The sequence below is a fragment of the Chrysemys picta genome, chromosome 5 (assembly GCF_011386835.1).
Source record: "Chrysemys picta bellii isolate R12L10 chromosome 5, ASM1138683v2, whole genome shotgun sequence".
NCBI classification, from domain to species: Eukaryota; Metazoa; Chordata; order Testudines; family Emydidae; genus Chrysemys; species Chrysemys picta.
The window spans coordinates 70,462,635-70,585,369 of NC_088795.1; the positions used below are offsets into that span (position 1 = coordinate 70,462,635).

Genomic DNA, 122,735 nt, shown 5'->3' on the forward strand with positions numbered 1-122,735 from the left:
GGTCAGCTACTGCTCTTAAAATGGTCCATCCAGATGTCCAAAAATCAATATAGGTACCTTAGCACCAAATTTATGTTTGCTTTCAGTGAATAACCTACCACATTATCTTACTGGCAGGAATATTAACCAAAATGCAAATTTTAAATGAATATTGCAGAAAGTGAAATGCGAATACACTTTCAGAAGCACTGATATTGGAAATCCAGTTCTAGGAGTTATGATAATCTCTTCACAGAACTGAAACCTACCTTGTGATCTACGTATCCGTCAAAACTGCTTGAATTTTGAATACTCACAATAAACTGGTCACAGACTAAAATCAATAATTATTTGCAGATATTTGGCAATGAATTTTGAATAATGAATACATTTTATATTATAGACAATCTGTGAAGAGAAAAGGGGGCAAAGTCCATAAAATAAAATATTCTTTACAAATTATTTACGAACCTCTAACTACAGCTAATATGGCCATATAGCTTTTGGACCATCTCCTCAGCTCTCGGTTTTCTTAAAATTTCCTCCTCATTTTCCCTTACAACCAATGCTGGAGTTCAGTTTGACAGTTCTGAAAGAGGCTAATTCAAGCTTGGATTTCTGTGTGAATTGTTCAGCAACCCTTACTCACCTCCCATTTGAGAGAAAAATAGCACAAGTTGAAAAATCATGAAAAGTCAGTAAATTCCTGGCTTCATTGACACTGTTATCCAAGCAATGGTTATTTCCTCTTCCAAGTAATGAGAAAAGTCTTGTATTTGAGATACCACTTTATGGTAACCGTTGGCAAATGTTTATTTTTTTGAAATAGTTACCATGTATGCGTCTATCTAGAGAGGGAAGACTTTTGAAGAAAAAACATTTATGATAATTTGTTTGAATAAAAGAAACATGAATGTGCTGTTAGTCACTTTGCACAAAAGTTCTTAAGAGCCATTTTTATGGTTGCAAGAATGTTCACAGTAAAGAAAATGTTTTATCAATATAAAATTTAAAAGCTCTCCAAAACAGTGTTAAAATAAATAGTTTTCTATTATGTGTCATACAGAATATAGGCTGATTTGGTGCAATACAACAATATTAGTATCACACATTTAGGTGAATTCCAGAGCTGAATACCCATCCCAAACTCATTACAGTATTCTATGTGTTGCTGATGACGAAACCTTCATACTACAGCACACCATCCTGTCTTCTCTATGCAAACATATACATCTGAGAAAGTATATTGGCATATATTTTTATGCAGGTAAATAAAAATAATATATGGCAAGATATATATTACTTTGATTTTAACTCACTTCAGGGTAAGATAAGCCTTTTAGTAAAGTTCTCTCTTTCAGCAATCCATATGGAAAGGAAAAAAACAAAGTGAAAAATATGCACTTTTTCCTAGTCAGTATTTTTATAAAGTGAGACCCTTTTGAAAGGCAGTGGAACTACTTCAAAAAAGTGAAACTAAGTTTAAGGCCCATTTACTATATGTTGACTAATTTCATTAATATTTTATTCATTTGGGTAAAGGTACATTTTCCATATTCCTAAAATCCCCAAAGAAAATGCCTTAACATTTTTACTGGCAGAACTTTAAGGATTTATTGCATATTCTTTTTAATGAAGCAATCTCTGATGTCAGCACATTTTTTACACTGAGGTACATTTGCCTGCTATTCACAAATTCAATTACCTTTTCTTGGTATTGAACAGTCTTTTACATTATTTTATTCTGTAGCTTCAAGTTTTCTTCCTGCTGATTTTTGCTTTGCTTGCTTATTTAAGTCTGCCATCTTTTGACGATGTGTCAGCAGGTTTCATCATGGGGGGGGCGGGGGAGTCAAGGATTGAATAACAGCTTCAGTTCACACTTTGAATCAAGTTAAGATAGGACTTTTTGTTGTTTTCCTGCCATGATAAAACTCTTCTGATAGATTTTAAACAGTGACTTGTCCCTCGGTTTATTTTCAACCAGTAGCTGTGTTTAGATGTTTGTCTTTTTTCTTCAATCAAATTAAGAAATCAAATGGTAAACAGACTCAGGTACACTGTACTTTTAGTAAATGTGCTGCCATATATGTGAACTAATGTTCATTCTAATTACATGTCTGGTCCTTAGCAGTATTGAGCACTCATAACTAGAATGGGAACTGTGCGTGTTTTACATTCCACTTACATGCACACACCTTACCCTTACCATAATTACCATATACCACAAACCATGCACCACAACCTTAACTGGGCCACTTAAAGGAGGCAAGCATTCCAGCACCCCTTTACAAAGCCACTCCTGAAAACATATCAAACTACCCATTAACCTTCTCTTCTGCACACTTCCTTCATTGTACTACCCATTCCCAACACTAGCACCTGTGGATGTTTAGTGCTGTAGTTTGGTATGTTTGCAGGGGATAGCATGACTTTACCAGGATAAAGAAATCCTCATCATCCATGCTGGAAGTGCCAACTGCAGCTGAGAGCTGACAAGCTGCAGCTGAAACTGAGAGTTTGTGAATAAACACCTGGTGATAAGTACTCACACTGTTGGATGAGGACTCAACTAAATTGATTAATTACTTTCTGTAATGGCACAGAGAAACCTCACACCAGCAGTAAAAGGGTTAAAGAGAGCCTATGGGCCCAGCTACCCCTACGCTGCTATACCTGGAGCCAATGCTAGGCCTGGAGGGAGAAGAAAAGGGGAGAATTTGGCTCAGTTCAGGGCTGATTGATGAAGAGGCAGGAAGAAGCATCACTACAAGCCTGATAGCTGCTGGGGGAGAAGCAGCGTGTCCCTCACTGAAAGACAGACTGTTGAAGAGACTGGGGAGCACCCAGCAGTGACTGTTACTCTTTGCCTATAAGAACTTTGTGGGACCCCTCCTCCCCCCGAGAGACCTGAGGCTACAGCAGGATGCCACAAAAGGGTCACAAGGCAAGCCACTACAGACTCTTGGGACTATAAGGGCCATGCCCAAAACTGAAGATTATAAGTAGGAAGTAACCCAAGGAAGTGGACTTAAACGCTCTTCCTGGAAGACCCTGCCAATGTTGCTTCACACAGGGTCCTGGACTGCTACCTGGTAGAAATGGAGGTCCAGTGTCCCCCTGTCAGAACTCCTTAAGGGGTGAGGCCCAGGTGCAAATGGAGGCCAGAAGATTCCCTACCTAAGGTAGGAACCAGGCCGCTCTGCTAGGGAAGCAAGGGGCTGGATGTCAGGTGTGCTAACTGATAGGGTGCCCAGTCCTCCAAGCATCCTATCACACTTCCAAAACAGAGAGATCAATGAATGACAAAGCATGAATGTGCTTGTATAGCTTTTCACCAGATCACATAGCTAATGTAGTATTTGCATTTGAATAACAGACTGCTTGGGGCACAAAAACAGAAAAGTACTATTAGCTAACAGAAATGTTTCTGTTTTTTTTTTTTCCCCCAGACGTTTTTCAGAATTTTTTTTCTGAACAATAACCCATTTCTTGTATTGCAGTATTTCTCAAACATTCTAAAAAGGATATAATTGTGTATGCGTGTGTAAAACTGCTAAAAGAATCAACTGCTAAAAGTTATACTTAAGTCTGGTCTACATTTAACTCTTTAGCCAGGAAAAGGCATGTCTGTTAGGAGTGGGGGGGGAGGGAAGGAAATAACACTCCTAACTGAAGGTGGATGTGACATTCCCTTCTGGTGTTGTCTGGACCAGTGATCTGCTAGGTCACTCCAATCCTTGACTCTGGGAGCCAGCCTTACCCTGCTCTGCTATGAGAACCCCCACTCCTGGGCTGTTCACACACAGCCTCTGGCATGTAAACTGCTCCTTGGATTGTGCAACTGAATGACACCAGACACAACCATAGGAACCTCCAGCTTGCAGTGTCCAGTTATGCTCCCTGGACACTGCAAGCTTATATGAGTTCATCAAGCTAACAAAGAAATTGATATGCACCAGGCTTCTTATTCCAAGGGGAGTCTCTGCTTCAAACCAAACACACTGCTTCAGGTAGAAGAAACAAACAGATTTATTAACTATAAATATACGTTTTGACTTATAATCACTTAAAATCTAAGTCAGATTTGGTCAAATGAAATAAAAGCAAAACATTCTAAGCTGATCTTAACACCTTCAATGCCCTTACAAACTTAGATGCTTCTCACCACAGGCTGGCTGGTTGCTCTTCAGCTAGGCTCTCCTCTGATCAGCGTGTCAGTTGCTTGGTGTGGTAGGTGGAAGAGAGAGGAAGAGGATGGCAAATGTCTTTCCCTCTTTCTTTCTTCCCTCTTGGCTTTGCCCCCATCTCCCTTCAGAGTCAGGTGAGCATTACCTCATCGCAGTCCCAAACTGACCAAAGGAAGCGGGGTGACTCCCTGAGAGTCCAACAGATTCTTTTGTTGCTGCCTAGGCCAGCGCCCTTTGTTTCTGTGAGGCTGGGCTGGGTTGGATTTGTCCCTTACATACCCTGATGAGGTGTGAACTACCTCTCTGCTCTTGGAGAGTTTTTGCCTGGGCTTATTTTAAGCCATGAGGATACATTTTCAGCCTCATAACTACATACATGAAATTATAACCTAACTATAACATTACTGTAACAACAATGCTCAGTGCATCATGAGCCTTCCAAAGACACCCGACACGATAAACTTTGCATTAGATACCACACAATTATTTTACAAGGATGAACATAGGGGTGCTGGGTGTTCCCCCGAGGTACAGAGCGTCACAGTAGACAACATTATACTAGCAAAAAAGTACTTCTGCTGATATAGTTTGTCGTTTAGGGGACAAAGTGATATAAGCAGCTTATTCTGGCAAAAAAAAAGGGGGGGGGGCATTTGCATCTCCACTGAGAGGGTTTACCAGTATAGCTATACTGGTAGCATAAACTGTTAGGGTTTGCCAGTATAGCTTTTCTAGCATAGGTAAGGACTTCACATTTCTCTGAGTAAAAATCATCAGGGGGTTATCAACGGTCAGCTGTATTGATAATGCATTTGTGTGATTGGTATATAATTAACTCCTATAGTGAAAGACATAAGCATCAGATAACAATAGAAGTAATCTTGCCATGTTGGAAACTAGGCAAAATATCATTTGGAAAAGCTGATTTTTTTATGTTAATATCTTCAGTTATTACACTGCTCTACAGCCAAAATGCTTCTGAAATAAATGTAGTCAAACTTTACTAATTCTGGGTCACTGAGAACGAAAATGATGCTTAAAATTGTTGATTGGCTCTAGTTTTCAAGATATGCTATTGGGTCAGTATATACGACCCTTGACTTGGGAATGGCAGAGGATAAGTGAGTTATAAAGGGAAGGGATCTCAATTTAAACCAGAAATGACTAAAATACATCTTTGACTGGATCTATGAATAAATCTATGATTGGGTTTGGACAGTACTTGCTTTTTAGGCAAAACAATGAATGATGCAATCTGAAGCTGGTATTGCATCATACATGATATGAATTGCATCATGTTATTCCTAGAAGTCATGGATGATGCAATCATAACGAAGCTTACATCACTCTGCTGAACAAATTGCCCTATATCAGCTCTAGAAATCATACAGTGTCGTGCTCTCTTATTTGTCAGTGTTTGATTTTGCAAAGGGACACATTTCTGTTTAGCCAAAGTGAGCAGAGATGCCTCGTACTTGTGTGAACAGTGCAGATAACTTCTGCTATGTTTGTGGTGAAGTGACTTTTGCATCACAAAAGCGCAGTATAACCACTATGGTTAAGAAAGCCTATCACCTTTATTTTGGCTGCAAAATCAGAGATCAGGACAAGAGGTGGGCCCCACACATATGCTGCAACACTTGTGCAACAAATCTTCGCCAGTGGTTGAACAGGAAATCTATACCTTTTGCAGTTCCAATGATTTGGAGAGAGCCAACAGATCATACCAGCAATTGTTACTTCTGCATGGTGCCTCCAGTTGGGAAAGGTGTGTCAAAGAAGAAAAAGTGGACTGTGCATTATCCAAACATTCCATCAGCTATACGCCCAGTACCCCACGGAGAAGGACTGCCGGTTCCTGATGCACCAGAATCATTCTCACTTGAGTCAGACGAGGAAGAGGATGAAACTTCTGGTCCTGAACTATCAATGTCACAGGACCCACATTTTCTCCCATCCTCCTCCTCTGAACCACACCTCATAACACAAGGTGAACTGAATGACCTTGTCAGGGATTTGGAACTACCCAAGAGTAAGGCAGAGCTGTTGGGCTCCAGAATACAGCAGTGGAATCTCCTGGCAGGTGATGTTACGGTTTCCATGTTCCGTGACCGTCAAAAGGATCTTGTCCCATTCTTCTTCATGGAAGATGATCTTGTAGCCTGCAACAACATCGATGGTGTGATGGCAGCCCTCAACATCGTTCACAATCCAGATGAGTTGAGACTGTTCATTGATTCATCGAAGACGAGTCTTAAAGCTGTTTTACTGCTTAATGGCAATGTTTTGCCATCAATGTTGGTCATGCAGTCCATATGAAGGAAACCTATGACAACATGAAACAACTTTTGAGGTGCATAAACTATGACCAACATCAGTGGCAGCTTTGTGGCAATTTGAAGGTTGTTGCTCTCTTGCTTGGTCTGCAGACTGGATACACAAAGTACTGCTGTTTTCTCTGCGAATGGGATAGTCGTGCAAGAGATTCCCACTACATCAAGAAAGATTGGCCACTCCGACAGTCATTGGAGCCTGGGAGGAAAAGTGTTCAGCATCCACCACTTGTTGAATCAAGGAAGATTTTGTTACCACCCTTACACATCAAGCTGGGTCTGATGAAGAACTTTGTCAAGGCCATTGAAAAAACACAAGCAGCTTTCAAGTACCTCCGTGGAAAATTTCCAAGGTTAAGTGAAGCTAAGATAAAGGAAGGTGTCCTTGTTGGTCCTCAGATTCGTGAACTTCTTCGAGATGATGCATTTGACCATGCACTGCGTGGCAAGGAAAAGACGGCATGGAAAGCCTTCCAGTTAGTGGCAATACATTTTCTTGGAAACAACAAGGCAGACAACTACAGGTTGTTGGTGGAAAACCTCCTCAAGGCATACAAAAGCCTTGGTTGCAACATGTCACTAAAGATACATTTTTTGCACTCTCATCTAGATTTTTTTCCACCGAACTGCGGAGCAGTGAGCGACAAGCATGGTGAGCGATTTCATCAGGACATTGCAACAATGGAGAAACGCTATCAGGGCAAATGGAGCCCATCAATGCTTGCAGACTATTGCTGGACAGTGACAAGAAACGCTCCATTTAATGAATACAAGAGACAAGCCAAGAAGCGCCGAGTAGACGCTGAATAGGACTAAACTATGTACATAATAGTTTTTTGCCTTTTGTTTCATAATACATTTTATTTATATAACCCTTTTGCTGATTTTTAAAGTGTTACATAAACAGGACAGGTGAAATATTATCATGTAAAGCAACCATAAACACATGAAAAGACCTAGGTTTACAATTTATGATTAAAACTCTACTATCTACACAATATACATAGACAAAAAATGTAAAATCTTAAATATCTTAGAAACAGTAGCCAATCAATTGTTTTAATTGTCATATTTGAATTCAGCATATCAAAATACATAATAAATAGCACATTTTATCTCTGAAGCAGACAACTTCTCAAAAATTGTAGGCCAGTATTATCATGATAACTTGAAAGTTGAGATTTTAATAGTCCCATGAGTTTTCCTTTCAATGAATGCATTCTGCATTAATTATTGACTGTAAGGGTGATCAATAAAATGTATATAACTCAGAGAAAGCCTTAAGTCTGTTTTCTTTAAGCATCAGAATTCCTCCAAACTCATGAGAAAATTAGGTAGTTAATTAAATTTTGGCTAACCATGGTGATTTAACATGTATCTTTCTCTTACATTACTATTTATCATCATAAAACACAGAGGAAAGTTAGTTTTTCTGTGTCGCCTATAAAAACCACGGACATTAATGTTCTACAGACTGTAGGAACATTTGAAGACATGTTTACAGTTAACTAAACAAAGACTCTGCTATCCATAATTCTGTTGGAATACTTATTTTTTATTATCATTGAAAGCTGAAAAATGTTTGACAAGGATTTAAATATGAGAATACTCCTCATGAATAAAGGTTGAGGGGACCTACAGGAACAAGTATTAAACATTTGTTTTGAGCAATAGCAAAGCATATCAGAATGGTCCTGTTTGTAAACAAAAACTGAAATAGAAGATATTTTGCTACAATATATTTATGGTATTTCTTTTTAGAGGTGTAAGTCAATAAAACAATATAAAAAAAAAACTTACTCACTGAAATCGACACAATAGGGAACAAGTTCTAGCCAAAGACTTGTATGGGCACAAATCTTGTCACAAGTGCATTCAGGGTGCAAAATATAGAGGTAAATGTAATATTTTCAAAGAGGATGATGCTGAAGCATGGGCACATGCAAATATGCAGAGTGGTAGGAAAGCATCAGGATAGGTACATGCCTTCTATCTTCAAAATGACACAGGTCACACTGATGCCAAATTAGCTGTGCACAAGCTAGGATGTACCAATGGAGAAGGTTTCCAAACAGCCCACTATTGACTTTTGGGACAGCTGTACAAGAACAGCAGACAGTAAGATGAGGGATTAGGATAATTTATTTAAAGAAGGAAGTAGATAGGATTGAGGGTGAGGTTGTAGGCATGGGTTGACAGGAGGAAAAAAGGCAAGGACACCAATTTACACTGAGTCAGAGACACAAGAGAAGCAAAAATGTCATGCCTGTAACTGGCCTGAGGTAAATGAGTGAAACAAAGCAGCAGAGGTATAAGGAAAGAGGATGACAACTGGAGTTAATCAATCATCTGTATCCAAATGCCTTTTGATTGGCAGTGTGAACTCGGTGGTGCTGGGTGTTCAGCAGAAATGAGAATATGTGTCATCTCAGGGTGTGGGCATACAGCGCTGTGAGTGCAATTTGAAAAGTCCTATCCTGAGACTGTGCAGACCCAAAGAGCACATGGTTAAACAGTAATAGAAAATGCTTTTTATAATAGGGGAACCTGCTATAGTACTGCCCCACGTTTGTCTCAATGGGCTATTCCAAGGATTTATCCGTTCATGCCTATGGACCCACATGTGGCTCAATAGCCATATTCTCTTCCTAGAGTGACCAAATAGCAAATGTGAAAAATCGGGATAGGGGGTGCGAGGTAATAGGTGCCTATATAAGAAAAAGCCCTGAATATCAGGACTGTCCCTATAAAAATTGGGACATCTGGTCACCCTATCACTTCCTTTAATGGCAGTGGGTACCATTGCCTTTTGCAGTCTTTAAATAGTCCATATAACTTGTATTAGGTCTGACTTAGCCATAGAAGTGGTGATAGGTTTTGATCACATTCGACTTTAGTCATCTAACTGAATTACTACTGTCCTGTTTCAATTTGATGTATTCCTCCTGACTTGCTTGCCTAAAAACAAGCTTGTGCAGTGTTGCTGATGCAAAATAACTGCTGTTTTCATCTCAAAAGTGGCTTATTTTATTAATGGATAAAATTGCTGTATGCCCAGACTGTAGAGCATGTGGAGATTATTTGGGATGACAGGTGTGCTATACATCAGCGGTTCTCAACCTTTTTCTTTCTGAGGTCCACCCCAACATGCTATAAAAACTCCACAGCCCATCTGTGCCACAACAACTGGTTCTCTGTCTATAAAAGCCAGGGCAATTGTCCGGGGCCACAGGGGTCTCCATGAAGCTATGTTGCTCATGCTCGGGCTTCAGCCCCAGGTGGTGGGGCTCTGGGCCTCGGGCTTCAGCCTACGTGGTGAAGCTTTGGCTCTCTGCCCTGGACCTCAGCAAGTCTAACACTGGCCCTGCTTGGCAGACCCCCTGAAACCTGCCCATGGCTCCCTAGGGGGCCCGGGTCCCCTGGCTGAGAACCACTGCTATACATAACAGATTAAAATGGGTAAATTTAAAAATCCTTGAAAAACGGTTTCTTAAAAGATGCAATTTACCTGACCTACATCATTAACATGACACTACCTAAAATCTTTTAGAAACTTATAATTAGACAATTGTTATAAAAAATAGCAATGACATTTTCCAGTACAGATTTGCAGAAATACTGTTTATTTTATAACTTTTACTATCCAAACTGTAAAATACATAAAGATGTAATAACTTGTTGCAGTATCCATGGCTATTAGACCTCCTCCATTATCTTCTGTACTATGGGAGACAATTTTTTTCCAACATTTGGGTATATTGGTTCTCACTGAAGACTGGTAAACTGAAGCATAACCTTTGCTTTGTTGCCACTTTTACAGTTGTGACATCTGCTATTCTGTCAAATGGGAATGCAAATCTTTTCTCTATTGTAATTTCTGCTGCTTGCATGCTATCACAATTGCAAAACTAGCTGCAGGATTATCCCCTTTCTAATCTGATTGCATACCCTCATAGCTTTACTTATCCTCTGGCAAAATTCTGTCATTCTCTGCAATTCACCATGGGCTACAGTATCCTCTATATCAACCATTCTTACTCAGCAGATCCAAATGATTTTAGAACAAGTTACCTCATTCTAGACACCCCCTCATAGCCGCAAGGCAGTCCTGCAAGCAGCCCCCACCTCAGTTTCCCCATTGAAGGGACTCCTTCAATAAACAGCACAGGCTTTTTGTCCACTAATGCCCCTTCTCCCAGTGTTCTACTTATAGACAAAAAACAAAATGCAGTTTTGGGGTTTCCCTTTTCGCCCAAGTCTGCTCTCTGTAACTCTTCCCTGCTTTGGTAGGTCACTGTTCACCCTACTTGGGTGAAGCCTTTTCTAACTCCTGTAGAATCTGCTTTCTTTCTATCCAAACCAATTCAAAATAAAGCCTCCAAGTCCACAAATTTAGCCTCTTATCTGGACTCCACCCAGGCCTTTCCTGCTTGTAGTCTAAATTCCAAGTCTTCTCTCCTGAAACCTACTCACTTCCAGCAGCCTCTGATCTTTCTTAGGCCTCTCCCTTATAAGAAGCCTGACTGGGTTCCCTGGCCCCACCACTCCCCCTCACAAGATCTTCATTTTCCCCACCTGGAGAGGTGAGTTAAGCTTGTCACAGGGGGGGGGGGGGGGAGGGACTGAGCCTCCCCTTAAGGGGCAAGCCACCCTGTGGCAGAGCACCTGCGGGTCTTCCCTTTGGGAGTCTGTATCAAACAGCCTTCTAAACACAAAAGCATTGTTTATTTAACAGTAGGAACAAACCTTGTAGAGAAAGAATTAGGATTTTAAAACAAGAGTGTACACAATATTTGTTGTCTAGAGTCCCACCATCCCTTGATAGTAACCTTGGCAAGCCTAACTTTTTGAGTCACTGTAGCAGTAAGTGGAATGTCATGTGTCTCAGTCTGGCCTCAAACAACTACCCCACTTTCTTGAAAGAAAGTTCCTCTTTAAGCTGCCAGAGCTATTTTGTTGTTCTGTGCTCCCAGGCCTTTATTTGTCTGGCACTGACTCTTAACAACTCTCTCTAAGCTATAAAGTTGCTAATTTTGAGCCATTTCCCCCCTTCCTGCTTGTATTTCCCTGACAGCTTCCTATTAAACTAAAACAATATTTTCCTCCAGTAAACAGCTAATTAACCAGGTTAACATACACTATTCATAAGTTATTACAGAACAGCTCCAAATCTGTCACACATGAGTAGCATCCCTAAGTGATTGTTAGCAACTACCACCATGTCCCACCTTCTAACATTTGTTTTCATGTCACACGTATACTTCTGTTTCAATATACAGAAAGATACCAGAATTGTTTGCTGTATTTCAAATGTTCCAGTGGTTCAATGGCCTTGATGAAAGCATGTGATGTCCTATATTCATCTGAGTTCATTTGAAATGCCACCTTATATCAATACCTCAACATGATGATGAACATATAGAGTGACACCTCTTATAATTGATCAGAAAACAGATAACTAGGGACTGTCATGCCATACCTATCTAACAGAAAACAGTCTGCACTAAGCACATGTCACCTATTGCAAAGATAGTGTGTCTTTCTCTTGTACTTAGAAAAAAAAAGACTTAAGTGATAATATGCCAATGTACAGTAGAATAATGAAGTTAAAAATCACAGTAATTGAGGTGCAGTGAATTCAAAGGGGACGCAACAGTATAAATGAGAAATGAATGATGTTGCAGTCAACATAGTTATATAGGTGTTAGTAAAATCAGAATTTGGATTACTGCTTGTCACTATAAAACTGACCAAACCTGTGATATTTAAGGTATGTTAAATATAGATTTTTGCAGTACCATAACAAACAATATGAAAAAATATTTGACATAACAAAACTTCTGAATGAAACTGAACTATGTAACTCATGATAAATCCTTTATATGATTGCATGTAGTACTACAAGGCAACATCAGGCCAGATTTTGACACACTTACTCATGACTAATAATGCTTTACTGCATAAGTAGTCTCAAAGTCAACAGAACCATTCACAAAGTAAAAGGCTACTCAGCATAAGGAGGGGTGTCAGAATCTGGCCAATTCCAATTTTCAGACTATATTAATTAAATAAATAGGCTATACTACTCAGTCCAGGTTGACTCAAAAGTTCATTTAAACTCTTTCAGTACACCTGCACAATTATGGGTCCAATACAATTCTATTGATTTAATGGGAGCCTTTCCACTAACTTATGGGAATTGAATCAGGGCGTCTGTTATAGTTGGGAGTTGGGCTGGCAAATCAAATTTCTATAAGTGACTAAACAGGAGAGAGATTTTAGTTTTGGATCAGCATACAGTAATGTGATGACTCATCTCTCAGTTATATCTGAGCCTGAGCCTGCTTGAAGTGATGACTCATCAGTTCTCTACAGGAGTCAGCCAATCCACAGGCAAGGCCCCACCCAGACGATCCCAAGGCAAATATAGAGGGAAGCAGTTTCTCCAGTCTGCTCAGCATCACTACCTAGCCAAGGACATTCCCCTTGCCAGTAGTTTTAACCAACTGCCCTTGCTCCTACTCCAGCCTAACCTGTAGCTTGTTCCACACTAGCCAGCCCCTGTTCCAGCCTGCATCTGCTCCTGGCTTAGCCTGCCACCCGGCAACTGTGACAAGTAACTCCCAGACTGAAACAATTCTTTGGAACCAGGTATTGCAGGTGAGAATTTCCCCATGTCACGGTTAGCTCCTCACCTCTCTAGGGTTTGGTATAGTGCCAAGAACACTTACCGTATATACTCATTCATTAGCCGATTCGTTTATAAGCCGACCCCCAAAATGGATAGGTAAAAATAGCAAAAACTGTATGACCCTTTCATAAGCCAACCCTATATTTCAGGGGTTGGAAAACTTTTGCTCCCGGCCCGTCAGGGTAAGCCGTTGGCAGGTTGGGACGTTTTGTTTAGCTGGAGCATCTGCAGGCATGGAGCCCCTCAGCTCCCTGTGGCCGCAGTTCACCATTCCCAGTCAATGAGACTGCGCCACTTCCCACAGGTCCCATTGGCTGGTAACGGCGAACCGCAACCACAGGGAGCCAAGGGACTCCATGCCTGCAGATGCTCCAGGTAAACAAAACTACAATGTATTAAATGAGGGATCAGCAATCTTTGGCACGTGGCCCGCCAGGGTAAGCACCCTGGCGGGCCGCAGGTTCGGCCGATCACGGCTCCCACTGGCCGCGGTTTGCTGCTCCAGGCCAATGGGGGCGGCGGGAAGCAGCGCGGGCCGAGGGATGTGCTGGCCGCCACTACCTGCCACCCCCATTGGCCTGGAGAGGTGAACTGTGGCCAGTGGGAGCCGCGCTCGGCCGAACCTGTGGACACGGCAGGTAAACAAACCGGCCCGGCCCGCCAGGGTGTTACCCTGGTGGGCCGCGGGCCAAAGGTTGCCAATCCCTGTATTACATATTCAATGCAATGATTCCATAGAGTTTAAAATCATCAACTTTTAGTGTAGACCTATTTATAAGCCGACCCCCCGCTCTTTGATGCATCACTTTTTTACCAAAAATATTCGGCTTATGAACGAGTATATACAGTAATTGTTTGTTTTATAAAAGGCCCCCATAAACTGGCATATTGCTCTCTGAAGCCAGAAAATACCATATTTTGTTTTCAGTGGAGTCTTGGCAAGTATGAAGGGGGAAATTGATATTGTGTTCTGAAATTGTTATATTAATTCTGGCACAAGCAGTATTATTCTGGTGTGACTTTTACTGGTAATGTATATTACTTCTAAAGCACAATGTCACATCTTAGAAATGAACTGACAACTTAAAACTATTTAAGCAAAAGCTTCTCCACATCTCTTCTATTCATTTTTAGGAAATGCTACTGATATACATTACAGAAGCCACTAGTGAGGCATTTAAAAAAATGAAAATGAAAAGTGAAGCATTTTGAAGCTGTCTATTGTATGCCAAAGAGGAATTTCTGCTTCATTTCACCAATCATGTTTCAACATTTTTTTGATTACTTTCTGTCTGTAAAAAGCCTGCAAGTGAAACAATATAATTTATTTAAAACAAGTTAATATATTCTGAACTATTGTACACAGATGTTACCATCATTTGCAGGAATAGTGTAATTTAGGGTCAGGTGGACTTTGCTATGAATGGCTTTTGAGTAACTTTCCTTCTAGCTCCAGCAACTGAAACTAAAACTCATCGTATACAGACATAGTTCCATCTTTCTGATGGTTGTTAAAGGTGACAAGTGAAATGACTTCTGGTGGTTGCACTCAGCTCCCCAGAGAACAGGAGTCAAATTCAAGATACAAGCAGTAAAAGAACATTGTATGAATGTGATACTGAATTTGACAGGTTGAAACACAATCTCAGTGGGATATCAAGGATAGACTAAAATAAGTCAAGTCTCATTAAAGTGTCTTCTGGGCTTGAGGATTATCTTATTCAAATAGAGGTAGTGACAGAACATTAGGGTCTTGCTTGCTCATGTAAAAAAATTTTGTTAGTTTGATAAGGGCATCATCATGCCCTTGTTTTTCATCCTCTGAGCCAATCACTATGTAGGCAGAGGCCAGTTTCTAATGTATCTGAAAGGTGAAGCCCTTGGTGCAACATGCACATGTGTAAATGCCGTATTACTGTGGTTCCAAAAAGTACAGCTTCCAACTGATGTGGAAAATAATTATTCTGCAAAGTAGCTCTTTTTCTATGCCTAACTTCATATTATTTAGACAATAATGAACTCAGTGAAGGAGATCAATGTATTTTTCTTACAGTGTCAAATACATTTGTCATGTGTTCTCATGTGACTTATTTCACTCTCTTTACTTACCGCCACCTATCACCTTGATTTATAGCATTCCATTTGGAGGACTCTGCTTCTCCAAGAAATAGAATAGATAAGCAAATAGCTTCCTCCAATAATCCAAAGGGAGACCTGTTAGGAACTACCCTCCATGCAACCACATGGTACTTTGACTCGGACTCTGTCCTAGGAGAAGCAAGCACACTTTCCATGGGCTAAAGTTGGACCATTCTCACAGTGACAACTACTGTGATAGCTGCTTACTTCATAAGTAGAAGTTTAATGGTCATATATATATATATATATATATATATATTGGTCTAACTCTTTCTCATTTACTTTGACAGCTCTTTTTAAAAAACAAGGCTTGAGAAATAACAAACATGCAAACTAAGCAGACATTTAAAACAGGCAAACCCATAACTCTAGATGTGGGATTCACTTGGGTCTATTATTCATTTTCCCATAATCTTCCCTTCATCTCATCCTGCGTTTTGTTACTGCAACTTACATCAATAGAGTGGGATTTGGTAACTACAGCTAAAGAGAACCTAGTCTTCCCCCACAAGAAATGATGTCCAAAGCATTGTGAGTTGCTTGCATGAGTAATTGTTTTTATATTCTCATTGTAAATGCCAGCATCCTACTCTGAAACTGAGGTAAGTTGAGAAGTACTGTATGTGTTTAACTACCAAGGAAATCTTATAGTTTAAGATAAATAATAGATGTTCACAGCAGACTGGATCCTTTAACAAGTTCATGTAAAGAGCAAACACAATGAAAAAGCACTTTGTAATCTCTCTCTTGCTTTCCTCCCCACAAAGAGTGGTACATGACTGAGGAGACTGTTCTGGGAAGAGTTATAATAATTATAATGGGCTCTCACTGGAAAACACCCGCTACTCTAAATGTTTTTCTTATTTACACACATGCCAATCTGTTGAATTTTGTATGGATGTCAGTGAAGATGATCATGCCTTCTGTGAATAGAAATGTTTGCTTTCAAATTTTTAATTAATTTTAAGCCTGGTCATCTAAATGGGGGTGAGCAACATACTTTTATTAACTGAAGGAGGACAGCTGTGTCTCTCAGGTGATGAGAAGACTTCCATTCTTCTCTTTATAATGTGAAAACAACAAAAGATTTAGGGCTTAGTGTCCTAGGAGTTGCTACATTCAGCTAGCTGTCACTGCAGTCCAAAAATTCTATGTTCATCTGAATCAGTTCTCCCATCCCAGGTTCCATGCTTCCTTCCATTCTACACTATGCAAGAAAGTGGAGCAAACTGTGGGCTAACCCATGGAAAGGGGGGAGTGCCAGCTCTGCGGAATGCTCCTCCCTTTCCCAGGAAGCATATGGACACACCACAATTAGAGCTTTATTGGGAACAAGGTGGATTAGGTTACTGCTCTTCACGGCATATTTCCCTGGGAACCTGGTGGATTTCTAGGGGAAAATATACACAGGAGTTATACATTGGCTAAACTAGCCTTAACTTCCTCTTAGAAGCATGTTGGGGATGGGGACATCGAGGGAGCCAACAGTTGCACAGTTTGAGAAATTTCGTGTTGCCAGGGGAAGAAGGCACTGGAGAACAGCCCTTTTGGGATTCTGAGATCCTCCTGGACCCTCAGGCTAGACACTGTTTGAGGTCTACAGACTCTCGTTCTTCCACACAACCACAAATCCTCTCCTGAGGCTAACAAACAGCAGAAATGTTTTGAGCAGATTTTCTCCCCCCTATGAATTTTTACCATGAGGCTGAAAACCCCCCACAATGTCCCTTTTTTAAAAAAAATAGACTCAAAGAAAGTAATTGCAAGGCTATGCTGAATGCATTTTTCAGGGAGTGTTTACAAGTTGGGTTTTGTTTTGTTTTGAGTTGGTTTTTCCTTTTAACCCATCTATAAAACATTAGCAATGAACTGAAGATTTGTTTCAATCCAGCAGGCAAACTCCAGGCTCACTGCAAGGCTTTTCATTTTGAAACTGTCTTTGACATAACATTGCTATGTCACCATCTGCCTGAGTGACAAATCCCAGCAAAACAGCTTCATTGAGATTTCCCTCTGTCCCTGAACATACAATTTACGTTAAAATTACGGGAGCAGTTTAAAATACCTTAAACCTGAACACTAATACTGTAACTTGCACAGTATGGATTATAAATCAGTGAAATATTATACTAAAATATACAGTGTGAGAGGCCCATGCAGAGAAAGGTGGGTGAAAAAGCTATGCTGTATTTATTATTTATAAAGAACAAAAAAACAGGTCATGCAGTTTTCTGTCTCATGCTATGTACTAAAAGGGGGTGGGGTGGAGGAATCTTTTCCCCTTGAGAGGTGGTAAGAGTCTGAGAGCCTTATCATTCTCTGTATGCTGAAAGAGCAAAGGTCTTTTACTGCCATCACCTGGAATAAATAAAACCAGCAAAGGAATGTTTCTCAAAGCAATAAAGCTAGTCAAGCTACATTCTGGCCCATGAACAGAGTGCCTCATGAGGAGAGGACAAAGCCGTATTCCTGGATACAGTGAAGTTAGTGAATAGTCTCTTAAGAGAGATTCCAGTATAGTCATGCTGGAAGTTTGAGCTGTTTGGACAGTATTAAACAATGCACACTATTCTTGGAACTAAGGTGGAATTGAACAAAGACCAGAAACCAGAACAATCATTCATTTTACATTGGAGAGGCAGTAGGCTCAAACCCATACACAATGAGGATTCCAAACACCAAAAAAGGATGATTGAGACATACAAAAAAGGATGCCCCCCTCCCTCCCCCAAGCCAGTTTATTTGGCACTGGTAAAACTTTTCTAAATGTTAACTACAGATAGACCCCAGCACAAGCAGCTGGGCTCTGTGTCTCTTGCAACAGAAGGGTAGGGGGGATGGGACCCAAAGAGTTCCTGACGCCATACATTTTATGTAAAGTATTATTTTGCATTACAGAAGTTCCCACAACACAGTAAGAGATAGTCCGCACCACTTGTGTAATAAGAAAGCAACAAATGAAGGGTGGGAGAAAATATGTATAGAAAAAATGTTGATTATATATTAACTATTCCCAACTATTAAGTATATTAACCTAATGTCATGGTCTCTGACTGCATAGGTGTGCACCCAAACTGCTATCAGTTCACCAGCTCATCCCCCTGGCAGCTCCTTTGGATGGCCAATCTCTGGGGTTTACAAAAACAAGGCAAAACGTTGCTTTCTGTAAAATCACGAGGGACACTGGCAAGGCGCTGAAGAGAGAGACATTCCTGGTTTTCAAGGATACATAATTTCTCTATTAAATTATTTTAACTGAGCTTATGTTGTTTATTCTCATTAATTCATGGTGGGAAGTAAACATGGTGGACAACAAGTGAATAACTGTAGGGGAATTAGTGGCAAAATATTTTGCTGGCCTAGCAAAAAAATGCTCAGACCAGGTCTCAAGCCAAGGGACTTCGGGGAATATCTGGCTCCATCACAAGATTGTAAGGAAAATCACTTGCATGCTCCCTGTCCCTCTTTGCTCATCCACACAAGGTAAGCCACAATCTGGCCCACATTATACAAATATAAACAATAGGAAATCTATTGCCCTGCTTTCTTGTAAGAGCTTCATAGTAAGAACTCCCCACCCAATGATTCCGCCTCCCGGTGTTCTTTGGGTCAAACACAAAATGAGCTCAGGCACCTTTTGCTTGCTTCTCAGGGCTCATGTAGGCACATTTCAATTCACTGCAGTAATCTTAGTTCTGAATATACTTGAATGGGAAGTAGAACAGTTTTATCTTGTCTGTTACAGACAGATATCAATAGGGAGTGTTGAGAGTCTCTAGGAAAAACTATCCATAATTCTTTGAATACAAATCCGTGTTAGTACAGGAAAGAAACTTCTGAAGACTTGCTGTTCAATAAATTGTCTTTTCCTCTCACATCAGCACAAAAAAGAAACACATCATTAAAGATGCTGATGCTGTATTTTAAAGTTTGAAATCATGAGATTTATGTAACTTTGAAACTTTAAAGAGTGGAAAACATAAAACATTTATATTATACGTATCCACATTCCTCCAAGTACGCATTAATAGTGCTACAAAGGAGAACAAGAAGAATGTAACAAGCATTAAACTTTGGGGGCTCGCCAGTCAGGAGATGTGGGGTTTGGCTTTGGTTTGGATAAGCATTGCAGAGTTCAGATATTTAAACTTATCCAAATCTCTCAGGTCTGCTAATTGGACTGGAAGAATCCGTGGGCAGATCTTCAGCTGGTGTACATTGTTGATGAGCTGTGGCAATATACACCATCTGGGGAACTGCCCCCAGGAGAATACATCTTCTCACACTATTTTGTATCTTCCAATTCCAATCCCAGCCAGAATCAGGAAGTGGAGTGCAAAAGTGAAAACTAATAAGAAAGGATTGGATACGGGTTCACTTAGGGTTTTGAGCCAATGTTTATGTCAGTTCTTATTTTATCAGAAATGAATTGCTTATTCCTAACACATAACACACTTCCCTAGACATGAATAAACAGCACCACAGACAGCAGGCTTAATCTTGTCCTTCTTCATTAAGCAAAGCTCTCAGGCCCAAACTTTTAAAAATGCTACACTTTAAAAAGTTCAGAAGTAAAAGTTACATTGCAAAAACCCGATCCACATACACAAGACTAGATATTAAGGCCTAATATTAGGCCCTGCTCTGGAAAAGACTTAAGCAAGTGTGGTCAATTATTTGTATTACAGCAGTGCCTAGAGACCCCAACTGAAATCAGGGCTTCACTGAACTAGATGATGTACAAACAAATAGTAACAGATTGTCCTGACTTGAAAGAAGTTACAAATAAATAGATGGGGCAGACAAAGTGGAGAGGGCAAACAGAAGTGAATTAACTTGCCCAAGTTCACATAGCAGGTTGGTGGCAGAATCTGAAATAGAACCCAAGTCACCATTCACTTCAGCTACTGACTTCAGTGGGCATAAGAAGTGCAGGAATTGGCCCCAAATTCAGAATCAAGGAGCCAAAACCAGCTTCCTGATGGCCCTCTCAGTGTTGAGCAAAGCTCACTGGAGTTGAGAATCTAACACAAGTTATTAAATGCTGAGAAAGGAGGAGTCATGAAAATTAAAGCTGTGCAAAAAGTGCACAATGTACCCTCAAACCACACAACACCTGTCTGGTTACAGGTTTCATTACATATTCAAATCACACACCATGTACACTGAAACTTCCACTGTGATTCTCAAATATATTTGGGTGAACATGGACCTAGTTTCAAGCAAACCTGGGACAATTTAAGAGTTTAGACCAAAAATCAGTTGAAGACTGGTCATTTTCACTGAGTTTTGTTTTGAGGTTTTTAGCTTGTTTGAACCCAAAAACTCAAAGCAAAATTCAGGGGCAGAGCGCTAGCCATAATGGTTTGCCCAGCGCTAATGAAAACATAAAATAATAAAATTGCTTAGAAACTGATCAAAACAAATGTGAAACTGATCTGTTCCCGTTGTCTAGTATGAGTGAGATACAAAAAATAAAGAGCATAAATGATTAAAAGTACATTTAATTTAATTATAATTTTACCACAAGTATTTCTGGATGGACATATAGAATATGTCATGCTTTCCATGAAAAGTAATTTTTAGTCTGCACACAAGCATGAAGGAGTTTTAAGAACATGTTGCAAGTTTAGAGCATGCACTTGAAATTAACATAAAAAATGTATGTTAAACTGTATGCAGAGGGGCCCATACAGCTGTTGGTAACAGTGAGTAGTTTGATATAAACTACCTGTCTAGCTATAAATATATAGTGATATTTTCCAGAATTTCCACCAATAGTACATACCATTGTAATTTCAAGGAGGATGTCACAGAGCCAACCTATGAGCTCTTCTTAATGATGAAATCATTTCAGGAGGTTGCACATAAGGGAATGTTACTTTTATGAATAGTTTTATTATTTATTATTTATATTCATACAGCAACATAAATGTGCACAAAAATCTAATATGCATCAGATCATGTAATATATACTACAGTTCAGAATAACAGAAAGCAAGTTATCTGCTCCACTCATGGGCTTTATATGAAGAGATATTGCGCACATTTCATGTCTATTCTCTAAACAAAGATGGGGTAAAGTTCTGTTTAATGTGGAAACTTTCTCACAGTATGCCTAAACACAGGTTCACTTCCAATAGTAGGATATTAACTAATATAAATCTAGAAATGAAAATATCCTTTTCTGCACTATAGCTCATGATCTTATTTCAGTACATGGAATAATCTAAGTACTTCTTACAGATGCTAATATATAGTATATGTTAATATACTGAAACTGTTTAATAGCTTTAAATATACATAATAGCTAATGTTGTAAAATTGCAAAACTGTACATAAGGTCAACATAACGTGTTGGCATTGTCATTTTATATGTCATTAAGTACATAATTTACTGTTAGATAAAACTATATTATACAGTGGGCAAAATGTCAAATAAGGGTGCCTATTACAGGCATATTTAGATACCTAAACAAAAGGGCCTGATTTTCACAAGTGTTGGTAAGCACCCAAAACACCCATTGACTTAAGTGGGAACAGTAGATGCTCAGCACTTCTGAGAATTAGGCCTCTTTGTTTAGGTATCTAAACATGGACTAAGTGCCTAACTTTAGCAATAATATTTGACAAATGTGGCCAGCATATTTTGTTTGAATATGGTTTGGCAGCAGGGTCCAACTTTTTCTCCTGTGTTTGTACAGCACTTAGCACAATAGATTCACAGCCCATGAGTGGGGCATCTAGGTGCTACAGCAATACAAATAAATAATGAATATTGACTTGACTTGTGAAAGCAGATCCATTGATTTCAAAAGGGACTATTCACATAATAAGCAAGGATTGCATCAGAAGCTCTTTATTTTCTTCTTATGTTTTAATCGTTTTTTTAAGAGAGAACTGGAACCTAAGCCTTCCAAGACAACATGCCAGGAGATAAACTAAGCTAGAGATATCCCAAATTAGAGTTGATATATACAGTACTAATACCGTGAGTCTGAGCACATCCAAATTTTGAGGAAATACACATCTGGAGCTAAATTTTATGTCTTTCGCCCATCTGCAGAGACTACAGAGAGGTACATAAAGGTGACTTTTCGGGACATGGTAGAGCAGCCCCACCTTCTGTCTGACAACCCCTGTGGTGTTAAGGAGGATGAAAGTCTCAGGACAGGAGAGCATCAAGATGGAGCGTAGGTAGGGTGACCAGATGAGAGGAAGAAAATATTGGGACACATGGGAGTGGGGGGATCCACCGGCAGAGCAAAAAAAAAAAAAAAAAACAAGTGCTACCGGCAGAGCAAAATATCGGAACAAACACCTAAATATCAGGACGGTCCCGATTTTATCGGGACATCTGGTCACCCTAAGCATAGGAAAATAATCCCATAGTTGGGATCCACCTTCTAGATGATGTCATAATATCCTCTCAAATTTAGGCTTAGATTAAGGTCCAGGATATCCATAGTAGCATTCTCTGAAATGCTTCCAGTTCCATGCACAGGGCCAGTAAGACAGGCAGAACTGCAGGGCCTAAATACATGGATGAGACAATGGTGTAGGATGGAGGGATTAAGATTTCTTAGGAATTAGGAAACCTTTGGGGGAAAAGTAACCTATACATGAGGGATGGGCTCCACCTTAACCAAAATGGAACCAGACTGTTGGCATGTAAAATTTAAAAAGGTTGTAAAGGAGTTTTTTAACCTAAGGGCTGGGGGAAACCCAACAGGTGTGGAGGAGCACACACATAAAAGAGTCCCATTTAAACATAACACATGAAGACAAGCAACTAAATAGTCACAAAATGTACAAACGCTTATATACAAAGGCTAGAAGTCTAAATACTAAGATGGGTGACCGAGAGTGCCTGGCATTAGATGAGGATATTGCTGTAAGGGCATTACAGAGATCTGGTGTAATGAGGGTAATCAATGGGACACAGTAATACCAGGGTACAAAATACATTGGAATGACAAAAACAATGAGGAGTCCTTGTTGCACCTTAGAGACTAACAAATTTATTTGGGCATAAGCTTTTGTGGGCTAAAACCCACTTCATCAGATGCATGGAGTGAAAAATACAGTGAGCAGTATAAATATTACAGCACATGAAAAGATGGGAGTTGTCTTACCATGTGGGGGATCAGTGCTAATGAGGCCAATTCAGTTAAGGTGGAAGTGGCCTATTCTCAACAGTTGACAAAAAGGAGTGAATATCATAGACTCATAGACTTTAAGGTCAGAAGGGACCATTATGATCATCTAGTCTGACCTCCAGGAATCCAGGGAGATTGAAGTGTTCTCCTACTGGTTTTTGTGGTTAGGTCCTAAGATGATGTCCCTTGAATAGATGTGTGGACAGAGTTGGCAACGGGGTTTGTTGCAGAGATTGGTTCCTGGGTTCCTGGGTTAGTGTTTTTGTTGTGTGGTGTGTAGTTGCTGGTGAGTATTTGCTTCAGGTTGGGGGGCTGTCTGTAAGCGAGGATTGGCCTGTCTCCCAAGGTCTGTGAGAGTGAGGGATAGTCCTTCAGGATAGGTTGTAGATCATTGATGATGCGCTGGAGAGGTTTAAGTTGGGGGCTATAGGTGACGGCTAGTGGCGTTCTGTTACTTTCTTTGTTGGGCCTGTCCTGTAGTGGATGATTTCTGGGTACTCTTCTGGCTCTGTCAATCTGTTTCTTCATTTCACCAGGTGGGTATTGTAGTTTTAAGAACACTTGATAGAGCCAGAGCCACATCAGCCATACCATCAGGGGCTTGTTCTCCTGCACATCTACCAGTGTGATATATACCATCATGTGCCAGCAGTGCCCTTCTGCCATTTACATTGGCCAAACCGGACAGTCTCTATGCAAAAGAATAAATGGACACAAATCAGACATCAAGAATTGTAACATTCAAAAACCAGTAGGAGAACACTTCAATCTCCCTGGACATTCAATGACAGACTTAAAAGTGGCAATTCTTCAACAAAAAAACTTCAAAAACAGACTCCAACAAGAAATTGCAGAACTGGAATTAATTTGCAAACTGGACACCATCAAATTAGGCCTGAATAAAGACTGGGAGTGGATGGGTCACTACAAAAAGTAATTTTCCCCTCTGCTGATACTCAAACCATTTTGTGAATTGTTGGAAATGGGCGATGTCCACCTTTATAGCATTGGCCTCGTTAGCACTACAAAAGTAATTTTCTTCCTTTGATATTCACCCCTTCTTGTCAACTGTTGAGAATAGGCCTCTTCCATCTTAATTGAATTGGCCTTCTTAGCACTGACCCTCCACTTGGTAAGGCAACTCCCATCTTTTCATGTGCTGTAATATTTATACTGCTCACTGTATTTTTCACTCTGTGCATCTGATGAAGTGGGTTTTAGCCCATGAAAGGTTATGCCCAAATACATTTGTTAGTTCATAAGGACTCATGGTTGATTTTGCTGATACAGACTAATACGGCTACCACATTGGAATGGCAGAATAGTTCACACTGCCGGGGGAGTGGCACTATATGTTTTTAAAAAGCATAGAATCAAATAAGGTGACAAATCTTAAATGAATGAAACTGTACCATAGAATCCCTATGGATAGAAATTCCATGCTTGAATAATAAAAGCATAGCAGTAGTAATATACTACTGACCACCTGACCAGAATGGTGACAATGATCCAGAATGGTGACCATGATTGTGAAATGCTACAGGAGGTTAGACAGGCTACAAAATCAGAAAACACAATAATAATGGGTAATATCAACTATCCTCATATTGCTTGGGTACGTTACCTCAGGGCATTATGCAGACATAACATTTCTAGACATCATAAATTACTACTTCTTGGGGCAACTAGTCCTGGAACCCACAAGCGATTTAATCCTAAGTGATGCACAGGATCTGGTCTACAAGGTGAATATAGCTGAACTCCTCAATAATAATTATCATCATGTAATTCAATTTAGAATCTTTGCAGGGGAGAAAATACCAAACAAAAAACAAAACAAAAAACCCCCACCACAGTAACATTTAGTTTTTAAACAGAGGACTGCAAAAGAATGAGAATGCTAGGTAGATGGAAATTTTAAAAAGCAGTCACAAGGGTAAAATGCCTGCAAGTAGTATGGAGCCTACTTTAAAAAAAACATAATAGAAGCTCACATTAAATATATACCCCAAATTAAAAAAAAAAAAGAGTAGAAGAACATACGGAGGAAGTGTAGTGTAGATACCATTCTAATAGGTGATACTGGTGGTAGTATGTCTGGGCCTAATCGGGTAAAGAATGTGAGCAAAGCCAAACAGCAAGAATTAAGATGTTTGTACACCAATGCAAGGAGCCTAGGGAACAAAATGGAGGAACTAGAGTTACTGGTGCAGGAAGTGAAACCGGATATTATAGGGATAACAGAAACATGGTGGAATGGTAGTCATGACTGGAGTACAGGTATTGAAGGGTATGTGCTGTTTAGGAAAGACAGAAATAAAGGCAAAGGTGGTGGAGTAGCACTGTATATCAATGATGAGGTAGACTGTAAAGAAATAAGAAGGGATGGAATAGATAAGACAGAGCCTGTCTGGGCAAAAATCACATTGGGGAAGAAAGCTATTAGAGCCTCTCCTGAGATAGTGCTTGGGGTGTGCTATAGACCACCGGGATCTGATTTGGATATGGATGGAGACCTTTTTAATGTTTTTAATGAAGTAAATACTAAATAGGAATTGTGTGATCATGGGAGACTTTAACTTCCCAGATATAGATTGGAGGACAAGTGCTAGTAACAATAATAGGGCTCAGAATTTCCTAGATGCAATAGCTGATGGATTCCTTCACCAAGTAGTTGCTGAACCAACAAGAGGGGATGCCATTTTAGATTTGGTTTTGGTGAGTAGTGAGGACCTCATAGAAGAAAGGTTGTACGGGATAACCTTGGTTCGAGCGATCATGAGCTAATTCAGTTTAAACTAAATGGAAGGATAAACAAAAATAGATCTGGGACTAGGGTGTTTGATTTCAAAAGGGCTAACTTTAAAAAATTAAGGAAATTAGTTAGGGAAGTGGATTGGACTGAAGAACTTGTGGATCTAAAGGCGGAGGAGGCCTGGAATTACTTCAAGTCAAAGTTGCAGAAACTATCAGAAGCCTGCATCACAAGAAAGGGGGAAAAATTCATAGGCAGGAGTTGTAGACCAAGCTGGATGAGCAAGCATCTCAGAGAGGTGATTAAGAAAAAGCAGAAAACCTACAAGGAGTGGAAGATATGAGGGATCAGCAAGGAAAGGTACCTTATTGAGGTCGGAACATGTAGGGATAAAGTGAGAAAGGCCAAAAGCCATGTAGAGTTGGACCTTGCAAAGGGAATTAAATAGTAAAAGGTTCTATAGCCATATAAATAAGAAGAAAACAACAAAAGAAGAAGTGGGACCGCTAAACACTGAGGATGGAGTGGAGGTTAAGGATAATCTAGGCATGGCCCAATATCTAAACAAATACTTTGCCTCAGTCTTTAATGAGGCTAATGAGGAGCTTAGGGATAATGGTAGGATGACAAATGGGAATGAGGATATGGAGGTAGATATTACCAATTCCAAGGTAGAAGCCAAACACAAACAGCTTAATGGGACTAAATCAGGGGGCCCAGATAATCTTCATCCAAGAATATTAAATTGCAAGCCCATTAGCAAGAATTTTTAATGAATCAGTAAACTCAGGGGTTGTACCACAATACTGGAGAATTGCTAACATAGTTCCTATCTTTAAGAAAGGTAAAAAAAGTGATCCGGGCAACTACAGGCCTGTTAGTTTGACATCTGTAGTATGCAAGGTCTTGGGGAAAAAATTTAAGGAGAAAGTAGTTAAGGACATTGAGTTCAACAGTAATTGGGACAAATTACAACATAGTTTTATAAAAGGTAGATCATGTCAAACCAACCTGATCTTCTTCTTTGAGAAGGTAACAGATTTTTTAGACAAAGGAAACGAAGTGGATCTAATTTACCTCGATTTTAGTAAGGTATTCGATACGGTTCCACATGGGGAATTATTAACTAAATTGGAAAAGATGGGGATCAATATGAAAATTGAAAGGTGGATAAGGAATTGGTTAAAGGGGAGACTACAATGAGTCGTACTGAAAGGTGAACTGTCAGGCTGGAGGGAGGTTACTAGTGGAGTTCCTCAGGGATCGGTTTTGGTACCAATCTTATTTAATCTTTTTATTACTGACCTTGGCACAAAAAGCGGGAATGTGCTAATAAAGCTGACACAAAGCTGGGAGGTATTGCCAATACAGAGAAGGACTGGGATATCATACAGGAAGATCTGGATGACCTCGTAAACTGGAGTAATACTAATAGGATGAAATTTAATAGTGAAAAGTGCAAGGTTATGCATTTAGGGATTAATAACAAGAATTATTGTTATAAATTGGGGACGCATCAGTTGGAAGTAACAGAGGAGGAGAAGGACCTCGGAGTATTGGTTGATCACAGGATGACTATGAGCCGCCAATGTGATATGGCCATGAAAAAAGCTAATGCAGTCTTGGGATGCATCAGGTGAGGTATTTCCAGAAGAGATAAGGAGGTGTAAGTACCGTTATACAAGGCACTGGTGAGACCTCATCTGGAATACTGTGTGCAGTTCTGGTCTCCCATGTTGAAGGACGAATTCAAACTGGAACAGGTACAGAGAAGGGCTACTAGGATGAGCTGAGGAATGGAAAACCTGTCTTCTGAAAGGAGACTCAAAGAGCTTGGCTTGTTTAGCCTAACCAAAAGAAGGCTGAGGGGAGATATGATTGCTCTCTACAAATATATCTGAGGAATAAATACCAGGGAGGGAGAGGAATTATTTAAGCTTAGTAACAATGTGGACACAAGAACAAATGGATATAAACTGGCCATCAGGAAGTTTAGACTTAAAATTAGACAAAGGTTTCTAACCATCGGAGGAGTGAAGTTCTAGAACAGCCTTCCAAGGGGAGTAGTAGGGGCAAAAAACATATCTGGCTTCAAGACTAAGCTTGATAAGCTTATGGAGGGGATGGTATAATGAGATTGGTCTTTGACTATTAGCGGTAAATATGCCCAATGGCTTGTGATGGGATGTTAGATGGGGTGGGATCTGAGTTATTACAGAGAATTCTTTCCTCGGTGTCTTGCTGGTGAGTCTTGCCCACATGCTCAGGGTTTAGCTGATCGCCATATTTGGGGTCGGGAAGGAATTTTCCTCCAGGGTAGATTGGCAGAGGCCCTGGGAGGGTGGGGGGTTGCCTTCCTCTGCAGCGTGGGGCACAGGTCATTTGCTGAAAGATTCTCTGCACCTTGAAGTCTTTAAACCATGATTTGAGGACTTCAATGGCTCAGACACAGGTTTGATACAGGAGTGGGTGGGTGAGATTCTGTAGCCTGCATTGTGCAGGAGGTCAGACTAGATGATCATAATGGTCCCTTCTGACCTTAAAGTCTATGATCTAACCAAAGGAATGCCACCATGGCTAATCAGCAAAGTAATGGAGGCCATTAGAGGCAAAAAGGCATCCTTTAAAATGTGAAAGTCAAATCCAAGCAAGAATACAAGAAGGTACACAAACTCTGGCAAGTATAATAAGGGAAGACAACAAAGAATTTGAGAAGCAACTGGTTAATGATGCAAAAACTAATAGTAAAAACATTTTTAAGTACACCAGAAGCAGGAAGCCCATCAAAGACGCAGTGGGGCCACTAAATGACAAAGGCATTAAAGCAGCACTCAAGGGAGACAGGGCCATTGCAGAGACACTAAATGAATTCTCTGCATCAGTCTTCATTGCAGAGAATGTGATGGAGATGGCCACATTAGAGCTATTCTTTTTGGGCGACAAATCTGAAGTACTGTCCCAAATTGATGTGTCAGTAGAAGAGGTTTTAGAACAAATTGATACACTAAACTGTAATAAGTCACTGCGACCAGATGGTCTTCACCCAAGAGTTCTGAAAGAACTCGAGTATGAAATTGCAGAATTATGAACTGTAGTCAATAACCCATCACTGAAATCAGCCTCTGTACTAGATGACTGAAAACTATCTAATGTAACACCAATTTTTTGAAAGGGCTCCAGAGGGGATCCAGGTAGTTACAGGCTGGTGAACCTAACTTCAGAACCAGGCAAATTGATAGAAACTACTGTAAAGAATAGAATTATCAGACACATCAACAAACATGATTTGTTTCTGAAGAGTCAACATGACTTTTGTAAAGGGAAGTCATTCCTCCCCAGTCTATTAGAATTCTTTGAGGAAGTCAACAAGCATGTGGAGAGGGGTGTTATGCTTATAGAAAGCACACAAGATCTTTTATAGGGGAGAAGGCAACACAATGCATTTATTAAGAATACAGCAGTTAGCATATGCTTTTCAGTTACACATACACACAGCATGCACACTGTCCTGCCAGTCATTGTTATAGTTACCAGTCCGGATCAACCTAGTGGCCAGCTAGGTTGATCACCGGTAGGGAGGAGCCGGGTTCCATCGATCATGACACAATGCTCCAGGGAAGTCTTGGAAGGATGAACCCAAAGTTTCATGGCAAGGCACCCTGTTTATATAGTGATTTTCCTTCATTGGGACCAATGAGTTTTGCTCCGTCATGCTGTAATAAATTGTTGTTTGACGAGTGCTTGTTTTCTTAAATTGTCCTTCTCATTCTTTATCACAGCTATCTCATCCCCACTGATAGGTGCCTGTCTTTAGAGTCGTCAATCTTCCCTCCTCTGACATTTCAATAGGAGCATGTTGCACCCTCCTGGCACCCTTGCGTCTGTCTCTGGTTCCTCCCTCGTACATCTGGTTCAGCGATGGTCTTCACACTTATCTCTTAACACATACATTCCTCATTCACACACAAAACAGAATTAATTTACACACAACATTTTGAACAGGAACATCAAATTGCAATGCAAAAGAAAGACAATCATTGCATTCTTTTACTTATTTTAAAATGCTAAACCTACAACAAATTGATGCCCTCAAAGGTCTGTCACTGCCTTAAAATCAGTCCAGACACAGATTCTGGCTGATGTATCTCTACCAATGGCCCATTAGGCCATTCCTTTCTGTTATTCAAAAAGGGTGGCTGGCAGGATATGATCAAATCATAAACCAATACATTTAATACATACTACATTATTATTCTTTATCCTTCATTCTAAATTATATTAATACAAACATAAAATCCTACTACTAGGTGACCAGTCGATATAGCATACTTGGATTTTCAGAAAGCCTTTGGAAAAGTCCTTCACCAAACGCTCTTAAGGAAACTAAGTAGCCAGGGGATAAGAGGGAAGGTCCTCTCCTGGATCAGTACTTGGTTGAAAGACAGGAAATAAAGGGTAGGAACAAATGGTCAGTTTTCATAATGGGGAGTATCAAACAGTGAGGGTCCCCCAAGGATCTATACTGGGACCTGTGCTATTCAGCATATTCATTCATGATCTAGAAAAGAGGGTGAATAATGAGGTGACAAAGTTTGCAGACAATACAAAAATTGTTCAAGATAACGAAGTCCAAAGCAGACTGTGAAGATGGTGGATCACTCCATGATTGGCCTGTTCTTTACACTCACTTTGAAGCTCTGGTATAGACCACTGTTGAAGACAGGATACTGGGCAAGATGGACCATTGTCTGACCCATATAGCAGCTCTTATGTTCTTATATTTTAACTAAAAAGATGTTGGGTTATCAACTCAGTGTTCAGGCCTTTAGTCAAGCATATTAGATAATGGGAGTTGTGGGCAAATTCCCTCCAATAAGTGAAGAATGCACCTTTCTGAAGTTTTCCATGGTCATAAAAAATGTCATAGGCAATTGTCATGGAAGTGAATGAGATGTTGCAAATTCAACATTATGAACATGATTTCATTGTATGAACACATAGAGAAAAGAGCAGGCCCTTGTTTAAAAGGGAAAGATCAAATTCTGTCTTCAGACATGCAGGAATATCTGCTATGTAGCAGACATTGAGGGCTAGATCCTCAGCTGGTGTCAATCGGTGTAGCTATATTGAAGTCAATTAAGTTATCCCAATTGAACTGAGTTAGGATCATTCCCTCAAAGTGTTACCATAATTTTTATGTCAGACTGAGTTGCAGGGACACATATGAAGACAGAAATTGGTCCAAATCATTTAATAATTAACAAATGTGGTAAGAAAAAGTGATGAAAACAAGATAAATATGTTTATATTTACATTAAATAGTGAAACTTCCCTTTATGAAATTTCATTTAAAACAATGTTGTTTTCAATTATGTACATAAGAAAACAAGTTGGTTGTGATATTTATCTGAAACAAATTTATAAAAATCTTAAGCAGCATCCTTCCACCATACTTGCATATAACTAGTCCTCATGAAATTTTAACACTGACAAACCATGACATTTGGTCTAAATCAGTCCTTGTAAAATAACACCTTTCTTTTTTAAAATAGAATTTCTCTTGAGTATTATCCAAAAGTACTTGGAAAAAATGAGCTTATGTTTGTCCAGAGGCATTCACTATCCTTTAGCTTCACCATTTAGCAGTAAGTCCTCTTCTCCACATTCATTTTCACCCAAGGAAAAGAAAACAAAACCAAATATAATTGCAGACAAAAACTGGTCTGTACTTAGGTCTGGTAGTTTTCCTGTGCTGTACTGAATGCAGATTAAGTTTGTATGCTAACCAGAAGTTCAGAACCTCCAAGAAGCAGAAATATGTGTGTGTGTTGGGAATAGGGAAGTGGGCATGCATTTTAAACCATGGTCATGACTACATATTGGATATTTTAAAATTTAACAACATTTAGATGGAACAAGCAGGAGGCCAGAATCCCTGAATCCCCCAGTCACCCAAGAGAGCAGCTTCCAGCATAAGAAGGTGGGCACATACAGTGTAACATAAACATAAATAGTTAATGGTATATTGATTTCGGCAGAGCTGGGATGGAAATGAGGAAAGATACAGTGGACTTTCAGGCCATTTGTCTAGTAACTGAAAGTTTATGTTCTATAAGTGAAGGCCTAAAATGGAGAATTACTGTTAAAAAAAAGAACAACAAGAAACAGTCCTTGTAAAAGCAAATGATATGCACAGTACAGTCAATAATTACTAGTTACAGACAGGGTTCTTGGGTTTTTTGTTTTTTTTGGAACAGAAAAAAAATCATGTTAATTTAATAAGCCATGCAGTAGAATCTTGATTATCTGAACCCTTATTATCTACCTCCCTACCAGCAATGGGTTCACTGAAAAACTTTTTATTAATTTGAAAGCTTTCATCCATTGTGTTATTCCATATAACATGCAGTAAATATCTATCAAATGAATAAAGCTTTCAAATAAATCTATCTGCCTGTTGATAGTTATATCTTTCTACTCCCCTGCCATAGCATTATATACAGTACTGTATCTCTCTGGTCAATGGACTCGTATTTTGACTTCTGATTATTCAAACTCCCAACTGACCAGACGCATTTAGTGTCTGCAAAGCACTTTGAGTAATTCTGATTCTGTTTTATCTATCATAATTGCATATGCCAGTGCAGCTACTGCCAAGTAGTTTAGCTACACTCTCCCTTCCATAGCATCTCAGCTATATTTCTACCTGTTATTTAGATTTCTTACAAAAATCCAAAAAATACATTAAGTAAAATTATTCACATCTAAAAATTGACTATTTTCTTTTTTTTTAGTTCTTTTATATTTTATGCTTCAAACATTTAAAGCTTTCAGATGCTTTTATAAATAATTGAGTAACTATAATGATAGCCAAACTTCAAAAAGATGAGCAGTTCTGCTCCATTTTGATAAACATCACAGCCAAGATTTGAAGGCAACTGTTGTGAGCTTAGCACATTTGAAAATCAGGCAACAGTATATGTGTTAAGAAGCCTAACTTTAAGCACCCCATTCTGAAAATCCCCAAAATTTAGCAGTGTAGTCAAAACTCATCCCGACATCTAGGCTCCGCAAAATGGGTCTGGGAAGTCTTCTGAAAATCTCACAGGGGAGCATATTCTCACAACTTCCTATATTGGGGTTAGAAATATCAAGAGATGAGTTCAAGCTTCAAAATGTGCATCTCGGTTGATATTTTGAACAATCATCCCATCAAAGCTTGAGGGTGTTAATATCCAGAAATTTGGTTCAGCCTGTTACATAGAAAACCTGTTTGCAAATTGGGTATCCATATATAGATCTAAAGCACCTAAAAGATTCAAGGATGCTCAGAGGCTGAATTTTGCTTCAGGCCTGTCATTGGAAATGGTGTGATCTGGCAGTTTTGGTTTTAGCTCCAGCCATAACCAGGAAGTGCAAAAGCATGAGAAAATGAAGAATAATTGCAAAGAGGGTGCAGGGGGAAATTATCTCCATTATTATTTCCAGGGGGTTGTGTTCAGTTTGAGCTGATTATAATTTCATTTGAAACTCAGGGCTACAGTAAATTACACTGGGTACAACCAATTGCTATGGTGGTGGAAGACCTGCATTCCACCATGCATACTGACCCACCACCCAACATGGAGAAAGGAGATGTGTGAATGGCACAGCCCAAGGACTGCTCGGTACCAGGATAAATTCTCATCTACCCCTTTAGAGCAGCTTTCTGGCTAATTTATACTGCAGTAGCACGCTGTAGGTGGAAGAGGGGACAAGGATTCAGTCTCGGGAGTTTAACTGGAGATTCCTACTCTTCCCTCTCCCAAAGATAAACTGTTAATCGTTCAGTTTTGTTGCCTACATTGCTCATTTCCTATGCTATCTACATCACCACAGGAGCGGTTTCATATGTGGGATGTTAACTGAATGTTAAAGTTTTATGGCTTTATCTTCCCCTCAGATACATACTGTTCATAATTGCATACCAGTGGGAGGATTAAGACAATACTTGTCACATACTGTACTTGGTCCTTCAAACCATCAAAGGCATCCATTTACCCTTTTCAAGTGCATAAGCATTGTCAGTAAACCCCCAAACCACTACTGCACATCAAATAGAAGGATGTGTTTATTAAGCCGGCTGGATAGTCTGGATAGCACCTTAGACAATACAGTTGACACCGACCTGTGCAGCACTCCTGGTTTGGAAGCAGCCATTCTGGAAGCACTTGCCTTGCTATCGAGATATTTGTTGCTCTAAACTTATGCCACAAATTCAGTAAAGCCTTGTGTACCATGCAGCTAAACAAGTTTAAGTTAAGCCATGTTCATCAGAACCATATCAGTAAGTTTTGAACACAGAGCTTTATAAGTTGTAAAAGATTTTCTTAAGTTGTAGAATGACTGTATTAATCATTCACTTCATGTTGTTTTCCTTAATACTACTCAGAAGTGCATTTTGATAGGGCCTAAAAGGCAAAATCATGTGCTAAGGACTTTTGTGAAAGCTATCTGAGTATGTTACAAAGTAGAAGCGTTTTCTCAAAAGTAACATTTGATTAGCTATTTAAGTATGCCTACTCTCTTTTTAAGATCTGATACTATGAAGATGCCTGCCAGCACCATTTTTGGAAATCATTACTGAAAGAGGGAACTTTACTTTTGAAATCCAGCTTTAAAAATAAATAAATAAAGAGAGCCTAACTTCAGTTCTACTGCTCAAGTAGAGCGCTACACTCCGATTCCACTTAAAAACCTCTTTGAAAATGAGGTAGAAGGATGATTCTTTGCACAGTAAACTAGAGCTGAAACATCCTGACAAGACCTATCTATTCAGAAGCCAGAGTCAAGAGAACAGATGTTAGATAGAATAAAATTAAAAAAAAAAAATCAGCAAAACAGCCATTCAATTTTAAATCCAATTTAGAAGAAAACTGATGGATTTTGTATGGCACAAGAACTTCAACTGAACTGATTTTGGATCAATATTTTTTTTTATAAACTTCCTTCCCCTTTGTATGTTGTTTGCTATTATCATGCCCATCAGTATATTGATTGTGGAGTGATACAGAGCTAGGGTATGCAAGCCTTAACAAGATCCAATTAATTATGCTTGCAGCTAAACATTACATTTAAATCCCTTATTCATTGTATCTTAGGTTGGTGTCATTTTCCTAATGGTTTACTCGAGGAGTTATAAATGTGGTTATAATAAATAGAGCTGTACAAATAACTGTTTTTTTCAATTCACTGGCAGTTCTGGAAAAAATCAAAAACCAATCTTCATTTGGGTTGAACAGAAATTGAAATCTTTTGAAAGTTTTGGCGAATTGGAAAAAAAAGTGGAAACGTGTCATTTCAGGTTGAACCAAATGTTCAACTGGGCTACAAAGTCACTCACTTTCTCTGGCTCAGTGACCCTTCAAGTATTTTATACAAAATGGGACAGCTTCATGGAATCATAGAATATCAGGGTTGGAAGGGACCTCAGGAGGTCATCTAGTCCAACCCCCTGCTCAAAACAGGACCAATCCCCAGACAGATTTTTGCCCCAGATCCCTAAATGGCCCCCTCAAGGATTGAACTCTCAACGCTGGGTTTAACAGGCTCAAACAAATTAACTATCCCTCCCTGCAATTCAACAAGAGGAATTGAAAGAGAGAGCTACCCCAGAATAACCAATAGCTTGGTGGTTAAGGCATTCACTGGGGGGAGAAGATACCTAGTTTCAAGTCCTTGCTCCAGTGTAGGGATTCAAGCCTAGGTCTTCCACATGCCAGATGAATGCTCCAACCACTAGGCCAGGGGTCAGTAACTTTTGGCATGCAGCCCATCAGGGTAATCCACTGGCTGGCTGCAAGACATTTTGTTTATGTTGACCGTCTGCAGGCATGGCCCCCTGCAGTTTTCAGTGGCTGCGGTTCACCATTCCCGGCCCATGGGAGCTGCAGAAAGCGGCACGGGCCGCAGGGACATGCTGGCTACTGCTTCCAGCAGCTCCCATTGGCCGGGAATGGTGAACCACAGCCACTGGGAGCTGCAGGCGGCCGTGCCTGCGGACAGTCAAGGTAAACAAAATTTCTCACGGCCCACCAGCAGATTACCCTGATGGGCTGCATGTTGAAGGTTGACAACCCCTGCACTAGGCTATGGGTATAAAATAGGGGTTTCTGCTGCTCCAGAAATGTTCAAAAACATCACTGCACTTAATAAAGACAGAAGTGTTGGTTCTAGCAGCCCTGGGAACATTAAATGATTATTAATATTCATTACACAGACTCCTAAAAAAATTAGTGTCTGTTTTTAAAATGTCACTACTTTGTCTTTAGGCTCTGCCAGCAAGAGATTTATTATTTGCTGTTTAAGCATGAACTGAAATGTGATTGCCTATACTGTCATCTCCTGCAGCCCTACCAACTCCCTAGAGGACTCTCACCTCCCCCTTGTATCTGCCCCTTCCCCCATCTTGAGGCTTTTCTTCCCACAGATACCACTACTGCAACCCAGGCAGGCAATGGCAGTGTTGCCAATACTCATGATTTTATCACCAGTCTTATAATATTTGGTGCTTTTCTTAAAGCACCGGCTCCTGGAATCATGTTATTACTGCACAATCTCAGCTTTCATTTAAAAAGTTAAAAGTCAGTTTGCAGCCCTCATGGTTTTGGAGAAAAGCTTGAAAACATGAACCCTAAAGGCTCAGTAACCAGAAGGCAATTTTAAAATGCATATATATTTTTAAATCACCTGCTTTTCAAACCAATTTCTTGACTTTTGGGGGGACCAGACTCATGACTTTTGAATGCTTGTGGTTGGCATTACTACAGTGGATTCAGTCAGTCAGTCAGTCACAATCCCCCAGACAGGCTCCCAGTGCCGGTGCAAGGATATTTTGTGCACTAGGTGAAACTTCCACCTTGAGACTCCCCCGCCCCCCTTTGCACATCGGTTCATTGAGGGACAAATCCCAATGAGCCTTTATAGACCCCAGGGGCCAGCCGTGCCCAGGGGCTGCTCCCCAGACCAGGTTTCCCCCTCCCCGCCCCCTGAACTCCCCTGGAGGGTGCACATAAAACTGTGTTCTCAGCATCATGCAGTGAGAATTGCTCTGTGTGAAGCTTGAGCTATTTAAATGCCTAAATGTTACAGGAACATATAACCAGTTCATGATGGAACAAATCAATTCTGAAAAGGAAAAAAAAGGAAAAAAAAACTTATTTAAAATATGCTGGCTTCCACACCATGACAAAAATGTTTGTGTAGTTCACTATGCTCAAACAAAAAGATTCCACACATGGAGTATAATAAAAAACAATCTTTTTGGAAGTGACATAAATTTGGCAGACCAGAGGCTGTATTTCCTTTTAGTGTGAGCAGTAATTAGTGAGTAGTGTGACATTGAAAGTTCTAGATTTGTTATATAAATTCTTCATACATTAAGTTGTACGTTGCAACCATACAATATAAGAAACAGAGTCAATATACTCCTCACCATTAAGATATTGAAATTAAAGTTCAGGTTTTTTATTTTCAAACCAAGTGGCTCTCCTTTCCTCCCCATTAACAAGTTAGTTATTTTGGGAAGTCTAAATTTCTTGACCTTATTGCATGCATGATCACAGCCATAAGGTTGCACTAATGTAGTTAGTTTATATTCAATTTCTGTGTCTTAAAAACAAACGTAATCATAATAAATTTCATATAAACTAGTACTATTGGAAGTGTGGTAATAAATTTTAAAAATTGTTTATTAATATTGATATTCAACATTTGAGATTCATCACACTTTAAAATAAGCTGTTTATTTCAGTGAAGACAAATGCACGCTTGCACTTACTAATACTTGGATAAATGCATGTACTAAGTTCATAGTAGACATGGCTAGTCTGCTGTTTTCACTTGGTTATAGCTTAATTTCTCAAGCAATTCTTTTTTTTTTAAACGAGGCAGATCATGCATTCCTCATGACATGCCAAATTTGAACTTACAAAAAGTTTGAGTTCTCCAAGCACAGTAAAACACACACAACAATTTTTCAAACGAATGAAAAACATTTTTAACACTTCCTTCACTCAAAAATGTCTGAAAGGGTTTTTTTCCAAACCTCCCCCAAAGTATTCATCTTTGACTTGAAATAATAATAATATAATAAATAATAATAATAAAATTAAAAACTCAGCTTTTGTATAGCACTTTTCAACCATAGTTCTCAAAGCACTTTACAAAAGAAGTATCATTATCCCCAATGCATAAGAAACTTAACCCAAAAGGAATTTTTTCTTTAAACTTGTAAATGATTCAAAATACAGGTTGGATGTAAAAGCACTTCTTCAGCCATAATTACAGTTTCATTTCTGCAACACTATAACAAGAATAAAGACTGCTATTTTCTAGTGTCTTCAAAGGCCATAGAATACATGGACTGTGCTAAAAATGAACCGTAAGGCTTACAGCAAATATGTAAACACAAGCCCACCAAGCACCACAATATTTTAATAGGGACTGTCATCAGCAGGGGTTGAACTGGGGTAGGGGAAGCAATGGTACTTTTCCAAGCCTCAGCAATAAACCAAATTCTGCCCACTTGACCTAGCAGAATGAAACATCACAGTAGATTGTGCAGCTCTTCATATTCTGAATGAGTCTCTCCTTCCTTACATGATTGACCATCAGTGAATAAGGCAGTGACAATAAACCCTTAGAAAAAAAAATTTCACCGCCCCCTTGAACATTTCAATTAATACACACACACAAATATCATTTTCATTGCAAATTTTCCACAGAAAATTTCAGCTTGTCATCAAAAGCATGAAAATTGAAAACTTTCAGCTGAAAACCAAAAGTTTCCATCAAGAAAATCAAAACAAAATATTCTATTTGATCCAAATCAAAAATATTTTGGTTTGTGAAACAGAATCAAAATGTTTTGTTTTGGGGAAGTTCAACATTAAACTGAGTCCTCCTGCACTGCCTCCTACACATTGTAATATGAGTGTCTTAATACACTAAGGGATATTCTAATGTTGGTCTCTCTTGCTGAAGCTGTTCCACAGAGTATAAATGATTTAACATGCATTGGGCCAGAGAGAGAATGACTCTCTCTGTATATTGAAATTTCTTTGCCACATCAGGCAGAGGGGAAATTGAACTGGGCTCATCCCCAGCGAGTTCCCTAACCAGTGGGCTAAAAGTAGGATGCCTCCTCCTTGTCCCATTCATTTTGTGTGGAGTTAGATGTCCTCTGAGAGCGCCTACTGGATTGGGCCCCCCAGGCTAGGTAGGCAGGGGGGACGTCTAGCTTTACCTCCTTTGAGCACCCTGCTGGGGCTTAGGCATGAGTCAGTCTCTCGGGTGCCTTGACTGAGGCACTGTGTGCATGCCCAGAGGCAGGAATATAAGTGCCTTGGGGATTTTAACAGCAAAAATGTAGATACAAAGTGAGTTTAGGCACCTCCAGTGTAGGCAGCAGATTAGCAGGAGGGTTGAGGATATCACAAAATGTGGAGATATATTAATTTGGGGGTTCTTTTCATTTGCCTTCTGGTGTTGGAATTTAGGATACATGTTTTCAAGCTTTTCTGCATAGTTAAGAGGACAGAAAATTTACTTGTTTTTAAAACAAAAGCTCAGATTGGCAATAACCTGATTCCAGCTGCTGACGATGGAAATAAACCCCCAAATATTGCAAGACTCCCAATAAAATAATGAATTGGCAAAAATGAAAATGTTTTATCTCTGTTTATGAGTGGGTAGTGACTACTGCTATCAGCCAATATATTCCAAAAACAGTGCCTTTAAAGTTAGGCTACTACAGGGGTTCTCAAACTGGGGGTCGGGACCCCTCTGGGTTGTGAGGTTATTACATGGGGGGGGGGGTCGCGAGCTGTCAGCCTCCACTCCAAACCCCGCTTTCTCTCCAGCATTTATAATGGTGTTAAATATATTAAAAAGTGTTTTTAATTTATAAGGGGGGGACGCACTCAGAGGCTTGCTATGTGAAAGGGGTCACCAGTACAAAAGTTTGAGAACCACTGGGCTACTACGTCTATTTGCACCAGAAACTCTACACCTGCTCCTGAGGTACATAGCATTTTCATGACAATCTACCTATGTCTATGCATTTAAGAGCACTTAGAAAAATTGCTCTTAAACAAAAAGCTCTGTATAACCATAACTATGAAGTAGTTATCTCTCCTGCACCATTTTTAGGCACCTAAATAATTTTTTTTCCAACAATGCTAAGCACCCAGTTGCTCCCACTGAACTAAATGAATTTATATGGGTGTGAAACTGGTACAACAGAATAGACCCTAGTATTCAAAGTGTCTGGGAGAATCTAGAATGGGAAGTACATTCTCATTTACAGGAGCAGTCAAATGAGTGAAACAATAGCATTCAACCTTCATTTTGCTCCATAATGAAAGCTACATCATATCACCATATCAAACATTTTTTAAACTCAACATCTTAGGAAAACAAACCTCACAGTAGTTGATTCACTATATCAATAATAATTTAGTCACAGCAGTTACAACTCTGCTGTAAAGAACCCATTAAATTGTTTTTTCTAAATCTTTTTAGTGGAGGAAGGTCCAATGGATTTAAGCAAGTCATTACAAGAGAGAGGTTCTTCAGAAGAAAAGGTTGTTTGAATCTGGAAAATACTTTGTATAGTAATTTCCTCATAAAACAAGCCAACAGCAACCTCAGTGGTTCCTGTGAGGTACTGAATGCAGTCCATTCCCACTGAAGTCAATGGATTTGAGAGGTGCTCCTTCTCTTGCAAGATTAGGTCCATATCTTGCACTTTGATAGCTTGGCATTACAAGAAATCTTACGCAAATTCATGCAGAAAATATGAGCAGTGTAAGTCATTGACCTGCAACCACTGACCCATTTTGAGTATTGTTTTGGTATAATTTACAGGACAAACCTTAGAATATATTTAAACCCAGGTCTGAAGGTAAAACGTTACCTTTGCCATCCTCTGAATACTCTTAAATGGTTGTAATCATTTTTTCTTCACTTAAGTACATTCATGTCTTGATATCTCAGACAAAGTACTGTGATGTTCATGGCAGGTTAGTGACCTTCTCATGATATAAATAATAAAATGACAATCTCTAACTTCTTGCACTCCCTACAGGCTATTAATTGAAGCCTTTTAAGAGCTTGCAGTAAATTTTATACACATAATTATCTGATTTACTTTTAGTGTTATCATATAAATTATGTCCATATAATTTCCACTTGCCAATAAAACATAGTAATAATATTGTATTAATCAGAAATGAGAGTCCATCCATAATTACATAATTTAATAAATATAATTATACACATGAATTGCTTCACTATTTTTGGACCAGTGCATTGTCCTAACAAGAGGTGTATGATACGTAATTGTCACTTACACAGTGGTTGACAGTTCAGAAATTTGGTGGCTGTTTCTATTTAATTCACCTGAAATAATGTATGAAACTGTAATAGTAGTTTTCAAAACACAAGTGCAATTTTAAAAGACACCCTCTCCCTCCAGTCTCCAACCTTTCTTAAAGTAATACCTTTTTACCTGAAATTTTGCATTCGTAGTTTCTACCAAAAGGAGATTTTTTATTAAATATAAAGCTAAGCAAATAAGGCATTTTTGAAACCTGAGTTTTCAAACTAAGAGCTTTTTTACTTTTTGAGAATTATTTAACTTTTTCTGGAATGTCATAACTTCACACAACTTGGGTCTAGAGACTTCATGGAATTGATTCACCATTATTTTATTCCTGGTTCACACTGATATAGCTCTGTTGATTTAAACACCATTACACTGGTGTAAAACTGGAGTAATGGTGTGAACAATCAGGCCCCATATTTGTTTTATCTATTTGTTAACAATGAGAACTAGTGTCTTTGAATGTATTTTGAAGGCCATGTGGTTCATTTGAGTGTTGTTCATAATGAATAGTTGAATATTGCAAGCCAGATCTTCAGCAGGTATAAATTTGCCTCCTAACCCTCCATGTTCAGTCCAGAGAAAAACTCTATATCTGAATCTCCACCTATTGACACTGTGTAAATCAGAAGTAATGCCACTGAAATTATTTGAGTAATACTGTTGTAAGTTAAAGGAGAATCAGCACCAAAGGAAGATACATCACCACATTTGTGGCACCTTAAATATAAATTTCCTGACTTTGAATTTCCATGGCTTCAGAAGATTTGGTTTCCTTTAATAACTACAACAATCAATTTAACCGATATAGATTTGTAACTTAACTGATTTTTGTCTGGGATATTGAAAAAGAATTATAATACTAGTTGTGTGTATCATTTTAAAGAGGGTTCCATTTTTATATTTATATATAAAAATAATCATATTTTCAGAATAAGCCTCTCTCAGATACCTTATACTCAGTTTTATTATGGGGGGGAGGAAAGAAATAGACCATAAAGCATAAATGGAATGGAATATATTAAGACAAATGCCTGGCCCAGCATGTAAATATCCAGAAAACAGGTATAAGATGCTGCAAAAGCAAGGGATATTGTTATATCTGGATAACTGCCATCCTTCAGATTATTTCTGATCAGAGGAGGAATTACCTGCTAACGAGTGAATGGATAAGGATTATTGCTGGAAAAGGACCTACCTAACACTACCCTCCATATCTCCCATTGTGTGCCTGTGGAGCAGATGTTCCGTGAGTTTAGTGGTGAACTAGGATTGGTGCAGAAATTTTCTACTATATACTGCTCCTGCTGCTTGTGGTTTTTCTGGCATGTGCCTGTGCAAAACACCCTGCAGAATTTGCCCAACAGTGTATGGACAATTTTTCATTAGTTCAGGTAAATGGTCCCTGAGGACTCTTTCCATACATCATAGGTTCTTAACCGGGGTGGGAGGTGCACATCAAACTTTCCAGAGAGGGTGCAGCAAGCCAGGCCAAATTTGCACTAGGGCAAGGTGAGTATCCTCCTCACTATTGTAAGGGGGAAGGAACTCCCAGTAATAGATGCTAAAGCAAGGGCATGATTCAAAAAAGGTTAAGGACCCCTGCGAAACATCATTCTATCTGCTATCTGGTTACTCTGTGAGCTGACAATTACATTATAGATCTGGTATACTGCATTTTATAAAGTCACAGTTTCCTCAGGTATAAACTAAACCCTTTTCTCCTACCAAGCACCATTTTTCCACAAGCTATCTATATAACAACTTAGCATCCATAAAGCAAACATGTCAAAGGAAACAAATAGTTCACACAGTGTTTGAGTACAGCCAGCTTTTCCATGTCAGCATGGCTCCATTTAGTTGCTGCAAACGTTTTCTTGTAACAAAGAATATATTTCAAGCCTCCCCCTCTCTTGTAAATGCAAACTACTTTAGCCTTTTGAAAAAAATCAAGGAGCAAGGACTAGGAAAAATTGTTAAGAGAATGACTCCTAGAGCAGAATTGAAGGAAACCATTTTCATACACTCTCAGGAAGAAAGAGGTGTGTGAGATACCACTTTTAATATGTGCCTTCAGAACAGCTTCTCTGGACTCACAAGTATCAGGGGGTAGCCGTGTTAGTCTGTATCTACAAAAACAACAAGGAGTCTGGTGGCACCTTAAAGACTAACAGATTTATTTGGGCATAAGCTTTCGTGAGTAAAAACCTCACTTCTTCGGATGCATAGAGTGAAAGTTTCAACTTTCACTCTATGCATCCGAAGAAGTGAGGTTTTTACTCACGAAAGCTTATGCCCAAATAAATCTGTTAGTCTTTAAGGTGCCACCAGACTCCTTGTTGTTTTTCTGGACTCACAGTATGGCACTCCACTCATATTTCCTACTGGAGTCTTTTCATCTATTCTGTCAACATAACGTTTATTTCAAATTCCATGACAATAGCATTTTTTATATTTAACATGCATTGTGTGTGGATACACAAGTAGATATTTGGTAAAGCCCAGAGAGTTTTCAACTATCACAGATAATGCATACATGTTTACCCCTTGCACGCGTGTGCGTGCGCACACACACAAAATGGAAAAGAGGTGCAGCATCAGAGTCAAATCAACAGTCAGCCAGGTAAAAAGACAGGCAGCTTGGGAAGCTCTAAGGAGACCAAATCTTAAATAAGGGTGCTGCGGTCCTTCCCCGCACATTTGGAAATACTAGATGCAGTTTTTTGTATTCTATTTCATCCGCTTGTTTTAAAATCACATAAAAAACCCATCCTTTGCCCTTCTGAAGTGATTGCAGCACCCCAGTACCTACTATTTTATGTACAGAAATATGCTGTAGTTACTGTATCAGTAGGCACCTTGGGTAGCCATTTAAAATTCATCATGAACTATGAGAGGGGACCGTGAAGTGGACCATTTTGATTTTAACACTCTCCGTCCTAATAGTGCTAAGGAAAAATGTTATTGAAATAGACAAGGGCTCCAAGGAGATTGCTAAGGAAAACTTGGACCTAGAAAAATTCCCTCCCCAGCCCAAGGAACGTAAAAGGAGCAACTGAATCCTACCATAAGCTGAATCACTTAAAACAATTGCATCTTATTTATAATCAGGAGGCTGATAAAGAAAAGACAATATTCCTCTGCAGAAGGGAGGAATTAGGTGAAGTCTGAGGGAGTAATTCAGGCTGCTAAGGAAACCACACTTGAACTCATTAGGAACTTGGGATGCACACCCAGGAAAGGCATCCAGAAAGTTAAATTTTTTAAACTGTACTTTGTGTCAGTTTGTTTTTGATTAGCCATTTTAAAATCTCTGCACACCTTCAGCATTGAGGACTTTCTAGGTTTTTCTTTTTGTGAACTTTTACAAAATAAGGCCATGATCCTGCAAACCCTTACATTTGTCAGTAACTTTATGCACAGGAGTAGTTCTGCAGCATTCATGTGGTCTACTCATGTGCATAAAGTTTCTTATATATGTATGTGTTTGCAGAATCAGGGCCTTAATGTGAAACCACCGATCAGGAGGATAGTTCTCCTTTTTCTTTGGAGAAGACTGGTGTGGTTTGAAGTGGGACTGGAATCAGGCTCCAGCCTCACATTCCACTCTATTTGGTGTTTATCTGGTACTAGAATAATTTCAAAATCCAAGTATTAGTATAATAAAAATTTAGTCATAAACTTTGATAGGTTATCCTTTCCCCACCATGTAGAAACATTAAGGTCTCATAGCCACCTCCAATTCACAGCCAGCTCTCCCAAAATTCCCACATCCTAAAGAATCATGCTCCCTGTTTTATGAAATCAAGGCTGTGTATACTTTAACATTTTGGCATCAAACTGTTATCTTTTGGTTTCTTGTTTTTCACTTTACTTTTCCCTCATCTTTCTCTCTTCCCTTACTCTTTCAGAGTCAGTTTTATCACTGATTAACTTTTCTTTCCCAGCTCTTTCCCCTCTCTAAATCTTTTCCTTCATCTGCCCTCTTCCTTCGTTCCTTTCTTCCTTCATTCTCCCCTTCATTGCCCAGTGCTTTCCCCTGATTCTTTCCCTCCTGCTTCTCTTTCCTTCATGGCTCTTTTAATCTCCTCCCTTCTTAATAACAGCTACCTCTCCCTCCCATACTGACTCCCCTTAGGCTCAGGCCCCCTCTTACTTGTGTTCCCTCCTCTTCCTGGTTACACCTATTTTAACCCCCTTTTTGTCTCCCCTTACATGCCAGGACTGGTCCACATGGGTATGTCTATTCAGCTCACAGAAATGAGCCTCCCAGTCCAAATTGACAGACTAGGGCCAGCAGGGCTCACCCTAGAACTCTAAAATATCAGTGTAGACAGTGCTTTGAAGTTGCAGCTCAGGCTGGAGCTCAGGCTCTGAAGCTCACACCCATCTCTAGGCTTCAGAGCCTGAGCTGCAACTTCAAAGCACTGTCTACAGCCACTAAGCCTAGTCTGTCATCCTGGAATAGGAGGCTTGTGTACACATAGCCAAAAGATCCAGTGTTCCTGTATGGCTAAGGCACCTGGTTATTTCAATATATATCTGCCCTCTCGACAGCTGATCAGGGCTATACTCTGTCAAAGGATAGTGCAGCCTATGTAAGCCACTTCCCCCACCTCTTCCCCACCACTACAGTCAACAACAAAACTTCCATTGACTTTAGTGGATCCAGGATTTCACCCCTAGTGCCTGTGTGAAGCACAATGCAGAAGTGGTGCATCTCTGCATTTTCCTGTACTATGGGCTATGTGTTAAGAGCACAACTGAGTCTATAAGCATCTTAAAATATGGCAAAGGATTAAAACTTAACTGTAAATATTTTCTTTTTGTGATCAACTAGTTAACAGGATGGTGAGTATATATCACTATTAAACTCTTAAATATAATTTGTATTGAGATAAAATTAAAAGTGGTGGCCAGGATTTACTCATGGTATATCTTTAAAGAAGCAAAAATGTCATTTGTATACATCTGATTATTGACCTATTTCAGTCACATAACTGAAGAACATGAAAATATAAGTTTTCTTTGAGATGCTGAATTCTTGTTCCAAATGTTCCCATCAATAAAGACATGCCGTTATGTCACAGGGTGGCTCCCCTGCCCTTTAACCACCTCTGCCTGATAGCTAGTCCAAATGCCATCATGCAATTTAAGTCACATATGATAACCTCTGAGAGGAAATCAATATTTATCATACAGAAAATAGAACAGGATATCATTGTGAGAATCTCCCAGCTATCATGGATTTGAACTGAAATCCAGTGACAGTAGTTGAAGTATATGTCCTGTATTTTTCAGTAACAGAAGGATATTTATTCTGTGCTCAAGTCTTCAAGTATAATCTTACATCTTGAACAAAGAATTTTCATCATTATCTCTATGATTAAATGATTTATGCCAAAAAAGACACACAAACATTTTGTTAGAAAGCTATTATGCATGCTATTTTTGCTGAAATGCTTGTAATGAGTGCTATGGTGGTCCGGGTCAATTTGTAAGCTTAATAAGCTAATACACCACAGTTTATTTAGCTCTTCAGGAGCACAGCATGCAGTCTTTTATCTTCCTTGCATCATATTTGATCACTGATTAGAAACAGAGAAGAGATAATAACATTCAAGCTATAGGGTAAAAAAAAAAAAAGACTCAAATGTTAGACTAGCAACCACAGCTGCATAATGAATGGCTAGCACCAGCTCAAGAAAATATCAGGGTCTTAAATGAATAACAATTCAGACAAAAGGTTAATATTTTAAATTCTGCAAGCATAATTAGCAGTAGAGAATGAAGGGAATTGAAAAGAGAATTATGACTGCATTTAAATTTAATAAAGGACTGTGAAGCTTAATTGCTTATGTTACAACTAATTTCATGGCTAGAAGGTGTCTCGAGCAGCCAGTCGTAAATAATCATTGTTCTGGAATCTGTCCATCCATATTTCATTGTCTATTTCCTTTATTTTAACACTTTAATTATGAACTGTATCTACTCAACGTTATCATTAAAAGGCAGATACTAATTAGCTCAAGTGCCACAGAGAAATGCTACCAATCAGTACAAGTGGTTTCAGCAAAGCCTAAAGGAGAAAAAAAATCTTTTCTTTGAGTTGCTGAAATCAATTTAAATTATGCCTACTGTATCTATTCAGTATGTTCTGCTACTAACACCCCCACTGTGTCTACAGTGGGAATTGCTGTATTAACATTTTAAAGGTAACTATAAATAAAACTTTTTCCCCTTGAAGTTAGGGCTAAGAGAGGATCAGATACATTTAATAAAGATAATAAAAGATTTAAATTGTGCAATGAGTTATTTGCTGAAGCAACAACTTTCCTGCATTTTTATTTGAATTGTAAAGAACTTCCTGACAAAACAAAACAAAAAAAAACCCCTCAATTTCTGTCTCAGTAATAGTCAATAGTTTTCCTCCTAACAACTGTCTTTGTAGTTGTTGAGGGTGGTTTTATGTCTGAGGCTTTTATGCCTCACAGACAAGCAGTGAGTAGAAAAAAATAGAGAAGAAATGTTATCAGGATTAAATCAAACCACCTAGAATACAAGAAGTAATCTTTTTCTTAACATTTATCTAAGAATAGTGCACAAAACTACTGTTCTTTCCCTCCTATATGCCTTGAAATTTGTTCTTTGTAAAAAAAAAAAAAAAAAAAAGATGGTCAAATTATCTTGGGGTAATTTCCCTTATAGGCAGATTATAGCTTCACAACTATTTCATTTTTTCTAGCAAAGGTCTTAATAAAAATGTTGTCTTTCAGTGTCTAGACTGTAGCCAGTTTCAGTAGCTATGCAGGAAACAGAAACCAGGATGCAATTAGAACAGAAAAATTGCACAGTACATCTAAGGACTTATTTTATTCCTGGAACTTCTAACCAAAAACAAGGATAATTCTGTAACCAGCAGAGTCACATGGCAAGTCACATGCCAAAATGCACTGCATGTTCAAACAAATGCTATACATGAGTCTGTGTCTAGATCTGAGTTAGACATTGTAATAGTTCCAGGGGAGGATGAGTACAGTCTATATTAATCATCCCCCAGCTCTGCACAGAAAAGGAAAAAGACATGATTCTTCAAGATGTTCATCTACCCACCAAAAGCAGCAGCCCTAAAAAAAAAACTCCTGGCATCATGCTTTTATGTTCTGAGAACAAAACACAGCAGAAGAAGGGGAAAACATAACAAAAAAGTACAAAGGTCTAGATCCACAGAGGTACTTAGGCATTTTAATGCTCAGAATCAGATGCTAAAAGGCTTCCATAGTATCTGTAAACTCAGAGAGAAAAATAGGACAAAATAGTAACATACCATAATTCTAGAAGGTGTTTCCACCTTCCTTATTTGTCAACTTGGAGTTTCTTATATTACATGATTTATATGGCTCACATATAGCACAATCTATTTATTGAACAGGAAATAAAGCCACTTGGATGTTATGTATGGATATTCACCTAGGGTGAAATTCACCCATAGAATCATAGAATATCAGGGTTGGAAGGGACCTCAGGAGGGCATCTAGTCCAACCCCTGCTCGAAGCAGGACCAATCCCCAACTAAATCATCCCAGCCAGGGCTTTGTCAAGCCTGACCTTAAAAACCTCTAAGGAAAGAGATTCCACCACCTCCCTAGGTAACCCATTCCAGTGCTTTACCACCCTCCTAGTGAAAAAGTTTTTCCTAATATCCAACCTAAACCTTCCCCACTGCAACTTGAGACCATTACTCCTTGTTCTGTCATCTGCTACCTCTGAGAACAATCTAGATCCATCCTCTTTGGAATCCCCTTTCAGGTAGATGAAAGCAGCTATCAAATCCCTGCTCATTCTTCTCTTCTGCAGACTAATGCACTCCTTTAATAGGGTTGCCAACTTTCTAATCACACAAAACTGAACACCCTAGCCATGCCCCCCTTCCCCACTCACTACATTCCCCCTCCCTTGGTGGCTCGCTCTCCCCCACCATCACTCACTTTCACTGAGCTGTGGCAGGGGGTTAGGGGTTGGGAGGGGGTGAGGGCTCTGGCTGGGGGTGCAGGCTCTGGGGTGGGGCTGTGGATGAGGGATTTGGGGTGCAGGAGGGGGCTCCAGGCTGGGTGGTGGGGCCAAGGGATTCGGAGTGTGGGAGGGGACTGTGGGTTGAGGCAAGGGGTTGGGGTGCAGGAGGGGATGAGGGCTCTGGGATGGGGCTGGGGATGAAGGGTTCAGGGTGTGGGAGGGGGCATGGGGTTGGGGTGCAGGAGGAGGTGAGGGCTCCAGCTCAGGGTGCAGGTTCTGGGGTGGGGGTGGGGATGAGGGGTTTGGGGTACAGGAAGGGGCTCCAGGTTTGGAAGGGCTTAGGGCTGGGGCTGGGGGTCAGGGCTCATGGTTGGGACGTGCTAACCTTGGGCGGCTCCTGGTTAGCGGTGTAGCAAGGCTAAGGCAGGCTACCTGCCTGTCCTGGCTCCACGCTGCACCCCGGAAGCGGCCAGCAGGTCTGTCTCCTAGGCAGAGGAAGGGGCCAGGAGGCTCCGCACGCTGCTCTCACCCACAGGTACTGCCCCCACAGCTCCCATTGGCTGTGGTTCCTGGCAAATGGGAGTGCAGAGCTGGTGCTCGGGGTGGGGGCAGTACGTGGAGCTCCGTGGCCCTTCTGCCTAGGAGCCGGACCTGCTGGCCACTTCCGGGGCACAGCGTGGAGCCAGGACAGTTAGGGACTAGGCTGCCTTAGCCCCGCAGCACCGACGACCGGACCTTTAATGGCCCGGTCGGACATGCTGACCGGAGCTGTGAGGGTCCCTTTTCAACTGGGCGTTCCAGCCGAAAACCGGACACTGGGCAACCCTACCCTTTAAGTCTCACTTAAGCCCTGTTTTCAGGATTTACGTTACACATAGGCTGTTTACTGGCCTTCTGCACAGGAGTGAATTGCATCACTAGCCCTTTAAATAATATTAGGTGATGAGAACTGAAGTTCACACCTAAAAGAATTTAAGAGTAACTAGTAAATATGGCTCATCTACTCCTCTTCATTGACTTTTTTCAACTGATACCTGTGATGGCTGCCTGCATGGAGGATTCTCTTCTCCTCCTTCCCTCCGCCCACCCTGCCATTGAAGCAGCATGCAGGCTCTATCCATGTTGCAGACTCTTATGACCACAGGGAACAACAGCAGTTGTTTTTTGTGTTGCTGTTCCTACTGCAGGAATCCTTGTCCTGTTTATTGGATGCAATGCTGTAAAGAAGCTTTACCACTAGAAAATGTAGCAGTTTAACAAAATGCCCAATTGAATTTGTTTATTATATTCCAAAAGCCACTTACATTAGAAATTAGAGGCAAACTCAGACCAAACTACATGAAAGCAGAAAACAGGGAGAAAGAGGATGCTCATGGTCATTCTTTCATACAGTCACCTTTCCTTATTGTCAACCAAGAAAGAATACTACAAGCAGACCTGGGGATTGGTACCTTTGTTTTTTCCTTTTGTTAGACATTCACCCAGGAAAATAGATGGTTTTCCTACAAAAGCACAAGATGGGAAATCTAAAGCCCGAATTCTAATCCCAGCTCTGGCACAGATCTCCTGTGTGACCTTGTACAAACCACTTAATTTCTACTCCCTTCATTTGGAAGATGAAAAAGAAAATATCTCCTCTTGACTGGTGTTGCAAGGATAAATTCACTTGTGCTTCTTAAAAGCTTTGAGATCTGCAGATGAAAGAGGCCATGAGCACAAATCATCATCATCCTGGTGTAGCATATTGCCAGGAAAGGTGGATTTACACTGTTCTGGAGCTCTCAGAACATGAATTTGGCCCTGTAGTATTTACTCAGGCAAAATTCCATATAAGTTTGATAGTCAAAACAGACCAAAAACAGTGGTAAATGTTTTTTGAGTGAAGACTGAGCTAATTCAGTTCATCATGAGCTAATTCCGTTCAAACTAGATGGAAGGATAAATAAAAATAGATCTGGGACTAGAGTTTTTGATTTCAAAATGACTAATTTTAAAGAATTAAGGAAATTAGTTAGGGAAGTGGATTGGACTGAAGAACTTGTGGATCTAAAGATGGAGGAGGCCTGGAATTACTACAAGTCAAAGTTACAGAAACTATCAGAAGCCTGCATCCCAAGAAAGGGGGGAAAAATTCATAGGCAGAAGTTGTAGACCAAGCTGGATGAGCAAGCATCTCAGAGAGATGATTAAGAAAAAGCAGAAAGCCTACAAGAAGTGGAAGATGGGCAGGATCAGCAAGGAAAGCTATCTTATTGAGGTCAGAACATGTAGAGATAAAGTGAGAAAGGCCAAAAGCCATGTAGAGCTGGACCTTGCAAAGGGAATTAAAACCAATAGTAAAAGATTCTATAGCCACATAAATAAGAAGAAAACAAAGAAAGAATAAGTGGGACCACTAAACACTAAGGATGGAGTGGAGGTTAAGGATAATCTAGGCATGGCCCAATATCTAAACAAATACTTTGCCTCAGTTTTTAATGAAGCTAATGAGGAGCTTAGGGATAATGGTAGGATGAGAAATGGGAATGAGGATATGGAGGTAAATATTACCACATCTGAGGTAGAAGCCAAACTCAAACAGCTTAATGGGACTAAATTGAAGGGCCCAGATAATCTTCATCCAAGAATATTAAAGGAAGTGGCACGTGAAATTGCAAGCCCATTAGCAAGAATTTTTAATGAATCAGTAAACTCAGGGGTTGTACCATATGACTGGAGAATTGCTAACATAGTTCCTATTTTTAAGAAAGGGGAAAAAAGTGATCCGAGTAACTATAGGCCTGTTAGTTTGACATCTGTAGTATGCAAGGTCTTGGGAAAAATTTTGAAGGAGAAAGTACTTAAGGACATTGAGATCAATGATAATTGGGACAAAATACAACATGGTTTTATAAAAGGTAGATCGTGCTAAACCAACCTGATCTCCTCCTTTGAGAAGGTAACAGATTTTTTAGACAAAGGAAACCCAGTGGATCTAAATTACCTCGATTTGATACGGTTCCACATGGGGAATTATTAGCTAAATTGGAAAAGATGGGGATCAATATGAAAACTGAAAGGTGGATAAGTAACTGATTAAAGGTGAGACTACAATGGGTCATACTGAAAGGTGAACTGTCATGCTGGACGGAGGTTACTAGTGGAGTTCCTCAGACGTTTTGGGACCAATCTTATTTAATCTTTTTATTACTGCCTTGGCACAAAAAGTGGGAATGTGCTAATAAAGTTTGCAGATGACACAAAGCTGGGAGGTATTGCTAATACAGAGAAGGACCAGGATATCATACAGGAAGATCTGGATGACCTTGTAAACTGGAGTAATAGTAATAGGATGAAATTTAATAGTGAAAAGTGCAAGGTCATGCATTTAGGGATTAATAACAAGAATTTTGGTTATAAATTGGGGACACATCAGTTGGAAGTAACGGAGGAGGAGAAGGACCTCGGCGTATTGGTTGATCACAGGATGACTATGAGCCGCCAATGTGATATGGCCTTGAAAAAAGCAAATGCGGTCTTGGGATGCATCAGGTGAGGTATTTCCAGTAGAGATAAGGAGGTGTTAGTACCGTTATACAAGACACTGGTGAGACCTCATCTGGAATATTGTGTGCAGTTCTGGTCTCCCATGTTTAAGAAGGATGAATTCAAACTGGAACAGGTACAGAGAAGGGCTACTAGGATGAGCCGAGGAATGGAAAACCTGTCTTCTGAAAGGAGACTCAAAGAGCTTGGCTTGTTTAGCCTAACCAAAAGAAGGCTGAGGGGAGATATGATTGCTCTTTATAAATATATCAGAGGGATAAATATCAGGGAGGGAGAGGAATTATTTAAGCTTAGTACCAATGTGGACACAAGAACAAATGGATATAAACTGGACATTAGGAAATTTAGACTTGAAATTAGATGAAGGTTTCTAACCATTAGAGGAGTGAAGTTCTGGAACAGCCTTCCAAGAGGAGTAGTGGGGGCAAAAGACATATCTGGCTTCAAGACTAAGCTTGATAAGTTTATGGAGGGGATGGGATAGCCTAATTTTGGCAATTAATTGATCTTTGATTATTAGCAGGTAAATATGCCTAATGGTCTGTGATGGGATGTTAAATGGGGTGGGATCTGAGTTACTACAGAGAATTCTTTCCTGGGTGCTGGCTGGTGAGTCTTGCCCACATGCTCATGGTTTAACTGATTGCCATATTTGGGGTCGGAAAGGAATTTTCCTCCAGGGCAGATTGGCAGAGGCCCTGGAGGTTTTTCTGCAGCGTGGGGCCTGGGTCACTTGCTGGAGGATTCTCTGCACATTGAGGACTTCAATAAATCAGACATAGGGTAGGGGTTTGTTACAGGAGTGTGTGGGTGAGATTCTGTGGCCTGCGTTGTGCAGGAGGTCAGACTAGATGATCATAATGGTCCCTTCTGACCTTAAAGTCTATGAGTCTGAGTCTATGACTGCAGGATTGAGTCCTATCAAGACAAATCACTATCCAATGGTAAAAAATGAACTACAACTTGTACAACATTAGGCACAAACTGTAAATAACAGTTTTCTAAGATGATTTTGCCTTTAATTTGTTAATTTGAATTTCTTCCCATTCCACTCCCCTAATCATTTGTTCAGTTTTCTTGTTATCTTTGGAAATATACAGTTCAGAAATAAACAGCTGATGCAAGATTAGACAAGCAATCATAAGAATCTGGGTATGAATCAACAGTGTGCCCTTGTTGCCAAGAAGGCTAACAACATTTTGGGCTGTATAAGTAGGGGCATTGCCAGCAGATCGAGGGAGGTGATCATTCCCCTCTATTCGACATTGGTGAGGTTTCATCTGGAGTACCGTGTCCAATTTTGGGCCCTACACTACAAGAAAGATGTGGAAAGAGTCCAGTGGAGGTCAGCAAAAATGATTAGGAGGCTGGAGCACATGACTTATGAGGAGAGGCTGAGGGAACTGGGCTTGTTTAGTCTGCAGAAGAGAAGAATGAGGGGGGATTTGATAGCTGCTTTCAACTACCTGAAAGGGGGTTCCAACGACTGTTCTCAGTGGTAGCAGAAGGCAGAACAAGGAGTAATGGTCTCAAATTGCAGTGGGGGAGGTTTAGGTTGGATATTAGGAAAAACTTTTTCACTAGGAGAGTGGTGAAGCACTGGAATGGGTTACCTACGGAGGTGGTGGAATCTCCTTCCTTAGAGGTTTTTAAGGTCAGGTTTGACAAAGCCCTCGCTAGGATGATTTAGTTGGGGATTGGTCCTGTTTTGAGCACGGGGTTGGACTAGATGATCTCCTGAGGTCCCTTCCAACCGTGATATTCTATGATTCTATGAAATAAATAAATAAATAAATAAATAATAAAGAAATGATAAGTTAGACAAAGCAGAAAGTTTTTATCATGTTCTCAATCTTTGAGGAAATTTAAGTGCTATGCATTTGTTTGACAAATGTGCATTGTACTTAAAGTAATAAAAACAATTACAGTGATATTTGCAGCCATCTGTATTACATATCTTGCTGTGCTAGCCATGATTAAACATTTTAAATTGTAACTTCTGTAAACGAAGCATCTTCCGTGGAAAAAAAATCAGTTCAGTTTACAAATGAAATAATTCTTAATACCAATTATCTGTTGTCATGGCAACAACTGAGCTTCAAGAGGCGTGTGTTTTGCTTGTTTGGCATGCACAATCTGTTTCCCAGATGGGGGCACAGCAGAAAAAGTTAAATGTCTATAGAAGACAACTAAGGTCAGATATCCATCCCACTGGCATTTACACATTGCCATTAAAGTTACATTTTAACACCATTAATTATGCTTGACTGCCTCCTTTCCCCTTTTTTAAGCAAATAATAGGAAAGTATTTTTGCAGTGAAAAATTCCCTCCAAGCTAGTTAGAGGGATGTTCTTTGTACTAATGTGATTTTCCTTGCAGTGTTAGGTTAGTCATGGTAAATTGTAAAGTATTTTATTGTATCCATAGTAATTTTTTATTTAAAGTGTGAAAAATTAAAAGCAGCATTCACAACAATTCAAATTTGCCCATTCCAGTATTACTGAAGGTTCTCTTGAAACATTTTAATATGGTTTTAATAGGTTTGTCATGAAAAGATTTTCTTGGTTGCAAATTCAAGGATTTTTTTTTTACTCATTTAGTTACAAACCTTTGATTAAATAATTGCTGAGTCCTTCATTACCATTGGTATTACAAATATCATATGTGGGCAATATACATTGAATCCAAAGTTCTTTCCATGAAGCAGGAAAATATTTCTAGGAATCTTAGAAACAAGTGTAACCCTTCTGCCAGTAATTGGAGCAGTAACAAGGGCCACTTTCCAATAGGTAGGGATCACTCTTAAAAACCACCTGCCTCCATTCAGAATTTTGGGGATCATGAAATACCTACCCAAGGCACCCTTAATAGGCAATACTTCCCCATTCACAAGCACTGAGTCTGTGTATGAAGCAGGGAAAGGGAATACATCCGCAGCTTGGGAAAACACAGCAACAATATATCTATATGAACAATAAGTAAAACACTCCCTCCCTCCAACTTTGGCAGTACTCCCTTAACTCACCTGCATGAATGTTCAATAAGTAAACATCCCTTTACCACATCATTTCACCCTTCCCCATCCACTAAACCTCAGTCAGGGTTCGGTGTCTGTGGGTAGCTGGTAGCATAGTCACAGAATTCTGAGCCCTGGTCTACATTACAAGTTTAGGTCGACTTTAGCAGGGTTAAATCGAATTAAGCCTGGACACGTCCACATGACGAAGCCCTTTCTTCCGACTTAAAGGGCCCTTTAAACCAGTTTCTTTACTCCACCTCCGACGAGGGGATTAGAGCTAAAATCGGCCTTTGCGGGTCGGATTTGGGGTAGTGTGGACGGAATTCGACGTTATTGGCCTCCGGGAGCTATCCCACAGTGCTTCATTGTGACCGCTCTGGACAGCACTCTCAACTCAGATGCACTGACCAGGTAAACAGGAAAAGCCCCACGAACTTTTGAATTTCATTTCCTGTTTGCCCAGTGTGGAGAGCACAGGTGATCACGCAGAGCTCATCAGCGCAGGTAACCATGATGGAGTCCCAGGATCGCAAAAGAGCTCCAGCATGGACCGAACGGGAGGTACGGGATCTGCTTGCCATATGGGGAGACGAATCAGTGCCAGCTGAACTCCGTAGCAGTAAACGAAATGGCAAAATATTAGAAAAGGTCTCCAAGGCCATGAAGGACAGAGGCCATAACAGGGACGCACAGCACTGCCGCGTGAAAATTAAGGAGCTAAGGCAAGCCTACCACAGAGCCAGAGAGGCAAACGGAAGGTCTGGGGCAGAGCCGCAAACATGCCGCTTCTACGTGGAGCTGCATGCCATTCTAGGGGGTGCAGCCACCACTACCCCAACCGTGTGCTTTGACTCCGTCAATGGAGAAACACGCAACAGGGAAGCGGGTTCGGGGTACGCGGAAGATGATGATGATGATGAAGACCACGAAGATAGCGCACAGCAAGGAAGCAGAGAAACCAGTTTCCACAACAGCCAGGATATGTTTATCACCCTGGACCTGGAAACAGTAACCCCCAAACTCCCCAAGGCATGCTCCCAGACCCTGAGGTCACACAAGGGACTTCTGGTGAGTGTACCTTTGTAAATATTACACATGGTTTAAAAGCAAGAGTGTTTAATGATTAATGATTAATTTGCCCTGGCAAACGCGGCCAGTACAGCTACTGGAAAAGTCTATTAACGTGTATGGGGATGGAGCGGAAATCCTCCAGGGACATCTCCAGAAAGCTCTCCTTCATGTACTCCCAAAGCCTTTGCAAAAGGTTTCTGGGGAGGGCTGCTTTATCCCGTCTGCCATGGTAGGACACTTTACCACGCCAGGCCAGTAGCACGTAGTCTGGAATCATTGCATAACAAAGCATGGCAGCTTATGGTCCCAGTGTTTGCTGGCATGCAGACAACATCCATTCCTTATCTCTCTTTGTTATCCTCAGGAGAGTGATATCATTCGCGGTCACCTGGTTGAAATGGGGTGATTTTATTAAGGGGGCATTCAGAGGTGCCCGTTCCTGCTCGGCTGAACAGAAATGTTCCCCGCTGTTAGCCACGTGGTGGGGCGGGGGAGGGGTGAAGGGATCATCCCAGAGAATTGGGTGTGTGGGGAGGGCGGGGGGGGGGGTAGTTGGGTTTGTGCTGCATGTTAACCCGGAAACCCCAGCCCCTCCTTTTACATTGCAAACCCATTTTAAATGGCCAACCCAATGGGTCCTTGGTATGGGAAATGAGGGCGCTGTTGTTTGAAACCATTCCCACATGTTATGAAGGTTAAAAAAACCAAAAGACTGTGGCTTACCATGGCTGCCTGCAAGCCAAATTCTGTTGCCTGGCACTGCGTGAGTGATCTCTCACACCAAACCGGCAGGCCCTCAATATAAGAGGAAAAATGCGACCTTGTAACAAAAGCACATGTGCTGTGTAATGTGAACAACAAAATTTAACGTGAAAGAGTGTACCCATTGTTCTCTAAAATGTGTCTTTTTTAACCACCTCTCCCTTGTCCTCCACCAGCTGCAAATGTTTCTCCTTCGCATAGGCTAGCAAAGATTAGAAGGAGAAAACGGCGTACTCAGGATGATATGTTCACGGAGCTCCAGATGTCCTCCCACGCTGAAATAGCACAGCAGAATGCGTGGAGGCAGTCAATGTCAGACTACAGAAAAGCACAATATGAACGAGAGGAGAGGTGGCGGGCTGAATCGCGGGATGAACAGAGCAAGTGGCGGGCTGAAGATGATAGGTGGCGTCAGCTTGCAGACAGAAGGCAAGAGTCGATGCTCCGGCTGCTGGAGCATCAAACTGATATGCTCCAGCGTATGGTTGAGCTGCAGGAAAGGCAGCTGGAGCAAAGACCGCCGCTACAGCCCCTGTGTAACCAACAGCCCTCCTCCCCAAGTCCCATTGCCTCCTCACCCAGACGCCCAAGAACACGGTGGGGGGGCCTCCGGCCACACAGTCACTCCACCCCAGATGATTGCCCGAGCATCGGAAGGCTGGCCTTCAATAAGTGTTAAAGTTTTAAAGTTTTAAACTGCAGTGTCCTTTTCCTTCCCTCCTTCCCCACCCCTCTCAGGCTACCTTTGCAATTATCCCCCTAGTTGTGTGATGAATTAATAAAGAATGCATGAATGTGAAGTAACAATGACTTTATTGCCTCTGCAATCGGTGCTCGAAGGGGGGAGGAGAGGGTGGGGTGGTTGGTTTACAGGGAAGTAGAGTGAACCGGGTGGGGGGGCAGAGGGTTCATCAAGGAGAAACAAACAGAAGTTTCACACCATAGCCTGGCCAGTCACAAAACTCGTTTTCAAAGCTTCTCTGATGCGCACCGTGCCCTGCTGTACTCTTCTAACTGCCCTGGAGTCTGGCTGCACATAATCAGCTGCCAGGCGATTTGCCTCAACCTCCCACCCCGCCATAAATGTCTCCCCCTTACTCTCACAGATATTGTGGAGCGCACAGCAAGCAGCAATAACAATGGGGATAATTCTTTTCGCTGAGGTCTGAGCGAGTCAGTAAGCGGTGCCAGCGTGCTTTTAAACGTCCAAATGCACATTCCACCACCATTCGGCACTTGCTCAGCCTATAGTTGAACAGGTCCTGACTCCTGTCCAGGCTGCCTGTGTACGGCTTCATGAGCCATGGCATTAAGGGGTAGGCTGGGTCCCCAAGGATCACGATAGGCATTTCAACACCCCCAACGGTTATTTTCTGGTCCGGGAAGCAAGTTCCTTCCTCCAGCTTTCGAAACAGACTAGAGTGCCTGAAGACGTGAGCATCATGTACCTTTCCCGGCCATCCCACGTTGATGTTGGTGAAACGTCCCTTGTGATCCACCAGAGCTTGCAGGAGCATTGAAAAGTACCCCTTGCAGTTTATGTACTCGGTGGCTTGGCGCTCCGGTGCCAAGATAGGGATATGGGTTCCGTCTATGGCCCCACCACAGTTTGGGAATCCCATTGCAGCAAAGCCATCCACTATGTCCTGCACGTTTCCCAGAGTCACTACCCTTGATATCAGCAGGTCTTTGATTGCCCTGGCAATTTGGATCACGCAGCCCCCACAGTAGATTTGCCCACTCCAAATTGATTCCCGACTGACCGGTAGCTGTCTGGCGTTGCAAGCTTCCACAGGGCTATCGCCACTCGCTTCTCAACTGTGAGGGCTGCTCTCATCCTGGTATTCTGGCGCTTCAGGGCAGGGGAAAGCAAGTCACAAAGTTCCATGAAAGTGCCCTTACGCATGCAAAAGTTTTGCAGCCACTGGGAATCGTCCCACACCTGCAACACAATGCGGTCCCACCAGTCTGTGCTTGTTTCCCGGGCCCAGAATCTGCGTTCCACGGCATGAACCTGCCCCAGTAACATGATTTGCACATTGCTGGGGCCCATACCTTGTGTGAGGGCTGTGTCCATGTCAATTTCCTCATCCCTCTCGTCGCCGCGCTGCAATCGCCTCATCGGCTGGTCCTGGTTTTGCTTTGGCATGTCCTGGCTCTGCATATACTACAGGACAATGCACGTGGTGTTCAAAGTGCTCATAATTGCTTGGCAGAAGATACTGTACTACGACTGCTAGCCATCATCGTCAAGACGGTTCAATCGGACTGCCAGCAGGACTGAGTCTCCAGGAGACAAAGCATGTCTGACCAGGTGCCTCTGATTGAACTGGAATACGACGACGATGGATATCAGTCTTAGTACACCATCTACTGCCAAAAGGCAAGGGGCTGCTGCTGTGTAGCAATGCAGTACCACGTCTGCCGGCACCCAGATGATATATGGTGACGGTGAGCTGAGCTGAGCTGAGCGGGCTCCATGCTTGCCATGGTATGTTGTCTGCACAGGTAACCCAGGTAAAAAGGCGCGAATCGATTGTCTGCCGTTGCTCTGACGGAGGGAGAGGGGCCTGACGGCATGTACCCAGAACCCCCCGTGACACTGTTTTGCATTATCAGGCATTGGGATCTCAACCCAGAATTCCAATGGGCGGCAGAGACTGCGGGAACTGTGGGATAGCTACCCACAGTGCAATGCTCCGGAAGTCGACGCTAGCCTCGGTACTGTGGACGCGGTCCGCCGGCTTCATGCACTTAGATCATGTTATGTGGGGACACACACAATCGACTGTATAAAACCGATATCTATAAAACCGGCTTCTATAAATTCGACCTAATTTCGTAGTGTAGACATACCCTGAGATTTACTCAGACAAACCTGTCTCCAGTCCCTTGGGAAATGCTGCCTAGTCCTATCCTGAGGCTCTGCCACCTAAGCCAGTTATAGTGATTTCAGCTGTATTTACTGATTGGGTAGGAGGACCTTCACTAGAATTTTTTCAGTTCTGCTATTGTCCTCTGTGTCTTCAATAAAGAGCATTCTCTGCAATTTGCCCCATAAAAGAGTTGCCTCTGCATCATCTCCTATCACAAAGTCCCCTGCAACAGCACAATCCCCTGACCAGAGAGAAACTAGTAGCATATAGAACCCTTGAGCACAGTCTTTGCCACAAATTAAGAACCCCTTTTCCTATCTCAGTTCAATTCCACCACCCAGCCACCAATTCTAGTTTGAACACAGTTATAGTAGGCCCCAAAGTATTGCTGGAAGAATTCTGGGTAGAATGCTTATGAAATGAAGCTCTTTCTGTAGCTCTGTTTCCCCCAGTTCACCAATAGATGGTGGCAGAAAGTTCTTTCCCCATTAGTATGTCTGTCCATCTGGAATTCTGGGTAAATAGCTTATGCAGATGACGCAGCTCTATGACCATTCTTTCCCATTCATCAACAGATGGAAGCAGAGAGCTCCTTACCCTGTAGAGCAGTGTTTCTCAAATGCAGCCACCAGGGGCTTTTCATGAGGCCACAGCCTCCTAGGTGATGATGGGGGTGAGGGAAAGTAGTGGCCCCTCCCCCAGGGCCTAGTCCCTACCCGCTTCTGGAGTCCCAAACATTGTAGGAGCAGGCAACCAGTATGAGTTCTCCACCTTCCCAGAGGTGATGGGGCTTGGGCTTCAGCCCTGGGGTGGCAGGCGGTAGGCTCTAGCTGTGCAGTGGTGGGCTCCATCCCCCAGCTGCCGGGCTTTGGGTTCTGGCCCTGGGCTCACCCTCCCATGTTGCCCCTGACCCCACTGCCTCCTCCAGCCCCCAGCTGTGCAGCAGGACCCCAGGCTCCAGCCCTGCTCACCCCCTCCACCCAGTCCCCCCCCCCCCACCTCCCTATCCACCCCCCCCATCCAGGGCTTAATTTGTCTTCCAGCTTGCTGGGGCTGAGTAAGTCTGCTGTGAAAAGTGATATTAACAAACATACAACTATCAATTTTCACAATAGCAGCTTACTAGCTAGCAAATCTGAAAAAAAATCAACTAAAAAAGCAAAACATGCGAAGCACATTATTTGTGTTTCTATTCTGTTTAGGTCCAATAAAGAATAGAATTATTTTTATCATTGAGTCTGCAAAACCTTACATAAATACATTAAAATGATTTGGACCTGTATGTGTGCATATTTATTTGTTTTTCCTCAAGTTAATTAAGTATTTTAAGAAAAAGTGTAAGAGTGGCCACCATCAAGACTTGGTGGCCACATTCTGAGGCCCACCAAAAAATTTGTTGTGAGAATCCCTGCTCTAGAGCTTCAGGCCACAGAGATTACATAAATTTGAAACATAGTTCAATAAAAGAACTGCATATTGGAAAACTTACTGGTACTACATCAGTAGGATTCCTCTGAGGATAGTTATGATGGAAATTTAATTATGATGGGAATTCTTCTCTTTCATCATATTATGAGGGTGTATCATTTCCCCCAACTGTCAAAGTACTTTTGATCAGTACCAATAAAAGCCAAATCTCTTGTTGTATATGTCTCCTTCCAAGGAGAGCATCCAAAGCACTCTGGGTGAAATACATAGTAAATATTTCATATGAAAATTTGAAGATTAAAGCTCCATACAACCAAAAGTTAAATAATAAAGTGAAGGACTGAATGGGAGCATTCCACTAGGATGTTTATCAGAATAACATATCATCAAGGCTACTTCGATCATCCACTGACTCCAGCATGGAGGTCAGACTGTGCCAGAATGACAGATCCAACCCAGAGGAGGATGAAGCAGGTCACAACGCCAGTAAAGCTGCAGAAAATGCAGAAATTTTCATTCATAATTTTAAGATGGCAAAGGGGAAGAATTTATCATTTAAAAACAAAAAATCCCTACAAAAGTGAAGTCATACTCAACTCATAAAAATTCAGCAGTCAGAAAATGATTAAAATATGCCCATCACACACACAAACATGCTTTCTCAAACCCAGCAGAAAACTAAATGAGGCTTGCAGATGTAATAGGTGCAGACACAGAAAATATTTGAGGGAGCAATGGCTTGTTTTGCAAGGCTGTTGAGCAGTTGGGTCTCTTATATTAGCCTTCAGAGCTGCAATTCAATGCACAAGAACCGCCAGCTGCCACCGCTGTTGCCCTCATTCTCAAAAAAAGTTTATTTTAAAAAATAGTAAGAACAACAGATCATGGCGTTTCTTAATATTGAATGCAATAAGCCATTCCAAGCTTTGACTACAAGATGTATTTATCTTTACATTGTCTTTGACAGTCATAAATGACTTTTTGAAGAAATGGTGTGGCAGTGCTGTTGAAGCTGTGTCGGTCCCCAAAAGAGAGTCTCCTACATTAGCTATTAGCCAATTACTACTTAAGGGTGAAAGCATCTCAATACATAGCAATAGGCTCTGAGATGTCCAGGTCATTTCTAAAAAATGCTTGATTGTTAGCTCAAATCTGGCCCAATTCAATGGTGCCCAGAGTCATTGATAGCTATTGCTAGACTGGACAGAGGCTTAAGACTGAACCTGCATAAGGCTGTTCACACACCTTTAGAGATGGCCATTCAGAAGGGTGCAAGGCAGAGGCACACAGGTAGGGTGATGTGGAGAAGTTTCACTGCATAATTTATTAACACTTGCTAAAGAATTTTTTTCTCTTCATGACTAAAAACTGATGCCCAACATGTTACAGAATTTCAGGAGCTTTGAAAGAAATGGCTGAGGGAGACCTGATTTGATACAGCAAAAATGATAAATAAACATTGGTCCAACTGTCTGTACTTGGAGGTAGTTAATACATTAGCATCAGGAGCCTCATTTTAATTATTTTAGAGGATATGTTCTTGAATCTGAAAATAACAAATTTGTAGACTCAATAAAAATGATTATACTAGATACTTAAAATATCCAGGTTTATTACACTGGGTCTATTAGCAGCAGGGAATATTGTATAATGAACAACAAGACAAGAGTTGATGATAATTTTGAGTGGGTTTTTGCAAACACATAGATCTTTGTTTCTCTTCATAAATTTAGTATCTTGTAGTGTAACTAGCTGCAGAGATCAGTTAAAACAATCTCTCTTTGCTGGCAGGTAGCTTTGCTGTACTGCATGCTTGGACTAACCAGTAGAGTTCAAACCAAACTAAACTACAGGTGCTGACCAAATTAAGCTTCACAAGATTCTGCCAGTGAAGGAATAATTGCCTGTTTTGGTCTCTATTTTAGTCTGAGTTTGTCAGGAGAGAAGTTCAAAGTGCAGTATATTATTTTAAAGGGTATGCAGCAGTTTATGGATCTCAGCAAAGCTCCTTTATTAATACAGCTATAGAATAATGTAACAATGTTTTCATGCCATTGTTATGTTTCTGTACATACAGATTTCATATGCAGCTCCCTATGCCCAGAATACCCTTCATGATCGAGTGTGCCATGCAACTTCATTGTCCTCCTTCAAATCCCTCCACCAGACTCATTTTCTTTGGTTAACCTTCCAACACTGACCTTTATTCTACCATTCTCTTAAGAGACTTTAATCCTCAAACTGTTCATATATTATATTAGCATATTTTAAAAGGTTCTTAAAATGGTACTGAACAAGAAGTGCACATAAGACACATAACAGACATAATATCCTCTGATTTGTTTTAATGCAGTAACCCTCAGCCATCCTATACCATTACTCAGCACCCTTTGTTTGTTCCTTTGTGCTGTTCTGCCTTTAATTTAGTTGGAAAGCCCTTTAAACCAGGTACCTATATTTTTATTTTGACTGTAAGGTGTCAGACCCACTGCTACATTTACACACAAACGGGCTCCTGGGTATGCCCTCCCCACCAAGGGACAATCTGCTAGTCAGAGATCAACAGAGTTTAGCATGCTCTGGCCACACCCCTTTCTCTTGCACTTTCTACACAGTGTTTTGCTGTAGATAAAAAACAGACCTGGGAGTTATGAGACCTGTATTTGATTTGTGGCTTCTCTACTGATTCACAGTTTCTTAAATATGTGTACGTCACTTTCCCAAGCTATGAAAAGAGGATATTACTCACCCTCCCTTGTAAAGCTGATAGAGATCTATGGATGAAAAGCACAGTACTTATTAATCTTGTACACATGTGTACATGCTCATATGGTGAGTATAATGCATTCTGAATGTATACAATATACATCAAGTTCTTCAAATGTCACAGGTAGTGGAAGTAGAGTTAAGCTCTTCTCTGACCATCTTGTATCTTCCCATGTCACATTCTCACACTCTCCCTACTCGTGTGATAGTTGTACTAATACAGTTTCACCAGCGTAGGCTGTGTATTATATTTGATTCCCCCACAAACTACAAGTGTATGTTTAGAGATACAAAGAGAAAAAGTCCCATGCCTTCAACACATTACTGTTTGTCATTAGTATTTGCTGTAGCAGTACACATGTTTTTTCTCAGGCCTGGTCCACACTAACCCCCCACTTCTAACTAAGGTACGCAAATTCAGCTACGTTAATAACGTAGCTGAATTCGAAGTACCTTAGTGCGAACTTACCGCAGGTCCAGACGCGGCAGGCAGGCTCCCCCGTCGATGCCGCGTACTCCTCTCACCGAGCTGGAGTACCGGCGTCGACGGCGAGCACTTCGGGATCGATCCAGGATCGATTTATCGCGTCTAGATAAGACGCGATAAATCGATCCCAGAAGATTGATTGCTTACGGCCGGACCAGGAAGTAAGTGTAGACCTGCCCTCAGCCATCACATTTCAATTCTCCCTAAAGGAATCCCTAAAGCAATACATGAAACTTATTACACCTACAATGTGCACTTTGTTTTTAATTAATATACATGACTGATATTCATTTCCCTGAAAATTAGATTCTAGCATAGCATTATTTGATAACTAATTCATTTTTACTTCTCATTTAAATAAAATCATTCTTTTATAAGTCTATGACTATCTAATTAGAAATTAATTACACTGGGCTAGTTTTAGTCAGTGTTCCCAATTGTGCCAACAACCCTAAACACCTCAATAATCAACCACAGCAGAAAGCAGCAGAGAAGGAGCCTAAGTGGAAGAGCCTTTGGCATAATTGAGTAGCTCCATCTTCAAGCAACTAGCCAAAGAAGGCAGAGGAAGAGGGTATCTAGCCTCCTTCACTCACAGAAAAGGCTAAAGGCAGCAGCAGTCTAACAGGAGAGAAGCGGCAACATGGGGGGACGGGGGAAGAAAACCTAGATTCCTCAATGAGCTGCAACATGTATGGACCTTTGGAAGGAAGAGAAAGGGGGAACTCCAGAGTGGAAGAAAGAGAGGAGGCATCACAGAAGCCAAAACAGTCACCTGATCTCCCAAATGGGAGGAAATGGAAAGAGACATCAGGTCCCCTGGTGCAGGGGTGGGGATTGCAGGTGTAAAAGAAACAGAGAGAGAGAAAGAGCATGGAACATGGGACAGAGCAAAATGCCTCAGGACAGACAAAGGAGAAATCAGGGTGCAAGGTGGATATAGAGAACAGAAAGAGAAACGCATGGAGATACAGCAGAGAAAGAATGAGAGGGGAAAGTATCTTGCTTTTTATGAAGAAGAGTGAGAGAGAGAAAATGAAAGAAGATAGAAAATGAGAAAATGATCTGGAGAGAGACAGAATGTTTCTGGGCTAGATGGAACAGAAAAATAAGGGGAAAACCAAGATAACATTTTGGTTGTTAGTTAATTGTATTTAAAATATTTATGATCCTTCATGTAACTGTATTTTGCTTGCACTCACCCCATGTTTGGGCAAAAGGGATAACTGGACTATTTTGAGCACTGCAGTTAAAATGATGCCATGGCTACATTGGATTCTATAATAATTAAACAAAATAATTGACCAGAATATGCAATTCCCCTTCAGCTGAGGAGAGTGGACCTGTCCCTACACCTCCTTCTGTTCTGAAGAACTGTTACTTGGGGATGTTGGCAACTATGCAAAACCCCAGCACTAGCAGCAGGGCTCCACTTCTCTTGCATAAGGAATGCATGATGCTGGTATGTCGGAATTTCTTTCCCTATCGTGTAATTTGGAAAGAAAAGATGCTTAAACAATAACTACACTGGCCTCCCAAAACTCCTGGGACTAGTTTCCACCCCTGAAACACCTCCTGCGCTAAATCCATATCCATTTGGGGTTTGTGAAAGTGTAGTGATTTATGTTAAAGTGGACAGAGCTGGAGAATGTAAATGAACATGGGAAACTAGGTTTGATTGTACTCAGTTCTTCAAAGAAACAAACAAACAACATTGGGCCAGATTCACTGAACATCACATAGAGGTGTAAGTCACAACTGCTTGTGCCAGCCTGGCCTTGCCTCACCTCACAGAATGAGGAAGACAGAAGGCAGACAATGGGATTATTGTAAACATAATCCATTTTGTATTGTACTGAAGATTAATCATTCATCACACTGCATTTTAATTACTCTTAACAGCAAAATAAGAAATAAAAAAAAGTGAGAGACTGCAAAGAGAAGCTAATATTTTGTTTCAAAATGTGGACAGCAAGGAAGCCTAGCTTCTGTTCTGGGTTCTGCCACTGCCTTGTTGTGTGACACTGGGCAAGTCACTGAACTTCTCTGTGGTTCATATCTGTAAAATGGGGATTAGAATGTCTAAGTCATTTTTTTAAAACACTTGAGGTACAGGGGATGTAAAGTGCTATAAGTGATCAGATTTATTTATTATAATAAGTACAAAGGAAACATTCTTGAATTAACAGTCATCAGGTTTAAAACAAACAAAACAAACACAATACACAGTCCATCTGTGGAACTCATTGCCAGGGGATGTTGTGAAGGCCAAAACTATAACTTGGTTCAAAAAGGAACTAGATAAGTTCATGAAGGATAGGTCCACCAGTGACTATTAGCCAAGATTGCCCAGGATGCAACCCCATGCTCTGGGTGTCCCTAAACATCTGACTACTAGAAGCTGGGAGTGGACAACATGGGATGGATCATTCAATGATTGCCCGTTCTGTGCATTCCCTCTGAAGGACCTGGCATTGGCCACTGTCGGAAAATGGACTAGTACTGGCTAGATGGACCAGTACGGCTGTTCTTATGAATCTATCCTGCCCTACTATACTATAGGCCAAGACGATAACAGGGTTCAAAAAAAACCTAGAGAAGTTCATGGAGGATAGGTCCATCAATGGCTATTAGCCAGGATGGACAGGGATGGTGTCCCTAGCCTCTGTTTGCCAGAAGCTGGGAATGGGCGACAAGAGATGGATCACTTGTTGATTACCTGTTCTGTTCATTCCCTCTGGGGCACCTGGCATTGGTCACTGTTGGAAGATAGGATACTGGGCTAGATGGAGTATGTCTGCTCTTATTTTCTTATGTACTGAAAGATAACATGCCATCCCAAACCCATTAAGCCTTGCATATGTCACAGGCATGCAGAAATATATAGATATTTAGGAGAGTTCTTGTTAGGACTGACATTCACAGCCACTCACATCCTACACACTAATAGTGAACCTTTCCAAGCCAGAGAATTTCTCTAGTAATATACTGGGGACTTGATCACCTGGACCCTCCTCAAGAATTGAAAATAAAAGAATAGTTCCCAAGTCAGTTTATAGGTAACAATAATGACACCAGCTCAGTAGATACCAAAGTTCTTTACAAAAGGAGGTCAGTATCATTTTCCTCATTTTACATACAGAGATATTAAGGTACAGAAAGATGAAGGGAGTTGCCCAAGCTCACTCAGGTCAGAAGAAGAGCAAGGAATAGCATTGGGTCTTCTGAATCCCAATCCAGCATTCTATCCACTAAGTCATAACACGCCTCTTAAATAAATTAACAAACCAGCTCTTCCAAAAGTGGATTATAAATAATATGATTAATATATTTTTTTAAAAAGCACAACTAAGACTGTTTGTTAATTTCTCAGCTCAAAGTAATATGCAACTCTTTAAGTCTCTTGGCAGGTATTTAGCTAGGATAGTGGTAATCCATAGTATCTTTTCTAGTAATACCATGGGATGTACACTCTGTTTTTTCACCTGTATTTTAAACTCTTAAGTAGACATGAGAGAGAAACTGTTTCAGGATATGTCACATTTCCTGATACTGCAAATTACTTTATTATAATAATATTTACTAGCAAACAGAATAAATAAAGATGGTGGCTGCTGAAAAATATCATTTTTAAGCATATAAGTACATATTCAGTCAGACAATGGTCCATCTAGCCCAGTACCTTGTCTTCCAACAGTGGCCAATTCCAGATGCTTCAGAGGAATGAATAGAACAGGGCAATTATTGTCGTCCACTCCCAGCTTCTGGCAGTCGGAGGCTTAGGGACACCCACAACATGGAGTTGTATCCCTGACCATCTTGGCTATCCAAGATAATTCATGATTTCATAGACTTCTCTCATATCCCCCCTTAGTTCTCTCTTTTCCAAGCTGAAAAGTCCCAGTCTTTTTAATCCCTTCTCACATGGAAGCTGTTCCATACCATTAATTTTGTTGCCCTTCTCAGTACCTTTTCCAATTCTAATATATCTTTTTTCTTAGATGGGGCAACCAGGACTGTGCGCTGTATTCAAGATGTGGGCATACAATGGCATTATATTTATATCTATACCTTTCCTAACAGTTCCTAACATTGTTTGCTTTTTTGACTGCCACTACACATTGTGCAGATGTTTTCAGAGAACTATCCACAATGATTCCAAGATCTCTTTCTTGAGTGGTAACAGCTAATTTACATACCATCATTTCTATGTATAGTTGGGATTATGGTTTTCCAATGTGTATTACTTTGCATTTATCAACACTGAATTTCATCTGCCAGTTTGTTGCTGTCACCCAATTTTGAGATCTCTTTATAACTCTTTGCAGTGTGTTTTAGACTTAACTATCTTCAGTAATTTTGTATCATCACCTTACTGTTTACCCCTTTTTCCAGATCATTTATCATTTTTGGTGACAATCTCCAGGGTTGTGCAACTTCTGCAATTTTTCTCCATGTTACAGAATTGCAGCATCTCACAAACTGATCACTTGTATAAATCAGCAAAGGACCATTGGCTATGCCAATTTAAAGCATATGAGGATCTGGCCCAGTGACTGCACAGACACTATGTAGAGTCAGTACAGCATCCACCATGTCACACCAGTTGCAAATAGTCATTATAATATATACTGAGCTAAGTGACTCAGCCATAGGAAAAAATGAACTAGAGCCAGTTTAATGCTGGAAGTCAATCATTAACACAATTATATTCTGTAGATTAATACTTCATTCCATGATTGGCTAAATTCTGTTTCTTAAATCAACACATTAGAGCAATAAGGTATTATGCTAATTGTTCTATTTGTTTTACATAATAATCCTGCTTAGTCACATATGAATAATGGTTAAGTATACACAGTGAATCTGTAAAATCTGGGGACATGCAGTGCCAAGAGCTGCTCCTACTTCATTGTTACCTGGGAGTCGAATGAGATTGGTAGAAGTGTATTAGTTTGATTGGATGGTTCCGGTCAGTCCTCTTCAACGCAATAAGAGTTAGTTACAGCAATTTTAAGTCTTTATTCTGAATCCTACTTTGAGCTCTACTGAACTTGAAGTTTTACGCCAAAATGTATTGTGGAGATTATGTAAGTATAATGATCAGTTCTGCCAAATCTTTCAAAGTTTTCTGTTTGAGTTGTCAACCTTAACAGAACGTTAGAAGCCCAGAACCTCAGCTGGTGTAAATAAGCGCACCTCCATTGTAGTCAATTTACTGCCAATTTATGCCAGCTACAGATCTGGCCCAAGGTTTATATGTGGTATCTAAAATGTGGACAACATGGAGAATGTTGTTTGTACAGTTCACATGCAGTGGCTGTATTAAAATTTTAGATCTAAGGCAAAATGTGTCTTTTACCATTTACTTCTGAGGTCGAGGTCAAGATCTAATTTTGTACCATCCCTAAACAATAATGATTTATATTGAACTATAGCATTTTGATTAACCCGTTTTTTTTTGTTTTTTTTTAAAGAAGCAGATTTAAGTAACCTTACAAAATAAATACAAGCTGAAAGAAACTTGGTTAGGACTAATTTGATAGTCAAAAAACTTGTCAAGACCTTAACAAGAAATGGAAGTTTTATTTGCAGAATCAAACAGAGTAGACTGGTATATTGGTTTAGAAAAAGTTTTGCTTTTCTGGAGTATGTCTCTTTCCTTTGAATGAGTCAACATGAATACATAGAAATTCAGCATGATTTGGTCTAAGAACTACTTAAGACGGAATATAAGATTTTACATTGTATAGGCTTTTAATAGCTATTGTACTCATACATTGTCACATAGTTCATTAAAAATAAACAAAACTTTTGAATTCTCTGACGGAATTGACAAATATTGCCATTTGTTATATTTCATACATATATATATATTTACATTTCAGATCTTTTTCTTTAGAAGATGAATGTATATTCTGTGTTACAATGTAATGTACATATGTTTTTTGTCATTTATAAGCATTTACTTTTGTTGGGGATGTATTAAGTCATATTCAATTTGTTTATATTTTGAAAATTAAAAATATTCAAAAATGAAAAATTGACTCTCTATTAAGTGACTAATCATGGGAGTGGTGTTGATTAAATGTGCCAGATTAATAAATTGGAACCAAGGTGCATGGGCTCAATACTTTTTGAAAGCAAAATATGAAACTGCTTCATATACATGGCACATGGGTAATTGTGCCATTTAAGGAATTTCATAACCTTTTAATAATTAATGCTAGTGTAATAGTGTATTTTTCCAAAATGCTCTGTGTGTGCATCCCCAATTGTTTTACAAATCAATACAGAAAGCATTCGCAATTTTTTCTTTAATTATGTATCTGAAGGCAAATTATTCCAGTCTCACTGACAAAGCATTTCTTTCTAGAAAACTGTATTGCACTTATTTGTTTCTCTAGACAAATAATGATTGAATAGGTTTCCATAATGTGTTTGTCTTTGATCTGCGATTTGGGATCTCGAGTCCATTACTAGATCTACGGCCCCACTAAAGAGCTAAAGGTTTGTTCGTTCTTTCTACTGAGTTATTAATGTATTTCATTTTACTAGAGTGAAGGAGGAAGAATTAGGCAGTCTGACACAACTAGAGGATTAATTTAATCTGCAGAAGTCACCAACTTCAGTTTCTTTTCTTCTTCTGATTAAAGAAGTCCAATTATATTTGAGTAATTAGTATCATGTACTGATAGTATTGCCTGGCATCAATATTAGTATATTACATTATCACATAAGGGAATAGTTTCAGTTTATATCACAAAAAATTGTTAAATATAATATTACTAAGATTTAATGATATTGCAGCTATTTGATCTTATTATAACTTGAAAACACAGTCCAGTATTATCAAATATATAGTCTAAAATTTCTGTATATTTTGTAAAAAGAACAGGAGTACTTGTGGCACCTTAGAGACTAACAAATTTATTAGAGCATAAGCTTTCGTGGACTACAGCCCACTTCTTTGGATGCATACATCCTGCCAGACAAAGAAATGTTATCTGACTTCATTATTGTGATTGCATACTGGAAATGGCTCCCAAGAGTACACAAACAGAAAAACTACCAGAAATTACATGCATCCGAAGAAGTGGGCTGTAGCCCACGAAAGCTTATGCTCTAATAAATTTGTTAGTCTCTAAGGTGCCACAAGTACTCCTGTTCTTTTTGCGGATACAGACTAACATGGCTGCTACTCTGAAACCTGTATATTTTGTCTGTTTGTTCATTGTGATTAACTGTAACTTACCCTTATCATGTCAAGCAGGGGAATAGAGGGAATGCTCAAGAGTGAGGTACTACTCAGTATAAAAGAGTGTGTCAAAATCTGACTGTCACGGAGTGTGGGGGAGTCAGGACCCTGCACCCCTCTTCCTGGGATTCACCGTGACTCTCAGCCAGCCAGTAAAACAGGTTTATTAGATGACAGGAACACAGTCCCAAGCAGAGCATGTAGGTACAACCAGATCCCCTCAATTAAGTTCTTCTGGGGGGTTTAGGGAGCTTAGACCCCAGCTTAGGGTTCCCTGAGTTGCACCACCGGCCCAAACTGAAACCAAACCAAAACTCCTCCAGCAGCTTTCTCTCCTCTCCCCTCTGCTCCTCCTCCCCTTTTCAGTCTCCCAGGCAGAAGGTGTTATTTCTCCCAACCCCCCTCCTGGCTCAGGTTACAGCTCAGGTAGCTTCCTTCAAGGGAAGTCCCCCATCCCCAATGCAACCCCCCTGCAACATTCCCAGGTCAAATCTGCCCTGCTCCCTGCTCCGTCACACTGACCATATACTTTCCCTGAACAAAATACTGTCAAATTCTCTTGTGGTATAAATAGGCATGTCTGCATTGAAGTATGCCCACTTACTCTCTCCCTGAGCTGGGGTGGGAAGAGAAGGGGAATAAGTGGATCCTTGATTGGTATATGTCAGTAGAACATTACTCCCCTTCCCCTCAGAACAAAAAGCAGAGGAGGTATTGCGACTCCGAGGTATGTCTGAATAACCATGCCTCCCGGGGCTAGTTCTGGAATGGTGCAGTTTCACACAACGTTTTACCGAGGGCTAAAGACACAATCTAGCCCTAACTATTTCCTAGAGGAATCCCAATACAATATTAATTTAGAAACATAAGAAAAAGCAAAATCATAATTAGCATTACTTTTAGAATTATTAGTTAGTGTTTTAGAATAATCATCATTTTTTGTATATGGTTGGGTGGAAGATTGCCTTGATTGGAATACATCAAGGCTTAAGAATGCAAACCAGAAAGTGCTCACAACAGCAATCCTGCCAGACAAAGAAACGTTATCTGACTTCATTATTGTGATTGCATACTGGAAATGGCTCCCAAGAGTACACAAACAGAAAAACTACCAGAAATTAGATAGGAAGGCAGCCAATGTCCTTTATAAAATACATATATCAGGAAAAGACAGGAGGATTTTGAGGATGACTGAATTAGCTATGTTGAAAAGTTTCCATTCCATTATTGCATCATATAATTTTCAAATGATGAGAAATATATTTAATAAATTCACATAAATCAAAACTACTATTTTTATCTAATAATAAAGCTGTACCACAGAGGATCTCTTTGTGGAAGCATAGCTAATTCATAAGGGACTAGAGCACATAGCTAGCTTTAAAGCATTCATTTTCTTTTAGAAGGTATTCACAGCTGAAAACATTCTGTCCAAGGAAATCTGACTTAGATTGTTTCTTATCAGCGATATGACTTACTGAACAAATATTATTAGAAGGTTGTTCATACTTCAGATTACTTTTTCCATCATAAGACTGCATTGTCTGAACTTTACACGCCATAATTTGATAAAAGCTGTGAAAGCAGATAGCTACAGCCTCAGCCTTTACTGAGGCTTGTGTTGTACTGCTCAAAGCTTTGGTTGATGGAAGAAAATGTTGTAACTTTCTTACTCTTACTTAGACCTGGGAGACCAGTGCAAACAAGTTTTACCTACTTTTTGCAAATTCTGAATCACTTTTCAGTCTCCAGCCCTTATTTCTTCATTCCCCTCCCACTTCATCCAAGCAAACTAGTTTTATGTTTTCACAGCTGTTTGGGAAGGATCTTTTATTCAAATAGTTACAGGCATTTATGTGCAAGCGATCACATCCACATATAAAGTGATCAATCAGGCCACACCTATGACAACTGGCAGTGTGCTTTTGCACAGGAGGGTATTTGGAGGCAGCAAGAGACTATTAGAGAGTTTTAAAACCATTGGGTCTCTCAGATAAAATAAACAAATACAACATCAGCATGAGGGACAGTGATAGCAGAAGGGAGGGGAGGACAGAAGGGTAGGTAAGATGGAGGATGCTCGAACAGCAGAAAGTTCCTTTGCTTGTGGACACTTTGCTTGTGTTCCAGCCTCAGAAGATGGAGGGATGTTTCTGGAGTGGGTCCAGCCACTAAGGTGGGGATAAGAAAGCAGAGAGAGAACTCCCCCATAGAATCACCTTGATGTGGAATTATATAGAGCAAGGGTCAGATCTGCAGCTAGCCATCTACTGACTAGTTACATAAGTTCAATGTATCAGAGGGGTAGCTGTGTTAGTCTGAATCTGTAAAAAGCAACAGAGGTTCCTGTGGCACCTTTGAGACTAACAGAAGTACTGGGAGCATAAGCTTTCGTGGGTAAGAACCTCACTTCTTCAGATGCAAGTGAGGTTCTTACCCACGAAAGCTTATGCTCCCAGTACTTCTGTTAGTCTCAAAGGTGCCACAGGACCCTCTGTTGCTTTTTACAGATTCAGACTAACACGGCTACCCCTCTGATACTTGACACCATGCAAGGCACTGCATTTAGCCGTATGGAATGGAAATCTATCAACCTCATGAAGAAACTTGCACAAATACAGACAGATATCATCTTCCTTTCCAAATGCATAAGTTCAATGGTAAATTATTCCCTTACCCAGCCCTAAAACACTCCACAGGATGACCCTCATGTTCCTCCTTGACTCAGGAGTAACTGACTCTCTGCTAACTTGTTTCCCTGATACATCTTCACTCTCACTTGAAAAACCATGATGAATGCTACCTTTTCAAACAGGGTTACAGCAAAACCAATACATAAGTAGACCAAAATGTTGTGACCAATATGTCAAAGTGAAAACAATATCTTTAAAATTAGCATACAATGTACTCTTTATTAAGCCCGTGCAGGTGTGTTTTGTGTTTTTCCTTCACTGAACATTATCTAGTATTTTTAGTCTGTTGGCATAACCACATTTCCAAAATTGGCACCTAAAGTTATACCCACAAAAATGGACTTAGATGCAGCTGCAGGTACAAAAGCCACATTTGAGTAATTGCACATGCCATGTTCTGGTTTATGCATGTAAATGTGAAGTTTATGCATGCATGGGAATTTCTGAGGGCAGAGGATTTGAAAATATGGCCCATAGTCATGTATATAGTAGTAAAAATGTACTCAGTGCTGTACAGTAGTAAGACAGAACATACATAAATCAGGAAGTATCCACTACATCTTGAATGTGAGATTTTAGAAGTTTAATGAAGACAATGACTGGAGCTTGAAGTATATTTAGTAGAGAAGATATTGCCAGCATGTAGGGATGTGTGGAAGAGGAGTCAGGAGCTGGCAAAGAAGCTGAGACAAAAGGGCAGATCATCAGTTGATGTAAATCATTGTAGCTCCATTGACACCAGCTGAGGTTCAGACCCATGTTTTCTGAATACACTCTATAGAACACTATTTCCTAAATGCCAAATTTTTGATGTGTTTTTATTTGAATGGATATAGTTATCATGAAATAGATCAAGTTCGAGATTATAATAAAAAGGTTCACAGTCTTGAATTCAGTTTCTTTATATACTAGAGCCCCCTTGGGAAATTGAAAGTACATTTAGATATTGGAGAAATCATCTAAAACTGCTTATTTATCTTGGGGTCCTCCCCAGAATAGTATCAATAAAAGCTATTTAGGGGAGGAATCTACTTAATGTGATTGATTTATAATCAGTGAAGATAAATTGCCTTTCTATAGCTCTCATGTGTAAACTATAGTTAAAAGCCCATTTAATGTCCATATATAAGAAGTGTCTGATACCTATGCAAGAATCACAATTTATCATGACTATGAATCTAAACTCAGTCTGCATGGGTTTTATACCTTTGTTAATCTACCAAAATGAAAAGGCATAAATGAATTACTCAGCACAATATTCATAGTATCATAACTCTGGACAACGTATAAAGTGAATTACTTCAGTGCAACAGCTCTAATAATCAAAAATGCATATATAGGGCATTAGCAACTCAGGGCAGAGCAGCACAAATGTCAAGTCTGGTCCTGGTCCTGCAAGGTGTCTAGCACTCTCAATTATCCATCTCACAGAATTTTCCGAGCACCTTGCAGAACTGGACTCCTAGTGCATATTATACTTCCCTTTTAACTCAGTCCTACCACTGAAGTCAACAGGAGTTTGGCTTGCTTATTTGTTTCTCTACGTTGAATTTATTACTGGAGTCATCTCTGTCACTTCTTCTGTCTGAAGAAGAATTTATACCAACTTCTCCTTTGCTTCCTCAGCAGAGCTTCAAATGCTCAATTTTGAAATCACTGGCTGACATTTTTGCTCCCTTATGGCCTCATCCAATGCTCAATGAAATCAACAGAAAGGCATCCATTGACTTTAAGCATAGGCTTTGGTTCAGGCCCTAATGCCAGAAAAGTTAAATGATTCAAAAGTGTTTCTGTTCTTTTTAACATTCAGACAGGAATCCTGTCATTTGAAAAATATTTGGTTTGCTTATGGTGCTGGGTTGGATAATGGTCTATTTAGAGAAATTAAATTAAGTGAAAACACCCCTAAAATTTACACTGGCATCACCTTTCTTGTAGAAAACTGCAATACCATTTTTACTGCAGCAGAGTTAATATCACCATGAAATGTAATTTCTGCACACAGCAAATGGCAACATGTGTATTGTAAGTGTGAAATTCAGCCTCACAAGGTTGCCATGAGCATGAACATCACTTAGATCTTTGTAGTTTAGTCTCTTGTTTTGCCGTTTCTCTGATTTTAGCAGTTTCATATTTCAGCACCACTGTCAATTATTTCCCATGTATACTGCTGTCTAATCATTTTTATATGTGGAAAGCAGCAAAAGCATAGTCAATTTAGGGAGGTCAGATAATATTGCATTTTACACTGGGGATAAAATACTGTGGCTGTACTATTGGCCTGCTGTCAATAATTAAAGTCTGACTTTTCCACTGAGGAAAACTTCAAATATGTGAAACTAAAAATAGTCTATAGGGTCATGAAAAGTCACTAAGGGTCTAATCTAACTTCTACTGAGGGGAATGGGAATATGCCTATTGACTTCAATGAAAACTGGATTGGGCCCTAAAATAGGCAGACCTTAATGCAGCAATGGCCTACAAGATTATTCAAGTATTTTAGAAGACACCTCCCTATTCTGAATGCCACAAATATCAACACAAAGCCAATTTTAGCAATCTAAAATTGAACTCATATTACTGTAATTACAGGGAAAGTTTGGGTTTAAATAAACCTATTCTTCTGTAGATCAAAGAAATTTAGTCAGTCTGGAAATCAAAGGTTTGGGTTTAGCTTTTCAAGGTTTAAGCATAAGAGTATTGAATTACAATAAAGGAACAACAACTTTAATTATCAAACTTTCACAAGCTTATTTTGAACTTCATTTCTTTCTCTAAAGTAAGGGCAAAATGTTATTAGTGCAACTCTGGCCTAGTTTTTGTTCTTAATCCAGTGTTTTGACTATTGCTACTCTCTTTCCTGGCTCTTTTTAAGATTCCTTTTGTGTAGCAGCAAAAACAAGGAGTCCTTGTGGCACCTTAGAGACTAACAAATGTATTTGGGCATAAGCTTTCGTGGGCTATAACCCACTTCATCAGATGAATGGAGTGAAAAATACAGTAGGCAGGTATAAATATACAGCATATGAAAAGATGGGAGTTGCCTTACCAAGAGTGGGGTGGGTGGGCTGGTCAATGCTCACAAGGCCAATTCAATCAGGGTGGATGTGGCCCATTCCCAACAGTTGACAAGAAGGTGTGAATATCAACAGAGGGAAAATTACTTTTTGTAGTGACTCAGCCACTCCCAGTCTTTATTCAGGCCTAATTTGATGGTGTGAAGTTTGCAGCTGGTATCAATGTTGCTTAAGGTAAATTGTCCTATACCATTGTTTCTTTAGGGCTAGTAGTTCTCCTAGTAGGCATATTAGTAATTCTTTACCTTTCTTCTATTTAGGGTGGCTTTAATTAGGAACAAAGTGTTTTCTCTTACTTTTCTTAGCTGATCATCTATAGCTGATGACCTGTCTCAAGGCATTTGCCACTACCTCTTTCCTATTTTGGAAAGGAAGCTATAGTAACTCTGTAGGTTCTCATTCACTGTTATTTATGATGTGCTCTGTGGTCCTGAAAAATATTTTACACTAATCTTCAGAAACAGTTATTGTAATGTGATTGCTGTCTTCAAGCTGTTGGAATTTGATGTACCAGTGTTATGCCTGGTCTAATAATTCATTCTGATTGATGGGGAGTTGTTACTTGAATTATTCAGAACCCTGTTGGATATTTCATTCACTGGAGGATGTTTAAAGGCTTATTTCACCTATAGATTGGGAGATATTTATTTCAGAGAAATTTCATTGCTATGCTCAAGATTTTTTAAGGATGTGTTAGACAAAGTGTATTTTGAAAATTAAAGTAAAGTAGGGAAATGACAAGGGGGGGGGGAGGAGAATGAACACTCCTGCTGGGGCCCTTCTAAAGCCCAAGCAGATGGAGGAGCAGTCATGAGGTGTGCAGCATGTGTTTTTTTCCTTCTGCTTCTCCTAAACAAAATAGATCAAAAGAGCCATCTGATGTACAGACAAAACACAGGCAGCCATGGACTAAAAACTGAGTATGCTATTTGCAGGTATAGCAGAACTCAGTCAGACTGCACAAAGGAAAACAGTAATATTTGTAACTGCATTTTGGTGTTCAAACAGCTCTCAGAACCTGCCTCAAAATAAAGCTGATTGTTCTGCTCCATTTGCCTTGGTTAGAGAATTACCAACTGGCCCAGCCCTGCTCTCTGGGCTGACACCAGTCTATTGTAATTGGAACCCATTATTCAGTACCAGGGCTTCTAAGCCCTGTGTATCTAGGTAGTGACTGATCATTGTTTCTTTCTCTGAGTCTTGCAGGTGCATCCCTGCAATCTGACATGCTCCTTGGTTAGTGGAACTCCGCAGTCCAACTATCTAGACCCCAGAACCAATACTCAGCCCTCCCCAGGCATTTTCCTTGTTACATTCTTCATGAACAAAATGCCTGTAAAGCAAGGAACAAAAGCTTAATAAAAGAATTTAAGCCACAATTAAAAGAAAAACAAACAAGATTTACAGATCTATGGAAAAATAACAAATAGCCCTGAACAAGACTTCCTCAGTCAGATCTCATGCTGCCTATAAATCCTGAGTTCTGGCTAGTATTCTTAAGCTAGATAGAATCTCCCATTCTTCCTAGAAAGGTTTGTTTATAAATAGCAATAGAATAGCTTCTTACTTAGAGAAGCAGCCTCCTTAAATAATGATTCTCATATTTAGTCAGGGGGCAGCTTTCCCAACCATGTGCTTAGTGTCAGGAACTATGGACCTAAGCTTCTTCAGCTGAGCTTGGGGCTAACTAGCACATCCCTCAGGCTGGATAATGAGCCCAGCTGGGCTGCAGCAGATTTACCTGATTGGCCAACCCTCCCACTTGGCTGCAAGGCATCAACATATCTGCATTTAAACTCAGCAAGGGCAACAGATTACTAACTATTAAATATTTGAGCCTACAACTTCATTCTTTTCTATGCCTTTCTTATTCCTAGCCTTACTCTACACCTACCTTGTGCTTGTCCTGTTCCTATCTACCTCAGCCCTTCTTCTTTGCCTGGTTCTTGACTTTGATTCTGACTTCTAGTTACTGTTCCCAGTTCTGATCACTAGGTAAAACTGTTATGCTTATACAAAGTACATGAAATTTTTTATAGGGGAGAAGGCAACATGCCACATTTATTGAGAATACAGCAATTAGCATATGCTTTTTAGTTATTTATATATATATATATATACATATACACATGCACATCATGCACACAGTTTTGCCAGTTGATGTTTATAGTTACCAGTTTGGATTAATTTAGTAGCCAGCCAGATTGGTCGCAGAGGGGAGCCGGGCTTTGTTGGTCACAATCTGATGCTTTTGGAGTTGTGGCAAGATGAACCTGTGAATCAGAGTGTAGGGGAATAGCAAAGAAACAGTTGGATAAGTTGATTACTGAAAAATAGTTTGATGTGGCATGGACCTTTTGTATAACCTGTGTTATGTCTGCCACAATAGGAGCCATAGGTATTGTACCTTTGTTAATCCTTTTATAGTCAATTGTTAGGCACCAGGATTGGCCGTCTGCCAGTACAGACACTGGCAGTCTGTCAGATGTGTTTCTACCAATGCCCCAGAGAGTCATTCCCTTCTGCTATTTAAAAAAGGGTGGCTCGCATGATAAACTATGGCTTTTAATACAAATATAAAATCCTACCCCTACAAAACCACCTATCTCCTAGTCCCTGACACTTAGACCAGGAAACTCCAGCCCTATTCTCCCAGAAAGGTTTCTGTGTAGAAAGTCCAGTCAAAGGCCCTGTTAGTAGAAAACCGCTTGGTCTAGTAATTATTCCCTAATAATTATTCAACATTGATGGCTCTCTCAGTGATAGTCCTCTCCAAGGTGTCCTACTGCCTCATGTGAGCACGCAATGTCTAGAATAGATTGCCCTTGTCAAGATTAGTCTGGTTTTCCAAAGATGATTACAATGCAAACTGAGGGTTACAATCACACAATTGCATTCTTATAACAAAATGGTGTTAACTTAACTCAGCCATACCCCCAATCTGTCTCTCAAATGACTGTGCAACAGATTTTGGCTGGCCTCTGCATCAGTGTGTAAGGAAGATGAAGTGCACAAAGGGTAGGGATGTGTCCCCTACTTCTCTTCTGGGTGGTTTGCTCCCCTGGCATTAGTTGGGAGAAGTCTCTGTACTTTCCCCGAGAACAAGGGCTGCAATTGTGCCACAAGCAGAAGTGAAAGCTCCTTCCACAATCTTTCTTCTTTCCCCACCAAATGCACCTGCACAAGGGCCAGGCATGACTAGCACTAACATATAGTGACTCATGGAGATCTGAATTCCTTTCCAAATATTCTCCCCCTCCCCCCAGTTTTTCACCATGCACCATCATGTCTCCACAAGATGGTGCAGTATGAAGCTGCCACATGCCACAGAATACAGAGGGTCAGATCCTCAGTTAGTATAAATCAGCATAGCTCCATTGATTTCCAAGGCAGGATTTACTTCAGAGTTATTCATTTACACCAGTTGAGGGTCAGGTCCTTTGAAATTACCAGTGGCCACCACAATGCGGTTGTCATCCCGCTCCTTTGACTAACTTTCAGTGAATATTATAAAGCTCTTTGAAATCCCTTGGTCCTGTATAAAAGGTTTGTAATTGTAACACACAGAAGACAATGAAGAATCATTATATAGTTATCACATTGGAGTCAGGCCTGAACTTGTCCAAAGTTCAGATACAGCATTTGGCTCAGACCTATATCTGCATTTTATGAAGATTTGCGGAAAAAACAGATGCAATGAAGTTTAGTACATGCTGGATCCCCAAAGACTTTCAAACTAGATGTATCAAATGATCTAACTTACAAAAAGTGCTTCAGGATGGCTTTCAGAAAATAATGTAATGAAAGTGGTCCTGGCAGAAAATTGACATTCAAAGCTTCAAATTATAAGGACTGGGGATACACATCTTACAAATAAGAAGGGCATTTTCTTAAAGAAGCACAGTGTTTTGAGTTTTTTTGTATTTATTTTCATAATACTAGCTCTGAGATAAAAGCCAGCCACTGAGTTGTTAGTATTTCAGGGTCCTTAATGGAGGCCTTAATATTATATGCAGCAACACAGAGTTCAGGTCAGTGACTTATTGTATCTTGGTGGAATTCTGGGTCTGCTGAAAAACCAGTCAAAGTTAAATGAGCAGCTACAATGACCAGCTAATCTGGAAGTGGACTCCGACACAAACATTTGTGTGAGATAGAAGCCAAGATCAAAGCTAAGTATTGTGTGAGGTAATTTAATATTTTGGAAAGAGCTGTTTGCTCAAATTTTGTTCTGGGATTTTTATTTAAAATGTTTTTCTTGTACTATGTTTTCTAGAAGGAGTTGCCTTGAAGTTACATATGTAATTTTGTTCTATTTAAAATCATTGTTCCTTTGATTTTTATGGTAATGTAGTTTGGCTGTTTATTGGCTTGGATTTTCCTTACTAACATTGGGCCTGGTATACTGAGCTGAGCAGTGCCTCTTAAGAGGTCAGCTGAGGATATTCAGCATATGCAAGGATCAGGCCTGTTGTCAAAGATCCATAATTTATATTGTCTGGTGATTTTCTGGACAAGGGTGCATATGTGTTATGCACTCCCCATCTCTTTGCTCATGATCACCCCTAAGCCATATGCTAGTAATTGTTTCTTTTCTACAGAAGGGACTTAAACCCATTTTGCTTTGGGAGTTTCAAGAACATGTACTTGTGAACACAAATTATTGATGCTCACTACATCTCAGTTCTGACTGACAGGTTATATCTTTTGAAAAAAATTCTTTGTAAAAAATTAATAGTCTCCCAAATGGTGGAAACCCATTACTAGAGACATTTAAAAGTAGACTGGACACAGTGAGAAAATAGATTGTAGGGTACAATTCTTAATGGAGAGGACGATGGTCTAGGTGTCCAGTAGGTCTTGTCCATCTCTGATCACTATGACCCATGTCCTCATGTCTGCCACAGCTTTTGCTTGGCTCACTTGGAGCTCTGTGGCAGACATGAGGACATGGGTCATAACAAGTAGAGATGGACATCTAAACCATCCTTCTGTCCACTAAGAAATTGTTCCCTACAATCTATTTTCTCACTGTGTTCAGTCTACTTTTAAATGTCTCTACTAATGGGTTTCCACCATTTGGGAGACTACTGATTGGCCTAAAAAGATGTTTGTCAGGAAGCTTTCCTTTTTCTTAATTTAATTCCATTACTACTAGCTATCATATTTTGCATCATGGCAAAAAATTCCTCCCTATTTAATCACACCTTTCACATTTTTGCTAACAATTGTTTCACTTTGTATAGCTTGGCTAAGCAGTGACTATGTTTAAGTCCCAATCCGGCTGCTGGATTCACATAAACTATTGTGCCCATATGGAGCACTATGAAGGTCAATGCTGTTCCATACAGGTACATGAATTAGTCATGAAAATCCAGTGAGAGCATCAGTACCTTAGTTATCTTAATCTTTCCTCATAAATCATGCTCTCTAACCCTTCCATGTTTGTTGCTATTCTTCTAATTCCTCCACTATTGACTTCATGTCTGAGATGATAATGCTTAGAAAGGACCGTGCCTGTGATACTTCATTGATATTAGTCATATGACCTCTGTATGGCATATAAAATGGTTGTTTCTATTTACCCTAGAAGAATTGAGATTCAGAGATGGGTGTGTGTAGTGAAAGAATATTAATACCATCATCTGTGACATACCAATACCATGCTATCCATCACTAAAGTTTCCATTCAGACAACCTTTCTTTGAGGGTAAATAGAAACAACCATTTTATATGCCAGGACCAGTATATTCACTGTAACTGAATCTCTGAGGATAACCTCTTTTCCCTTAGAGGCTGGAGAATTAGGCACAGAAAAATAACTTCAGCATAAAGTAGGAGTAGCAGTTTCACTAGATTTTGTAATTATTTTCTATCACATCTGCTTATAATATAAATTATGTCTATAAAACAATACATCAAAGAACCTCTGCAAAGTTTTCTCTGTACTGGACACTATGGAAATACCTAGACAAATTAGATTTAGATTGTTTCCATTGATCTTTCACATTCATCTTGAGATATCCATAAGCCACATCAGTCTAATGAAAACATCCTCTCCACCCAATCTTAAAAACAAATTCCATGTGCATGGCATAGGTTACTGATCTATTGTGAGTGCTAAATTTAAAAGAGCTGTTGAATCTAACAGACTGGAATTAATTACAATTTCCACTTCTGAAATGATTTTTTCTGGTGTGTCCATACTTTTGATGGCTTATTTAAGCAATAAGACATCTGCTTGATCTTAAGAAATTTAAACTAAAATGGCTTTCTTGTGCTAAGTTTGAATGTAAGATGCTGTTTTGTTGCCAACTATTTCTGAAACAGTGAACCATGTATGTCAAATCTACTCCAAATGTTCTACCATTTTAAAGCTGGACAGAGAGCATTGTAACTGAATGCAAGTCATGTTTTTACTTTCTCCTACTGCCAAAGGAAGTTTTAAAGCCCTAGAACTCTGTGCTAAACAAAGGACGATCTTCATTTGAATTCTGCTTGGGGCATCCTATTCTTTTATAATCCTCACAACTATATTGGAATGGCGCTGTTTTGTTTAATTTTTCCTCAACTTGATTTTTTTGAAAGTGGCTAACTTAAAGCATTGCTTTCTGATCCTTCAAATAATATCCTAACTTTTTCTTTTTAATTGCTAAAAGTGTTTCCCCTCATGTTTTTCAGGTGGGCCTGAGACTAAAATCAAACATATCTGAATATCCTTTGTCCCCTTTTTCTTTTTATACACCTGCCTCTTGTGTAAACAAATATCTTTCTCTAATCTCAGGTGTTATAATAACTGTAGGAGCTACTTGCAACAATAGATACCCAATTTTCAATGGAAATGTGATCATCATGTTGACCGTGCCCCTTTAATGAGGTTGGAATGCAAGGATTAACATAATATTATTTACTGGTCACTTGTGAAATATTGCTTCGTAGCCTCATAGAAACTAAAGTATGTGTTTTGAGTGTCAATGGGTTCCAAAAAACAGGTTTGATGCCTGATCTTGCAATCTTTACTCATTACAGACATAGGTTCCAGAGGGCTTCAGTGCTTTACTCATTAAAGGAAGGACTATTCATATGAACAAGGGTTCCAAAATCTATTCATAATTCTGCTGATGACATCTTGTATATAATTAATGATCAGTTACAAATAACACTCTCTCTTTTCCCCCTTAGCAGATACAAGGAACAATCTTCCCAGCTCCAAATTTCAACCCAGTTATGGATGCCCAGATGCTGGGGGGAGCCCTACAGGGGATAGGTGTGTATCCTGACTGACAATTCCAAGCCCTCTCTTCTTCCAGCCCATCCTTGGAAACACCTTTAGAAAAAGAACAATCATAGAAACAGGCATTAAGCATGGAAAGAGATAATTGATTTTTAACTAAAAATCATAAATCACTGACATTAAAAAAAACTCTGCAATTGCATTGGAAGGAATTAGAGTATGTTCAGGGTAGACATAAGCCTACGACAACTTAGTCAAAGCTTTTGGGGTTTTTGTACTAAGCTTCCTTTTCCTAAAGGTTATCTTTTATTTTACCAGCTCTCTTGAGACAAAAGAAAAGTCTCTTAATTATGACATCTAAAATTAGCTATTCTCAAAGGATATTGGCTTTTAAAATATCAATCATGTCTGAAAAAAAACAAGACAAGATTACCTTATTGATTCCTCTTGAGGAATAGCTAATCTATGGACTGAAAGCACAAACCAGACAAAGATGCAGTTCACCAAAGCATTTTTTTCTCTTCAGGTTTTTGTTTTCCTCTTTGGGTATTGTTGATATTGCTGGGGGTCAGTATATTGAATCTTTGAATGAGACATTTTCCCCATCAGGATAGCTGTCTGCATGGAAAGCTTTCAAATTCACCCTGCTAGGCTTTTTACTAGTATTAAAACTAGGGCTGTCAAACAATTAAAAAACTAATCACGATTAATTGGGAGATTTGAAAAATCATGACTAATTGCACTGTTGAATAATATATCATTTATTTAAATATATTGGATGTTTTCTATGTTTTCAAATATATTGATTTCAACTACAACACAGAATACAAAGTTTACAGTGCTTACTTTATATTTTTTATTACAAATATTTGTACTGTAAAAGAGAAATTGTATTTTTCAATTCATCTCATAAAATTACTGTAATGCAATTTCTTTATTGTGAAAGTGCTTAGGATCATTATTGAGCAGAACCCATCATCAGCATAGAAGTATGTCCTCTGAAATGGTGGTTGAAGCATCAGGGTGGCATACTAATGTTTAGAATATCTAGCATGTAAATACCTTGAAATGCCCGCTACAACAGTGCCATGCGAACACCTGTTCTCACTTTCAGGTGACATTGTAAATAAGAAGCGGGCAGCATTATCTCCCGTAAATGTAAACAAACTTGCTTGTCTTAGTGATTGGCTGAACAAGAAGTAGGACTGAGTGGACCTGTAGGTTCTAAAGTTTTACATTGATTTGTTTTTGAGTGCCATTATGTAAAAAAAACAAAATCTACATTTGTATGTTGCACTTTCACAATAGAGATTGCATTACAGTACTTGTATGAGGTGAACTGAAAAATGCCATTTCTTTATCTTTTTTTACAATGCAAATATTTTTAATGAAAATAATAATATAAAGTGAGCACTGTGCACTTTGTATTCTATTGTAATTGAAATCAATATATTTGAAAGTGTAGAGAAATCTCCAAAAATATTTATAATACATTTAAATTGGTATTCTATCATTGTTTAATATTGTGATTAAATCTGTGATTAATTGTGATTATATTTTTCATAGAGTTAATTTGTTTTGAGTTAATCTCTTGAGTTAACTGTGATTAAATGACAGCCCTACTTAAAGCACCAAATCTGGCATTCTGTCCAGCCATTTTCTTGAGTGGAGGGGTATGTGCCTCCATTCAGCTATGTATACTTTGTCCCAGGAAATACCAAAAAGTATTAAGTACAATCTGCCTCTTCTTTTTGATTGATTAAGCTGGTTACATGTTAAGGTTTCTCGTATTTTACTATTCTTTAAGCAAGAACTTTTAATGAGTCATATTTTCACTGGGATTAAAATAGACAAGATTCTGTCCATCACCTATTAAATACAAATTGCAATAACACATTTTAATATACACCTCTACCCCGATATCATGCTGTCCTTGGGAGCCAAAAAATCTTACCGCGTTATAGGTGAAACCATGTTATATTGAACTTGCTTTGATCCACCGGAGCGCGCTGCCCCCCCCCCGTGTTATATCGGGTCACGTTATATCGGGGTAGAGGTGTACTTTAAACTTAATAATGTAAAAACATGGGCATAAGCTTCTGTTTTCATGCATGACTACTTATCTGACAAAATTAAAGCAGTTTGACTTCACTGAAGCTATGTCCATTTACTCCCCACAGACTTTGCCCCGAAGAGTTGGCAGTTTGTTGCCCTAGTCTAGCTAACAATTATGCATGTAATAAAATTACTCACATGAGTAGTCTCAATGAGCAACAATGGGAGTACTCACATGAATAATGTTACTTATGGAGATAAACAATTGCTGTGTTGAGCACTAACTTCAAGGATGGACAAACCACTTTTCATTATGAACAAACCTCCTGAAGTAACTGTTCTCTGAAAAGTAAAAACAACATACTGGATTTGAAACTGCACACTTCTTGAGTCGGAGGCTACATCATTGAACGGAATGGGAACTTTGCTATTGACTTCAGTGTGCACAGGCTTGGACTCCAGATGAGAAATAAAATGGCATCCATCTCATTCATGAGAGCCAACAGCCTGCCATGTGGTGAGGAAATGGTGCTCTGCCAATTAAACAAGACTTAATCTACTGTATTATCCACTGTAAATCTACTGTATTATAGACTGATGACATTCTATTCAGAATTTGTGGTTATACGGTAGAATGTTTTATTACCATGATCAGCACTTGGCAACATAATACAAGCCATAGTTCTTGCAGCTAATATCAAATTTGTCTAAACAGAACCTGAGTTAAAATTCATACAATAAAATCTGCACAGTCCCCAAAAATCAAGAATTATTTCAGAATAATGCTAAAGAACCTTAAAGACTATCTTCCAATACCATACTATCCATCACTAAAGTTTCCATTCAAAAACTTCTGTGGGTTACCTGCAACTTTCACTTAAACACTCAGGTAGCTCTAATCACCAGTTACAAGCTAATGATCATAGATAACCTTCTTCCACAAAGTAACCCTTGTCCTAATGCATCATTCAGAAATCAGTATTAATAAATAATCCTTCAACATCTTATTTTACACTATCCAACTGAGCACCTTATTCAGCAATTTTACAACCAATAGTCCCTCTGTAAATAGCCATTCCATTACTGGAGATCAATAACTCGAAAATGACAATTTAATCAGCATTGTCACATGCAAACTCAACTTTCCAGTCCTAGCTATAAATTCTACCCAAATGCCTAGTTCTCATTTGATGAAAGCCTTGATCCAATTTTACTGATGTTTTCAAGTCCATTCCCCTTGAGAGTATGGTAATGCATCTGATGATAATACAGATTTCTTGACTATTTGTCAGTAGTACGCCAGCAAATGAAAGGTACATAAGCATGATAAAGATTATTGATATTTGTAAATACCAATCTGATATTAATCTGTTGATTTTTTTCTGCAAGAAATGTGGTTAATGGATTTGAACAAAACATGGTATCTTACTTACATTCACCAAACAATGATAAATATAAGTAAAAGTTTAATTTAGGCATTTTGTCTTGTTTCCTTTCCAGGTTGTGAAAAGGACATGGTGATTGATATTCTAACACAGCGTTGCAATGCACAAAGACTTATGATTGCAGAGGCTTACAGGGACATGTATGGCAGGGTATGATATCGTTTTGCATATGTCCACACTTATAACCCTTCTGTACTTATTGCTGTTGGCCTTTTCTTCAGGTCGTTTCCTGGAACCCAATCTCTGGCATGAAGCTGTATCGCCACCTGATTGACAGACAACTACTTTATTTATATGACTATCAATAGCTCTGCAGGTTTTAGACTGTCAGTTATCATTTATATGACAGTGGAAGTTAAATGTCTGTTTAGACATAAAGAACTAAGAAGGAAACGAGATGGAAAGTTTCTTCCCCCACAGTTCACTCACTATGTTCCTCTACTGATCTTACATACATTCTTTAGAAATACCTCTATCTTCCTCTCACCCCGGCTTCTCAAATATAGTTTGTTCTCCTGATTACAGTGTGTGACTTTGGGCATTTTACTTAAACTCTCTGTGCCACTGAGTACCCATTGGTACAGTGGAAATAAGTTATCTGACAGAGATATGGTGATATGTAAATAATGTTTGTAAGGTGCTTCAGAACTTGTATGAGATCAGATCTGCTCACATCCAGAAGTGATGTGGCACAATTTTTGTGATAATACATGACCACCACCAATTTTTATACTGAAATATACACACACACATGCTTTTCAAATATGAGAGGACAGGAGTTTGGGTAGCTTTTGTCTTCTGGTCAGATTCTATTTTTTTTAATATTCTATTTAAATTAATTAAAAGCACCTACCAGGAACATTAGCATCTCTTATACAAGTCAGAGGAGGTAATATTGCCTAACGGATAGAGAAGTGACCTAGGCCTCAGTAGACCTGGATTCTATGCCCAGCCCTACAACTGACTTGCTGGATGCCTTTGGGCAAGTCGTGTTGTCAGTTTGTGCCTCAGTTTCCCCATCTGTAAAATGGGGATAATGATACTGACTTTCTTTGTGAAGTGCATTGAAATCTACAGATGCAAAAAGCAATGCAAGAGTCAGATTTTCTTATTATATACAAAAATACACAACTAATGAAAAATCCTATGATTAAACTGACCAGATTCCCCTCAGTCATAATAGAAATTAGCCCAATAGCTTGAGTTAAATCCAATTTTCCTGAACTCTGGATCACCCAGTCCCCCTCAGTCTACCAGCTCACCACAACCCTGAGAAAAGAGATTCTCCTTGAGAAGTGTCTTGATACTTAGCTTCTCAGGTATACAGGGGCTGCTGGGAGGGTGTTCTCCATAAGCAGACCTTAACTTTTGAATTTATTCCCTCCCTGATCCAAAATTGCCCAAGTCTGTTGATTTTTATATAGGCTGCAAAGCCCACCTGTTTTCTGAGACAATGAAGGGATGGAGAGGCAGAAGGAGGGCTGGTATATATGGGTAGAGGGGAGAATTGTTTGAACTTTATTTTCATGTTTAGTTGGTTATTTTCTGGTTTGTAGGGATGGGGGGGCTGATGATTTTGTCTGGATTATATCATCTTTAAACAAAGGTAAAGAAGGGTTTTTGTGTTATAAATCAAAATGAATAAACTACAACTAAGCCATAGCTCATCTCACTTTCCAGCGTCTGTTGTTCTACTTACATTTAATTGAAATCACTAGAACATCAGTATATACATAAGTGAATTCTATTACCTAGATATCTTTATGACTTTTATGCCTCCTACCACCATAGTACCTGAATACCTCATAGGCCTGGTCCACACTAACCCCCCACTTCAAACTAAGATACACAACTTCAGCTACATGAATAATGTAGCTGAAGTCCAAGTACCTTAGTTCGAACTTACCGCGGGTCCAGATGCGGCAAGCAGGCTCCCCCATCGACTCCACGTACTCCTCTCGCCGAGCAGGAGTACCGGCGTCGACGGCGAGCACTTCCGGGATCGATCCCAGAAGATCGATTGCTTGCCGCCGGACCTGGAGGTAAGTATAGACCTACCCATAGTCTTTAATTTGTCCATCTTCACAACACCCCTGTGAAGTAGGTAGTGTTCCCTTTACCAAAAGGGAACAGAGACACAGACACTTACACAAAGTCACACAGGAAATCTATGGCAGAATCTAGGACTCCCCAGTCATAGGCTGTATCCCTAATCACTATACCATCCTCCCTCTCTAATATAACTGTAGTAGTTGCCATTAAAGAGTTATCTTTTCCCAACACTTACTACACAGTTACCATAAATTCCTTCAGTGTAGAGAAAACTGTGGTAATCTCAGACTGTGTGTGGTCTATATAGTTGGTAAATGAGGTTTAATGATTTCTGCTGTACCAGTTATGTTTGGGATTGAGCCAACAGTTTTAAAAAATCAAATAGCGTTATAGGCACTGTAACAACTTTTAATTGTATTTTGTTAAGAAATTGAGCTAATCTGATCAAGCTAATCTCATCTCAGGTGTGTGTACAGTCCACAGCAGAAACTGTGTACATAGCATTTCTTTTCAACAAGTGCTCCTCTGATATTTTTCTGGAATATTACTTGCAACTGGAGCTATCATTATAATAAAATAAAAAAGTTAGTGATATTTTATTTTAAATTACTGAACCTATGGGTAACTGGGATATAAACCTATATTATTTGCAGAAAGAATTGCCAGTTCCTTTTTAGGGAGTTCACATAATGTGGTTTGAGATATTCTGTATTAATGGAGGATAATTCCTGTTATGTCTACTTAATTCAACAGTTTGGATTTTCATTTTAAAATCCTGAACCAAACAATAAATAAAAGAACAAAGAATAGATTCCTCTAGGTCAATTTTACCTTAAATTCAACCTTCTTTTCCCACCTCCCAGGAATAGCCTCTTGGCCCTGTAACGTTGATGGCTGCAGGTCTCATGATAAGGGGGAAACTGGAAATGTAAAGGAGAATCTCTGCTTTCATTTTCAAAAGAAAGTTTCTGGCCCTTTTTACAACGTAAGCAAGTTGCTAATATTAAAAGGAACAAGCAATTGGATTCCATTTCCACAGCAGAATGTGTGGGGTAGAGACAAGGGCTCTAGCTTTTTTGCCGCCCAAAGCACGGCAGGCAGGCTGCCTTCGGCAGCTTGCCTGCGGGAGGTCCCAGGTCCCGCGGATTCGGTGGCATACCTGTGGGAGGTCCGCCGGTCCCGCAGCTTCGGCATACCTGCTGCCGAATCCGCGGGACCAGCAGACCTCCCGCAGGCATGCCGCCGAAGGCTGCCTGACTGCCACCCTCGCAGAGACCAGCAGGGCGCCCCCAACAGCTTGCCGCCCCAGGCATGCACTTGGAGCACTGGTGCCTGGAGCCACCGCTGGGTAGAGAAGAGTCTAAAGATACACAAATTAAGTGAAATTAGTCAATTATTGGGTGCATCTTGCTAACCTTCCCAAAAGTCTTTATGCCAACCCTATGTAAAGTGATGTGGAAATGGGGGTCAGTAATTAGTTACTATTTGGTTGAGGGAGCAGGCAAAAATGCTAAGGGTCTGCTACTTCTCCACATCCTCCCTCTCTCTTCCTCACCCCATTTCTCTGGTTTCTAGCTCTCTCTCATGGGACATGTTCAGCTTTAATATTTTGTTTTGATTTTTTAAAAAAATTCATCAAACAGGCCACTGTATAGACACTAGTATATCGACTTCACATATTTAGACCTCTGTCTAGATCAATTTTTAATATGGTAGCTATTTTGCTTTCAATAGGATCCTGTTCATATTGACACTAATATGAATTACAAACTGGAAATGGGGCAAATTAAAAGCAGAAATGGATAAAAGCAAATGCTGAAGTTAAATACCTTCTGAACTGGCTGTTTGATTCAGACATATCCAGAAACTTAAGAGATTCCTTCTTACAATTAGCCTTTAAGGATTTCTCAGAGAGACAATTGGAAATTTTTAATAATGACAACTTAGATTTGTCTTTTCTTATTTTTCACTACTTCTCTTCATTCTACCCTGGTTCTGATTACAGGGGGTAATTTTAATTAGTCTCCATTTGTATTATTAATCCATATTCCCACAGGCATGCTGTCAGCAGTAAAATATCTTAATGAATTAATTTCAAGTCTATGTGTGATTTAGTAGTTGTCAAATGTATCTAATGCGCATTCAGGGAAGATTACATATTGTTTCTTCATCATAAATTCATTTTTTAATTTGTATGTCTCCTTCCTCATTGCTACTCTGTTTACTAAATTGATTAACCATGGGATATCTGAGTATATCTTTAATTATTCTCCTTCTGAGAGATAGAGAAGCTTTTGCATTAACTATGTTGTCATTTTCAGTTATAGTTTTTCCACCATTTCCATGGATCTCTTGGTAATGAAAAATGTTCACCAATACACAAAAAAAGTATTTAAGACAAGTTGCATTGGAAGAAACACCCTTAATACTTTTGTTTCAGTCCATCAAAAGTGAAGTCTCTATCTTTGGACTAAAAGAAGATATACATGGGGGGGGGGGGGAGCAGGGACTGGCTGGTTTATGGGATTGGAGTCCATCTGATCACTGATTCAAATCCAAGCTCAGGTCAGTAGGAATCTGGGCCCAGGTCCTCAAAGGTATTTAGGCTCCTAACTTCCACTGATTTCAAGATTAAGGCACGCTTGCAACCCACAGAACCTTCACTCAGTTAGAGCCAAAGCTCACTGCCTAAATTTCCTCAGTAAAAGCTCACTACGTGCCTAATCTTCTGCCACAGGCTGGCACCCTGGCCTCTCTCATGCCTCAAGCCAGGCAAAGATAGATGGCATCTTGCCCATCTCACCTGCAAAGCCTGATCCGGTAGCTGTGCTCTGAATAGGGCTCACTCCACACCAAAGAGCTGGGTGGAGGAGGAGTTAACACCCTCCCTTCTAAGATTTAGCCCAGTACTTAGGACATTCACTTAGGATGTGGGAGACCCCAGTTCATTTGTTCATTTCCCCCCTCTGCCTGAGGGAAAGGAATTTTAACAGGAGTTTTCCACCTCACACGCATGCCCTAATCACTGGACTATAGAGTTATTCTTACTCTCTCTGGCCTAATTAACACTTAATTATTTAGTACAAAGCGGAATGGCTTCAACAAGAGAGATTGAGATACACCCTCTTCCCCCCACCCCCGAGAATAGAATCATAGGACTGGAAGGGACCCCAAGAGGTCATCTAGTCCAGTCCCCTGCACTCATGGCAGGACTAAGTATTATCTAGACCATCCCTGAAAGGTATTTGTCTAACCTATTCTTAAAAATCTTCGATGATGGAGATTCCACAACCTCCCTAGGCAATTTATTCCAGTGCTTAATCACCCTGACAGTTAGGAAGTTTTTCCTAATGTCCAACCTAAACTTCCTTTGCTGCAATTTAAGCCCATTGCTTCTTGTCCTATCCTCAGAGGTTAAGAAAAACAATTTTTCTCCCTCCTCCTCGTAGCAACATTTTACATACTTGAAAACTGTTATCATATCCCCTCTCAGTCTTCTCTTTTCCAGACTCAACAAACACAATTTTTTCAATCTTCCCTCATAGGTCATGTTTTCTAGACCTTTAATCATTTTTGTCATTCTTCTCTGGACTCTCCAGTTTCTCCACATCCTTCCTGAAATGTGGTGCCCAGAACTGAACACAATACTCCTGTTGAGGCTTAATCAGCAGGGAGTAGAGAGGAAGAATTACTTTTCATGTCTTGCTTACAACACTCCTGCTAATACATCCCAGAATGGTGTTCGCTTTTTTTGAACTGCATTACACGTTTGACTCATATTTAGCTTGTGGTACACTATGACCCCCAGATCCCTTTCCGCAGTACTCCTTCCTAGGCAGTCATTTCCCATATGCCAGTCGAGTGGTTCAGGCACTCACCTGAATAGTGAAGGACCCCTCTTCAAATCCGGTTTCCTCTTCAGATGGGGAGAGGGAGAATTGAACTAGGTTCTCCCACATGAGTACCCTAACCCCCTGATTAGTGGTTAAAAGGGAGTCCACCTCCTCTCCATCCCATTTAGTATGGAGCTAGGCAGGCACATAAGCCAGTCTCACAAGAAATGTCTCAGGTATCTAAGCCAACATACTCTAGGAGATGGGTTCCCAGCTGTGTATCACATGCAGAAATAGGTCTCTCCCTGCAGCTCTGACATAGACGCCTAACTCCATGAAAGAGGCACCCCTCTCCTCAAGCAGCTGCTGTTGGCTAGTCTTGTCAGCTCCCTGCCTAGCATGCTGGCTTTTGTGGATCCTATTGTTATACCAATAGAATAAAAACCAGCAGGATCTTATTAAGAGGGATAAGGCAAAGATGTCACATTTATTGTAAATATAATGATAAAGCAAAAGATAAAAGTAAACAACGTTGTTTGACTACTTATTCCTATCACTACTTATTCCTTATACACACACACACACACACACACATATATATATATAGAGAGAGATTCATTCACACAATTATTCATTCAAGTTCTGTATAGGTGTTATAGTTACCAGCCTAGAAGTTGCTCATGCCAAGTTACTGGCCAGGTATCTTGGTCATGAGGATGGAGCCGAGTCTGTGTCAGGTGCACCTGATGCTCCTGGAGGCTGGCAGCAGAACCAGAGACTCAAAATCCTCAGTCTTGAGAGTCCATTCTTATAGGAATTAATTCCTATGTTAGTCTATGGGAGCTGTTTCATTCTGCTGTTGCTGACTCAATCAGCAGATGGCACATTCCTGGGCACATTCCTGGTGGCTCCAAACTGTCCAAAGTTTGTGTTTCTCATCCTTCCAGGTGATGGGGTGGATCCCAGTTTACCCTCCGGGGGTTCTGGTGGTCCACTTTACACATTCTTTGGCCGATGGATACTCCCTTTCTAGGCTGGCACCTCCCTAACCATTCATGTACATCAAGCATTCATCAACATACATTCCATAACTTAACCATATTTTAATTTAGTGTCTCCACCACTTTCAGGATGTGTGCTAATTCATTTGAGACTCCCAGCCCTTTAATCACAGAGGGTGGGGGTCTAGGAGCCATTGCTGTTACAATGAAGTGAAAGTCACTTAACGGCTTACAGTGTTTGTTTACATTGTATCAATTACTTCAAGAACAAAGTCAATTAACTTGTTTGTAAGTTTTACATAGTAATAAAGTATCTTTCACAGGATAGATACAATCAATGATTTCTACAGACAGTAGCTTACAAGTTTTAACAGAAGACCCAAGAGATTTTTGTACTTGGTGAAACTGTTGGATTTTAAAGTGTGGGGGACAAATTATTGGGGGGTCACTGTCACTTGGGGGAATCACTGTTAGTACCTTCTTTAATATCCCTACACTATTCCTATCTCTCTCCATGCATTGTGTAGGGAGTCTAGGCATCTAACCCAGAATTTACAGCGATTTAGAGGTACTTAAAAGTTAGGCAGTGTGATGCTAAGAATCTGGGTCCTTTGTGGATCTGGGTCCTGATGCCTGCTTAGTTAGTGTATAGGAAATAAGTGAATAGGTATCTACACAATAACACACCACTGCTGCAAGTGACAAGCTTTTTGGCAGTCTTAAGAGGTTGAAAGCCTCAAACAGATAAAGAGCATGGACATTCTTATCCCCTCAATAAGTACATTGTAGATCAGTGCGGACGCATGCATATGGGGCTGTGGAGAAGCTTCCAGTGCCATCATACCAGTTTTGTTAAATTCAATTAAAATAAAAAACAAAAAGGGAGAGGCATACACTAACTGCCAATAACCTGAGGCATGTATTTTCAAGATTTCTCATTGTCTGGGGAGTGAATAACATGGGGGGGGAGGCAGAAAGTCCCTAGAAATCTCCTATACCCCAAAGAAAGAGTCCATGAAGAGAATCCTTTAGTAGTGAGAAAGAAGCAGTATGTAGTTTCCAGGGGGAAGATTCTTAGCTGAGGGTCTGCCCCAAGAAGTATAACTATGTGATATGTCACAATAGGCAGCAATGTTTTTATTTTCCAATGTATATCACAGCTCCATGTGCATTGTTAAAATCAACTAGGGGGACATTCGCTACTTAGTACTTACCCATACGTCTCATTAACCTTAACAGGAATCACACGCTGGTATCCAAGAGAAAAACGTCCAGCAAATGTGATAAATGCAAATGGACACATTCACTAAATAAGTCTAGTATTCACAAAGTATAGCAGATGAAGGGTGCTAGAAAGTAGGAAAAGATAAGCAAAGATAAAACCTTTCCTCATGTTGCCCCTCTGATCAGGGACAGCTTTCTTGCCATTTTAAGTTCCTGACTAGCCTCCATCTCTTCTCCCTGACATATGACTAGAGGAATTTTTGGCTGAAAGATTTATTTCAATCATGAAATGTTTATTTGTCAAAACAGAAATGTTTTGTAGGAAGGCGTTAGGTTCAACACATTTTTGTCAAGAAAAGTTCCTCGGGTCCAGGATGGAATGTCAGGGAGGAACAGGACTAAGAGAGATTATAGTCCTGTGGTTACCGCATGCCTTTAGCCTATGTAACAGAGTACTTGCTCCAAATCAGTGTGTCTCTAGCTCAGTTTTGCTGGCTGAAGATGTTACATTTTGTATAAATAATTAAATATTGCTTGAGAGGGTGACTGACTATAGGTTACAAAGTAGCAACCGTGTTAGTCTATAGGTTTGACTATAGGTTTACTATAGGTTAGTGGCTAGACCACTAACCAGAGATGGAGTTTCAAGTCCCTGCTCAAATGAAGAGTTAATTATTTATGCACACCAGAAGCACTCCAGCAAAAGAGACTGAAAGAGTGGGAAAGCAGACAAACACTCACGTATAAGTCCCCCTCTGCCTGATTCAGATCATTCCAGGCAAGTACTATAATCACCAGCCTCGAAGCTCTCCTATATTTTTTTTTCATTGAGTAACTTCAAAAAGGTCTCAGTTTCATCCAGATGTGGAATGAGTCCATTTTCAAAATCTTGACAAGTTTCACTTGCTGGGAAAACTGTTTTCTGTCCAGCTCTGCATATGATTACAAACCTACTTACAAATATAGTTGAGTACAACCCATAAAATATAGTTGTGGTGATGTCACACAAAAGTTGTTTGCACAGGCACACCTAAAAGTCTGGGTTCATAAAGATTTGCATACACAAGTTGATGGAGAATGTTTCAAAGCAGATTGCAGACCCTTTTAAAATTTGGCCCCAAATGTCTTTCCTTACCAGTGTAAGTCTTTTCCATTTCTAAATATTGGGGAGGGGGGTTCACCTATGTTCTAATTAACCATAAGCCAACATTGCTGTGTTCTTTTTCTTTCTGTATGTACAGTAGCCTTACCCATATTATCAACAAGGATATGCACAGCTTTGAGAAGAGTTTTTGTTACTTAACTGTAGCCACAATCCAGCCTGCAGGGCTCATCTTTTTATTATATCACAAAAATAATTGCTAGTTTTTATTTTTAATGCTTTCAGTGATTAATATTCCACTGCACAGCATGAGTACCACAATAATCCTAATTATCTTTTTTCCAAGGATTTGATTATGGACCTGAAAGAGAATCTCTCTCATCACTTCAAAGACGTTATGGTTGGCCTGATGTATCCACCTGCATCCTATGATGCCCATGAGCTCAGGCATGCTATGAAGGTGCTTGTCTAACTCAAAAATACTTAGATTATTACTTATAGGCACTGATTACAGCAATTCACATCTGTTTCATAGATTCTTTGACATATAACTGAATGATAAACTGTTAAAAAGGCATTTCTCAGTTTAGATTATTTATATTGCTTTTAATATATAAATACATAATTATATATTAAATCAATATTTTATATATTAAAAGCAATATAAATAATCTAGCTTTAAAAAATACAGCAATAATTTAACAGATGAATATAAACAGATAACTGAAGAAAATCACATATTTCTACAGTATGGTTTGTTAACTGAAATGTAAGTCCCTGATCCGGCAAACACTTAGACATATTCTTAGATATGCTCATATGAGTAGTCCCATTGAATCTTTCTCATAAGGCTAAGCACATGCATAAGTGTTTGCATTGTCTGCACCCTAATACTTACCTTACTCTTTTATAAATCAATGACTATCCTTTAACATTTTGCTTTCATTCCCATTTTCAAGGCTAGGAACTATTTTATTGTATTAAGCAGTCATTGCCAGCAAATAAAATGAGCACCAACTTTGTCATTTTTTTAACAGTTGATATCAAGGCACTTTTAGAGCTACTGGTATATTTTTAAAATGATGGTTAGCAGTGAGATTATTATAGCCCATTAGTAACATCAGAAATACTATTTTTATCACTATTGACCAGGATTGGCAAATCTAGAATGTTTCTGCATTTGAATCAAGTTTGTGCTTTTTTACACACTTGTACCTTAATTGTGGAATCAATGGGATTACTTGGATGCTTAAAATAATGCACATACATAACTCTGCAGAATTGGGGCTTTGCTGACATATTCTTCTCCTATTCTAAATTCGTAATTCCCATTGTTATTAACCAGAGCTGTATGCACCTATCAAAAGCAGTATATGTAGCATCCATTCACCTGAATTCAAACTCACGAACTGAAGTCAACAACCTTGTGGGGAAATGTAATGATTTGCAATCCTACATGGTATGACAGTAATGAAGAAGTACTTCATGTAAAAATCAAGTACTGTTGTAAACATTGCAAAACATACTTCTAAGTAGTTCCAAAAAAAGAGAAACTGGAAGCACAGCATGTTATTGATGTTCAAATATATTTCAAATTGTCTAAACCCCTAGCACAATTAGGGACAGCATGCTTAGTACATGCATTTAATTCTTTACAAAGCCCCACATATTTAAAAGGGCTTTATTGCTCCCTCGGAATGAATTATTCATCCCCGTGCATTTTCTCCTTTGGTAGGGCATTGTCTCGCTCTCCATGGTGCCTTAGCAATAGGACTTCACATGCTTAACTTTAAGTGTTAGTGTTGGAGGTTCAGTTCTAATACTAATTACACAGAAGCTAATCTGTAACCCCGAAAAGACTGAAATCAGTACTCTTATTAATAGGAAAATAACCCATAAAAATAAACCATGAACTCTTCGAACAGAGACTAGCATTCTTTGACTGTCCTTGACAAATATTACACATTGTATTGGAAGCCATTATCTCTACTAGTAATGACCTTGCTTGTTTGCTATTTTTTCCTTGCAGGGAGCAGAGATGGAAGAGAACTGTCTAATTGATATATTAGCCTCAAGATCAAATGGGGAGATCTTCCAAATGAAAGAAGCCTACTTAATGCGTATTGTTTATTTTATTTTATTTAAGTATACAGTAGCATATCCTACAAGGGTGCAATTCTGACTAAAAGTGGGTTCTGGATATAGTTGCATGACTGAAAGAGCTAGATTTCCAAAGATGATTTCTTAAAGCCAATTGTTTTCTCTCTTTCCTTGTTTCAGGATAATTGTACATAAAAGGCTGAAGCAAAATGTATAAATCAAGTTTAAATTTTTAATGTAGTAGCATAAAAATATCTCAGTTTTTTTAGACATTCATGATTCTGTGATCTTTGAAATGTCTCTCAGTCCACAGGCTGATATTTTTGGACTATAACTTTTGAAGGAAGATTAAACTCTTTAAATCTTTAAAAAGAAGGAGGGGGGTTGTTTTTTTGTTTTGGGGGGATTGTTTGTTTGTTCTCTAACTAATTGTCATTTTAGGCTTGAACCCATGGTCACTATTTAGGTAAAAATCCTCTTAAAGTCACGGAGGTTCTTGCTAGCCGTGGGGACTACAGACCAGATTTTTAGGCGTTTAGCCACCTAAAGATGCAGATAGGCACCTAATGGGATTTTCAAAAGTGCATAAGCAGGTTAAGTGAATTAGGTGCCTAACCTGCTTAAACTCTTGTGAAAATCCCTTTGAAGATCTATCCCCACATGATTAGGCCAATTTATTGCTCACTGAAAAGTGTTTAAAGACTTGCAAATGTCAATATACTGAGTATAGTTTTTATTCTTGTTACTCATCATTGTTTGCAAATCGTCACTAACATTATTCAGAGAATACTTGTGTGTTCTACAAATTACACATTTAACACAAGTTTGTTGTGGTTTGCACCCCAGAATACAACAATGATCTTCAACAAGACATTTATTCTGAGACTTCAGGCCACTTCAGAGACACACTTATGAACCTCGCTCAGGTACTGTACAAACTCAAAATATGTTTTACATTTTTTTTAAATGCAGAACCATCTTCTAATTTTGCTGAAGGACCCTCAGATTTTAAGTTGGCTAGAGTTAAAACTAATCCATGCTCAATATGGTTGAAAAGCTACATTTCTGAAGTGGCAGCAAAAAGGGGAAAGATTAGAATTTGAATTCTTTCATCTGTTTTCACTTTGGCTTTTGAATGCAACCATAGGTCAATTGAGTATTTTATTGAACGAGAATCTGAAAATGCCAGCGTCTGACCCTATGCTCAAAAAAGAGAGTATCTTCATATCCAAATGAGATTTTTCTTTCACAAACTCTATTTTTCTTCATTAATGGAGTGTACTGTCCATATTACAGTTTGTATGTCACATAGAAAAATGGAGAAATAGCTGACCTGACTATGCAAGAAATTATTAAACAGATCTTTATATTCCTTCTGTTTTCAAAAAAACATGTTTTTTGTGCTGAAGAAATCTGCCAAACAACATGCTGTTTACACTGTGGTGATACTTCATGCAGGAGGATTGTCAATATTATTTACAAACTTCCTGAGCCTGTAAAGTGCTTGAGTGCTTTTTGTTGAGATATGGTCAATTCTCACTGAATTAGGAGACTCTCACTCAGCAGCTCAAAATTGGTGATCAACTCTTTACAGAATCAAACCCTAAAATATTGTGCCATAAGGCAAGGGACAGAGGAGAAATGGGACAGTAAATACTGTTATCAAAAAGACACAGAGGGGGAAGATGCCTTCATGCTAGTGGCCTAATTAATTTTACTGTATTTCAGGAATTATTACAGCTTAAACATCTAAATATGTTTAGTGTGAAAACTGAATTAGGGACTTTCACAATATGGATCAAAAGCAACAGGTGCACTGACAGCAATCTATATGTACCTTTGTACTTGCATTTGTTTTTACAAATAAGTACACAAATGACTGTTTGCACATGGAAAATGGAGAGCTGCAGTCACAATGGTTGACTGCACATTTTTGTGGTTGCATCTGGACCCGAAACTTTGACTCTATATTTGTATTACATTAAAAGAAAAAAAAACTCCTACATAAAAAGAACACTAAGGTTGACAAGTCAACCAGCCAAAAGTTAGGAAATACCAGGATTAGGAAATTTCCTGAGAAATTTTATTTTTGCTCCCTTGTACATATGCATTATGATACAGTCTTATTGCTGTTTTTTTCGACATGACCCCTTCCTCATTCAGTGCACAGAATGGACAGTGCTCATTTAATAAGCATTCTGTATTTCTCTTTATCCTGATTATTCAGCATGTAACTACATGCATTATTTAGTGAGTACCATCAAGCCCTGGACATCTTTCAAAATTTTGGTTTACATGACTTTCCCAGTACCACATAGGAACTATGTGGAGAGGCAGGGGAAGTATCTAATTGTTCTGGGTGGCATTCAATGGCTTTAACCATAAAACCATCTGTGACAGAGAATGGGGAGTGAGTACTTATTGAAGACCCGGGGGAGGGTAAAAAAACCTGATGAGGTTCAACAAGGACAAGTGCAGAGTCCTGCACTTAGGACGGAAGAATCCCATGCACTGCTACAGACTAGGGACCGAATGGCTAGGTAGCAGTTCTGCTGAAAAGGACCTAGGGGTCACAGTGGACGAGAAGCTGGATATGAGTCAACAGTGTGCTCTTGTTGCCAAGAAGGCTAACGGCATTTTGGGCTGTATAAGTAGGGGCATTGCCAGCAGATCGAGGAACGTGATCGTTCCCCTTTATTCGACATTGGTGAGGCCTCATCTGGAATACTGTGTCCAGTTTTGGGCCCCACACTACAAGAAGGATGTGGAAAAATTGGAAAGAGTCCAGCGGAGGGCAACAAAAATGATTAGGGGTCTGGAGCACATGACTTATGAGGAGAGGCTGAGAGAACTGGGATTGTTTAGTCTCCAGAAGAGAAGAATGAGGGGGGATTTGATAGCAGCCTTCAACTACCTGAAGGGGGGTTCCAAAGAGGATGGAGCTCGGCTGTTCTCAGTGGTGGCAGATGACAGAACAAGGAGCAATGGTCTCAAGTTGCGGTGGGGGAGGTCCAGGTTGGATATCAGGAAAAACTATTTCACTAGGAGGGTGGTGAAACACTGGAATGCGTTACCTAGGGAGGTGGTGGAGTCTCCTTCCTTGGAGGTTTTTAAGGCCCGGCTTGACAAAGCCCTGGCTGGGATGATTTAGCTGGGAATTGGTCCTGCTTTGAGCAGGGGGTTGGACTAGATGACCTCTTGAGGTCCCTTCCAACTCTGATATTCTATGATTCTATGATTCTATGATTCTATGATTCTATGATAGGTGCAAGTCCTGCCCTCATCTAAAGGCTCCTCTACCAGCCTAAGAGGAGAAACTACTGAACCCAGGTCTCAACTGAAGTTGGGGACAATTGATGAATAACAACAATGGGAGTGAGGGTAAGGTTGCCAACTCTGACTGAAGCTATTCTGGGAGATTTTTTTTCCAACAAGACATAATGTCATTTCTTAAAATATCCTATTAAAATCTCTGGGATTGCTTTCAAGTCACCGGGAGATCCATGTCAATTCCTGGAGACTCCAGGCCAATCCTGGAGGGTTGGCAACCCTAAGGGAAGGTCACAGGGTCAAAAGCAAGGAACCAGAAGGAGACACTGAGCAGAGAATACCAGACAGCTTCCACTGTTCCGCAAAGGCATCCAGGAAGCCAGTGGACTTAGCCCTGAGAAACACTGCTCGGACATGTGATCTGAGGGAGGAGTAGAAATAGGCCCCACAGTAACAGAGCACCTCCCCATCCAGCATCCTCCTCTTGATATGGTGAATGGCTACCTTGGCCAGCGCCAGGAAGAGGTTGATGAGGAGGTCTCATGACTTTGTGGGGCAACAGCTGGGCTGTGCGTAAATCAGGAAGTGCAGAGAACAGTGCAGCCATAACCTAAGGAGAAGCCAGAAAAGGGGCTGTAGCCTTGCACACTCAAGATAGATGTGCACTGGGGTCTCCCTCATGCCACACAAGGGGCAAGAAAGGTGAACTGCAACAACGACATGCCCATGCTCATGGCTCCATGAACGAGCTGCCAACTAATATCCCCAGAGGGCCACAAGACCAATGTGGAATACAGACTGGCCCACCAGAGTTCCTCACCCTCCACTGGTGGTAGGAGGTCCCACCACTCGGTGGCAGGGTTGGACACGAGGGTGAGGAAATGAAAGGTGTGGAGCACAAGCATGTACAGCTGTGCATTTTCTCTTCTTTTCTTTTTTTTAAATCAGGGTAGTACACAAAGACCCCAATCAGGATTGTTAGGTGATGTACAAAAATATGAAGGCCTGGTCTCTGCTCCAAAGAACTTTCAGTCATAGTAAGTCTTAATGATTAAGGCCGTGATTCAGCATGATTCTTAAACATTTTACCCAACTTTAGGCACATAAATGAAGCCAAGGTGACTTCTCACATGCTTAAAAATAGGAAAGTGCTTACACACTTTACTAAATTAGGGCCTAATTCAATACCATGTAATTTCAGGCACTTATCCTGCCAACATCATGCATGTGAGTAATTTTACCTACAAGAATAAAGGGCACTACTCATGTGTGTGTTTGCAGAATGGGGGCCTTGTTTATACAGAATCTTTCATACAAATTTTGGGGGATATTCTCAGTGGGTGTAAATAAGCATAGCTTCATTGACTTCAATTAAGCTATGCCAATTTATAACACCTGATGAACGTGACCAATTCATACCAGCTAATGAACTGGACCATTATCTCAAAATGCTTTGCAGAGTTAAACAATAAATAAAAGCACATGGTCTAGCAGGGAGGAATGGCAAAGATATAAAACATAAGTTCAAGGTTGAAAAGGATGATTTCTGATGAGGTTCGAAATGAGATGGGGAGTGGATGACAAGGAGAGAGAAAACATGTATGTTCCAGATGTAGGCACTGCAAAAGAGAGATTTTTTCCTTTTAATGTTCAACAGATTTTTTCACTGGTGATGAACTCCTTGTCACCCTGAAAAGATTACACAATATCTTAGTTCTTACCCTCATTAAAGCCATGGCAATTTTGTCTTACAATCAGGACAAATACAAAACATCCTGCCCTAAAATCTGCAGTCCTCATTATCAAAACACATTGCCACAAATATCCCCAAAGAGGGTGACTGGGGATCACCAGATAGGCAGGATCCCACCAGCTACTCATCTCAGATTCTGGAACCTAAAAAGAGCTCTGGATAACTCCAACTGCACTGTTTCATACTGTGCTTCTTTGTAAGTTGTTAATTGTTATCTGTGTGTGAATATTACCTTATATATGTTAATAAAAACAACTGTAGAAAAGTCAGATGGCACTTAATTTAAAAGATTATCCTTTTTATAGTTTCTCTTTTGGATAGTCTTGTAGAATAAACTGGACAATGCTACAGATTAAAATAGAAAATTAGATTCTTTCTATCTATTTCTATTTAATTTATAGAAAGGATGTCATTCTGTATCAACAGTTTCTATTTTTTTATGTTTTCTATAAAAATGTACTGGTTTACTCTCTATTAAATTCTGGGGCCTTCATCCTGCAATTGATAGCACACAGGCATTTATAATATGGGTCAATGGGGCTCTGTGCAGGAGCAGCAATCTACCTGAGTGCCATAATTACAATACTGAGGCCGATAATACTTTTTCATAAGGAAAAAGCATATGATCCCCCCCCCCCACCCCGCCACCACCATCAATCAATGGGTAGTGGCAAAATTCTTCAGAGAGGCAAGCTTCTGGAAGGCTTATTACTTCCTAATTAATGTAAGTACTTGGATCGAATTATAATTATCCAGACTTTTAATATGACATGAAGAGTTGATTTAGGTTTTGGTATGGATATGAATTAAAATATCACAATTTTCTGGAATTTAAAAATAAGAATATTGATGCCATTTGTAGGATTATCGGATCAAACAATGCCAAGAATAGTCATTAAAAAAATTAACTGTAGGGTTTTTTGTTTATGTAGAGCACTGCTGCTCAGTTTTTATTGTCCACTTGTCATATTTTTCCAGTTTCATGTCAATCACAGGAAGTCACTCCAGCAAATTTCCTTTAAGCAATTTATCTTGTCACTAAGAACTTCATTCTTTGTTCTGTGCAAATTCTTTACAATTTAATTAAAATGTGAATTAACATATTTTCCAGGCAAGAGTTGAAAACTGGTCATTTTAGTAGTTGGCAGACAATACATAATTTTAATCCTTACTTTCAGTTTTGTAGCAGAATGATTGTCAACTCCAAACTAAAGTAAATTGCTTCAAAAACATATAATTAAGGCAATGATTAAGTGCTGTCTGAGAATTATGACTCCTGCAACCTGGGATTATTTGTATCCTTACACTGTAATTATGATTAAAAGAAGTTATTCTAAAAGACTTTTCTTTTGTTACAACTAAATATATCTGATCCTAGTGTATTAACTAAATCATATCTGCTTGGCTTACAGAACTGCAAAGCCAAAAGAGCTACAGGAGAATAAGCTGTATTCTATTTTGACTCATACATTATCAAAATTGTCAGGCAGCTTCTCAATCTTGAATCTTAACTATAGGTGATGATGGTAACATGCAGTGTAAAGCAGATTGATCACTACTTGATTCAACTGATCTTGCAGTTTGGACAGTGAGAAAAAAAAGTGTGTGGTTTTTTTTTTCTTTGTAAAAAACAGCAAAGTTATATGAACATATCAGTGGAAAATAAACTGGAGACACAAAGATGCCATTTGTACAGTTATTTTCCACGTCATAACCACGGGTTATAATAACTTTATTAGCAGGTAATGTCATCTAGTTATTCACTAACTTTTCTTTTATGTAAGTAAAGGGTTAATTAAAAATGTGATCTCACAGGGAACCCACTTATATTCACCTCTACTACTACTTCCTGTCATCAGTCCCATCATGATTCTAGAATTCCTCCATCCTAAGGGAATGGCCCTTGGACAGGTGCCATAGCAATTCCCGATGTGACCTGTAGAATATTTTAGGGCTGTATAGACCAGCTGTATCACACACCGTTCTTGTGTAAAATCCTGGAATGGATATCTCAGTGAATGAGAAGTAGTATTATATAAAGACCATCTCATTCTCTTGCAGTCATTTTAGAAGAACTAAAAGAGGAAAAATGTTTTAACATTTTACAGGGAACCCGGGAGGAAGGATATGCAGATCCTGCTATGGGTGCTCAGGATGCAATGGTAACTACAATCACCTGTCAGTTTCTCAAAAATAACAGAAAACAAAAATGTAGCTGTTTGAAAGTCTTGTTTAAAGGGGTTTGGAACTGATGATCTTTTGCACCTTGTTATTATTTTAATGCCTTAGATCCTATGGGAAGCATGTCAGCAGAAAACAGGGGAACACAAAAACATGATGCAAATGATCCTGTGCAACAAGAGTTACCAGCAGTTGTGGATGGGTAATTATCATCACTTATGAATCTAACTACTCAGTACTTGAATGTATAATGGGAAAATATAGCTTACAGAGAAAACAGGCATAATTTTAACTATACACACGGAAGCTGAATTCACAAACCAATATTCAGGTTCCAGTGCAGTCTGAAACAGGAGCCTGAGCCTACATTCTTTGTGCTCCCAAAACTCCAACTGAAGCTGAACCCAGCGTAGAATAGATAGTGAAAAAAATGCATCATAGAGATGACAATTAAGGTGATGGGCTCAGTCTTCAGCTGCACTGTCCTCACCAGTGGTGCTGGAACTAGGAGTGCTGGGGGCGCTGCCACACCCCCTGGCTTGAAGTAGTAATAACAAACACCAAATATGTGGTTTCCATGGTCAGCACCCCCACTATAAAAATTGTTCCCGCATCCTTGGAGCTCACACTCAATTCATCTGGTGGGAGGGAGTCAAAAGTGCACTGAAGCCACCTTTCCACTTTTCCCAGTCTTGGGGGGCAGACAGGGGCAAATACTGCCCTCCCCCCCAAAAAAAACCCAACCAAACAAGTAACAGCTGATTAATAGAGCTGGTTGGAACAGTTTTAATTAAACATATTTTTGTCAAAACGTGGTGTTCCATTTAAGCTGATACATTCTGCAGAAACATGTCAATGTTGACATTTTCTATGGGAAGGCTTCTGAGGTCAGTTGCTCATGTGTATCGAGAGAGTGAGATGAATCGAAAACCTGACCTTTTCAGTCCAAAAATGGACATTTAGACACAATACCGTTTTGAGAAAACGTTCAAAACGTTTTGGTTTTGTTCCAGTGTGGAATGAAAACAAATCTCAAAATGGATTTGTCATTCTCCAGACAGCTCTATAGTATAAAGGGTGGACTAATTGACTTCAGCTTGTAATGCTCTCCTGGAGGTTATTACATCAACAAGGATAAGCAGGAACATACTCCTAACCCCAATCCACCTCATGGGGGGATGGGGGCAGGTGTTAGCATAGACCTGGCTATGCTATTCTCTACCCCTCACTCCATGCCAAGAAATTGACAGCTGCCCTTTTAGGGCAGCTTTCCAGCTGCTTTGCTCTGAGTATTGGGTTGAGAATCTGTACCAATCTCTTATTTTAGATTAAGTTTTACCTTGAGGTAATAGACATCTCAAAAGTAAACAGCAATAAAACTGCTGGAGCTAGTTTCTACTCTTAATACAGAATATAAATAAACATGTATTCATTTCTTTCAAGTTTTTCAGGAGTTCCAAAACATCTCTGGGCAAGATATAGTAGATGCTATTAATGAATGTTACGATGGATACTTTCAAGAACTGCTGGTAGCAATAGGTAAAATAAAACGATTATTTTACACTGGTAATAACTTCTTTATAATTATATAGTATAGTATATCTGGTCCATTAAAAGATGCAAATATAAGCTTTTTGTGCTATTTTCCCCACTAGTTAATTTTCATATATGATGTAGAAACTTTGAACATTTGGAAGAAAATCAACCAACAATCTAAGGGTATATAGAAGAAAGGGCATTTAAATTGCATCATAGGTTGAGGCTAAAAACTAAAATGTGGTCACCGGATTAGGGCTGAGGAGAACTGGATTCTGCTTCCGTTTTTGCTACAAACTTCCTGTGTGACCATGGGCAAGTCCATTAGGCACTAATCCTGCTCACACTGAAACAAATGGCAAAACTGCATGTCTTCAGTGGTGTAGGATCAAGCTTCTAAATTTTCTGTGCCTCAGTTTCCCCATCTGTAAAATGACGGTAATCATGGGCAATGCGTAACGGAGGCTGGAGGATGCTAAGCTTCCCCAAACCTCTGTTAATGCTCCCCACCACGGCCCTGGGGTCAGGCCATGGCAGGGCTCAGAGCTCCTCCAGGCGGCCAAGACTTGGGGCAGTTCAGGCGACTGGGCTGGAGATGGCTCGGGCATTCAGGCTGCGGCTCAGGGCAGCTCCGCTGGGCCAGCCAGGATCCATCTGGCTGTGGTGGGGGGTTTGGGGCTCCTCTGGCTCTGGCTGGGTGATGGAGTGCGGGGGGATGGAGTGGGGGCAGGGCCTCAAGCGGAATGGAAGGAGTAGAGGGCTAGGTTTCCTGAAGGGGGGTTCACACATCGCCCATTACAATAATAATACTTCCCTACCTCACAAAGATGTCATGTGGCTAAATTCATTAAGCTTGTGAGGCACTTATATAGTATGGTGATGAACACCATAAAAAACCCTATAAATAAATAGCAGATTATTATGACTGAAAAATAAAACCATATACTTAAACTACCAGCATCTTTAAGATGAGTCACAGGTAAAGTTGCCCTGTCTGCTGGGGGGGAGGCCCACAGCCAGTACAGAAACAGAGAGGCTTCTTGCAGTTGGCCTGAGATTAGAATTTTATAATCTGCAGCTTCAACGGGCAATTCCATAGGATTGAAAATTCTGTCACCTCCCACTGAATGAGTATTGTTAGGAAAACTTCTTGAGGAGCACCCCAGGTTTTTTCTAAGATAGAAGGGGCAGCCTGACCCACAGCCATGAACTGTGCAATGTGAGAAAGTTTCTATCAACTGGCATCAACTTGTTTCAGTTCAACCCAATAAGCAGCCTCAAGATCACATAAACACGCTGTTGATGCAGGTTTCTGAAATATAATGTTTCTCCTTTTCTCCATAACATATCTCTCCTAGTTCTCTGTGTTCGAGATAAACCTTCCTATTTTGCATATAGGCTTTACAATGCAATCCATGTAAGTAGCACTATTCTTTCACATATTTTAAAGAACAGCTTTACTGTCTCTATTTTGAATGATTTAGCTCATTTGCTTTAAAAGGGTTGGGGTTTTAATAACTTCCACTTTTAAAGTGTTGCTTGCTTGTTTTAAAAATTTTGGTAATGTTATCAATTTCAAAGCCATAGTGCTTGAACAACAGACGGGTTTTCTTCCAACACTACTTGTCCGGTAACTGCATTAACTTTTTGAAAACTGAAAACCATCATTTTGTATGGACTGCATCTCCCCCCGATGGGCAAAACTCAAAGTGCACGTTTTATTCAATATGATCTATTCTTATGTGACTTCCCGCTGTACCGCTTTAATAAATATCACTATGAATGGCATAATAGAAATACTGTGTGTGAAAATACTAATCGCCATATTTTCAATGGGACTCCACTAGGGAATCCTAGTATTTTATGCACATTAGCTTAAAAAAATTAACATTGGGTACAAATTTAAGTATATGCATATGCACTCAGAAGTATCCACAAATACTGCATAGGGATAAAAATACCATGAATGTGTGTTTTCTTTGTATTGTGTGCTGCTGATGTAAATTTATGTAAAGTATTCATGACAAAATTGAAAATATTCTGAATCTGAGCATTTCATATTTTTCAAATTCAAAATTGATTTCATTTTCACAAATTGTTGTGCTAAACCAGGATCATTTTTGAGTGAAATGTGGCATTTTGTAATTATTTCTTATTTTCATAAGCAAAATAGATTTTTGAGAAAATACATTACATAAAATTGCAGAAATTTTTTAAACAAAATTAAGTAAATTCTCAGTTTCCTCCTAGTGTCTAGTGATTTATGTCAATGAAATGCTTAGTGAGATGGTATGCTGCTGATAGTAGGCGTTTTAAAGAATATTCCATTCCACAGTGCATTAGTCAATCAGATTTTGTCAAACTTTTGTCAGATTTCTATTTAGAATATTGCATGATTAGCATCAGTCTGTTAAGAAAGCTTCTAATATTAGAAGTATGATTTTTGTAAAATCTTTTTGTTAGAAAGATTTTAGTGCACCCACCAAATAAGAATCAAATCCTGTAAATGCAGCTTTCTGAGTATCCCTTGCTACTTTATTCTGGTAGTGTGAATAGCTAATGATAAATTCAACCTGCCACCTTTAAATAGACCAACATTTTGAATAAGTAAATATTTCCACTGCAACCTTCAAAATTGTTTGAATTAATGTTACTGTCCACTAGATGTCACCATTCCTCCAGAAGTGTCTGAAGGAGAGCACTGTCTAAGCTTGAAAGCTTGTCTCTCTCACCAACAGAAATTGGTCCAATAAAAGATATTATTGTGACGGGTTCAATCACAGAGACCCCCTTGGGACTGTCACCTGACATGCTGAAATTACCTCTGAGCTTGTTTTCCCTGTCAGCTTGGGACTCCAGAACCCTGCCCTGTTGAGACAGACAACACTAGTCTACTGCAACACAGAACCAGGTCTGAACCACGTCCCCAAAGCTGCAGGCTTTAACTGAAAACCACTCAGCAGGTCACCTCTTTCCAGCACCCAGACACCTAGCTCCCAATAGGATCCAAACCCCAAATAAATCCATTTTACTCTGTATAAAACTTTTACAGGGTAAACTCATAAATTGTCCGCCCTCTATAACACTGATAGAGAGATATGCACAGCTGTTTGCTCCCCCAGGTATTAATCACTTACTCTAGGTTCAATAATAAACAAAAGTGATTTTATTAACAAAAAAAAGTAGTATTTAAGTGGTTCCAAGTAATAACTGACAGACCAAAGTAAGTCACCAAGTAAAATAAAGCAAAAACACGCAAGTCTAAGCCTAATACATTAAGAAACTGAATACAGGTAAATCTCACCCTCAGAGATGTCCAATAAGCTACTTTCAAAGACAAGACTCCTTCTTAGTCTGGGCCCAATCCTTTCCCCTGCTACAGTTCTGTTAGCTCCAGCTCAGGTGGTAACTAGGGGACTTCTCATGACTGCAGCCCCCTTTTTTCTGTTCCACCCCCCTTCTATATCTTTGGCTCAAGAAGGAAATCCTTTGTCTCTCTCTGGGTTCCCACCCTTCCTTCTAAATGGAAAAGCTCCAGGTTTAAGATGGATTCCAGTATCATGTGACATGTTCACATGTCTTGTAAGACTTCATTATTCACTGGCTAGTGCCCAGGTATACAGGAAGGCTTATAAGTAAACAGAGCCATTTACAACCAATTGTCCTAGTTGATAGGAGCCATCAAGATTCCAAGCCACCATTAATGGCCCACACTTTGCATAGTTACAATAGGACTTCAGAGTAATAATTTATATCTCTAGCTTCAGATACAAGAATGATACATTCATACAAATAGGATGAACATACTCAGTAAATTATAAGCTATGTAATGATACCTTACAAGAGACCTTTTGCATAAAGCATATTTCAGTTACATCATATTCACACTTATAAATATATTTCCATAAAACATATGGAGTGCAACATCACAATTATCTCACCTACCTTCTTTCTCACCATTCCTCCATGCAGAATCTATCTGAGAAATTGAACAGCTCACGTGATTCATGGTTGGATACAAAGCATTACAGTTCTAAACCTGTTTAGAATCAGATGGTTGTTCGGCAACCTATGTGAAAAAATATGGTGGTCTCAGTCTAGTCTTAAGTGGACAAATTGCACATAACAAAAGCCACCATCCCACCTGGCATTCTTGTTGGCAGTCAACAAAAAAGACTGACTGAGGCCCTGATTCAGCAAAGCACTTAAGCACACGCTTTAAAAAAAGTAGTAGTAAATACAACTGTCCATTAATAAGATAACACTTAAAGAAAAAATTTGAAGTGGCGTTTAATGTGCAGATTTTGTTATCTCAATTACACAGTAATATGAAATGCACTATTCATACATGAGAAAGCTCAGTATAGTAAAACCTCTGTACACCTCAAACTTCTCTCAGATCCAGAATATATACCTAGATGGCCTAATCAATTTACTCATTTGCACATAATATTAATATATTCAGATAGATAGACTCATCCAAGTTTCCTCATATCTTTCTCGTCTTTTAGGAGTATGGTTTCCATAATAAAACTGTTATCAGGATTTTGATTGCCAGAAGTGAAATAGATCTGATGAATATAAGACGACGATACAAAGAGAGATATGGGAAATCTCTGTTTCATGATATCAAAGTAAGTCACTCTATACTTTTGCATGTATACAGTACCTAGTTCAATAGCAGAGTTTCATATATCCATATGAGAGCTTTAACAATAGCAAATGTTGAGTTAATTCTGAATCCTAATCTAATCATTTGATGCAAAGGCAGAAGTAACAATATGCTTCCTGAACTCATGTTACATCAGTTCAGTGCCTCTGACTACTTTCAGTAAGTGAACAATAAAGATGAGATAATATTTCCCACTAAATTCTAATCACACTTTCATATTATAGGCCGGATTCTGTCCCGCCCCCGGGACAGAACTGCCTGCTGGGGAAATACTTTGTAAAAGGTGTTCCCCTACTGGTGTAGAATGTGTGGAGCAGCTCTGTGGTCTTCCTGCATAACCCCCTGATGTGAGGTTGTGCCCAGAGTCAATTTGGAGAGGGAGGTGGTATGGCCAGAGCACCCTCTCCTCTGGATATTCTGGGCTGTGGAGCAACCCATAGGTGGTCATTTAAGCTTACTGGAGTGATGTAAAATGACCTTTGCAGTTCCCTTGCCTGTGCTATGCTTCTTTTGTTAATCATGTGGCAAAACTAATCTTGGCTTAAAATATTCAGGTGTCCTTGGCACATCCACCATGAAGCACAGTACCAGCACCATGCACTACTTGGGAGCATTTTAAATGTATGTTTATTATTTAGCTTCATCACATCCACCTTAAAACAGTGCTTCACCACCCCCAAGGCCTCTCTTTCATTTAGCACTCTTTTATTAATCTAATTAAAGCTGATCCTGCAATCAGTTTGTCCTTGATCAGCATGAACTTGTTTCCATCTTTAACCTTATAAACTTATTGTTATAGAGCTAGATTTTCACTTCCTAGTGCATCTGTTTCCTCTATAAACAAACAAAACCCTGCATTACTGGGTACTCATACTACTGGGAAAAATTATAATAAACATTTAAAATGAATCTGATGCCAGTCCCACTGAAGTTTTGCCATTAACCTCAATAAAAGCATAGCAGGTTCTGTGTCTGCAGGATCTGGTCTTTTATTCTGAGTTATTTTCTTGGAAACATGATCACCCAGATTTTTATTTGATTTACAGTGATGTAGATCCAGAGTATCTCCACTGACTTCAATTCATGGGAGTCAGTGGAGATACTCTGGCTTTACATCAGTGTAAGAGAAATCAAAATCTGTCCTACTGAGTGTGTTGGGTTTTTTTACATAGCAACCATCATAAGGATATATTTTTCTTGTACTGTCAGTCCCATATCTCCAGACAAGCATGAACTGTATTGTTAAATTCTTGTAAAATGATTCAGTACAGTAAAAACCTTTCCAATGTTTTTATGATGTTTTTTATGTTTTATCAGAAAATATCTAGGGCAAAGATTTTCAAAACTGATCAATGAATTTTCAGTGCCCAATTTCAGATACATTAAAAGGACCTGATTTTCAGAAAGAGCTGAGCAGCTACCTTCTGAAAATCAGACCTTGTAGGTGACTCAGGTTGCCCACACACACCCCTCTCAAAAATGAGAGATCCAAAATTACTAATCACTTTTGAAAATCTTGGTCTAGAATCTTTATGAAGCATTGAAAGTCTTGGGCAAAACCCACAACTTCTCAAATGTCCTCCAGTCCCTAATGCACAAAAATGGTTTTCTTGGCTGGGCGAGAGGAAAAATTATCATCACAAAAAGATTCTTTCCCTTGCAGCATTTTGCTTCAGGACATTATGAGACAGCTTTACTTGCCATCTGTGCTGGTGATGCTGAAGATTATTAAAGGAAGAAGATAATGAATTTTGAAAGCTGTATGGCTCCATTTTTAATAGAAATCCAAGCCAGCCACATTTCCTATAACTATTAGTTATTCCTGCTCTATATAAAAAAGTGGACGAATCAATGCTAGATATTTTCTAACTTTAAATCTTTTTGAAAACAAGACAAATGTACAAACTTGTTTTGTCAGGAATATGATTTTTCCCAACTTGTGAAGAAATGCTGTTACTGTGAAATACATTATCTAATGTAAAACTAATACAATTCTATTTAACTAAAATGTATGTGTATTATTTTGCCTTATGATGGGGTTTACAGACCCCACGTCAAGGGAATGATGGAGCAGTACTGGAACAAGAAGGCCCTGCTCCTCCACAGCTTCAAATCATGCTTCCAATGGAGGACCTGTTTAAAAAGGGACATTGACAATCAGGGGGAGGGAGAGAGTAGAGAGGCTGTCTGCAGGAAGGAAACAAACAAGGCAGTTTATAGCAATAGCTTCTGGGACAGAGGATCCATAGGGGTAGGGTGGACTATGGGTAAGACTAGTGTGGGTAAGACCTGACTGGGAGACCAGGGTACTGACTGCTTTTCTCTCCTCTTTTCCCTGACGAGGGGGAATAACTGGACACTAAAAAGCAAGCTGGGAAGTCCCAAATGACTATCTGAATTGTTGAGGCTGTTTGAGCAACCCTCTGCTGGGATGAAAGCAGTGTGAGACCATGCCCCAAACTGAAGAGAGAACAGGAGAGGCTAGTCTAGTGTACCTACAAAAAGGAACTGAGACACACTTCACCCTTTCCCCTTTGGGCCCTGAGCCAGGACCTGCTGTAAAGAGAGACCCTGGGTCCCCCTATTCTTCCCTTCCCTTTTGTCAAACCGGGAGAACCTGGGGAATACTGGGAGATGACTGACTGTAACTTGGCCACCAGCCCCTCAGCTTGCCTGGCAAGGCCATCCCAGGACTTTGAGGACTTTCAAGCCATTGCCTGCCAGCCCCCAAGCACAGTTGCCAATTTTCACATGGTAAATAAGCACCCCGACTTTCACAATAAGTCAAAAATCAAGCTAATCCCATTTCAAAACAAGGCCAAACCAAGCCAAACCCTAACCCTCTATGTACTAGATTCCCCCCAGATTGCAGTCTGGGACTGTGGTGAGCCCACTGTGCACCCCTGACTCTCTCCCCACCTTGCCCCTGCTTGTTGGGAGCTGATCAAAAAAAAAGAAGCAACAAGCTACAAGCCAAAAACTAGCCAACAAGCAACTCACAAGCCAATTAAGCCAAAAACAAGCCCAATTTCTGCATTTTTTCCACGGGTTTGACATGTCTGGGGTACAGGTATCTGGGCAAGGAGGGGCCCCCACAGCTGGGCTCTGGGAACAAGGGGGCAGAGAAGCAGGAACTGGGTTGTTGTAGGGGTTTCTTTAACTCTCTACTCCTGGGGGAAATTTTGTGTGTTTGTATTGTTACAGACATACTTGCTGACAGGTATGCTGACAGGTATTCTGAAATAAATTACCCAAATAATTGAAACTGCTTTGATTATGTAGGGTTATTTTGACAAATTTTGCAGAATTTTAAAATATTGTGTGCAGAATTTTTAATTTTTGGTCAGAATTTTTAATTTAGGGACATGGAATTTTCCCAAGAGTATTCTTGTCCAGTAAGATACTATTCAGCAAACATACAGGTGGAATAATCTGAGCCTAAATCACTTTGGCCCCAATTCAGGAAAGCACTTAAGCACACGAGTAATCCCTTTAGCACACATGCTTAAGTGCTTTGCTGAATCAGGGCCATTGAACATTTAAATGGTAAATTGCTCTTTTGGCTTTCCACTTCTTATTCTTTTATATATCCTTGTTATTCCTCTCCGGGCTTCATCACTCCAGCATTTGGACTGCTATGAGGTAATGCTATAAGCAAAACCAGGTGTGATTGAAGGAAGACAAAGAACAAAGAAAAATATTCAGATTGATTTTAAATAAATATTTTGTAAGCTGGCATACTGTATTCTAGGTATGAATTATTCTAAGCATTTTGGGGCCAGGGCAGGTTTTATTTTATTTATTTGTTTGCATAGCACCTAGCACAGGGGTGGCCAACACGTGGCTATGGAGCCACATGTGGCTCTTCAGAAGTTAATATGCGGCTCCTTGTATAGGCACCGACTCCAGAGCTGGTGCTACAGGTGCCAACTTTCCAATGTCCCGGGGGCGGGGGGGTGCTCACTGCTCAACCCTTGGGCTCTGCCACAGGCCCTGCACCCACTCCATCCCTTCTCACCCCCTCCCCTGAGCCTGCCATGCCCTTGCTCCTCCCTCTCCCGTCCCAGAGCCTCCTGCATGCCATGAAACAGCTGATCAGCAGGGCTGCAGGTGGGTGGGAGGCACTGGGAGCGGGGGAGGGAGCAGGGGGAGCTGATGGAGGGCTGCTGATGTATTACCATGGTTCTTTGGCAATGTACATTGGTAAATTCTGGCTCCTTCTCGGGCTCAGATTGGCCACCCCTGACCTAGCACAATAGGTGGGTCTGGGGGAAAAAAAAGCAAATCTGGTGAACAGGAGAGGTGGCCCCTACAGACAGGGCCGGTGCAAGCACTAGCGAACTAGGCAGTGGCCTAGGGCGGTGAGTGGTTGGGGGCACCCGGGTCAGTCCTCAGGCATAGGCAGCTGGGTAGGGCACCTGAAAATTTGTGGCACCACTGGGTCTTAGTGTCCACCCTACTGGTTTTCCTATCCCTGTTCTGACCCTTCCTGCAGACTCTGAGGGTATGTCTACACTACGAAATTAGGTCGAATTTATGGAAGCCGGTTTTATAGAAATCGGTTGTATACAGCCGATTGTGTGTGTCCCCACATAAAATGCTCTAAGTGCTCTAGTCGGCGGACCGCGTCCACAGTACCGAGGCTAGCGTCGACTTTCGGAGCGTTGCACTGTGGGTAGCTATCCCACAGTTCCCACAGTCTCTGCCGCCCATTGGAATTCTGGGTTGAGATCCCAATGCCCGGATGATGCAAAACAGTGTCGCGGGAGGTTCTGGGTACATGTCATCAGGCCCCTCCCACTCCGTCAGAGCAACGGCAGACAATAGATTCGCGCCTTTTTACCTGGGTTACCTGTGCAGACAACATACCACGGCAAGCATGGAGCCCGCTCAGCTCAGCTGAGCTCACCGTCACCATATGTCCTCTGGGTGCCGGCAGACGTGGGACTGCATTGCTACACAGCAGCAGCTGCTAACTGCCTTTTGGCGGTAGACGGTGTAGCATGACTAATAGCCGTGGGGCTGGCAGCCGTAGGGCTGCATTGCACCAGCCCCTTGCCTTTTCGTAGAAGATGGTATATTACGATTGGTAACCATCGTCGTCGTACTGCAGTGGCTGTCAATCATGGGCACCTGGGCAGACATGCTACTGTCTCGATGATGATGGCTATCAGTCGTAGTATGCTATTTTCTGCCAATTGCCCAGTATTGTCTGCTAAGCACCCAGAAGAGGCCGAGGGCGATCTGGGTGCTGGCAGACGTGGGACTGGCAGATGTGGGGCTGCATAGCTACACAGCAGCAGCCTCTTGCCTTTTGGTAGAAGATGGTACATTACGACTGGTATCCGTCGTCATCGTACTGCAGAGGCTATCAGTCATGCTGCACCGTCGGCTGCCAGCTTAAGATGTAAAAAATAGTTTTGTTCTGTATTCATTTGCTTCCCCTCCCTCCGTGAAATCAACGGCCTGCTAAACCCAGGGTTTTCAGTTTAATCTTTGGGGGGACCATTCTGTGTGACAGTTGTTTGTGTTTCTCCCTGATGCACAGCCACCTTTCTTGATTTTAATTCCCTGTACCTGTACGCCATGTCGTCACTCGGCCCTCCCTCCCTCCCTCCCGCCCTCCCTCCTTCTCCTGGTCCGTCAGATACTAGTTTTGCGCCTTTTTTCAGACCAGGCGCCATAGCTAGCACTGGGATCATGGAGCCCGCTCAGATCACCGCGGCAATTATGAGCACTATGAACACCACGCGCATTGTCCTGGAGTATATGCAGAGCCAGGACATGCCAAGGCGAAACCCGGACCAGCCGAGGAGGCGATTGCAGCGCGGCGAAGAGAGTGATGAGGAAATTGACATGGACATAGACCTCTCACAAGGCACAGACCCCAGCAATGTGGAAATCATGGTGTTACTGGGGCAGGTTCATGGCGTGGAACGCCGATTCTGGGCCCGGGAAACAAGCACAGACTGGTGGGACCGCATCGTGCTGCAGGTGTGGGACGATTCCCAGTGGCTGCGAAACTTTCGCATGCGTAAGGGCACTTTCATGGAACTTTGTGACTTGCTTTCCCCTGCCCTGAAGCGCCAGAATACCAGGATGAGAGCAGCCCTCACAGTTGAGAAGCGAGTGGCGACAGCCCTGTGGAAGCTTGCAACGCCAGACAGCTACCAGTCAGTCGGGAATCAATTTGGAGTGGGCAAATCTACTGTGGGGGCTGCTGTGATCCAAGTTGCAAGGGCAATGAAAGACCTGGTGATATCAAGGGTAGTGACTCTGGGCAACGTGCAGGCAATAGTGGATGGTTTTGCTGAAATGGGATTCCCAAACTGTGGTGGGACCATAGACGGAACCCATATCCCTATCTTGGCACCGGAGCACCAAGCCACCGAGTACATAAACCGCAAGGGGTACTTTTCAATGCTGCTGCAAGGCCTGGTGGATCACAAGGGACGTTTCACCAACATCAACGTGGGATGGCCGGGAAAGGTACATGATGCTCGCGTCTTCAGGCACTCTGGTCTGTTTCGAAAGCTGGAGGAAGGGACTTTCTTCCCGGACCAGAAAGTAACCGTTGGGGATGTTGAATTGCCTATCGTGATCCTTGGGGACCCAGCCTACCCCTTAATGCCATGGCTCATGAAGCCGTACACAGGCAGCCTGGTCAGGAGTCAGGACCTGTTCAACTATAGGCTGAGCAAGTGCCGAATGGTGGTGGAATGTGCATTTGTATGTTTAAAAGCGCGCTGGCGCAGCTTACTGACTCGCTCAGACCTCAGCGAAAAGAATATCCCCATTGTTATTGCTGCTTGCTGTGCGCTCCACAATATCTGTGAGAGTAAGGGGAGACATTTATGGCGGGGTGGGAGGTTGAGGCAACTCGCCTCGCCGCTGATTACGCACAGCCAGACACCAGGGCGGTTAGAGGAGCACAGCAGGGCGCGGTGCGCATCAGAGAAGCTTTGAAAACGAGTTTTGTGACTGGCCAGGCTACGGTGTGAAACTTCTGTTTGTTTCTCCTTGATGAACCCTCCGCCCCCCCCCACCCGGTTCTCTCTACTTCCCTGTAAACCAACCACCCCCACCCGCCCCTCCCCACTTTGAGCACCGCTTGCAGAGGCAATAAAGTCATTGTTATTTCACATTCATGCATTCTTTATTAATTCCTCACACAAGTAGGGGGATAATTGCCAAGGTAGCCTGGGATGGGTGGGAGAGGAGGGATGCAAAAGGACACACTGCATTTTAAAACTTTAACTCTTATTGAAGACCAGCCTTCTGATGCTTAGGCAATCGTCTGGGGTGGAGTGACTGGGTGGCCGGAGGCCCCCCACCGTGTTCTTGGGCGTCTGGGTGAGGAGGCAATGGGACTTGGGGAGGAGGGCTGTTGGTTACACAGGGGCTGTAGCAGCGGTCTCTGCTCCTGCTGCCTTTCCTGCAGCTCAACCATACGCTGGAGCATATCAGTTTGATGCTCCAGCAGACGGAGCATTGACTCTTGCCTTCTGTCTGCAAGCTGACGCCACCTATCATCTTCAGCCCGCCACTTGCTCTTTTCATCCCGCCATTCAGGCTGCCACCTCTCCTCTCGTTCATACTATGCTTTTCTCATGTCTGACATTGACTGCCTCCACGCATTCTGCTGTGCTCTATCAGCGTGGGAGGACATCTGGAGCTCCGTGAACATATCGTCCCGTGTCCTCCGTTTTCTCTTTCTAATGTTCACTAGCCTCTGCGAAGGAGAAATATTTGCAGCTGGTGGAGGAGAAGGGAGAGGTGGTTAAAAAAGACACATTTAGAGAACAATGGGTACACTCTTTCATTACAAGGTCGCATTTTTCCTCTTATAGTGAGGGCCTTGCCGGTTTGGTATAAGAGATCACTCACGCAGTGCCAAGCAACAGATTTCGGCTTGCAGGCAGCCATGGTAAGCCACAGTCTTTTCGCTTTTTTAACCTTCTTAACATGTGGGAATGGTTTCAAACAGCAGCACCCTCATTTCCCATATCAAGGATGAATTGGGTTGGCCATTTAAAATGGGTTTTCAATGTAAAAGGAGGGGCTGTGGTTTCTGGGTTAACATGCAGCACAAACCCAAGTAAACCACCCCCCCCACACACACCCGAGTCTCTGGGATGATCACTTCACCCCTCCCCCCACCGCGTGGTTAACAGCGGGGAACATTTCTGTTCAGAAGAGCAGGAACGGGCACCTCTGAATGTCCCCTTAATAAAATCACCCCATTTCAACCAGGTGACCGTGAATGATATCACTCTCCTGAGGATAACAAAGAGAGATAAGGAATGGATGTTGTCTGCATGCCAGCAAACACCGGGACCATACACTGCCATGCTTTGTTATGCAATGATTCCAGACTACATGCTACTGGCCTGGCGTGGTAAAGTGTCCTACCATGGCGGACGGGATAAGGCAGTCCTCCCCAGAAACCTTTTGCAAAGGCTTTGGGAGTACATGAAGAAGAGCTGTCTGGAGATGTCCCTGGAGGATTTCCGCTCCATCCCCATACACGTTAACAGACTTTTCCAGTAGCTGTACTGGCCGCGATTGCCAGGGCAAATTAATCATTAATCATTAAACACGCTTGCTTTT

At 40.3% G+C, this 122,735-nt stretch overlaps 1 protein-coding gene across 3 annotated transcripts; it reads left to right on the top strand.

The window, feature by feature from the left end:
* The first annotated feature begins 70,514 nt into the window (after positions 1-70,514).
* On the top strand, positions 70,515-116,133 carry ANXA10 (annexin A10). Of its 3 annotated transcripts, none has more exons than XM_065596531.1 (12): positions 70,515-70,729; positions 85,853-85,934; positions 89,457-89,551; positions 98,960-99,073; positions 100,643-100,733; positions 101,560-101,639; positions 107,845-107,898; positions 108,026-108,119; positions 109,361-109,456; positions 110,812-110,870; positions 113,965-114,087; positions 115,789-116,133. In XM_065596531.1, exons 1-12 carry the CDS (start codon positions 70,712-70,714, stop codon positions 115,855-115,857), a joined length of 975 nt encoding a protein of 324 aa, XP_065452603.1. In that variant the 5' UTR covers positions 70,515-70,711; the 3' UTR covers positions 115,858-116,133. The 3 variants fall into 3 exon arrangements, with proteins under 3 accessions (XP_065452603.1, XP_065452604.1, XP_065452602.1); XM_065596532.1 differs by lacking the exon at positions 115,789-116,133 and adding an exon at positions 114,680-114,718 and having other exon boundaries at positions 70,518-70,729; positions 85,850-85,934; XM_065596530.1 differs by having other exon boundaries at positions 70,519-70,729; positions 85,850-85,934.
* Positions 116,134-122,735: the final 6,602 nt, after the last annotated feature.

Coding starts and splice junctions, on each gene's coding strand:
- ANXA10 (XM_065596530.1), top strand. Junction 100,734..101,559: donor GAAAGAAGCCTACTTAATGC/GTATTGTTTATT, acceptor TTTGCACCCCAG/AATACAACAATGATCTTCAA. Junction 101,640..107,844: donor CACTTATGAACCTCGCTCAG/GTACTGTACAAA, acceptor AACATTTTACAG/GGAACCCGGGAGGAAGGATA.